This window comes from Hemitrygon akajei, chromosome 4, assembly GCF_048418815.1.
Source record: "Hemitrygon akajei chromosome 4, sHemAka1.3, whole genome shotgun sequence".
NCBI classification, from domain to species: Eukaryota; Metazoa; Chordata; class Chondrichthyes; order Myliobatiformes; family Dasyatidae; genus Hemitrygon; species Hemitrygon akajei.
Window position 1 is genome coordinate 126,044,763 of NC_133127.1, and position 121,896 is coordinate 126,166,658.

Sequence of the window (121,896 nt, forward strand, 5' to 3'; positions counted from 1 at the left end):
CACTGTTTCAGAGATATTCCCTCCACATCTCCTGTGTTATTGAAAACCAATTTGTTTTCTCTCTTTCCTCCAAAGAAATAGTTAGTGTTATTATACATATTACTCTAATTCCAAGGCTCTTGGAATTAGAGTAATTGGAATTGGAATTCTAAAACACTAATTTTTCCACAGAATGCTGCCTGGCCTGCTGAGTATTTCTAGCATTCTCTGTTTTTATTTCAGATTTTCAGCATCTACAATTTTTTTTCAATCTCACTGAGATCTATAATCATTAGAAAGAAATCTTGTCCTCTGTTGGTAAGTTCAGAAATTAGAACTTGGCTGTTCGGGGTGATATTAAAAAGCATTTCATCAAAAAGAGTGGAAATTGGCCACTTTGTCCCCAAAAATCATCTGAGGTTAGGTACCGGTAAATTGAAAATTTCAAAATCGGCATTGATAGATATTTGTTCATCAAAATAAGAACTGTAGAGCTGGGACATGTAGAGTAATAGAATCATACAGCTGGAAACAGGCCTAGAATGCATATGTAACATAAAATAGTCACAAGTTAAAGATTCCTATTATTTTGTCATCGACACCCAGTATTGGAAATTCATTGCACTGAGGCCAAGTACTTCAGGCCACCAGGCTGTGAGGTCTGCAGCTCTTCTGCTAATTTGAAAATGTACATAGCCATGGCCAAATACATCAAGGTGGATTTGTGAAATATTCATCGCTGTAAAATTTCCTGGCACACCGCCTCATCACCAGAACTTTCATACAAGCACCAAGACCATCACACAATGGCTTTAAGACAGGTATGATGGGATAAAACACGATAATTTGTCTCCTGGTATGTCAGAGTATAAAGGAGAATTCAATGGTCCTTTGCTGAGGTCTATCCCACACAGGATTGGCCTCTGTGAGTTGATCACAATGCTCTTTGTTTTGCCTAAAACTTGCATGTTTTCTAGTACTGGGTGAAGTTATCAACCAAATCTGGCACATTGACACATTACACCCTGCAGAGAGTCAACCATCAATGGCCACTCCATGGGGAAATGAGAAAATTAGGGTCCGCTTACCTTTATACTTTGAAGGGCTAAAACATAGGTAAATATTTATTGAAGTTATCATAATGTGAAAGGAAATTGATGTTATCCTGATAGGACATAAATCTTGTAATCAATTGGAATATGTTCTTTAACATGATTGGTGATATATCAACATCCTGTTGTGAATTTTACGAATAAAAATAAAATATTTTTGGATATTTTTCATCTAGATGTAACCGAAAATTACAGAAACACAACTGGCTTTACCAAATACTCGAGACCGTTTGCAAAATGTAGGATATATTAATTCTCTCCGCTGATCACAAGTCTATTTCAGTCATCCTTCCTATTTTCTAGAGAGAACATTTTGCTTGGTTATGACAGGATCAAACAGACCCATAACACATATCTACGTTGCAACTTCTTGTTTTTAAGTGGCTCCTTTTTTCTGACAGTTTTGAGTTTTAACTGGTCTGGGAGCACGTTACTCAGCTGCTGTGACCTCCCTCAGTCTACCAGCGCGCAGGTCCCTACCCGGTGAGGCTGCGGTGGAACACGGCCCCGAGCTTGAACTGTGTGGGCGGCACTCCCGCTGTGCTCGGTCATGGCTGCATATCCGGACGACTCCTTCCCCTATCAGGGTCTTTTACCGAAGAAGGAGACCGGCGCCGTGTCTTTCCTCTCCCGATACCCAGAATACGATGGAAGGGGCATTCTCATTGCCGTCTTGGACACGGGAGTGGACCCTGGTGCACAGGGACTCCAGGTAAGGCCGTACCCTGCATTGGAGGCCTTGCGAAGCCTCGGGCTTTCATACTCAACTGCTCGGAAAGGGACATTTCTCGCGTTGAACCTTTCTTAAATGCATCTACTCTGCCAAAGCCACGTAGCCTAACATATTTACTCACAAATTGCGTATTCCGAACGGACCGATCATTTATTTCATTCATTTAGTTAAAGCGCCTTTTTACTATTGCATTTTGTCTATTTGAGATAGCATCTGACTATTAATCCATTGTTGTTATTGTAGTTTTGAAGTGGCTAACATTGTGATTTAGGCAGCTTTTGATTTTACTCTTCTCACTAATGACCATGGTTGAGTAATTATATTTGCACAGTTAATAATGGACAGCAGCAGGATCCAGATTTAGTTACTGTACTTGACTTTGGTTACATGATATTTTGTAATGACTCTGATTCCCCACCAATTCCATTTACAATTAAAGTTAATTGTCTCGGATAGAAGCAGATTGTAGAAACTTCAATTGCTTTGCCTTTTTCAGCAAAATAAAACTGGAAAATAAATTTATTTTTAAAACTCACTTTGAAGTGAAAGTCTACAAAGCTAATGAGTATCTTTAACACAGAGATTCTGCAGATGCTGGAAATATTGAGCAACACAAAATGCTGGAGGATATGAGCAAGCTAAGTAGTATTGATGGAGAGGAATAAACAGTGTTACAGGCCTGGAACCTTCAGCAAAATTGGAAATAAATGGGGCTGACTTCCCTCCTCACCTAGTCTCATCTATAACCTGCTAGCTTGTGCTCCTTGTTTCCCTGTTCCCCCCCCCCCCCACCTTCTTTTGGTGGCTTTTGTCCCCTTCCTGTCGGATTACGATGAAGGTTTTCCACCCAAAATGTGGGTTGTTTATTCCCTTTTATAGTTGTTGCCTGACCCGCTAAGTTCCTCCAGCATATTGTGTGTGTTGCTTACTATTTCCAGTATCTGCAGAATCTATTGTGTTCATGAAAATTAAATTAATTTCAAGTCAAATCTTTGTGAGCAATAGTAAGCATGTGCTATATAACAATTTAATGGCTGCATCTGTGCTGACATTCAAGTATTGAACTAGCGGACCACATTTTGGAAAATCTTATTATTTGATTTACCAACACCTTGTCTGGATAAATATGAAAATCGTATTTCCCTTTGTAGATAGGTGAAGAATGTTATGTAAGCAGAAGCAATTTGGAACTCAATGCTTGATAACATTTAAAAATACCTGGAAGTGTAGCCAAAGAACCAGAATTGCAAGGATGGAGAGCTGGAAATCAGAAAACCAAACTTAGATCTTTTATGACTGACATAATCACGTTAATTTTTTTTTCAGTACATGCGTAAGCATGTAATTTAAAATTTTAAAATTTTTTTCACTCTGAACATTAGTTTTATTTTCAAGTGTGATGTAAGCAATAATTATTCAGTTTTTTTCAGTTTCCTTTTCTATGAAATTGCACAGGATTGCACAGGGATGTAAATCTGAAGATGGGCAAAATTCTTAGCATTTTCAGTATCTTTTCTTTTTAGTTAATGTTTTACTCCACTTAGGTTTCAGTGATAAGAAATTACCTAGTAAACTTGTTTTTTCATATTATTTTTGAAATCAAGTTTGTGCTCAATTGATAATAACCTGTTCAGAAAGTTAGAGAACTGTGATTTCTTTTTTTTGTGATTTTTCTGTTACATGCATTTAAATGGTAGGTGATGTATGTTATAAATTAAAACTGTTTCAAGCACTCAGGATCTATAAACTTCATGGTCCTTTTCTGTGCAAGTATCTGTGCTTCATCTGTACAGCTACAAAATGCTCAATCACTCTTCTTGGTAGTTGTAAGTCTTGTGCTGAAGAGGGTCTGAATACCAAAAAAATTACTGAACTACTTACTGGTGGTGTATCTGTTTCTTGTTGATCTGTATAACCAGGGTCATTGTTACTGAGATTTGAAATGGAAATGTTTGTGCTGGGAGAGTGAAACATGAGCACTTTATCTGTTTGTTGTATGAGAAGGGAGGGCTTTGATCACTTAGGATTGCAAGTAGCATCCTTAAAGAGGCATTGACATCAGATTTAGGCCCTTCATAACTCCGTACACCTTAATCAATTCCCTGTGCTGCTTTCAGGTGAAATCACATCTTTTCTGTCATGTGGTGACCAAGCATTTTTTTTACAATAGTCAAGTGTATTCAGCGTAGCCTCCCTGCTTTTGAAATCTATTCCTTTAACATACAGTCCAGGTCTCCTTGCTTCTCCACACTTCTCCGTATCCTTCTATTTACTAATCATTCCCAGGTCTTGTTGCACTTTTTATAATGCTATATTTCACACTTTCTGTGTTAAATTCCACCTGTTCCTTACCTGTCCAACTGATCACTTCATCTATATCATCTTGCAGTCCAGTGCTTTCCTTGCAATCAACCACATTGTCAATATATGAATCATCCACAAAATTCTTTCTCATTTTCTCTACATTTAAGTCTAAAGCATTACCATCCGGTGCTGACTGAGTATTAAGTCTTGTGGAATCTACAAGTCACTTTTGGTCACAAAAGCAATTGTCAACTGTATTATCTTTTCTTCCTGCCAATGAGTCAACTTTGGAATCAGTGTGATTTCTTCTCATGGATTCTGTGGGATTTTACTTTTTTACCAGCTCACTAAAATCCATGGAAAATGCATGAAATAAATTGTTTCATGAACCTCCCTTGTTACTGTTTCAAAAACATTAATCACTAGTCCTGATTTTTCCCTTCATAAATCCAGCTTGACCAAGCTGTGCTTTTCTAAACAGAGGTTTATATTGTCATTCCTTAGATTCGATTCCTATAATCTGCCCATTGTTGAGTATATGGTTCTTAATTCAAAGTTCAAGATACATTTATTCTCAAAGTATGTAAGTTATACAACCTTGAGGTTCATCTCCTAGCAGGCAGCCGCAAAACAAAGAAATGCAAAGAACCCATTTTTAAAAATCTTTTTAAAAAATGGGTTCTCCCCATGTACAGAGAAAAAAACCAAAAAATAAACATGCAGACAATAAATGCCTGCAAATAGTGTTCTGAACTGAAGTTCACAAAGAGAGTCCTTTCACATACCCTTCGCTCGGTGCAGAATGGAACAGCGAGCCTGTCCATGCCTCTGGCCCCGACACCTGCCCTTTTCAACCTGGTCAGGTGCCTAAATCATCCAGACATCGGGTTCAGTTGCTTCCATACGCTCTTGGGCTTGGACCCCACCACCTCGATTCAACCCGGCACTTAAATTGTCACCCAAACATCTGGTTCAGTCACCGCCTCAATTCGACCGGTACCCAACCTTTCCTTTCTTTCTTTCTTTCTTTCTTTCTTTCTTTTTTTTTCAAATCTTTTTATTAATTTTAAGAAAACCATAAGTAAAATATGAGTACAAAACATTTGAGAGTACACAATTAATAGATTAATTAACAATCAGATATGTATTAATCAATATATAAAGTCTCCCAAACTCATAGTATTAATGTAAAGGAATTAAGAAAAAGAGAAAAAGGAGAAAACCCCCCCCCAAAAAAAACTAAAAGAATTAAAAAAAACTAATTAAAAAAAACTAACCAACATGGGCAATTGCATAATGTTAAATACATACAGTAGTGCCAATGACTCCCAACCTCCATCCACACAATTCAGGATAGTAACAATAAGGTTCAGGATCAGACCATTTAATTCATATGAAAATGTTGAATAAATGGTCTCCCAAGTTTCCTCAAATTTAACTGAAGAATCAAAAACCACACTTCTAATTTTTTCTAAACTCAAACAGGAAATAGTTTGAGAAAACCACTGAAATACAGTTGGAGGGTTAATTTCTTTCCAATTCAGTAAAATAGATCTTCTAGCCATTAATGTAACAAATGCAATCATTCGTTGGGATGAAGCGGATAAACGCTTATTATCTATCATTGGTAGACCAAAAATTGCGGTAAAAGGATGTGGTTGGAAATTAATATTTAAAACTCTTGAAATAATATTAAAAATATCTTTCCAATAGTTTTGTAAACAAGGACAAGACCAAAACATATGGGTCAATGAAGCAACATCAGAATGACATCTATCACAGGTTGGATTAACATAAGAATAAAATCGAGCAAGTTTATCTTTAGACATGTGAGCTCTATGTACAACCTTAAATTGTATTAGAGCATGTTTAGCACAGATAGAGGATGAGTTTACCAATAATAAAATTTTTTCCCATTGCTCAGTAGATATAGGGCAATGCAATTCTTCCTGCCATTCCTTCTTAATTTTTTCTGATATATCTGGCTGTACATTCATAATCATATTATAAATGATAGCTACTAAACCCTTTTGACAAGGATTGAGAGCAAAAATTCTTTCTGTAATGTCCAATGGACATTCTTTCGAAAAAGACTTTAATTCATTATATAGAAAATTTCTAACTTGCAAATATCTAAAAAAATGGGTTTTAGATAAATTATATTTGTTAGATAACTGTTCAAAGGACATAATGTTATCATCCAAAAACAGATCACGAAAACATGTTATACCTTTTGTTTTCCATAAAAGAAAAGCTTGATCTATAGATGATGGTCGGAAGAAGTAGTTAGATACTATAGGACTTAACAGCATAAACTTATGCAAACCAAAAAATTTACGAAATTGAAACCAGATTAGTAATGTATACTTGACTATGGGATTAGTTATCTGTTTATTCATTTTGAGTAACGAAAAAGGAAGTGAAGATCCTAAGATTGAGATCAATGAGAAATCTTGCACAGATTTACATTCCAAATTTACCCATTGTGGGCCAGCAACTGTAGTCGATTCTTGTGTCCAAAATATCAATTACCGTATATTAACTGCCCAATAGTAAAATCTTAAATTTGGTAGAGCCAAGCCGCCCTCCTTCTTAGGCTTCTGTAAATATTTTTTACCTAGTCTAGGATTTTTGTTCTGCCACAAATACGAAGATATTTTAGAGTCAACCATATCAAAAAAAGATTTAGGAATAAAAATTGGTAATGCTTGAAATAGATATAGAAATTTAGGTAGTATCATCATCTTAATGGCATTAACTCTGCCTACCAAAGACAAAGATAGTGGGGACCACCTATTAGCAAGTTGCTTAATTTGATCTATTAAAGGTAAAAAATTAGTTTTAAATAAATCTTTATGTTTTTTAGTAATTTTAATACCTAAATAAGTAAAATAATCTGTAACAATTATATATGGTACATGATTATAAATTGAAACATGCATATTTAATGGAAAAAGTTCACTCTTATTAAAATTCAATTTATATCCAGAAAAATTACTAAATTAAGCAAGCAAAGAAGAAATAGCAGGAATAGATCTTTCAGGGTCAGATATATATAATAACAAGTCATCCGCATATAATGATACCTTATACATCGTCTCCCCACGGGTAATACCTAAAATATTGGGTGATTCACGAATAGCTATAGCCAAGGGTTCTAAAGCAATGTCAAATAATAAAGGGCTTAAAGGACAACCTTGCCTTGTACCCCGAAATAATTGAAAAAAAGGGGATCTTTGATTATTGGTAAAGACCGAAGCTAAAGGTTTATGATATATTAATTTAATCCATGATATAAATTTTGAATTAAAATTAAAATGTTGCAATGTATTAAATAAATATGACCATTCGACTCTATCAAATGCTTTTTCGGCATCTAAAGAAATGACACATTCTGGGATTTTAGATGAAGAGGTATAAACAATATTAATTAATTTTCTAATGTTAAAAGATGAATAGTGATTTTTAATAAATCCAGTCTGATCCTCAGAAATAATCCGAGGCAATATATTTTCTAATCTAATAGCCAAAATTTTACTAAAAATCTTAAAATCTGTATTCAGCAAAGATATAGGCCGATAGGATGCACATTCAGTAGGGTCTTTATCTTTTTTAAGAATTAAAGAAATAGAAGCTTCATAAAAAGATTGTGGTAGTTTGCCTATACTTAATGCATCTTTAAAAATTTTACAAAGCCAAGGAGAAAGTATGGAAGAAAAGGATTTAAAAAATTCTGCAGAAAAACCATCTGGACCCGAAGCTTTACCCGAGTTCATTGAAAAAATAGTCTTTTCTATTTCAGACTCCGTAATAGGTGTATCCAAAAATACACTATCCTCAACAGTTACTTTTGGAATATTCAAAAATTCATTCATTATAGAAGAGTCCTTAGTACATTCTGATTGATATAAGGAATTATAAAAATCTTGAAAGGCTTTATTTATCTCTTTATGATCAATCGTCAAAGTACCATCTTGTTTGCGAATCCTAGTAATCTGTCGCTTATCCAAAGCAATTTTCAATTGGTTAGCTAGTAATTTACCAGACTTATCTCCATATGTATAGAATTGAGCTTTCGATTCAATTAACTGACTTTCAATCGAGGAGGATAATAATAAACTATGCTCCATTTGAAGTTCCACCCTTTCTTTATAAAGTTCTTTACTATGGGTCAATGAGTAGATCTTGTCAATTGCCTTAATTTTATCAACTAATGTTAATATTTTAGAATTGGTTCGTTTCCTAACTCCAGCAGAATATGAAATAATCTGTCCACGAATATATGCCTTAAAAGTATCCCACAAGATTCCACTAGAGATCTCTGCTGTAGAATTTATTGAGAAAAACAAATCAATTTGCTGTTTAATAAAGTTGACAAAGTCAGAGTCCTGCAGTAAAACAGGATTAAACCTCCAACCTTTAGTACTAATATATGAATCCGTCATCTTAATAGATAACTTCAAAGGTGCATGATCAGATATAGTAATAGAGTCATATTTACAATCCATAACATCTGTAAGTAAATGCTGATCAATGAAAAAGTAATCAATTCTTGAGTAATTATGATACACATAGGAAAAGTATCAGAACTCTTTGTCATTAGGGTGTAAAAAACGCCAAATTTCACAAATAGCTGAATCAATCATAAAAGAATTAATAAGAGAAGCTGATTTATTCGGAAAAGTTTGAGTGGGCTTGGATCTATCCATCAAAGGGTTTAGACAACAATTAAAATCCCCGCCCATTATCAATCTATATTGATTCAGATTGGGAAAGGATGTAAATAAGCATTTAAAAAATTCAGGACAATCAGTATTTGGAGCATAAACATTAACTAAAACAACTTTTTGATTAAAAAGTAAACCAGTAATAAGCAAAAATCTACCTTGCAGATCTGAAATTGTTTCATGATGTATAAAAGCAGTTGATGAGTCTATAAAAATAGAAACACCTCTCACTTTGGCTTGCGAATTTGAGAGATACTGTTGGCCCTTCCAAAACCTAAACAACCGCTGACTATCCACCTTCCTTACATGAGTCTCTTGTACAAAAATAACATTAGCATTCATTCTATGGAATACTTTGAATATTTTTTTCCGTTTGATCGGATGATTTAAACCATTAGTATTCCAAGAAACAAAGTTAATAGTCTTATCCATATTGACAATATATATTACAGTTAACACATAAGTTTGAAAGAAAAGTGAACTCATGAACCCGGAAGAAGGAAGTAAGTTCAAGGGGAAACCGGAAGTCACAGCACTGCAGCCATTTTTGTAGTTTCATATAAGCCCATGAAATAAAACTAAGCAAAAAGCAAGCGAAAAAAAGAGAAAAAAGAAAAATCCCCCTCCCACCACCCTCAAAACCCCAGGAAAAAAGCCAAAAAGAGGCAAGCGAGCCTCTTTTTTAATTTTTTAATATTTTAATATTTAGTATTTTTTAATACTAAAATTACCCCCTTGTCTCAAGACGGCAACTCAAACGTAACAAAGTTAAAAAAAATACAAACAACCCACATTATAAAAAAGGGTTGATATAACAAAAGTTAAAATATAAAATTAGTGTTATAAATGTATATAAACAAAAGGGTTAAAAAAAAAGAATTAAAACAATAAATGAAAGTTTAAAACTTTCAAACACATCAAAACAGTTATGACGCTCCAAACACTGAAGTCTGACGGGAAGAAGAAACGCCATTTTATTTTTTTCCCAATCTTAATATTCAAATGTTAAAAGTATAAAAGAGAGCGTATATCGATTTAAAAAAAGAAAAGCAAAAAGGAAGGAAAAACCCTAATAAGTTATTTTCAACGCTAATAGATTAATAATATGAAAAAATATAAAGTCAAAATAAACCCAGCAAAAAAAAAGCTTTAACCGTATGTAAGAAATACATGTAAACCGTATCCAAAAAAAAACCAAACCTCAATCTATAACAGATCCAAATCTATAGGCTAGATTACATTGGTCAGCCCGATAGAATGTCATTGTTCCAGGAAACCTTGAGCATCCGCTGGCGATTTAAACAGCCGAAAAGATTCATCCTGAAGAGTGACTCTCAAGTGTGCTGGAAATAACAGCGCTTGCTTGTAGCCTTTCTGGTGAAAATTCGACATAACCGATCTAAAAGCCAGCCTAGCCCGTAAAACCTCAGGGCTATAATCTTCCAAAATGCGAAATTTGAAACCTTGATGGGTTATCATACCTTTTTTACGAGCTGCCCGAATCAAACATTCTTTGATATGGGGATAATGAATCCGGAGAATTACGTGTCGTGGTTTCAAACTTGAATCCGCCTGAAATCGGGAAACCCGATGTGCCCGATCGATTACCGGGGGAATATCCAGTACCTCTGAGCCCAGGACATCCATTAGAAATTTAGAGAAGAAAATGGTAAGATCACCGCTTTCAAATTTTTCCGGAATCCCAATTAGCCGAAGATTTTGTCTTCGAGAGCGATTTTCCAAATCAGTAATTTTAACTTCATAGCGATCCATCTGTTGGGACGTCGAAGTTTGCTCTTCTTGTATTTTTTCGATTATACGATCTTTCTTAAGAGCGGCTTCTTCAAGAGCCAAAATACTTGCTTGTTGTTTTTGTGATTCCAGTGAAAGGGTCTGGAACTTTTCTTCAAGTGATTTCAAACGTTCGTCTTACTGTAAAAACTTTACGAATATTTTTCTCTCCAGTTCTTCAAATTTGACTTCTATAAGCTTCACAACTGTTTCTAAAGTTATCGGTTCTTTCGTCTGTTTCGGTTCTTTTGCTTTAGACATTTCAGCAAGTTGAGAATAATTCAAATAGTTTAAAAAGAAAAATTCTGTATGTTTAGACCCCTTTAGAATAAGTTTAAGGGGTGTTTGTAGGTTAAAAAGACGTAAAAGGTTTGGAGCAAAGCCTAGAAGCGGTTTACTCCATGAGCGCCATCTTGAGACCCCCAACCTTTCCAACTTGACCTGGCACTTAAATTGATTACACCTCAGGTCTTTCTCGCTCACACAGATGGGGCCACTGCCTTACCTTGCTCCTGTTCTGCCACATCGAATTGCTTCCCAAGTCCAAAGGAAAGCTGCAGGCAATTGTTTGAGAAGGTGACACAGAAAAAGAGTGATTAGCAAAGTGTTTAGTTGTTTTCTTTGTTTCATTCGCCACCTGCAGAAGTCGCCAAGATTTACCAAACTGAAAGTTTACTTAAATGATTGTATTTCCTCCCTTTTTAAAAGGCAGTACAACATCAATATTCCTCCAGTACTCTGGGATTGCTCGTGTAGCTCTGGAGAATCGAGAAATGACGGTTAATGCCTCTGCAATTTCATTACTCAGTTGTAATATCCAGGCATATGTAAAATGGACCTGACAGTCTATCCATATTTTTTCTATGTTATTCCATCTAATATTTAGTCGTCTTCTTTCTCAACTATGATGCCAGCTTTGTACCCTTTTATTCCGAAGACAACAGCAAAGTGTCCATTGAGAACATTTTCCACTTCTTCTGCCACCTACGTTACCCTTGTGTATCCTGCTCTTTTCCTTCATAGTATTCCTGTGTTTTACAAGCATATGTCTGTGCTGGTTGTGTAGTGGTATCTGCACCTGGACTTCAGACAAGAGGTTCCAAGTTTGAATCTGGCCAGCTACTTGCATGCTTTTGATATGTACTGGGTTGAGCGTTGAGCTAGCAACTTGTCCTCGTAAAACAGACAAGCTCTAAAGAACGGCAAGGTTGCCACCTGATGTGCCAAATAAGGTGCGGGAAAGAATATTTTTCAAACATATAAATTACCTTGAAATTTTTTATTTCTTACTGCCCTCTTTCGATACTGCATCAACATTTCTGCTGCATCAAGTTTTCAGAGAATTTTTTTAACCTGATATTACCCTTAATAAACCTTGCCATCCCTGAGTTTTTGCTTCCTTTTATGAACCTATGTACTTTGAATTTCTCCTTTGAATGTCTTCTAATGCTCTGACAGTAATTTATCTTCAAATCACTGCTCCCAGTCAACTTGGTGCAACAATGCTTTTTAGCCTGGGAAAACGGCAACCCACTCTCTAAAATCTTATTTTTGTACTTTTTCTATTAACTGAACTATGATCTAACTGTAGTTTTTAAGAGTTTGCACATTTGATTTTTAATCCTTGTTTGTGCTTTTTGTTCATAATTTCTTGTCAAAGCAAAGCAAAACTGATTTCCACTAGACTTCTTTCATAACTAATAATGGAATTGCAGTTTTTGATGTGACCTTGTTGCAAAAGTTATTAATATTTTTACAGGTTGGTAGCATATTAAACCATTCTTGGTCCCTGAAGCTATTTGTTTCTTCCTTCTAGCAAGTTAGCAAGTGAAGAAATAGATACTGGCGTCTAGTTATATTTTGTTGATGTGCATAATTTGTGATGGTGCTACCTAGTAATGCAATAAAGTACAATGAAACAAAAGCTGTTTAAGTTGCTTAAATATTCTTTATAAATAGTATATTTTAACCAGACTTTGACAAAGTTTTACACACCAGACAAATCAAAAAAGTAAAAGCTGATGAAATCCAAGAGAAGTGATGCTGGGTCCAATATTGTTTCAGTGATGAGGAACATTCAAGATTCAGAATTAAAGTTTATTTATCACATGTACGTCAAAATTATACAGTGGAATGTGTTGTTTACATTAACAACCAGCACACCCAATTTATTACGAGTACATCAAAACATACAGTGGAATGCATTGTTAAGATAGAATTGAGGAAAAGGATAATGACCTCGTGATATACTTGGCAGATAAGGTAAAAGAGACTCCTGAGAGATTCTATAAGAAAATAAAAAATAAAAGTATAATTAAGGAGGCGGTAGGTCCTGTTAAGGATCATTGTGGTGACGTCCATGTGGAGTCACAGAAGATGAACAAATTTTTAATTGAATACTTGTATGTATTTACTGTGGAGAAGCTCATGGAAGTGAAGGAATTCAGGGAAGAGAACAATGATATCCTGAAACATATCAATATTACATAAAAAGTGTTGGTAGTGTTGAGGTGCATATAGGTGGATTAATCCCTGAATTCTGACCATGAGTATTGTAGGATGTTTGTGAAACAAGGGAAGAAATCTTTGGAGCTGTGGCAGCAATTTTTGTGTTTTTCTTAGTCATGGAGAAGGTACTAGAGTACCAAAGGATGGCTAATGTTTTGCCCTTACTTTAAAAAGTGCTGTAAGGCCAGTCCATGGTAACTTGAAGCTGGGGAGCCTCACGTCAATGGTATGGACAATCCATGGTAGCTAGAAGCTGGCGAGCCTCACGTCAATGGTATGGACAATCCATGGTAGCTAGAAGCTGGTGAGCCTCACGTCAATGGTATGGACAATCCATGGTAGCTAGAAGCTGGCGAGCCTCACGTCAATGGTATGGACAATCCATGGTAGCTAGAAGCTGGTGAGCCTCACGTCAATGGTATGGACAATCCATGGTAGCTAGAAGCTGGTGAGCCTCACGTCAATGGTATGGAAAATCCATGGTAGCTAGAAGCTGGCGAGCCTCATGTCAATGGTAAGGCCAAACCATGGTAGCTAGAAGCTGGCGAGCCTCATGTCAATGGTAAGGCCAAACCATGGTAGCTAGAAGCTGGCGAGCCTCACATCAATGGTATGGACAATCTATGGTAGCTAGAAGCTGGCGAGCCTCACGTCAATGGTATGGGCAATCCATGGTAGCTAGAAGCTGGGGAGCCTCACGTCAATGGTATGGACAATCCATGGTAGCTAGAAGCTGGCGAGCCTCACGTCAATGGTATGGACAATCCATGGTAGCTAGAAGCTGGCGAGCCTCACGTCAATGGTATGGGCAATCCATGGTAGCTAGAAGCTGGCGAGCCTCACGTCAATGGTATGGGCAATCCATGGTAGCTAGAAGCTGGCGAGCCTCACGTCAATGGTATGGACAATCCATGGTAGCTAGAAGCTGGCGAGCCTCACGTCAATGGTATGGGCAATCCATGGTAGCTAGAAGCTGGCGAGCCTCACGTCAATGGTATGGACAATCCATGGTAGCTAGAAGCTGGCGAGCCTCACGTCAATGGTATGGACAATCCATGGTAGCTAGAAGCTGGTGAGCCTCATGTCAATGGTATGGACAATCCATGGTAGCTAGAAGCTGGCGAGCCTCACGTCAATGGTATGGAAAATCCATGGTAGCTAGAAGCTGGCGAGCCTCATGTCAATGGTAAGGCCAAACCATGGTAGCTAGCAGCTGGTGAGCCTCACATCAATGGTATGGACAATCTATGGTAGCTAGAAGCTGGCGAGCCTCACGTCAATGGTATGGGCAATCCATGGTAGCTAGAAGCTGGGGAGCCTCACGTCAATGGTAAGGCCAAACCATGGTAGCTAGAAGCTGGGGAGCCTCACGTCAATGGTATGGACAATCTATGGTAGCTAGAAGCTGGCGAGCCTCACGTCAATGGTATGGACAATCCATGGTAGCTAGAAGCTGGTGAGCCTCACGTCAATGGTATGGACAATCTATGATAGCTAGAAGCTGGCGAGCCTCACGTCAATGGTATGGGCAATCCATGGTAGCTAGAAGCTGGCGAGCCTCACGTCAATGGTATGGGCAATCCATGGTAGCTAGAAGCTGGCGAGCCTCACGTCAATGGTATGGACAATCCATGGTAGCTAGAAGCTGGCGAGCCTCATGTCAGTTACTGGAAAGTTACTGGAAGTGTTTTAGAGAGACCCATTTTACAGGCATTTGGAAAGGGAAGAGCTGATTGACGTAGTCATGGTGCCTTTATGTATGTTAAATAATGTCTCATGAATCTGATTTTTTTTTTTTGAAGAAGTAACCAAGAGGATTTGTGATGGCACGGCAGTAGACATTGCCTACATAAACTCTATCAATGCTTTTGAGGATGTACTGCATGGTAAGCTGATTGATCGGAAGATGAGATCACTGGGATCCACAGTGAGTTAGCAAATTGTATACAACATTTCCTTGGTGGAATTGTATTGGTGCTGGGTCCCCTACTGTTTGACATAGAAATGATTTGGATTAAAATGCTGGTGGCATGATTGATCAGTTTGCAGATGACACAAATGTTGGTGTGATGGACATTCGAGAAAGTTGTCTCATTACAGCAGGATCAAGATCAGCTAGGCAACTGGGTAAAGGAATGGCAAATGAAATTTAACTCAAATCAGTACAGAGTGAATCAATTTGGGAGGTTAAATCCAGGCAGGACCTGCAGAGTAAATGATAGGGCCCCGGGGTGCAGAACACAGGGACCAAGGGGTACAAGTACACAGTTCCAGATAGTCACAACAAGGTGGTATTGAAATGCTTGGCTTGCCTGTGTCTCTTGTTAAGAAGCTGTGAGGTGACCTTATAGAGGTTTGTAAAATCAAGCCGTTATTAATAAAGTGACAGGTCATAGTCTCTTTCCAGGATAAAAAAGTCTAAATCTTGAGGCTGAGGTGTGAGAAGAGAGATTTAAAGGGGAGCTGAGGGGCAAGGTTTTCACACAGATGATGGGTATGTGGAAGTGGCACAGCCAAGTGCAAATCTAATGTTTAGTAGACATTTGCCAAATGCAGGCAATTGGGAGTTGCTGAAGAAGGCATCTTGGTCGCATGGACATTAGGCCAAAGGGCCTGATTCTACACTGCATCACTGTTTGACTATGACTCAAATTATAGAGAATTTGAGCCTTTCAGTCAGCTTGCCGGTGTGGCATAAGATTGGTGATCAGAATTCAGTTCAAGCAGATTTGTGGTAAATACAGTAGGAGAGGACAAACAAACAAAAAGGAAAAAATTAATTAGGAATCACGATTAGACTAGATAAAATCATAAGATTCAGGAGGAGTATTAGGCCATTCAGCACATAGTCTGTTCAAGAAAATTTGTATTCATTCATCGAGCTTTTCTGCAATTTATATAATTGATTTCAGTAACCACTGCTCTTTCTAGAGATCTACACTGTCTTTAGTCAGCTTGGGTCACTGCTGGCTGCTCATAAAATTTAATATGTATCTGTCAGGACTGAAATAATCACAATGTTGTGGCATGAACTGATGTGAATTAATTATGCATATAGTTTTGGCATGAATTTTCATATATTGTTCAATTTTGCCCCCTTATGTTTTACTGTTTCTTTTTCAGCGTGACTAATCCCAATGAAATGAGCTGTATAATTTTTCAAAGCATGTTTTATTTTGCCTGAAAATAGATACAGTATTCTGTAATGTGGCTTTCCTCAGGATTATAATTAGCTGTGGTGTTGGTAAAATGAATGTAAATTTCCTCTGCAGGTCACAAGTGATGGAAAGCCAAAAATAATTGACATTATAGATACTACTGGAAGTGGAGATGTGAACACATCAACCATCGTGGAGCCAAAAGATGGGAAAATTACTGGTCTTTCAGGAAAAACCCTTGAGGTAATTACACACCATATTTTGAAAAGTTTGTAATTTATGTGCTATTTTTATTTTACCATGAAAGTTCTGGACAAAGTTTTAGATTTTGCTGTTATATTTGTAGCATGAATCACATAGTTGGCCAAAACAGAAGATCACAGAATTTTAACTGTAAAGTGTGCCCAGCAATACAAAAATGCATTACCTGGTTTAAAGAAAATGTTACTAGAAATTGCTACCATCCATAAAGTTATCCACATTCTAATACTGTTTGCTAATAACACCCACTATTTTGTCTTTGAGATGGCTTTTATATTCATGTATTTAGGAACGGTAATATTATAAAAGCATTCAGATATTATTTTTGTCATTATTTAAAGCCATAATTTTCTGTATACTGAGATCTTTCAATTGATTAGAATTTGGTTACCCACAGATTAGAAAGTGTAGTTAAAAATGTTTATTGTTTAGAATAAATCTCTTTATCAACTATTCATAAATTCATTAGGGTTAGCTAACTTGAACATTTATTAAAGCACTTATTTTTAAATAATCTTGTGTTGCAGATTTTAAGCTGCACTGGAAACTTCAATTAAGTAAAACTCAAACAGGTGCTATTGCACTTGACCAGCTGATTATGGACGTACTTTGTGTCTTGTGCTTGTTTCCCTGAGTTTTGTTTGGGTTCAGATGTCTAAAGCCTTTTTGTTTTGGCAATTCATATCCTGGTTCCATTGATTATACCCATGCTTTTTTAATAGACCTCAAGCTTGTTTAATCATTGTGCTTATCAGTTGTAAGTATGCTATACGGTACATATTAAATAATTATTTACCAAACTTAATAATATGCATTGGAAATTCCAAAGTAGTTGCTGCATAATATCAATGCATTTCAAAGAGAGTAATTTGTCTGAAAATTCTTTATAATATTGAGATTATAAAGAAGATCTTTAATAATTTTGGTCAATACTTGTTTCCTGATTTATCTGCCTATTTTCTTCCTTTTCATAACTGAGGATTTATTAACTGTTGTTGAGGAAAGGACAGCAGCCAGTTTGCACAAAGAATTTTGCTACTTTTGGATATGGTACAGATTTTGGTCAGGTTACTGTGGGAGCCTCTGTCATGGAATTCATTCAATGAGTGCTTTGATTTTATTTTTGCATACACCGTGAAGTATTATAACATATTAAAAAAATAGCACCTAAAACTGCAATTCTGCATTGGAGTATCAACCTACTGTATATATGTGTTCAACTTGATGTAGTGACCCACAATCTTACATTTTAGAAATTAGAGATCTGCCTTGTGCTATGGGTAGATATAGTACCTGACTTGTTTGTTGATCATATAGTGTATTGTGTAGTGCTATTTAATAGCTTCTGTTTTAGTAGATTAATTTGATTGCAGAATTTTGTTTTAGTGGAAAAGGACTAGAATTTCAATGCCAAAATAAGGGTAAAAAAATTGTATGCTTCGCAATGACTCCAAATCATTTTTAATGAAGCCCTTGGCTTCATTGAGTGTATAAGTAGAATTTCAATTTTGTGCAGTGTACCCAGTTTCTGATGCATGCAGTCGACTGCTCTGATGCTTTTTAAGGATCTCTTAATGAGTACACAGTAGTATGTTTTAATGATTTTTTTTTTACAAATAATGGACAAACTCAGCTTTATTAAAGTAAAAAGTATGTTTTTAAATAATGTGTATGTTATAGATAAGTATCATAATTTAAAAAATTAAATTATTAATTTTGGCTGGACAGAAATTAGGTTGAGAGAGATGGTTGAAAAAATTTTTGACCAATGTTCAGTTTTAACTATTATTTCATCTCCTGTTTCTGTTAATAGAAAATATATTACAAGTACACTTGTATATATAAGGTTAGAGGTGGGGCTGAAATAAACCAGACAGTTTTGGGTGGTAAACAGGGCTAAGACCATGTTCAAGTTAATAATGCTAGTTTAATTTTCGAAAACATACATCCAGTAAATGTTGAAGGTATTATAATATCACATCTGTGTTTAGCTGACTATCGGGAAAGGTCTATGCTCTTTGCAGCTCTTTCTCCAGAAATTCTAATTTACAAATCAACAAGTTGCTTCCGGGAAGATTCTAAGCGCTTTGTCACTTCATTAGGTGCAGAAGGAGAGAGGAATAGCCTCGCTAATATAGCCATCCGCACCACTTGTTGCAGAGCCCCTCTCCTGAATCTATCACTTTTCTGTTTTATTCACATGAATCATTCCTGTAGTATATCTGGCCTCTTCTAGTTATTCCTGCCTTTCCTATGAAGATTGATAGGAAATATAACATTGTGCAGCTGTTGAAGGAACTATCATTGAAAGTAGGCTGCACTGAGATTGAGAGCCTTAGAAAAATGGGGCCTCAGGCACTCATTTTATTTTCTTCTATCACATTTCATGTGTAAATTGCCACTTGTATTTCCCATGCCCTTCAACGGATGTATTTGCTTCCATTGCTTCCTTCTTTATTGTGAATCACTTATTTTACTCATTTGCCCTTGTTTTCTTCATTTTCTCACCTGTCTGACCAGTTCAAAATCAGTTTGTTAATCAAAATTCAATTAGCTGAACTTAATATGAGAATAAGAAAGTTATTTCTCCCCCTAGGCAACCCTTGGAGGTTCAGAGTGATACTACAATGCTTTGGATTTGAGGTGACTAATGAGCCATTTGTACAATTCCCTGATGCACATAACTGTCTGGCCTTATTTGTCACCAGAGGTTACCCCATTGATTGTATTGTGCTTCCTGGGAATGCTCACTCTGCCTAATACCTCAAGATGCAGTAATATTATTCAGTCCATTTATATTTGCATTTTAGCTTCTAGTACTTATTTTCTATGTAATAATTCTTCATTGATTTCCAAAAAGCAGAACAAATTTTAAAAATTGGTAGTAAAATACTTAAGAATTAAATAAAGCACAAAAGAGCCAATACAATTTTTCTAACAAACCTTGCTTCTGTGCAAATGATTACACCATTTCCAAACCATATTCAAATTTACTTAATTGGATTTTAGGGTGTAAAAGGCAATATTAAAGAGAAGATAAGTAGAATCTTTCCTCATTCCTACTGAATATATAACCGATGATTTTAGAGTGTTGCATATTAAGCAATATTCATACTTCATGCATAATTTTCTTTTTAAAGATTCCTGAAAATTGGATAAATCCATCAGGAAAATATCATGTTGGTCTCAAAAATGGATATGATATTTTTCCTAAAGCACTTAGGGAAAGATTACAGGTAAGACTATGGTATGCATTATTAAAATTTGTTTAATATCTATTTGATTCATTTTAACAGGTTATTTATTCTTTTCATTTAGTGAAAGGTGAAGGGTAATTGAAAAGAATGTACTATAAACATAGAAACATAGAAAACCTACAGCACAGTACAGGCCCTACGGCCCTCAAAGCTGTGTGGAACATTTCCTTCCTTTAGAAATTATCCAGAGTTACCCATAACCCTCTATTTTTCTGAGCTCCATGTATCTGTCCAGGAGTCTCTTAAAAGACTGTATAGTATCCGCCTCCACCACCGTTGCCAGCAGCCCATTCCACACATTCACCACTCTGCGTACAAAAAAACTTACCCCTGACATCTCCTCTGTACCTAATATTTATGTTTATTTATTTATTATTTTTCTTTTGTAGTTGCAGCTTGTCGTGTGCAGTCTTTTATTGTGTTTCTTAGATTTACTGTGTTTGCCCACAGGAAAATTAATCTCAGGGTTTTATATGATGACATTAACTTTAATAATAAATTTAAATTGATCTTTGAAAAGGCAAAAGGAAAATAAAAAGTCACTTCAGGAAATGCTGCAGAGTCATCCAGAGCACAAACATCAATATGCATCATTACTTCAACCCAATCCAACAAATCACCAAATTGCATTTCTGTTCTTTCCAGTTCTCCAGTTTCATACTGTAACTCAAACATTTAAGCAGCCCACTTAAATTTTTAATATCCTTCCAGAACTATCTATAATGCATTGACACAGCTGTATGGAGGTTATAGTTGGACAAATTTTATCCTGGGATTCTCTGAGACTAAGCTAATAAAATTTGTTTGTTATTTAATATATTAATAATATAGGAATTATAAATTCAGGTTCAGGATTGAAAATTTCAGGGGAAGTCAAATGAACAACCATCTAATAGAAACCGATTAAGGTTTCTGTTAAATCCAGTCTGTGTACAGATTAAAGAGTTGAAACCAATTCCACGTTATTAATATATTTTAAACAAGGTGACAACTTAGTTATAGAAAGAGAAATAATGCCAAGTATTCAAATTCTAAAGATTGGAAGTAAAATCTAATTAAAATTACCAATATTAACAGTGAATCTGCTCAAGGGATATTGATTGGTATCTTTATAATCAGAAACAAAAAGTGTATTTCATTAAGAATACTCTGCCTGTAATACCAGTTCAGACTTGGATATCCAGTTGCAGAATGCCCAACTTTGTACATGTATTAATTTCTTTTAAAATTTGATATACAGCATGGAATAGGCCCGTCTGGCCCTTTGAGCTGAGCCACCCAGAACTCCTGATTTAACCCAAACCTAATCATGAGACAATTCAGAATAACCATTAACCTACCCCAACTCGTACATCATTGGACTGTGGGAGGAAACCCACACGGTCACGGAGAATGTACAACCTCCTTATGGGCAGTGTGGGATTGGAAATGGAACATTTATTAAGTACTGGGTGAATATTACTCATTCCGTACTTGCCAGCCAACCCAAGTACCAAAGAGATAAGTAGTCAGCTTTTAAATATTTTCCTTTTGGTTTGCATACACGTCGTATACCAACTTTAACATGTCTAAGACTAACAAACCTGTTCAAAAATGCATTGCCAAAAGCATTGAGTTTCTGAAATGGTTCTTTCGGATCCACCACTAAAGCATTTCCTGGAATCACACCTTCCACATCCCCATTCATTACAGCAATGAAACAGTCAGTTGTTAGTTCAGGCCCAATTCTCACTCCTGGAAAGTCTTGTTCCAGAAGGTATCTGATAAAGGTGGTCTAGTTTCATTTATCTGGTATCCATGTATTTAAAATTCTCATGCATATGAAAAAACTTCCATAAATATTAATCAATATCATAATTTTTTTTCAAAAATATGTTTAATTGAACCTTGAAGGTTTCATGTGCTGATCCTATCAGTCTACACAGAGCAACCCACTCTCAGTCCCTTCTGTGCTTTAAAAGTTGGGTTGGTACCACTGTGTTTCAGAAACTGTTGTATTTCTCCCATGTATGCATTATCTTGGATAAAATATTGAGTGTTTTGAGAAATGTGTGGAAGCTTTTTAAGTTAATTTAAATTTAGTGTTGGTGTGTGGCCAAGTGGTTAAGGTGTTGGTCTAGTGATCTGAAGGTCGCTAGTTCAAGCCTCAGCTAAGGCAGCGAGTTGTGTCCTTGAGCAAGGAAACACTTAACCACACATTGCTCTTCTACGACACCGGTACCAAGCTGTATCGGTCCTTGCCCTTCCTTTGGACAACATCGGAGGCATGGACAGCTGCCGGTCTTCCATATAACCCTGCCCAGGCCTGTGCCCTGGAAACTTTCCAAGGCGCAAATTCATGGTCTCTTGAGACTAACAGATGCTTATTGTTGATTTAAGTTTATACAAGAGGGCAGTGGAGTTGTGCACTTATTAGCAGCTACTTTCTCTTTGAAGATTTGAAAATTAATATGATGGTACATACATTTTTCATTTGATTTGCCTATACTGTATTTTATAGTATTGCTGTTTAATCTTAAAATATAGAATTCCTAAGTAAAATAATGCTACTTAGAAGACCAAGGAGATGACATAGCTTGTTAATTTAGTCAAAGGCTTGCACATAGAATACCAGATTGTGATGTACAGTTATATTTGTTTACTGAGTAATGCTCATGCAACGTGTGGTAAGCATCCCCATTCCCGATGAATGCTGGATAGCTGAATAAGTACTGTATGCTCATTTTGCTTTGCAGAAGGAAAAACGTGAGAAACTCTGGGATCCAATTCATCGTGTTTGTTTGGCAGAAGCTTGCAAAAAACTTGATGAGTTTGACAGTGCTCATACAAATTTGTCACAAGTTAGTAATTTTTCAGACTGGATTTATAGTATAATCTTTGAGCTATGAGTAATAATTAAATTAAAATTGTTAAATAAAAATTAATTGTTAAAGTGAGCTTCTTAACTTAGAACCCTCATTGTCACTCGTGAGAAATAATGCATTAGTATCTGATTTTAGTAAAATACTTAAAAGCAAGGTGACTGTTTCCTTAGTAACAAATGACCAGGTGATCTTTTTGCATTAATATTGTAGTTCATGCTATTTCATTCATTTGCAGAATACTTAAGCCAGTCATTCTTTCATGTAACAAATATATATATAATTGACTTTATTACTTACATCCTTCATATACATGAGGAGTAAAAATCTTTAAGTTACGTCTCTGTCTAAATGTGCAATTTATAGTAAATAGTATGTACAACAGAACAGTCAATATAACATAGAAATACAGTTGAATCAGCTTGAATTAATCAGTCTGATGGTCTAGTGGAAGAAGCTGTCCTGGAGCCTGTTGGTCCTGGCTTTAATGCTGCAGTACATTTTCCCTGATGGTAGCAGCTGGAACAGTTTGTGGTTAGGGTGACTCAGGTCCCCAATGATCCTTTGGGCCCTTTTTACACACCTGTCTTTGTAATGTCCTAAATAGTGGGAAGCTCACATCTACAGATGCGTTGGGCTGTCCGCACCACTCTCTGCAGAGTCCTGCGATTGAGGGAAGTAGAGTTCCCATACCATCCAGTGATGTAGCCAGTCAGGACTAGTTTGTACTGTTATAGTGATCAGTGAGTGGTATACATGTGTAGTTATGCACCATATTGGCATAGCAAAGTATGCAGAGCAGGCATATCATGAATAGTTCTGCAATACTGACTTGGCAATGTTGCTTCGTAAATAGAGTTGAGCATTCTACCTGATGCCTGTCTTAACCTTGCACAGATGAACACAGGCTGAGCAACAGCATCCAATCCAGTCCCAACCTGCCAACTTAAGAAAGCAATTGTGGACAAGTATGTCCCTGCATAATTATTTAGTCTTTCCCAACCAGAAGTCCTGGATGAAGCAAGAGATCCTCAATTTACTGAGGGCCAGATCCGTGGCATTTATGACTGGTGACCAAGAATAATACAAGAGGTGCAAGTCCGACCTCTGGAAAGCTATCCCACGTGTGAAGTGGCAATTCCAGACCAAACTGGGATCACTGAGGTACAACTGTGGCAGGGCTTGAATACTATAATTTCCCACAAAGTAAAACCAAGCAACACGTGGCAACAAGGTTTCTCTCCAAGATGAGCTCAATGCCTTTTATGCTTGCTTTGACCTTATTAACTTCCACAGTCCCTGATGACCCTGTGATTCCAGTCTCTGAGGCATCCTACAGGAGGGTGAACCCACAGAGATCATCATGCACAGGCGGGGTGCTGATCACTTGGCTAGAATGTTCACTGATATCTTTAACTCCTTGCTTCGACAGTCTGAGGTGTTAAGCAGGCTTCAGTTACATTGGTGTCCAAGAAGAATGTTGTAACCTGCCTCGATGACTATCGTCACTGTGATGAAGTGTTTTTAGAGGTTGGTGTTGAAACTTATCAATTCCTGCCTGAGAAGCAACTTGGATCTGCTCCAAATTGGTTACCATTGTGACAGATCAAGAGCATATGCCATTTCATTGGCCCTTCACTGAGTATTGGAACATCTGGAGAACAAGGACAACAGGATGCTCTTTATCAACTGAAACCCTGCATTCGTCCCCTCGAAGCTAATCAGTAAGCTCCAAGACTTGGGACTCAATACGTCCTTGTGCAACTGGATCCTCTCTTTCCTCACGTGAAGACCCCAGTCAGTTTGGATTAGCAACTTCTCCACAATCACCATTTGCACAGGTGCACCGCAAGGCTGTGTGCTTAGCCCCCTACTCAATTCATACTTATTACTGTGAGGCTAAGCACAGCTCCAGTGCCATATTTAAGTTGCTGACAACACCACTGTCCTTGGCCGAATCAAACATGGTGGTGAATTAGCATATAGGAGGGAAGTTGAAAATCTGGCTGAATGGTGCCATAATAATAACCTCGCTCAATGTCAGTAAAACCAAAGAACTGATTATTGACTATAGAGGGAGGAAGCCTGAGGTCCATGAGGAGGTCCTCATCAGGGATCAGATGTGGAGGGGGTCAGTAACTTTAAATTCTTTGGCATTATCATTTCTAAAGTATCTGTTCTTGGTCCAGCATGTAAGTGCCATTGCAAAGAAGGCATTGCGGTGCCTCTCTTAGAAGTTTGCAAAAATTCAGCAATTCATCTAAAACTTTGAAAAACTTCTACAGATGCGCAGTGGAGAGTATACTGACTGGTTGCATCACAACCTGGTCTGGAAACACCAATGCCCTTGAATAGGAAATCCTACAAAAAGTAGTGGATATGGCCCAGTCCATCACAGGTAAAGCCCCTCTCACCATTGAGCATGTCTATAAGGAGCACTGTCGCAGGAAAAAGCATCCATCATCAAGGACCCCATCAGAAAGAAGGTACAGGAGTCTTAAGTGTAGGATAGTGGTTGGTGGGATGCTATTACAGCCCAGGGCATTCCGGAGTTTAGAGTTCAATTCTGGTGCCATTCTGTAAAGAATCTCTGTATGTCCTCCCCATGGAATATGTGGGTTTTCTCTGGGTCCTCCAGTTTCCTTTCACAGTTCAAAGACATACCGGATAGGTTAATTGGTCATTGTAAATTGTCCCATAATTAGGTTAAGGTTAATTGGGTTGATAGAGGTCTGCTGGGGTGGCTCAGCTCGAAGGCCTGGAAGGGCCGTCTCCTTGCTGTATCACTAAATAGAAAAAAATAAAAGGACCAGGTTCAGGGATAGTTTTTACCGCTCAATCATTACGGATAATTTCACTCAGCTTCACTTACCCCTGTCACTGAACTGCTCCCATAGCCTACGGACTAATTTCAAGGATTCTTCATCGTCTGTTCTTGGCATTTATTTATTGCTTGCTTATTATTTTAATTTTGTTTTTTTATTTTTGTATTTGCACATCTTGGTGTCTTTCGTCTGTCTTCTGTGCAGTTTTTCATTGATTCTATCGTGTTTATTTGTATTTACTGTGAATGTTGGCAAGAAAATGAGTAAGTAGTTTTTGGTGACATATATGTACTTTGTTAACAGATTTTACTTTGAACTTTGACTTGTGTTTACAAACATTATGAATCATTTAGAGCTTTGTTATTTTAGTTTTTCTAGTGGCTGTTGTGACAATTCACTAATGCTTGAGTTTCCGGAGTTCCTTCATTTTGTTACAAGATGTTGTTTGCAACATGCTGTTGAACTAGATTTCAAGTTTTTCTATAAACCAATTGCTCTTAGTAGTGAGTAGATATTTTCCCTCAAGAGTGTAGTGGAATAGGAAAATAGCAGGGAAACTGGGGGATTGGGATGCAAAAGTGATGATGTCTCAGTAAGGATATCCTCACTGAAATAACCAGATTTCTCAGAGCAGGCTAAGGGCCACCAAGTATTTGATAAGATAACTGAGCCAGTCAAATGAATTATGTTACTTCCAAAGTCAAGTTGGTGAAATTACCTACTCCTTGTTTAACATCGATTGACTGTTCGAGTGAGATCCACTGTTAGCTTCAATATTAGCTGAATAAATCCAACCCTTCTGAAGATTGCATTATTCACTGCATATGCGTCTGCTGTATGACCATGCATTACACATCATGCATGTAATGTCCAGTTAATAATCACGTCACTATCCTCATGCTGAGATTGATGTACAATTTGGTTGCCATGATAAGCCTAAAGGAGGACACTGGGTGACGAAAATTGCCACTGAGGACATGGCTCTGAACTGTTTAGAGCAATAATTTCAAATGTGAGAAACATAAGTTACCAGGGCTTGTGTGTTTGTTACCAATAATTCAGGAAATTAATTCCTTTGTCATTTATATCACTTGCTGAAAAAAATCCAAGTTCACGTGAAGTGTTTTCTAAGCAGTGTAACTGCTCAATTACACTTGTAACTGTTTGTGAACTGATGTCAGATGGAAACAGTGAGTGCAATAGCCCCATTGTCATTTTTTGTGAAGGCAGAAAAGATGGAGCGTGAAGAACTCAACACTCAAGTAGAAATGCTGAACTCTATGGAAAAGAAATATTGTGATTTGGGTCCTTCTTACGACTGCCTGGTATGGCATGATGGTGAGACGTGGAGGTAACTAATGAAGCGATTTGTAATTTAAAAGAATGCATGTATTAGAGATGTATATTATAAAGGTGTTTTAAACCTTTTCAATTGCTTTTAATTTTGTAGTTAGAATATGTTGATGTTTTAAGTGTCTCCATGTGCACTTGTAATATCACGACAAAACAATCAATATCTTAGGTTTTTAAAAAATTTGTTGTTACTTTCAAATGTTTCTCCATGATTTATATTTTTATGCAGAGCCTGTGTGGATACAAGTGACTGTGGGAATCTCAGTAGCTGCATTGTATTAAGAAACTACAATGAAGCTCAGGAATATGCATCATTTGGCTTATCTGAGATGCTGAACTACTCAGTCAATATTTATGATGAAGGAAATACTCTCTGTATTGTAACAAGTGGAGGTAAGACTTGATTTTGTTCTATTAGGGTAAATGAAGGATTGAAGTAAGGGAAAATAAACAAACTCTGGTTATGGAATTTTTAACTGAATTTTTGGCTCTGTTGTATCAAACACTCATTCAACCAATAGAGAGAGACGCTGGAGCTTTGATAGATCTGTCACTTGGTTTTGAAATGTTTCTGCAAAAGACCTTAAATTCTGATAAAATAGATATAGCAGCTAATGGTTTTAAATAAGTAAATGGATTTCTCAGTAATTTTGACACATTATTCATACAGTCTTGTCATTGCAGTATGGAATTTGCTCATTTTCCTGACACAGTAAAATCTATTACATAAATGCGATTCTATTAGGATTATTTATTGATTTTACATGGTAAAATCACTACGGTCCTTTCCAATGTGGTCGATAGTTATTTTCATATCATTCATGACATACATTATCCTTCTGCTTTGCAGCACTTTACATCCATTTGTGTGAAATCTTCTCTACTTTGTTCTATCACTCAATATGTTATATACAGTACATCTCAAAGGAGACTTAGAATGTTGGATAAAACTCAAGCCCCTCTGACTTTCAATGTCATAGAAGAGGAGCATACAACTGTGTTCTTGCTGCTCTACCTGTGCAATAATAAAGAGGGGGGGGGATACTAGATAGAAGCCTCACTCTAGCCTCTACCTCTTTTCACTGAAGACTTGAGCCAAAGCCTCAGTTCTGTACTCTAGCCCTGTCCACTCCAACAATGGCCACTCCACTTAAACCTAACTTGTTTTTGTGGCCTTCGCCAATTTCCTCATTATCCAATTTACAATTGAATAGAAAGTCCCGATGGTCTCCACATTTTAGATCTCCCACTACCCACAGCAAGTAACGACTCCTACTGCTCAAACCTGAACAGAAAATCCTGACCGGCTCCATTTTTTACTCAGAGAGATCTTTAGTGTCCCTGTCAAGTATACCTGTGGGAAGTGTATTTGGCTGCAGGTCCTTACAGACTATGTTAGGGAACTGGAGCTGGATGGCCTACAGATCATTGAGGATAATGAGAGATTGGTAGACAGGAGCTACAGGCAGGCAGATACACCCATATTGCAAGTAGAAGGCAGGTAGTTAAATAATTGACAGGAGAGGGAAAGGGAATAGGAAGATGGTGCAGACTACCCCGTGCATGTTCCCCTCGATAACAAGTATATCGCTTTGGTTACTGTTGAGAGGATGGCTTACCAGGATAAAACTGCAGTGACCAGGTCTCCAGCACTGAGTCTGTCTCTGTGGCTCAGAAGGAAAGTGGGTGAAGAGAAGAGCAGTGGTGATAATGGATTCTATAGTTAAGGGAACAGACAGGAGATTCAGTAGATGTGAAAGAGACTCCTGGATGTTATGGTTGCCTGTCAGGGACATCTCAGATCGGGTCCACAACATTCTGAAGGGGAAGGGTGAGCAGCCAGAAGTCATGGTACATATTGGTATTAATGACGTAGCTAGGGAAAGGGGTGAGGCCCTGAGAAGCGAATAAAGGGAGCTAAGAAAGAGGCTAAAAGGCAGACCTCAAGGGTAATCATCTCTGGAGTGTTGCTTGTTCCACATGCCAGTTTGGGGGGAGGGTAACAATAAGATGGCACTGTCGATGAATGTGTTGCTGATGAATTTGTGCAGGAAGCAGGGTTTCAGATGTGTAGATTATTGGGATCTGTTCTGGGGAAAACATGACCTCTACAAAAGGGACAAGTTATGCCTGAACTTGAGGAGAACTATCGTCCTTACATGCAGGTTTACCAGAGTTGTTGGGAAGAGTTTAAACTAGGCTGGTGGGGATCAGAACCAGTGTAATGGGTCAGATGTTGAAGCAGTTGGTGGATGATCTGGGGTTTAGATGTTTCAAAAGGGAAAGGGAGGGAGGGAAATGAAGTTAGGGGACTTGTATACTAAACAGGAACTAATCACAGCTGCAGAAAGTGAGGATATTGTGGAGGGATTGTTTACTGTGTCATGGGTGGAAGTCGGAAACAAATGGGGAGCAATCAGTCTATTGGGAGTGTTCTATAAAGCCATCTAATAGCAACAGGAACTGAGGAGAGAGCCGTTAAAAGACTTTGGAAAGGTGCAGACTTAACCGGGTTGTTGTCATGGGTAACTTCAGCTTCCCTAAACCTTAGTGTGAGAAGTTTAGATGGGGTAGAATTTGTTAGGTGTGTCAAGGAATGATGTCTGACACTATATGATTAGGCTGACTGGAGAGGAGACCATACTGGACCAAGTACTAGGTAATGATCCTATTTAGGAAAGAGATCTCTTGGTGGATGAGTATTTCAGAGGCAGTAACCACAACTTCTTTCAGGATAGTCTGGAACAGGGATAGTCTGCTCTGATCATTTGATTTGGCTGATTTATTAAGCCTTTCAACTCCTGCTTTCCTGTAACCTTTGACACTTTTACTCATCAAGAACCTCTGCTTTAAATATAGCCAGTGACTTCATCTCCACAGCTGCCTGTGGCAATGAATTGCACAGATTCACCACTCACTGGCTTATGAAATTCCTCCTCACTTCCTCTCTGAAGTGATCTCCTTGTCTTCTGAGGCTGTGGCCTCTGTTGGAGACTCACCTACTATTGCAAATATCCTTTCCATGTCCAAGTTATCTAGGTTTTCAGTATTTGATAATTTTCAATGACATTCCCCCTCATTCTCTTAAATTTGAGAGAGTCCAGGCCCAGAGCAATCAAACGTTTCTCATATGTTAACCCTTTTAGTCCCGGGACATTCCCATAAACATTCTCTGGACCCTCTCCAATGCCAGTACATCCTTTCTTAGATCAGAGACCCACATCTGCTCACAATACTCCAAATCTGGCCTGAGCCATGCCTTATAAAGCTTCAGCATTACATCTTTGCTTTTATATTCTAGTTCTCTTGAAATGAATGCTAACATTGCATTTACCTTCCTTACTAATGACTCAACCTGCAAGCTAACCTTTAGGTCACTTTGCACCTTCAATTTCTGAATTAGCTTTCCATTTAGTAAATAGTTTATGCCTTTATTCCTTCTACCAGAGTGCATAACCATTCACTTCCCTACACTGTATTCCATCTGTCACTTTTCTCTGTCCAAGTCATTCTGCAATTTCCTGCTTCTCAACACTGCCTGGCCTTCCACCTATTTTTGCATTGTCTGCAAATGTGGCCACAAAGCCATCAATTTGATCATCCAGATCTTTGACATATAATGTGACAACAAGCAGTCCCAACACCCACCCATGTGGAAGATCACTAGTTATCACCTGCCAACAAGAAAAATCCCCCCTTTTCCCACTCTTTTCCTCCTGCCAGTCAGCCAATCTTCTATCCATGCTAGTATCTCTCCTGTAATACCATAGGTTCTTATCTTGTTTAGCAGCCTCGTGCTACACCATGTCAAATGCCTTCTGAAATGCAAGTAAACAGCATCCACTGATTCTCCTTTGTCTATTTTGCCTGTTATTTCCTCAAAGAGTTCCAACAGATTTATCAAGCAACATTTCCCTTTTAGGAAACCATTCTGCCTTCGGCCTTTTTGATCACATGCCTCCAAATACCCTGAAGTCTCATCCTTATTCATGGGCTCTTAACATCTTGCCAACCGCTGAAGTCAGGCTAACTATGCTCTAATTTCCTATCTTTTTTCCTCCCAACCCTTAAAAGAGTGGAATGACATTTGTAATTTCCCAGTCCTCTCAGTTCATTTCAGAATCTAATGATTCTTGAAAGCTCACTACTAATGCCTCCATAACCTTTTCAGCTAACTATTTCAGAACCCTGGGTGGGCAAACAATTATAAAGGATTCTCAGAGTGAGGATTTATGAGCCTTTGGTGAGGCATAGTCTGATTAGGGATAGTCAGCATGGCTTTTTGAGGGGTAGGCGTACCTCATGAGCCTGATTATGTTTTTTTTTAAGGTAGTGACAAAATACACTGATAGTGGGAAAGCAGCAAATGTATATATGGATTTTAGTAAGGCATTTGTTGAGGTTCCCCATAGAAGGTTTATCTAGAAAGTCATGAGGCATGGGATCCAGAGAAACTTTGCTACGCGAAATTGCAATTGGCTTTCCCACAAAAAGCAGAGGATGGTAGTAGATGAAGCATATTCTACCTGGAGGTCCTTGAGTAGTCTTCTGCAAGGACTAAAATGCCTCACTAAAATCCATATACACACTTGCTGCTGGGATCCCTGCTCTTTGTGATTTTTATAAATGACTTAGATGAGGAACTGGAATGGTGGATTAGTCAGTTCAAAGGTCAAAAGTCCGATTTAATGTCAGAGAAATGTATACAATATACATCCTGAAATGCTTTTTCTTTGCAAACATCCACGAAAGCAGAGAAGTGCCTCAAAGAATGAACGCAAGAACCCAAAAGTTTTTTCCCCCAGCTCCCCTTCCTCCTGTGCATAAGTGGCAGCGAGCAATGACCCCCCCTCCCCCCACCACCGGCAAAAAATAAACAAACATTGGCACCGTCACTGAGCACTCAAGTGTGGGCAAAGCATTAGCAAAGACAATGTGACTTGCAGTTACCCCAAAGACTTCTCGTTTCACCCGGCATTCAACATACCACAGGTTCTCTCTCTCCCTAATAAGGGAGAAGGAGGTGTCTCCATTTTCCCAGCGAGCAGGGAGACATAACAAACAACTTTCTGGTTTACAATGTTAAAAGTCCATTATGTAGCTTTTTTTTTTTAGCTCTGTCCCTGAAATTCACAAAGATCCCGGGTCTTTAGGCACATAGCAGTAGATTTTCCGACTCCACTGACGACACACGGGTCTCCTGCCATGACACTGACCTGCGATCTGCCCGTCTCCAGAACCCCGAGATCATAGGCATCAAAATCCGAGCCAGACTCTCAGGCCAAACCCTTGGCGTGCCGAATGGCAAGTCCTGAAACCCCGAGATGGGGTCCCATTCCTGCATAGAACCAAAGTCAGCGTGTAACTCCAGGTCAGGGTCTTGAGAAGAGCCCTGAAAGGGAAAAATAAAGATATTAAAGATGGAAATAGAGCTGTCTCTGAAGATGCAAGCAAAGGAGTCACAGTTTAGCACCATCCTAACTTTACTCAGCCTCCCTTTTGCCAGTTTGGGGATAATGTGAAGGCTGGTGTGTTGATGTTATGGTTGTGCAGATTACAGTGGGCCATTGATAGAAGAGCTGGGCTAAGAAATGGCAGATGGAGTTAAATTTAGAAAAAAAATATGAAGTTATAGGGTCAGCATAGAAACAGTCCTCTAGGCTCTTCTAGTCCATGCTGAGCTAATAATCTTGCCTAATCCCACCAACCTGCACCTGGAACATAGCCTTCCACACCCCCATCCATGTACTTGTCCAATTTTCTCCTAAGTGTTGAAATTAAACCCACATCCACCACTTCCACTGGCAGCTTGTTCCATACTCACCACCCTCTGGGTAAACAAGTTACCCCTCGTGTTCTCGTTAAACATTTCACCTTTCACCCTTAACCCCTGATTTCTAGTTCTAGTGCCACCCAACCTCAGTGGAAAAAGCCTGTTTCCATTTACCCTATCTATACTGTTAATAATTTTGTATATCTCTGTGAAATCTCCGCTTATTCTCCTACACACTAGTCCTAATCTATTCAACCTTTCCTGATAATTCAGGTCCTCCAGTCCTGACAAAACCTTGTAAATTTTCTCTGCGCTCTTTCAATGTTATTGTTGTCTTTCCTGTAGGTATGTAGGTGACCAAAGCTGCATACTTTATGCCAAATTAGGCCTCACGAATGTCTATACATTTCCACATAACATCTTAACTCCTGTACTTTGATTTATGAATGCCAGTGTGCCAAAAGCTCTCTTTACGAACCTATTTGTCTGTGACACCACTTTCAAGGAATTATGAATCTATATTCCCAGATCCCTCATTCCTACCGCACTCCTCAATTCCCTACTGCTCACTGTGCAAGTACTACCCTGGTTTGTCCTCCCAAAGTACAACACTTCACGCTTGTCTGCATTAAATTCCAGCTGATCCAGATCCTGTTGCAAACTTTGATAGCCTTTCTCGCTGTCTACTACCCCCCTAATCTTGGTGTCATATGCAAATTTGCTGATCCAGTTAACCACATTATCATCCAGAGCATTAATATAGATTACAAGCAACAATGAACCCAATGCTGAACCCTGCAGCACACCACTAGTCACAGGCCTTCATTCAGAGAGGCAACCATCCACTGCCACTCTGGCATCTCCAGTGAAGCCAATGTGTAATCCATTTTGCTACCTCATCCTGAATGCCAAGCAACTGAACCTTAACAACCTCACATGTAGGAGCTTGTCAGGTGTCTTGCTAGGATCCATGTGGGCAATATCCACTGCCTTGCCTTCATCAGCTTTCCTGTAACTTCATCAAAACCCTATAATACTGGTTTGACACGATCTACCACACACAAAACCATCTTGACTATTCCTAATCTGTTCTAATCTATTCCAAATACTTGTATATCTGTTCCTTTGGATTACCTTCCAATAACTTACCCACTACTTACAGTATGTCAGGCTCTTCAGTCTATAATTTCCCAATTTATTCTGAAAGCCTTTCTTAAACCACGGAGCAACATCAAATATCCCTCTGGTACTTCACTCGTTGCTAAGGATTTTTAAATATTTCTGCTAATGCCCCTGCAATTTCTGCACTAACCTGCCACCTTTTCAGACCTTGGGGTTTATGCGCCCTAGTCTGTCTCGACAGCAAACACCTCCTCCTCTGTAATCTCTGTATAATTCATGACTTCACTGCTGTTTTGCCTCACTTGAATAGACCGTGTTCACCTCCCAAGTAAATACAGATGCAAAAAATCAATTTAAGATCTCCCCCATCTTTACTGACTCTGTGAATAGATGAGCACTGTGTTCTTTAAGAGAACCAGTTTTTGTCCCTTGCTATCCTTCTGTTCTTAGCATACCTGTGGAAGCCCTTAGGATTCTCCTTCATCTTATCTGCTAGGGTAATCTCATGTCTCTTAGCCCTCCTGGTTTCCTTCTCAAGTGTTCTCTTGCATTTCTTATACTCATGAAGTGCCTCATAACCAGGACCTCAATATCTCTCAAAAACCAAAGTTCCATTAACATGTTATCTTTGCCTTCTATTCTGAAGGAACATGCAGACTCAGTACTCTCAAAATTTCGTTGTTAAAGACCTCCCACTTACTAAGTACACCTTTGCTAGAAAATAACCTGTCCCAATCCACACTTACCAGATCCTTTCTGATACCATCAAAATTGGCCCTTCTCCAATTTAGAATCTCATTTCGAGGACTAGACCTTCTCCATAATTATCTTGAAACTAATGGCATTGTAATCACTAGATGCAAAGTGTTCTCCAACATACATTTCTGTCACCTGCCCTGTCTCATTCCCTAATAGGAGATCTAGTATGGCACTCTCTCTTGTTGGGACCTCTATGTAAAGATTAAGGGAACTTTCCTGAACATTTTTGACAAACTCAATTCCATCCAGCCCTTTTACAGTATTGGAAATGTATGTGATACACTTTGGAAGGTTGAGTTTGAAGGCAGCATAGAGGGCTAATGGCAGGATTCTTAGCAGTGTGGAGGAATGGAGGGATCTTGGGGTCCACATCCATAGATTCCTCACAGTTGCTGCAAAAGTTGATAGGGTGGTTAAGAATGCGCATGGTATGTTGACCTTCATTAGTCAGGGGACTGAGTTCAAGATCTGAGGTAATGTTGCAGCTCTTTGAAACTCTGGTTTGATCACGCTTGTAGTACTTGTTTCAGTTTTAGTTGCCTTATTATAGGAAGGATGTGGAAGCTTTAGAGAGTGCAGTGGAGATTTGCCAGGATACTGCATGGACTGAAGAGCATCATAACAGAAGTTTGAATGAGCTATGGCTTTTTTCTTTGGAGCAAGGGAGGATAAGAGGCAACTGGATGGAGGTGTATAAGATAAGAGGTATGGATAGAATGGACAGCCGTTGCCTGTTTCCCATGGTGGCAATGGCTGATACATGAGGATATACTTTTAAGGTGATTGGAGAAAAGTATAAGGGTGATGTCAGAGGTAGGTTTTTTTTGACAGAAGGAATAGTAAATGAATAGAACACTGCTTGGTGTGATCACGGAAATGCATTAGGGGCATTTAAGAGACGCTTGGAGATGGGATGAAGGAAAAGTGGAGGGCTGTGTGGAATGGAAGGTTAATTTGATCTGGAGCAAGTTAAAAGGTGGGCTCAATGTCATGGGCCAAAAGGCCTGTTCTGTGTTGTACTGTTCTATTTCCTATATTCTAGCTGCTCCTTCCAAATGCTTACTGAGATCTTACATATTGTGTGTGCTTGTTACCTCTCACAATTACAATGCATTAAGATAACAGGGTGAAAGTATCGCCTCTTAAATATTCCATTAAGCTTGTGTAATTGATTCAGTGTACCAGTGAAATCATAGCTATCTGCTGCATTTCTATTGCTGGCATTCTTTCTCAACAGGGGCCCATGGGACACATGTAGCTAGCATAGCTGCAGGTTTCTTTCCAGACGACCCTGAACGGAATGGCATAGCACCTGGGGCTCAAATTCTTGCTGTGAAAATTGGTGACACAAGACTTAGCACCATGGAAACAGGCACAGGGTTGATCAGAGCTGTGAGTGTTTTGTTTGTGAATTAATTTTTGTATCAACAGTAAAGTTAGAATGTTTAACATTAACATTTACTTGAATTTTCCCCTATTTTATGTCTGATCACATATTTTGAAATAGAGGAGATAAAATTTCAATTTGCATGTTTTTAAATCTTTGAAGTTGAACATTCCATTTTTGGCAAATTAATGACCTTTCAAAACTCTAAGTTGAGTAGCCCTAACTGAAAACTCAAGTTACATCACTGCAGGGAGTTCTAAGCTCAGCTGTTGTTCTGCACAGAGAAATAATAAATAGATAATTATCCAGGGTTATTTTAATGTGCCTCCAAACACCAGTCAGAAATGTTGATCGTGTATTTCCTTATTTCTGAAACTTGAGATTCATTTGTAAAGCTATGATCACCATCTAAACAGCTGAAATAATGGCCCTTCTGTCATGCTCAGTGTTCAGCTATTTGGAGCATTAGGCTTGGCTCTGTATTGCGAGTCAGGTATGAGGAACACATTGGTTAGTTTTGCTACAATTTGATAGAGTACACAGCTTATGGTACTCGGATTCCAGTTGCAACTGACCTGAAATATGTCACTGAAACAGTACACTGAAATTAAATAATAGAAATCATAGAGAGACGTGTCTTCTCTGAAAAGCAGTATTATGCTAAAATATCAGTTTGCATAATCTGGAGTATTTTGGATTTTCTTTATTTTAGCACAGTTTGTTAAAATGATCAATAATATATTCTGTAAAAATTACGAGGAGTTAATTTGAAAGATTATTAGAACATTCATTTGGGCTTTTTAATAAGTATTTTGGTGGCATGAACATGTTAGTTTTTTTATCCTTTTTGTAAACAAACACAGAAGATAGAAAATAAACCTGCTTTGTGTCTTTTTCACAATGACTAATTTCCATAAGACAAACTAAATTTCTGTTTGTCACAGATGATTGAAGCAATAAAATATAAGTGTGATCTTGTAAACTACAGCTATGGTGAGGCTACACATTGGCCTAATGCTGGGTGAGTACAACTGATGCTGTTTTTTTCAGAACTGTGTGTTCTACGTAGATTGAAAGAATAACTTGCGTTATTATTGAAATAAATTTGACAGACCAAATTTGAATAGTGGCAAGAGAGATTAATTTGCTATTAATATCCCATAAGATATTCTATCATTTTTGTAAGATAGTCAGGTACCAATGATATATCTGGTAGAGCACATACAACATGTGCCAATTAACTAGCTGGAGTGTTCAAAGATATTTTCAATCTCTCACTGCTGTAGTCTGAGGTTTCCATATGCTTTAAAAGGGCATCAATTCAAAACATGCTGAGATTGGATTTTTAAAAAACAATCAAGACTCCATTATACCCATGACTGAATCTATACTGGACTTTATCTGGTGTGTAAGATGAATACAAACCTGATAGGAGGTAGTAACTTACTGAAAGACTGGAAGAGCAATATTACAAATGTTATGAGCCTTACAAAGAACTGGAAGGATAACAGTAATTCTCCTGCATCTGTACATACAGTTCACACACAAGAACTATTGAGGAGTTGCCTGTCTAGTAAAGTGACCATTAAAACTTCTGCCCAAACCCTTTACTGTCATTAAAAGCAGGCCTGAACCAGAGTTGGGGGTCAGAATGGGTTCCCGAGGACTGTATTCCACCTTGTACTCAAGTTGGCATGTTAACTGGCCAGCAGCTCTGTATGTAGTTGATCGCTCTGTTGCGTTCCTCTGTAGGCTTGGATTTGGGTTTGAACTTTGGACTTTTGGTCAAGCAACAGCAGCATGCGTCCATCAACTCCTTCTTGAAAAGATTGCCATTCTACTCATTCTATGCACACTTCGATCCAAATGGAAAATATATTCCCTATTGTGAGAATGTACAATACAGTGATTTCTTTTAACATGTCAATGTAAAGAATCTGTCAGTTTCCAAGCCAGAGAATTAAAATTGTTTTGGTGTCTAATTTTTGAAACTCAACCTGATTCTGATTCTGATCTGACCTGTACCCAACATATATACTTGGAATGTGCTGGGCTTGTATCGAGTAGCCCGGCTCCATTTTGTATACTTCATTGCATATGTCAGGAAGATTGGTTTTTTGTAATTAATTTCACTTCCATATGGTATGCAATCCACTTTTTTCCATACCTTGTGTCTTCATTCACAGATACTTCACTGCTAGAGCGCTTGATTTGCATTTACCACGTATGTGTTTTAGCATACAGATAAATAATTGTCCTCTGTCCTCTCCTATTGGACTCCCCCTTCTCCAGCCCTATATCTCTTTCACCAATGAACTTCCCAGCTCTTTACTCCTCCCCCCCCTTTCCTGGTTTCACCTATCACCTTGTGTTTCTTCCTTCCCCGCACCTCCCCATCTTTTAAATCTGACTCCCCAACTTTTTTTCTCCAGTCCTGATGAGGGGTCTCTTTTGCATAGATGCTACCTGGCCTGCTGAGTTCCTCCAGTATTTTGTGTGTGTGGCTTGGATTTCCATCATCTGCAGATTTTCTCTTGTTGGAAATAAATAATGGTGTCTGCTACTTGTTTGGATGAATAATCATTCTTCCATTCCTGTTCAATTGGATAGGAACTTCCTATCAAATGATAGGTCAGATGAATCACAATAATTTGACCTACAAAAATGTTCATGAGGGCTCTTCAAAATATAGGCATTTCAGGATGATGGATGAATATGTCTCATATTTTGCTTGAAATTGAAAATAATGTATAATAGAAATATAGAAACATAGAAAACATACAGCACAATACAGGCCCTTTGGCCCATAAAGCTGTGCTGAACATGTCCCTACTGTAGAATTACCTAGGCTTTACCTATAGCCCTCTATTCTTCTAAGCTCCATGTATCCATCCAGGAGTCTCTTAAAAGACCCTGTCGTTTCCGCCTCCACCACCACCGCTGGCAGCCCATTCCACGCACTCACCACTCTCTGCGTTTATTAAAAAAAAACTTACCTCTGACATCTCCTCTGTACCTACTTCCAAACACCTTAAAACTATGCCCTCTCGTGCTAGCCATTTCAGCCCTGGGGAACAGCCTCTGACCATCCACACAATCAATGCCTCTCATCATCTTATACACCTCTATCAGGTCACCACTCATCCTCCGTCACTCCAAGGAAAATAGGCCGAGTTCACTCAACCTATTCTCATAAGACACGCTCCCCAATCCAGGCAACATTCTTGTAGATATCCTCTGCACCCTTTCTATGGTTCCCACGTCCTTCCTATAGTGAGGTGACCAGAACTGAGCACAGTACTTCGAGTGGGGTCTGACAAGGGTCCTATATAGCTACAGCATTACCTCTCGGCACTTAAACTCAAATGTTGTCTATAACCAGACTTGAAAGATTTAATGAGAAAGGTACTAAATTATATAGTGTAGATTGATTGAGTTGTTGGTGTAAAATTAGTTTGCATAGATTTAGGTGAATTCCATAACTTTAGGTGACTGTACTGTGTGCACAGTTACAAAAAGTCTAATGTGATGTTTCAACATTTTTAGATGTATTTGTGAAGTGATTAATGAAGCGGTATTGAAACATAATGTGATCTACGTGTCAAGTGCAGGCAATAATGGACCATGCCTTTCCACTGTAGGATGTCCAGGTGGAACTACTTCCAGTGTCATTGGTAGGAACTAGTTTTGTTCAAATCCTGTGAAACCATTTCTTTTTTACTGATGTTTTCCACTTGAAGGTGTTGACAGTGGATTGAAGTGATCCAGTACATCTGTCAAATCCCTGTTAGCGTGTTTAATCTTAGATGATGGTTTTAAATCCATTGGATCACAATGAACTTCACTATTAAGCTATATTGTGTTATCAGCCACTGTTCCGTTCCTTCAGATACTTGTAGCCTTGTTATACAGAGAAGTTGTAGAGGGTGTATGGAGGGTGCCAGCGGTGGACCACGTTATACCAGAGATATCGGTATAATTGTAGTACAGTGGAGTCTTACTAGCTGAAATCAGCTCACCTGATTCATTCTGAACAGACAAGTGGTCAAACTTTGACTTAAAGAATCCTGACTTTGCATGTATTTAAGCTGTGGAATTTTGACCAAAATAACGGTTCTTAAGTTTTAGGGATTGTTGGTTAATTTGCCAGTTATTTAGCTTGTGCATTTTAAAACATTTGCATTATTATAGTATTACAGAATCATCCTGTATTTCCCCTGCACCCAGATAGGCAATGTAACAAACTACTGGAAGATATCTGAGCCATTTTACGTCTTTTCGAACCTTGGTTAAAGAATATAAATTGATTAAACAGATAATTTACTGTTGGACAATTGCTAAAATGTTTGTTATTACCTAATTGTTTAATCAACCTTTATTAAAATTCTATCTTTAGTAAAAATTCATTTTAGTAAATAAATATTCCTGTTCAGCCAGATGTAATCACTCTGCAAAATGTTGATGCTCTGGATGTTTTCTTATTATGAGGCTGCAATTTTCCATTTTAATAGGCAGAAAACTATAGGAGCCTTGAGTTTCTAATTGGAAATTCTATGTCATTGAGTACTCTTTGCATGGTACTATGGGAAACTGAACTGAAAAAGCTGTCTAATTTTGTTGCCGTGTATGTCAAACAGTCAAGGCTCAAAGCTAAAAGGACTAAAATATTTGAAAACCAGTTTTGCAAATGCCTGCATTATAATATTTTAGTTAAAATACCATGTCTTAACTTGCATAGCTGTATGATGTTATCACTCTGTATGATAATGTCAGCATTCTGATATTAGTTTTTTCTTGCCTTTCCTATTAAATAGATGACCAAATGGTTGGATAGTTTATGTTGTGGTTCTAGTTTATTTTAGTTTGCATCCCTTCTTTTTCCTGAGCTTGTACTTGTGCATCATTCTAGCTGGATATTTAATGTAAAATTAAATTTAATGTAAAATTAAAAGTAGGCTACGGTCAATTATGGATAACTCTGAACATCCTCTACATAGCACCATCCAGAGACAGAGAAGCAGTTTCAGCGACAGGTTACTATCGATGCAATGCTCCTCAGACAGGATGAAGAGGTCAATACTCCCCAATGCCATTAGGCTTTACAATTCTACCGCCAGGACTTAAGAACTTTTTAAAGCTATTATTAATGCTTTTTGAGATGGTGATTTAGATGCATATCATATTTTTTTTTACTGAGTTAAGTATTGTATGTAATTAGTTTTGCTACAACAAGTGTATGGGACATTGGAAAAAAGTTGAATTTCCCCATGGGGATGAATAAAGTATCTATCTATCTATCTAAAATTGAACCTAATATACTGTGATACAGTACTCTGCACCACATTTGCTGGTCTGCACCATGTAGTCAATTGCGATTTACTTTGCTTCAGTTTGGCTGCTGTTTAAAAATTTCACAAGCAGTTCAGTGGAGAGAATTATGTTGGTTTACTGGTTAACTTTTTCTTGTCTTATTTTACCTTGATGGACGTTCTGTGATTTGGTACCTAAATATTGCATTTCAATGGTTGGCTTTCAGTTTTGGAATTCTTTGTAAATTATTGTCTGAAGTATTTGGAATAATGTTTGGGAGAGCCATGTAAAAAAAAGCTTTAAGACAAGACATTTAATTTTATAAATGGTAAATATAATGAGAAATTAGCTGTTGAAGAATTTCACACTTTGTTCATGTCCGTTAAACTGTGGCTGAGTTGTACATTTAGTGTTAGTGCATGGCTTTTTTTAAATTAATTTTTTTATGAGTATCTACAATACAACAACAAAAAGAAACATAAACAAAATGGAGATTTATACAGTGCAAAACAAATGTGTCTAATATATCATTCATAACAATACGGAAAAAGCACCCAAAATAAAACCATATAAAGTTAGAGTCCTCCCCACCCTTCCACTACAAAACTCCAGGCCAACCATTTCAATGTGTAAAAGAAAAATTAATTTGAGCGTTCGACCCCACAGAGCTGTAAATATATATAAAAAAAGAAAATATAATGTCTACTACTGAAACTGTAATGCAATTCACATAAACGTAAAACTTACAGAGAAAAAAAAACTCTACAAAAAAAAGATAAACTTAATCTAAAGAGGAGTTATGAAAGTATTCAAGAAAAGGTCCCCAAACCTTATGAAACTTTATGTCCAAATTGAGAAGTGAATACTTTATTACTTTATTGTCGCCAAACAATTGATACTAGAGCGTACAATCATCACAGCAATATTTGATTTTGCGCTTCGTGCTCCCTGGAGTACAAATCGATAGTAAATATAATAAAAATTTAAATTATAAATCATAATTAGAAAATAGAAAAGGGAAAGTAAGGTAGTGCAAGTCAAGTCCGGATATTTAGAAGGTACGGCCCAGATCCGGGTCAGGATCCATTTAGTAGTCTTATCACAGTTGGAAAGAAGCTGTTCCCAAATCTGGCCGTACGAGTCTTCAAGCTCCTGAACCTTCACCCGGAAGGAAGAGGGACAAAAAGTGTGTTGGCTGGGTGGGTCGTGTCCTTGATTATCCTGGCAGCACTGTTCCGATAGCGTGTGTTGTAAAGTGAGTCCAAATGAATCTTTTCAAGGTCTAAGCAGGACATAATATCACTAAGCCATTGAGCATGAGTGGGTGGGGCAACATCTCTCCACCTAAGAAGAACTAACCGTCTAGCCAAAAGAGAGGCAAAAGATTTGTTCGACGTTTAGTCGGACACAAATGCAAGTCTACTTCACCCAAGGTGCCAAAAAGAGCAATCAGAGGGTTAGGTTCTAAGTGGCAATTAAGAATATGGGATAAAATTTAAATAAAACTTCTCTCCAGAATTTCTCTAGACTAGGACAAGCCCAGTATATACGAATAAGAGAAGTCTTTCCCCCCTTTACACTTATCACAAATGGGACTAATGTCAGGATAAAACCACGATAATTTAGTTTTAGACATATGACCCCTATGTTCAACCTTAAACTGCAAAAGGCAGTGGCGAGCACTAAAGAGGTTGAATTAACTGACTTAAGAATTGAATCCTAAACTGCATCAGATAAAGAAATATTTAAATCATGCTCCCAGGCAGTTCTAATTTTATTGAAGGGTGCATGCCTCAAGATCACTCATTTATCACGAATAGTAGATATTAAACCTTTACCCAATGGATTAATACAAAGAAGCAGGTCCACAATGTTTTTCTTGGGCATCTCAGGAAAGTTTGATATTAAAGGGTAGGAAATGAGTATCAGGTAGGTTAAACTTTACAGACGGTTGTTGAAAAGTTGCAAAACGATTATCAATGAAAAGATCTTCAAAGCGCCTAATGCCCTTTCTGTACCAATCATGAAGTGTTGAGTCTTGCATAGAAGGTAGGAAAAGATGATTGTGTAAAATAGGACTAGAGAGAGAGAGAGAAAAACCATGCATGGCTTTGCAGTACTAGCAGTCACTGATCGGGGTTCAAGTCCCACCAGTGTATTGTGTGGAATTTGTATGTTCTCCCTGTAACCACATGGGTGTCCTCTGGGTGCTGAGGTTTCCTCTCATGTTCTGCAGGCTTATAGTTAGGATCAATGAGTTGGCGTGGAAGCATGACAACACTTGCAGGCTCCCTAAAGCACAATCCTCAGACTGTGTTGGTTCTTGGTGCAAAAACACTGCATTTCACGGAATGTTTTCAAGTACACATGACAAATAATGTTTATCTAATCATTGTGTTATTAGAGCCCAATATATGTCCTGAAAGCTAGATAAGATCCAGGGAATGCTTCCATTAATCCGTGCATGGCACCTGCACTATTCTACGTTGGTGCTCTGATGTTGAACTTGATACCTTCCACTTTTATGTGAGTGACTTTCAGAAATAATCCAGGTTAACAGGTTGTTAGTCTGGCCTTTTCTTAACAACAGTTGTGTATTCTCGGTATTGCAAATGGGTCCTGGGTTTAATTATTGATATGGTAAAATTAGCCATACATTTGCAAATTATATGTATGTTTTTACACTACCACACAGCAAAATGAATAATGTGTATGCAAACTAAAAGAATGTAGAAGAGGAGTTAGTTATGCAAATCCTCCAGGAATATTGGTATGATACTTGCTGTACCAAACACGGCAATGGTAATCGCTAATGCCATAATGTCAATAAATAATATACTGTGTTGGTTGTTGATGCAAATGGTTTATTTCCCTGTAAGTTTCAATGTGCATATGACAAATAAAGCTAATCTCTTTTATCTTTTATGTAGGAAAATCTGGCATTTATCAGCAGTTAGAACAGTTGCATTTGGAAAACATTGAAGTTTAAATGGTCATGAGGGATTTCTGAAGATTAATCTGGAATTACTTGAACCACCACCAATTACCATTGAGATATAATAGCTTTAATGGCAATCTGTCTGTAGTATGAAAGTGATAGTGAATATATGGAACATGGAGTGACATTCTAGGGGATGTGGAGGACCAGAGTAGCAAAGGTTGTTGAGCAACTGGTACAATTCAGGCTCCTTTTTTGTGAGCAATTCTCTGACGTTGCCTCTACTTCTCTAAGGAGGTCCTTGTGCTGATCTGCAGTTTATCACAGTTGCATGGGGTGGCAGGGGTGGGGTGGGGTGAGCATTTGCATAGGTTTGCCAGCAGTAGACAAAGCAGTGATTGTGCAAATTTTTAAAAATATTCTTTCCAGGCTGGTTCTAAAGACATCATGATATAAAGAAGATAGCAGATTGGATGTAGGCTTTTTGAGGAGAGGAATAATGCAAGGGTTAATTGAAACCCACTGCATTGGAGGCACTACATCAGAAGCCAGAGTTGTTTCAAAACACAAAGGATATTACTTGCACATTGTTTAGCTCAGCTTTGATCATTAGCTGATGGTTGCCATATAATACCTGGGAACTGCCTTGGTGCATTTCTGATGGGGCAGTCCATTGTACCTTTTCTTTTACAGTTGAAGGTGTAAACCAAAGTGAATATTGAAAGTCAAAGATACTGGAAATTTGAAATAAAAACTGCAAGTGCTGGAAGCTGTAAACAGGTCAGGTTGCATCAGTGAAAGGGAAACAGAGGTAACATTTCAGGTTAAAGTCTCTTTAACCTGCCGATTGTTCAGGCCAATGTAGAGAGGGAAGTGGTACAATGAGTGTCATTTGTGAAATGACTGAAAATATATTGTGATCAGTATGTGGGCTCAGCCTTTGACCAACCCATGGAGTGCAGAAAGACAAAGAAGTTAATGCTATATCTGGAGCATTTTTCTACTGCCTGATTATGGAAAGGCGAAATGCATTGTATTTAAAGGGAGATATAATCATTATTCCTCAGCTAATAAAATCACATGGTAATCACCTGGATAGCAAATACAATGGGTTATTTGCATGGCAAGTAACATTCTGCTCTGGAAACTCTGTACAAATGACCATTTCCATTAAGAAAAGCTGTGAAATCTCCCTTCAATGCATTAACTCCCTTAGGCACCCCATTGGCAATGTAGTTCATTGTGGACTTGCTGGTATCTTTGATTTATGAATCTCTTTTCTACAATAATGCCATTCTCCACCCATGTGAATACAGTGCACCAAGTAATCATAATGCACTTTGTTGATGTAAAACATTTTGCTTAACTAAACACTTTCCATTTCATAAATCAAGTAATGCTTGAACACCACCCTCATGCATAATGTTGTTACCTGACTTTTGTGTGTCTTTCCCAATTCTAGAATGCTCTTAAGCACCTGTGAACAAGCTGTTATTTGTTCTGAAGATTGTTTAGGCTGCTTAATGACTACAATCTGTTCCCACTTCCTCTGCATAAAATCAGTTTAGATTAATTTGCCAATAAGCAACAATAAGGACTTGGGTACAGTAACAAGCATTAGTGGAATGGCAGTAGTGAGAACATGAATACTATGAGAGAGAACAGCCAGTATGTTCTCCACAGAACCACTTCACTACCCTTTGGCAATATCTCAGTAAACCTAACTTTCTGTTTAGGATGCATTGCTTGAAAGTTGTGACAGTTTAAAATCTACTCCGTACAACCATATTCAAAACCACAATGAATTGGAATCAGGTTTCGTATCACCGGTATATGTTGGGAAATTTGTTATTTTGCAGAAAAAGTGACCGAGGTAGAAGTTTCCGAGGCACAAGAAGGTGTAGACAGAGACATTGGTGGGCAGTAGGTTTTTGTGACAGACTGGGCTTTGTCTACATCTCTGCTTTGTTTGTGGTCCTGGGTTAGAGCATTTGTCATGCAAGTTGTGATGCATCCAGTTAGGATTCTTTTTATGGTGCATGATTTAAATGGTATTAACTTGATTACTCTTCATTCTAGTTGGCTTTAACTTCATGGGATGACAGTTTAGAAGTAATTGCACTATAAAAAGGTTATACCAGCAATTCAATTTTATTTTGAAATCCACAGGTGTTGGTGCATACGTTTCACCTGACATGATGGTTTCTGAATACTCCTTGCGCGAGAAGCTGCCTGCCAACCAGTACACCTGGTCTTCAAGGGGCCCATGGTAAGTAACTTCTGTGTTGGTCAAATAGTTGGTTAATTGAGGAAGATTTATAATGATGCATCATGGATTATGCAATAACATTACTAAACCCTGAAAAGTATATCTGAAACTATATCTGAAAAATTACATTTTTATATAATTGTTACTATCCAGATCTATAATGACTAAACACTGGCAATTCCTTTCAGAACAACGGGCCCCAATCAGCATAATTCACCTCAATATAATAAACTGAAGTTCCTATGTTACCTGGCATTTCCAGTAAGCTCTTTGTTTTAGCATTCTGTCTCCCTCTTCTCACCTATGTTATGATTAATACGTGAAAATCATGCTCTCATAGATGACACCAACATCATTTGTCACCTGGAGCCAACCCATTGCAAACGTTGCCTTTGTTCTCTGAACCTTCTACTCCCCTCTGCAACATAAACACTTGTTTACTCACATACTTAGTTGAGATGAAAGGTGGTTGATCTCGGGGGGGGTGTTCACAGATGCTGTCTGAGCTGCTGGGTATTTCCAACATATTCTGCTTTTATTTCAAGGCAGGCTGGTACTTTCTCCTTTAAAGGATCTTGTGTAGCTGAAATGCAGAATTCATAATTGACTTAGAGTTGTGCTCCAAATTTTGGTTAAGGATTTTCAAAATAATAATTAGGTTATTTTTCTGAACAGAATTGAAAGAGAATCAGAAGTAATGGAATATTTTCAAAAAGTATCTGAAACAGACTTTGAACCATAAAAGCTTTATGCTTAATATCTTAAAAGTTGTATGGTTTTTGATACTTTAAACCACTGGAAACCTACTCTTTATTTGTAAGAAAAAAACTTGGGGAACTTGAATTAGCACTGCTCTGAAGTTATCAAGTTTCCATTGTGGATAAAATCTAAATTACTTGTATTATAAGTACTCAAGTTTAATATTGTTTCATGATTTTTATAGTGTAGATTATTTAACTGTTAAAAATGTTTTTAAGTGCTGATGGAGCTCTCGGAGTGTGCATCAGTGCACCAGGAGGTGCTATAGCTTCTGTTCCAAACTGGACACTACGTGGAACACAGCTGATGAACGGTACCTCAATGTCTTCTCCAAATGCGTGTGGCGGCATTGCTCTTTTGCTTTCAGGTAACATAATGTATTTTTGTGAATGACTGACTGAAAAATGTGAACAGAATAATGCTTTGCATATGCCTATATAAGCCAACCTATTATTAAATAGACATGACATGTTATGGCATGTTTGTAAAGGGAATCACTTAGTTCCTTGTTGAATAACTGATTCCTTATTGGCTAGAAGTGATGTTTGCCTGTTGTAATTTTAAAAATAAGTACGGTAGTTTAAGTGTGGAAGAATTATCCTTCAAATCTTGTCGGCCTTATTTTGCACAGTCCATTATGTCATGTTGATCCTTAACCCTTATGCTACAGAATGCTTACCATAATGTGTTTGCTATGTAAGCTGGCACCATACTCTGAGAGTCACTGATACTGCATGATTCATCCTATTGTGAAATATTTAGATAAACGGCTTCCTCTGTCACTTAGAGCAAGGTTTATACGTCAAGGGTGTTATATATTTAGAACAAGTCACTGGAGTACTACTAGAATTTGTAGGAAACATGATTTGGACCAATAATTTTTTTCTGATTATTAGTCTCTTAGTGTGTTCTTATATTTTATGCCGCTGAGTAATGTCTATTCTGGCAGCTACTAAAAAAAATTGAGGTCAATTTGTGCCTCTTCTCTGCACTACTTCCAGAGGCTGATAGTTTTGTCTGTGTTTTGCCAATCAATATTTCTGATTACGGCTTCTTGTGTCCCATGCTATATTGTGCTGAGTATGTAATTTAGTATTTGTATGAATTTTGATTTTAATACAACTTTTGTAGGCCTTAAAGCGAATGGTATTGGCTACAGTGTTCATTTCATTCGGCGAGCACTTGAAAACACAGCTATGAAGATTGATGATATTGAAGTATTTGCACAGGGACATGGTGTTATTCAGGTATATTTGTAATCTTCCTTTATTCTTTAAATTTGGTTATGATGTTGGAGTGATTTGAAGAAATCAACTCTTGTTAGTGGTGTATTAGTTAATGTCTGGATATGGAATCATTGTTAAAATCTAACAATTTATTGTTAGAAGCAAGGTAATGTAGTTACATCTCTTCGAAAGCATTGTGCCTTAACACATAATTTAGCAATGTTTGTGACATAACACACACATTGCTGAATCGTGTGATGTGGCACATTTTGATTTTTACCTGTATTGTAATTGCAACTTGTGTATAGTTTTACGAATTAAAATTATTTGCCTTATTCTATATTTTCAAAGAGATGGCTACAGAGATGGTGGACACCTTAGCTGTGGTCCTTCCAAAATTCCCCACGCACTGAAATGATCTCAGCACATTGAAAAACATTACAAGTGTAACCCTCTCACTGGGCTTGTAACAAACTCCGTCTAATGGCCACATGACTCTGCATCACGTGGGTAACAGTGAGAAGGCCACCTTCAGTAAGCAACACACATCTAGGGTTGGTATGATTCGGGTTCAACCAACCAGGAAAGTTGGAATGTTCTGATGAGGGAACAAAAATTGTGGTGAATGTTGTGTAAATACAGTCCCATGCAAAGCCATCATTCGCCAGGAAATAACGGATTGTACACCGGCATACAATTACAGTGGAAGTATAGCAATATTCCAACTTCAACAGTTAACAGAAAAAGAAATACAAGATCTCTTTACAGTTAAACCAGTCTAAATGTGCACATAAACATTGGAGCTCATTTCTGTAGTATTTGGGTGCATTGCTTTACTCACAGCTCTGAACCCCCATCATCAGCCACAGATCAAACTTCCCTCGAAGAACATCACAATCAAACTGGCTAACTCAGAAGTATTGGCACTTCCTCCTTGATGCCATTCATCTGCACAAAGCTCTACTTACAATAGGGTCTCCCCTTCAGGTGGGATTCTCCAAGCATCTTCACTTATGCTGTCTCTCCACACCTCCTCACAAAGCAAAATCCCAAAACCTGACCTAGGAGGGAGATCAATTGGGTGGGACGAGCAGACAAGGGAGTCGCATAGAGCAGGAAAGCAGGGGAGTGGGGTGGGAAATGGGTTTAGTGGTAAAATGCTGGGCAGACATTATGGAGAAAAATGTGCTGAATATGAAGGCTCATTGTTAGGTAAGGACAAGGAAAACCTATCTCGGTTATGATGGTGGGAGGATGGATGAGAGTAGATGTGCGGAAAATGGAGAAAATTTGTGTTTTGGAAACCCCATTCTTGGTAAAAGGAAGCTGTCTCAAATGTTCTGGAATGGAAAGCTTCATCCTGAGAACAGGTGTGGTAGTTACTGAGAAACCGAAAGAACAGAATAGTGTGTTTGCAAGTCACAGAGTAAGAAGAGGTATAGTCAAAATAACTGAAAGTCAATCGGTTTTAAAAAGGTATCAGTAGACAGTCTATTGCCAAAGATGGAGATAGATCAAGGTCATAGGGAGCTGTCAGCAGTGGACCAAGTAAATTTGAATACAATAGCATAGCCATTCAAGAAAATAGGAAGAAAAAGGCCTGTGTCTATTAGTCTGATATCATTTGGTAGAAACATACTGGAATCCATTCTTAAGTGACATCAATATACATGGAAAAGATTCATTCAGGTTCCTGCAAAACTTAAGAGCACTGGTGTGAGAGTAATATTCTAGCGTGAATAGTGGATTGGTTACTTGGGAAAATGAGTAGGGATAAATGGATTATTTTCATTTCGGTGAACTGTAACAAACGGGTACCTTAAGAATCAGTGGCCTCTTTAACTATGGTATGTACTAAGGCCAGCATTTAATGCCCTTTTCTTAATTGTTGTTGGGAAGGTGATGGTTGAACCATCTTGAATTGCAGCAGTCATCCTGGTATGACACTCCATAGTGCTGCTGGGGAGAGAGTTTTAGGATTTAGACCCAGGAGTGGTGTTATTGCTGTGTCTTTACTTGACTTTTTTTGGAGTAGAGTCTGAGGTTTGGAAGCTTGGATCAGAAGTGTGTTTTGAGGGTGGTAAATAATGCAGTCACTGTTTGGTGGTAGAGAAAAGACTGAATGTTGGTTGATGTGGTGCCTATCAAATGGTCTGCTTTTCCTTGAATTCTCTCAAGTGTCTTTAAAGTTGTTGGCACTACACTCATCCTGGTATGTTCTGCAGTTTTATTATGGATCATCTTTATTCACCAGATACATTTCATGTATTAGGAATTTGCCAAGGTGTGTTGGTCAGAGCATGACATGCAACAAAAAACAAAAGCATTCAACAATTATAAAGAATTATTTAAAGTTAGTGGTTAAAGTCCAGTTATGGAATAAAATGTGCATAAATACAGAATTATCAGTATTTACAATGTAAACAGCATTATAAAAGTGTTTTGCAGTGCTTACAGTGCAGTGACAGGGGTAATAAGGGGGGAAGAGTGGGAGGTCTGGCTAGAATGTTGATCAGATTAACTGCCTGGGGGGAGAAGGGAGGTTTTGTTTTCGTAGCTGTATAGCACTTTCCAGAAGGGAGCATTAGAAGAGGCAGTTTGCTGGGTGGGTGGAGTCGGCAATGGTTTTTTTTCTGCTCGCTTCTTTGTCCTGGACACACAAAAGTCTTGCAGTGATGGTATTAATGAGTCAGTGATTTTTCTTCCTCTCTGCTGACCTGACCGTTTGCTTGTATGTCGTGAGAGGATCCTGCACCAAACCAGGCAGTAATGATTGATCTGAGAATGCTCTCTATGATGACAATGCAGAAATGTACCAGTATGTTCTGGAAAAGACTGAATTTTACCAGCTGCTGCAAGAAGTACGTCCTCTGCCGAGTGTTTTTGTTAATGAAGAAGACGCAGTTCTCTCATCTGAGGTCCTGTGAAATAATGAGGCCCATGAACCTGAATGTTGAAATGGTCCTAACTGTAGAGTTGCTGATGATGAATGGCTGCAGAGGAGATACATTTCTCCTGAAGTCAATATGCATCACTGATTTGAGGACATCCAGCTCCAAGTTGTTGTGATTGCACTGGGATACTAGCTTGTTTATTTCGTGGTGGTATTTGGATTTATTACCTCTGGCCATCAGTCCAATGACGGTGGTGTCCTCCGCAAACTTTATCAGCTTAATTGATGGATCTCTGGCAACAGTCATTGGTGTAAAGAGAAAATAGGAGAGGGGAGAGAATTTGTGAACCTTGTAGAATTTTCTCCTTTTCTGCATAAATATGACCTACAATGTGATCAGATCTTCACGCAAGTACTAAAACTAGATAAAGAGAACCCAATTAAGTAAATAACACAAAAACGTTATATTTGTTCATCTATTTATTGAGAAAATGATCCAGATGAGACTAGGGTTGTGTAATCTGTTTGGTTTCATGATCATTAATACGACCACTTGGCTGTACTTCTACTCCCAGCATATAGGCAGAGACTAAAGCCCACAGTGCTGGTAGTGAGGACCAAGAAAGTATGGTCAAGGGAGGCAGAGGAGCACTTATAAGACTGCTTAGAGACATTGGACTGAACAATATTCAGTGATACATCTTCAGATATAAATGATTTGCTCTGGATTTTCAGCTTCTGCAGAATCTCTTGTGTTTATGAATGCGCTGTTTGTCGCCAACTTCAAGATCTGTGTGGATGATCCAGGACTATACAAGAAGTCCATGTGCGACCTATCGAAGGCTATTTTAAGAGCAAATAAACAAATCTGTTTGACATTAAAGGCAGAATCAGATGCACATCAGCTCTGGCAGGGTTTGCAGGCCATTACTTCCTACAAGGTGAAACCTAATGTGAATGGTTGTGCTGCTTCAGTCCCAGATGAGCTCAACCCCTTTTATGCATGCTTTAAAAGGGAGAAGAAAATTATACCTGTGTGAATTGCTGCAACGTCTGTGTTCTCTAAATCAGAGGCCAATATCAGAACATCTTTCAAGAGGGTGAACACTCGCAAAGTGTTAGGTCCTAATGGTGTACCTGTGCCAACCAACTGGAGGGTGTGTTCAAGAACATCTTCACTCTCTCACTGCTGCAGTCGGAGATTCCCACCTGTTTCAAAAGGGTGACGATCATACCAGTGCCCAAGAAAAGCAGATGAGCTACCTTAATGACTATCACCCAGTTGCACTCACATTTACTGTGATGAAGTGCTTTGAGAGCTTGATCATAGTCAGAATAAACTCCTTCCTAAGCAAGGACCTGGACCTGCAGCAGTTTGCCTATCACCACAATAGGTCTACAAGCAGACGCAGTCTCATTGGCTCTCCTCTCGGCCTTGGATCACCTGGACAATAGCAATACCTATGTCAGCTGCTGTTTATTGATTACAGCTCACTATTGAACACAATCTTGCCCTCAGTTCTAATCAACAAGCTCCAAAACCTGGGCCTCGGTACCTCCTCCTACAACTGGATCCTTGACTTCATCAGGAGGTGTGTGGATCGGAAATAACTTTCCCTTCTCGCTAACACTCAGCACTAGCACACCTCAAGGATACGTGCTTGGCCCACTGTTCTACTCTCTCTGTGTGGCTAGGCACAACTCAAACACAGTATATAAATTGCCAGTGACACAGCTATTGCTGGCAGAATTTCAGATGGAGACGAGGAGGTGTACGGGAGTGAGATAGATCAGCTGGTTGAGTGGTGTCGCAACAGCAACCTTGCAGTCAACGTCAGTAATACCAAGGAATTAATTATGGACTACAGGAGGAAGAAGTCAAGGGAATGTGCAGCAGTGCTCATCAGGAAACCAGAGAGAAAAGGGTGAGCAGTTTCAATTTCCTGGCTGTCAACATCTCTAAGGATCTGTCCTGGGTTGAACATACTGATGCAGCTACAAATAAGACACGACAGTGGCTATATTTCATTCGGAGTTCAAGAAGACTTGGTATGTAACTTAAGACACTTGCAAATTTCTACTGATGCACTGCGGAGGGTGTTCTAACTGGTTACATCACTGTCTGGTATGGAGGAGCCAATGCACAGGATCGGAAAAGGCTGCAGCAAGTTGTAAACCAAGCTAGTTCCATCTGGGCACTCACCTCATTAGCATCAACGACAATTCAAAAGATGGTGCCTTTAAAAGGTAGCAATCATCATTACTGACCTCCATTCCCCAGGAAGTGGCCTCTTCAAATTGCAGGACACTGAAGCCACACACTCAACTTTTCAAGAACAGCTTCTTCCCCTCCACCATCAGATTTCTAAATAGACATTGAACCTATTTTCACATGTTCTTTGTCTTTTTATGCTACTTATTTTGTATATGTTTTTTATAGTAATTTATAGTTTTTTAATATTATTATCTTTTACAATGCACTGCTGCCAAAAATGACAAATTTCACAACGTATGTCAGTGATATTAAGTCTGATTGTGATAATACTTTTATACGTTTTCAAATTTGACATATGAAATTTATTTCTGCTTTCTTAATAGGTTGATAAAGCGTATGATTACCTTATACAAAACTCATCCATGACCAGAAGTAATTTGGGTTTTAATGTTGTTGTTGGCAATCAACGGGGCATTTATCTCCGTGATCCACACCACGTAGCTTCACCTTCAGACCATGCAATATCAATAGAACCGGTCTTCCCAGAACATGCAGGTGAGAACAGATTGCTGATCACATGTTATTTCTAGTCAGTGTATTACATTCGTAGAGCATTAAGCTTAATAGTTGAAATTCTGCAAAGCATCAATATTGTGAAACAGAACATGAATTTAGTTCCACTAGGCACTTTAAACTGCCTTACAGCCAATGATATTATACTGCCGTTGTTGGAAAGTAAGATAGATCATTGCAACTGGTGTTCTGTCCCCATGTGATTTCTAAATTTTCTTTCATGTTTGTGATAGTTGATCAATAAAATGTTGGTTGGGACACTGAATGGAATTTCCCTACTCTTTGAGGATGCCTTGCATCCAACTGTGAAGGCAACAGGTCCTCCAATACAATTGTGGTAGTCATTTCTTGACTATCAGTAAACCTGTTGATCAATTTTTTAAGTTGATTGTAAATTCCTAACTACCTTTCTTGTCAGGTGTTGATGATAATGTTTCTCATTGCTGCTTTAGACTGATACTGGGCAGCTGAGACTGTATATTTGTGTACGTGTGTTTATTTTTGTAACATACTTTCACATCCACCTTTGTCTTTTCATTTTAAGGATTAACTTATTTACAAAGCTTGGTCTGTTATTCAACCAGCTCACAAGCAATAATTCTTCTCCCTATTTTTTTTTGCTTCTTTATAACAAGTGTTTAGTTTTTGACACAGTCTTAATTAATCAACTGTGGTAATGCATTAAACAACCTTACAGATCTCTGATGGACAGCACGTTGTTATTGCAGGTAATGTTCCTGTTTCACACTTAAGACAAACTGGATTGGTTATGACTTGTGTTATCTGTAACAAGTTTGTATTAACTGATAGCACAATGGTCTTCTTGGCCTCTGCCCTGTCATCATTCAACATATCTATCTCATCCACAAAGTATCATTTTTATATTTGTTGAGCATAATTTTACTTCCCAAAATAGGTGATTTCTGCGAATCATCTTGCCTTCTAGATAAATTAACATATTTTCCTTTTCATATATATCAAACTGATTAGTTTGGAAAAGATCTGGTTACCTTTGTCTTTTTCGAAGATGAGTGATCATTTTTCAATGCTGGAGTACCTCATTGCTTGAGCTCAGTGGATCAATAAGACAGCTTGCCATCTTGTGCATAAACTATGTAAATAGAGCCTTGAAATATTGTTACAGCTGTTTCCTCCTCTTCCTAATTCCCCTGAATTCTTTTTTGGCTTCTTTATAATCCTCAAGTGTTCTGTTTGATTCTACTTTCCTAAGCTTAAAATATTTTTCCATTTTCTTTGTGTCTAAATTTATCATTTCTCTTCACATCCAAGGTTCTTTTTCTCTTGTCATCCTTGTTTTTCCTTCTGACTGGAACATAACTTCCTGCACTCTGTGCTGTTGGTCTTTAAAAACACTCCACATGTCAGCTGTGGACTTGCCCAATTAACTCTCCCTAGTTCTTGCCTAATGCTCTGCTACACTCCAAAGAGGTCCATATTTATCCTTATCTATAGCTATTTTAAAAGTAAATGAATTGTGGTCACTGTTTTCTAACTGCTCACCCACTGAAAGGTCAGTCACCTGGCCAAGCTCATTACCCAACAATTGATCCAGTACAGCTCCTCCCTTTCTTGGACTATCCTGGACGCACCTAACAAATTCTGCTCCATCTCAACGATTTTCACTAAGAAGGTCCTAGTTTATATTAGGGAAGTTGAAGTCCCCCCCCCCCCCCCCAAAATTGTTTTTTTCACCTTTCCTTAATCGGTCTGCATATTTGTTCCTCAATATCCTGGTGGCTACTGGGTGGGTGGGGGGGACTCTGTAGTGCAATCACATCAGAGTGATTGTATCCTTCCTATTTTTGAGTTATACACATTTAGATTCAGTGGACCAGTCCTCCATTATGTCCCCTCTGTGTGCAGCTGTGATAATGTCCCTGATTAATAGTAAAATTTCCCATCTCTTTTACCTCCCTCTATCTTTTCTAGAACATCAGTACCCTGGAACATTAAGCACCCATTCCTGTCCCTCTCTCAACCAAGTCTCTATAATGGACACAGTATTGTAGATCCACGTACTACTGATCCATGCTCGTAAGTTCACTCCTAGCATTAAAACACGCATGCTTCAAAGTATCTGACCTTTTTATCTATTACTTTGCTCCTGCCTATTTTTATTGTCCTTGACATTTACCTTCCCCTCCATCCCTCCATTTTCTGACCTGGTGCTCTGGTTCCCATCTCCTCTACCAAACTAGTTTAGACCTTCCCTACTTGTACTGGAAAACCTCCTGGTTAAGATATTGGTTTCCCTCCAATTCAGGTGCAAATCGTCCCTCTTGTACAGGTCAACCCTGCCCCAGAAACCTGAAGCCCATTCTCCTGCATCAGTTCCTTAGCCATTCATTCATCTGTACTGTTATCCTATTCCTGCCCTGACTATCACGTGGTACCAGAAATAATTCAAAGTTTGCTACCATGTAGGTCCTGCTCTTCAGCCTCTTTGCTTACTCCTTGTACCCACTGTGCAGGGCCTCTTCCCCTTTTCTGTCTATGTCATTGGTGCCATTGTGAACCACAACCTCTGGCTGTTCATCCTCCCCTTCAGAATATATTGCAGCACTCTGAGACATACTGGACCATAACACTTGATGCCTTTCGCAGCCACAGAATCGCTGTCCATCCTCATAACTGTCAAATCTCCTATCACTATTGCCTTGCCTGACTTCACCCTTCATTGCTGAGCCTCAGAGCTGTCCAAAGTGCCAGTGGCCTGGCTACTGCTGTGCTCTGATAGGTGATTCCCTTGACCATTCCCCCCCCCCCTCCGCCCAAGCAGTATCCAAAGGGGTATACTTGTTTCTGGGGGGAGTTGGCCACAGGGGAACCTTGCACTGGCTGCTTAATGCCCTTACTTCCCCTGGTGATCACCCATCTAGTATCTGAGTGACCACCTCAGGTTAAGTGTCATCTATGAGGTTTTCAGCCTCCTGAATGGTTCATGATGATAATTAAAGTTCAAAGTAAATTTATTATCAAAGTACATGTATATCACCAGATACAACCCTGAGTTCATTTTCTTGCGGGCATACTCAAATTCATAATAGAATAATAACCATAGTGGAATCAATGAAAGACCACACCAACTTGGGCTTCAATCAGTGTGCAAAAGACAACAATCTGTAATTTCAAAAATAAAGAAATAATAAATAAGCAATAAATATCAATAACATGAGGAGAAGAAGAGTCCTTAAAAGTGACTCCATAGGTTGTGGCAAGATTTCAATGGTGTGGCAAGTGAAGATATCCCCTTTGGTTCCAGAGACTGATGGTTGAGGGTAATAACCGTTTCTGAACCTGGTAGTGTGAGTCCTGAGGCTCCTGGACCACCTTCCTGATGACAGTAGCGAGAGCTGGACGGTGGGGTCCCTGATGATGGATGCTGTCTTCCTGCAACAATGCTCTGTGCAGATGTGCTCCATGAGCTTTACCCATGATGGATTGGGCCATATCCACTACTTTTTATAGAGTTTTCCATTCTACACCAGGCTGTAATGCAGCCAGTCAATATATTCTCCACCTCACATATATAGAAGTCTGTCAGAGTTTTAGATGTCACGCCGAATCTACGCAAATTCCTAAGGAAGTAGAAATGCTACCATGCTCTCTTCATAATTGCACTTGCATGCTAGGCCCAGGACAGGTCCTCTGAAACAATAACAGGGAAGAATTTAAAGTTGCTGATCCTCTCCTGATTGGCTCATGGACCTCTTGTTTCCGCCTCCTGAAGTCAATAATCAGCTCTTTGGTCTTGCTGATAATTGAGTAAGAGGTTGTTGTTATAACGCCACGCAAGCCAAATTTTGAATCTCCTATATGATTTATCACTACCTTTGATTCGGCCCACAACTATGGTGGTGTCAGCAAACTTGAATACGGTATTGGAGCTGTGCTTAGCCACGCAGTTATAAGTGTAAGGCAAGTAGAGTTAGGGGACTAACCACACAGCCTTGTGGTGCAACTGTGCCGATGGAGATCATGGAGGAGATGTTGTTGCCAATCCAAACTGACAGGATGCAATTACACAAGGAGGTATTGAGGCCAAAGTCTTGAAGCTTATTGATTAGTTTTAAGGCGATGATGGTAGTATATAACTGAGCTGTAGTTGATAAAGTGCATCCTGCTTTTTGTGCATCTTTGCTCTTCTTTGTAAATGTGCTTTACATATCTTTTTTTTTGATAGAAAACTCTGAGCGGATATCTCTGCAACTTCACTTAGCACTAACCTGTAATGCTTCTTGGATTCAATGCCCTAGTCACTTGGAGTTGATGAATCAATGTAGACATATAACTATACGAGTGAATCCCTCTGGCCTTCGAGAAGGGGCGCACTTTACTGAGGTATCCTGTGCAAACTAAATTTCTAATAAATTATATGTGTTTCTTTTGATTATGCAAAAGGAAAACAGATTAATCTTGAAAAGAGCCTTTATTTCTTGTATCATACACAAAATGCTGGAGGAACTCAGCATACCAGGCAGCATCTATGGAAAAGAATAAATAGTTGGCATTTCAGGCCGAGACCTGTGCTGATAAAGGGTCTTGGGCTGAAATGTTGCCTATTTACTCTTTTTCATAGATGCTGTCTGGCCTGCTGAGTTCTTCGAGCATTTTGTGTTTGTTATTTGGATTCCCAGCATCTACAAATTTTTTTGTCTTTATTTCTTGTATGTTTTTCATTCAATTATTTTTCACTTAATTGCCATGTTTAACTGATACTGCTGTGTCGTTCTGTCCCTCTTCACTTGCATTCATTTTCAGTTCACTTCTTGTTACCAGTGTGATTTCACTTCTAATTGATTGTTTTAATATATCATTTGTTGATAAGGTTTATGTCATTGCTTTGATGATTTTTAAAGTTGTTTCAGTCTCCTGGGGTATCTTAACCATGTCACTTTGTGTTTTTGCCAAGTAATCTGTTTTCTGGTGTTAGTCCATTTTTACATTTGTACATGGTTTTCAGTATCATGCACACATGCTGTCTGTTGCAGGCCATTGTTGGGTCTGTTTTTTTTTAAAATATCCGGGGGCCTGAACAATTTAACAAACAGAGTTTTCTGAAATTATTCAAAAGAATGTATCTCTGGTTGAAGGTTGTCATTATTATTGTCTACATCTAAATTTGTCCAAATTTCATTAGGCTGTATTAGATTAAAATTTCTGATGAAATGGTCTCAGTTTATTGTAAAAATCAAATGTCTTGAATTCTAAAAATAAAATTCAGTTTTGCTGATGTAAGTAATTGATTCTTGTATTATCAATTAATTCCCTTCAGACAATAACAGTTAATCACTGCATTGCATTTAGGAGCCTTGGGGAAGGTTAATGCAATACAAAGTATATGAAAGTGATAAGTGTTTTCAAGGTCCAATTATTAACCAATTTTGTGTTGAGGGCCTTCTACAAAAATATGGAATATTTAAGCATTTGTCTTGTCCAAATACTACTGTATTTGTTTATTGTAAAACTCAGATTCCCATTTAAGGAATTAGGTTAATCGTAATAAAGCCCAACATATTTCTGAGTCATTAACAGTAGGATTAGCTTTTAGTTAATTCACTGATTTCTGCATATTTTGTTGGAAAATGTTGCACTGTGTGTGAGAGAGAGTGAGAGAGTCAGTGATATTCTCACTGCGAATTGGAGACTATATTTGTAACATTTTAAGGTACTATATGTAACACTGCATAGTTAGTTTTTCACTAGCAAATATGGTTATTTGTTCATTTATTGCAGGTCAGTGGATATGATACCACAGCCCCTGATGCTGGGCCTTTGTTTAGAGTTCCAATAACAGTTATCGTGCCCTCAAGGTTAGTAAACTTGTTTATCAATTAATTAACTGTTGTTACGGCCCTCATATTATCTTGAATTCATACCCTTCTGATTCAGGCAGAATAATTGATCTGATCTGTAACTTGGAGACAAAATTGACCGAATGTTTGCAAACAGGAATTGAAGAACAAATTACAAGCTGTAACATTCTCATCCTGTCAACTTTCAGCTATGTAAATATAATACTTGCCTTGAATAGACAAGCTGTTTTAATGGCTGTCCACCAAATCACCAGAATACATATACTGTTGTATTGCAATATAGTCTTTCATTCAAATTTATATAGTGGGGAGTTAAAACAAAATATAATTCTCAATAAATAAATGTGTCAGACCTCTGAGGTAGCTCTTGGACCTCGAGCACACTTATTTTTCAGTAGTTAATTTAACCTATTTAATCAAGATTTCATAGTTAACAGTAGCTGAAACCCATAAAATATTAATAGGTCACATTTTCAGAATCTTGCGTTATATTTATATAAATTGTTTTATACAAACTACATTTCATTCATCATACTTTTCAAGTAAAAGCTTTATGTATCCTCCAGAGCTGAAATTTGCAAGATTTATAATTGTCATGTGAATCATCTGAACTGCTTACAACTGAAGTAAATACTGTGAAATCTGTAAATGCTGTAAATTTAGGGGATCTGAAAGATCTTGGTGCAGGTGACCTTATTTTGAAAATAGCAAAGCTGCCATTTCTCTTTCAGGACACTTTTATAGCCTCTGTTGCTTGGTGTTCTAACTCCATGACATCTGACCTGGATCTCATGATAGCTATGAATGCTAACAGATCAACCTTTTTGTTGCATTGTTCTAACAGACTGTAATTCATTCAGCACAAACTTAAGCCTTTTTTCTGGTTGCCTGCATTGTGCCAGGAAGTGCCTGTAAAATGGTGGGCTGTCCATTCCTTTCTACTCCACTGTTGTATCAAGTTCTGACTGCTATCTGTCAGTGTTAAAATTATTTCTGATTGAAGCCTTTTAAAATTGTGTAATCTATAAATTAATTGCTGTTTTCAGTTGCGTTCACTTGACCTCTGTGCCTGACCTTCCCATCAACTCTTTTATCTTCACTGCCTTTCACTGAAATGTTCTTTTCCAAATTAATTTACTGTAGTTGCTCAATTGCACCTGTGTTAACTTGCTCCCAAAAGCTTTGCTTGCATCAAATTATTTCCTACTCCTTGTTTTGTTCCCTTCATTTTATCTTCAGCATCAACAACAAAAGGCCCCACAAATATTTTTGGATCAACATAAACAAAGCACTGAAGGATCTCAGCAGTCAGGTAGCAGGTATAGAGGGAAGTGAATATCAATGATGAATATCGGGCCTTTCATCAGTACTGGAAGAGGAAAAGGCTGAAGCCAGAATAAAAGGGGAGCAGGTGGGGGAGGAGCACCAGCTGGTAGATGCTGGGTGAATCCAGGCACGTGAGGAAAGGCTGGAGAGTGGGACAGAGGGTAAAACAGGAATAACGTGATAGCTGACAGGCAAAAGCTGAAGGAGGAGGAATCTGATAGGGGACACTATACCATGGAATAAAGAGGAGAGGGGCAGAGAGAGGGAAAATGATGGGCTGTTCATGAGGGGAGAGAGGGGAAAACAAAAGGGCAACAGGGACCCGGGGAAAAGGAAAAATGGGGCCGAGCAATCAGAAGGGAGTGGGTCGGAGTTAAAAGTAGCAGGGGTCTTGGTCTGGAGACAGCTAGCGCTGAAATATTTTTGTTAATGTCTCATTCCCTTTTCCAGTAATGACTTCTACTTATACTAGCACCTGTTTTCAATCCCTTATAGTCATACATGCTTTCTCCCTTTTTATTCAGTTCATTTATTCAATCTTAAAGTTCTGCTAAAATTACAAACACTCCCCTGCCTCTTCCTGAATTCTTGGTTGCAGATTACATGAAGCCTCGGGTTATGATCTTGTGTACACAGATGTTCACTTTAAACCTGGCCAGATCAGACGGCACTTTATTGAAGTACCTTGGGGAGCTACTTGGACTGGTAAGGGCAATTTAATTTGAAAAGAGTTAGTGTTTTTTTTAATCCTTCTCAAAAACCAATGGATTCTGTTGTTTGTGCTTTTAAAGTACTTTCCCCAGCTTGTAATTTTGGTGTATGACATGTGCTGACATTTGTATAAATGTTCTTATTTGTTGATGAGAATGGAATAAACTTCTCATGTTTGTCAGTATACTCTCATCATTACATAAGCCAGTTCACCAATATTTTCAGTAAAGCATTACTAGTAAGAATTTGCAATGAAGATTGATCTGTGGGCTTGGTGTTTAGTTCATCTTGTTCAGCTGACCAGGGTTGGTGGTCAAGCCTTAAAAGAAGCTGGTATGGAATACTAGTAAAATAAAATGGACCAAAGATGTATTTTCAATATGACCATGCTGATTATAAATTTAAGTTGCTTTCACCCTTGGCAGGTAGATAATTAAAACAGTTGGGAAGATACTCCAATCTTGTGCAACCCACATCATTTTGTGTGTAAGAATTGTGAAGGGGCGGTGATTGCCATCTTTGTTTAGAAAGCCTCAGTAATATGTACTCAATTTTTTCAGTGGCACTGTGTCATAATTTTAATCTGCAGAATCAGGAGACCAACGATGCCTTGAAAAAGTGTTCAGCCCCACAATTATTTTCACTTTTTACTCTCACTTTCTGAATTTAAAATATATTGAAGTAGGGTTATTTTGAGCTAATCTACAAATAATCCCAATAATAAGCCCTGGATCACTAGTCACATCAAAGGCCTCCTAAACCAGAAGAAGAGGGCCTTTAAAGATGGTGATAGGTTGGAGCTTAAAAGAGTTCAGAAGGAACTCAGAGTACAGATAAGGGGGGCAAAGGAGCAGTATAGGAGGAAGCTAGAACAAAAGCTGCAGAAAAAAAGCATGAAGGAGGTGTGGGATGGGATGAAGATCATCACCGGATGCGGTGCAAAGCGGGGGGCAAACATAAGTGGAGATGTGGAGAAAGCGAACCAGCTGAACAACTTCTTCAATAGGTTCGACAGCACAATCTCATCCTCACCGCAGAACTCCACACCAGGCTTACTTCCCTCACAGGAAAATAGCCACTCGCAGGAGACCTTGCCCACGCCCAGGATTACGGCTGCACAGGTGGAAGGTCAACTGAGGAAGATCTGTACCAGCAAGGCGGCGGGACCGGATGGAGTTTCCCCACGATTACTGAGGGCCTGTGCGACTGAGCTGGGAGAACCACTACAGCGCATCTTCAACATGAGCCTGGAGCAGAGTACCCAGACAGTGGAAAACATCCTGTATTGTCCCGGTACCGAAGAAACCACAACCAAAGGAGTTGAATGACTTCAGACCTGTTGCCTTGACGTCACACGTGATGAAGACCATGGAGCGGCTGATAATACAGAATCTGAGGCCACAAACCAGGCACGCCCGGGATCCTCTTCAGTTTGCGTATAAGGAGAAGGTGGGAGTGGAGGATGCTATCACGTATTTGCTGCACAAATCCCTCTCTCACCTAGATGGGGTCAGTGGTGCTGTGAGGATTACATTCCTGGACTTCTCTAGTGCCTTTAACACCATCCAGCCCAAGATCTTAAGGCACAAACTAACGGAGATGGGAGTAGACTCTCACATGGTGGATTGGATAGTGGACTACTTGACAGAGAGACCTCAGTATGTGCGGTTGGGAGACTGTAGGTCTGACACGGTGGTCAGCAGCACAGGAGCGCCGCAGGGGACCGTGCTCTCTCCGGTCCTGTTCACCCTGTACACATCAGACTTCCAATATAACTCGTCCTGCCATGTGCAGAAGTTCGCTGACGACACGGCCATAGTGGGGTGTGTCAGGAATGGACAGGAGGAGGAGTATAGGAAACTGATACAGGACTTTGTGATATGGTGCAACTCAAACTACCTGCGTCTCAATATCACCAAGACCAAGGAGATGGTGGTGGACTTTAGGAGACCTAGGCCTCATATGGAGCCAGTGATCATTAATGGAGAATGTGTGGAGCAGGTTAAGACCTACAAGTATCTGGGAGTACAGTTAGACGAGAAGCTAGACTGGACTGCCAACACAGATGCCTTGTGCAGGAAGGCACAGAGTCGACTGTACTTCCTTAGAAGGTTGGCGTCATTCAATGTCTGTAGTGAGATGCTGAAGATGTTCTATAGGTCAGTTGTGGAGAGCGCCCGCTTCTTTGTGGTGGCGTGTTGGGGAGGCAGCATTAAGAAGAGGGACGCCTCACGTCTTAATAAGCTGGTAAGGAAGGCGGGCTCTGTCGTGGGCAAAGTACTGGAGAGTATAACATCGGTAGCTGAGCGAAGGGCGCTGAGTAGGCTACGGTCAATTATGGAAAACCCTGAACATCCTCTACATAGCACCATCCAGAGACAGAGAAGCAGTTTCAGCGACAGGTTGCTATCGATGCAATGCTCCTCAGACAGGATGAAGAGGTCAATACTCCCCAATGCCATTAGGCTTTACAATTCAACCGCCAGGAGTAAGATATGTTAAAGTGCGGGGGTTGATTGTATTTAATGTATCTAAGTTAACTACTTAAGAACTTTTTAAAAGCTATTATTAATGCTTTTTGAGAGAGTGATTTAGATGCATATCATATTTTTACTGAGTAATTTATTTAATTAGTTTTGCTAAAACAAGTGTATGGGACATTGGAAAAAATGTTGAATTTCTCCATGGGGATGAATAAAGTATCTATCTATCTATCTATCTAAAACATTGTGCATCGTGTCAAATCAAAAGAAAAAAATTCCAAAACCTGTCAATAATTTAAAAAAAAATCAAAAACCGAAATTGTGAGGCTAAAAAAAGTATTCAACCCCTTTGTAATTACTACGCCAACTTTCCTCAGGTGTAATATACTGTATTATCCAACCAACTCACCCAGTTTGTTATTGTAGAAAATTGGAGGATCACCTATTTTCAATAAGTAAATATCTCCTCTTTCTAAGGTCCAACAGTATGGTAGATTTTCCGCAGACCAAACCAAAATGTAGAAAAAAGAACATTCACAAAAAGTCACGGAAATGAAAGTAGAGAAGCACAAATCTGGGGAAGGGTGAAAGACCATCTCAAAGGCACTCAACATACTTTGGAGCTCAGTGCAGTCCAGTGTGAAAAAGTGGAAAAGCAATATATAAGTGAGGCTACTGTAATGCCAACACTCATTCTGACTGTGCTTCTGAAGTCAGTGACTGCAACTGGTGATGAAGTCCATGGTTCCAAAATCTCTAAGGTCTTGCACAGGAAAGTGCAAGAGTGCCAAGGAAGAACCCCTGGCTATATTTATTTAAAAAAACATATCCTTGCTTGTAAAAACTTTGTAAAGCATCGCTTAGAATATATTGTAAAGATGTTCAGCAGTAGGCACTGGGAATCTGTTCAGGATTGATGGGAAATGAATGCTGCTAAATACAGCGAGGTCCTGGATTAAAAACCTGCTAGCCTCTGCCTGGAAGCATGAACTGGGGAGAAAGTTAGTCTTTCAGCAGGGCAATGACCCAAAGCACACTGCCAGAACAACCATGGAATGGCTTCAAATGAAGAAATTTGATGTCCTTGAGTGCCCAGTCAGAATCCTGACCTTAACCCGATTGAATGTCTCTGGCATGACCTCAAGATTGCTGTCCACTGCTGCTCCCCAAATAACGTGGCACATCTTGAACAACTTTGCAAGGAGAAATGAGTAAATCTTGCACTATCGTGTTGTGCAAAGCTAGTAGAGGCTTATCCAAAAATATTGGCTGTAATAGCTGCGAAAGGTGGTTCAACTAAGTACTGAGGAAAGGGGGATGAGTTGGGAGCTAAGGGCTTAAGAAGACGAAGAAAGGGGGAATTAATACTTTTGAACTACTGATATTTCAGATTTTGAGTTTTTAGTTTTCATGTTTTACAATTTTTACCTGTTTTTTTTGGGGGTTCTACTGTGCAAAAAGAAGCATGTGATTCACAAGTAAAAGATCTCAGTTTAATTGATCAGAATCCCTGATTGTAATATTCATTTATATGAACAAGTGATTGGGGTTGAATACATTTTCAAGGCACTATATGTGATCTCGCAAACCAGCATTGGCATCAGTGTAGGAAAGATTCTGAAGTTTTCATTGTTTTTTAATGCTTCCTCATTACCCATGTCATTCTACTTTTCCAACCAGATTTGGTTATGACCACAGAGGCTGAGTGGTATACCTGCAAGATACTGTACATACGAAAAGCGTCTTTGTCAGTGCTCTCAACGTGCTTTGCCATCATTTCAATAAAGAGTGCAGTGCCATTGCTTATTTCTATTTCTATATTCTTTTAATTTCTTCTTACAGAGGTCACTATTTCTTCACTTTCACCTGATGTATCCTCAAAGTTTGTTCTTCATGCAGTGCAACTGGAAAAACAAAAAGCTTATCGCACTAATGAGTTCTATAAATTCACATCACTTTTAGAGAAAGGATCATGTTGTGAAGCATTTCCAGTTTTGGTGAGCATAAACCTAATAACATAAAAGCATTTCAATAACTTTTGCTTTAAACTCTTGAAAATTAATTTTGAAACTTGACCTCTTTTTTTTACTGTTGTTAGAATGGTAAAACGCTAGAATTTTGCATTGCCCGGTGGTGGGCCAATCTTGGTGACGTCAATATCAACTATACCATTTCCTTCCATGGAATCCTTTGTACTCCCTCCCAACTGCACATTGTAAGTTCTTATTTTTAATTTTACATATGAATATTTCAGTTTTCATTAACTGAACCCAATCCCTAGAGCTAAATTTTAATTAAAATGATATACAGTTTGAGGACAGTTAAAAATTAAGCAATATGTATATTTTAATTACTTACAATGAACAATTTTAAACCCCAATTTTGTACCAAGTACACTAAATTTTATCTTGTGGCATTTGTCTAGTATGTACTTTTCTGATGATATAACGATATTGAACGTTAAGGTGTTATTGGGTTCTAATATTCATTTATGCTGATTTTTAAGTAAGATATTCAAAACAGTTGAACAATTTTCTTAGAGCAAGTCCATATTAGCCATCATGTGTTAACAAATGAAAATGGAAGATTGCAGATGCTGTAAATGGGAAGTAAAAATGAAACAAATATGCAAATACTTTTGGGTTAGTTTACATCTTTGCAAAGTTGCTGTTTGGGATCAATGACTTTTCAACAGAACTGCTCTTATGAAAGTTCATAAACCTGAAAATCAACTTTTTTTCCTGCACAGGTGTTATTGAGTTGCTGAATATTTCCAGCATTCTCGCCTTTTTAACATTTCTGGTTAAAGGCTCTTCATTAGCTCTTCCATGCGTTTCCTCCCAATCTGTTTTTATTCTATTTAGCTTCTGTCATCTTCAGTGTGTCATTGGTAGGATCATCATCTTTTTAAGTGAAGATGTACCAAAAGTAAACATTTAACACCTTTACTGTATCCCCTGCTTACATTATTTTATGACCCCTACATTAACTATTCTTGTACAATTCAAACAACATTATTATTGCACTCCAACTTTTTTTATTTCTGTTTCCACCTGTGAAAACTTGCTACAAAATTACACCAAGTTCCATTACCTTGTAGAAAATCTGAAGTAATGTGCTGAACTATGTACTTTCTTTTCACAAATACAACTCTAGTAATACAGGTTATTGGCGAGATTACTGCATATGGTATAATTTTCTTTAAGGTAGAAATTCAGAGAAGATTTACTAGACTAATAACTGGAATGGATAAGCATCTTGTGAAGAGACTGGATTTAGGCTTGTAACTGGTGGAGTTTAGAAGAGCAAGAGGGAACTTGCTTGAAGTGTACAAGAATCTAGGGGTCTTAACAGAGGATATGAGTACACTGCTTTTCTTGTATGGTAATATAAAACTAAGGGGCACCTTTGCAAAAAAAATATGTTTCTTAAAGGTGGCAGAGATTTTGTTTCTGCAAATCCCAAGTCTTTGGGACTTGATTTCCTGCACCCTTTAAGAAAGAAAGCTTTTGTATAATTTAAGAGGTAGATAGCTCAAGAGGGTGAAAGATTACCTATAAAGGTGGAAAAATGTAGTTGATCTTGCAGTCAGGTCAGTCATCATCATACTTAATGATGGAGTAGGCTTGAGAGGCCAAGTTGATTAAAATTCAAATTTCATGTTTAGAATTAGGTACTGTAATTAAAAAAACAAGTAAAATCAAAAGACGTTTCAGAAGAGTTTTCATGAAATGTTTTGATTTCATGTACAGTGGATTCTAGTTAAGAGGGGCACATTGGGACAAGGACAGTTAAGTAGCTAGTCCAATTAGCTGAAGTTTCATGGAAATAGTTAAAAAGATAAACTACTGTTTAACTGAGCAAAAAATTACATATTTAAATGAAATACAGAACAAATTAATACACTAATAATACTATAGATGGTTATCTGTCGTATCCGACAATGACGGGAAACCTGTGTGGGTGAGTTTTTAAAGTGAAAAGGCTGTTGTACTGGGGCAGTTCCACACTCTCAACCTCAGAAGTACGAGTCCAGTGGTATAAGTACCGGTAGTCATCACAACTTTGCTCTCTGGAGCATTTCAGAACCGTCTTCATTGCCTTTAGATCTCACTGCAGATCTCATCCACCCCGTCTGCTGGAGCTGACTTCACATGCTAGGACAGGCATGTCCTGTCCCAATTAAGCGGCATAATGTACCAAAAAAACAAAGGGAATCCCAGCTATTTTCTCGATTAGTTTTTGTTCTTTAAGAATAATCCCAATTAGTGGCTGCTCTGATTGACAGAAGGCCCAATTAACTGGAATCCACTGTATTTGATTTAAAATGTGATATATTGCAACAATAAAATGTTAGAATTGAAAGAGTGCTTTCATGTAACAGGAGTGATCAAAGAGTACACTAAACTAAAAAAGAGAAAATGTTTAGCACAGTAGTAAGTAATATTTTTATAAATAACCTTGGGCTTATTATTTTACAAATTCCCCCCCCTCCAAAGAGTTAATTAGTTTAATTTAACTAAATTTGAATGATTGTTTGGCTAATCCAAAGAAAGCTAGTTACTTCAGTTTTAAATGTAAGTATACATTTCTCTAAATATTTTGACCTATTGTTTCTACAATGTAGAATGCTTCAGATGGAATTACTCGTTTTGATGTAACATCCACAATGAAATATGAAGAAATTGCTCCCTCTATTAGTCTCAAATGTTGGATTCAATCCTTGAGGTAACTAATGACTCTTGTCAGATTATCATTATTCTCTTCTTGACATTGAGGCTGCATACTTTATTGAGGATAATACTTTCTCTTGTTGATTTGTTTCATGTACGTACTTCCTCAGAATACTCTTCTGGGATCACAGAAATCTATGGAAATGTTGCTGCAAGTTGATTTACTTTAACTGTGTAATTAATCTTTAATGTTGACAAATTGGTAAAGATAATAGTTGAAATGATTAATCTTTCAAAATATGGTGATAAGATTGCTGGAAATTGTCAAAGAAATCCTACTGTGACGTGTTGCTATGTGGGTTGATGTTCCATAAGTAATTGATCACTATAAGGTCGTAAATGATGCTCTCATTTTTGAGTTAAGAGTTATAGTTCTGAGTTCTATAAAACAAACTCAAGCTATTGAGAGTGTTTTTTAGAGTTCAGTGTAATGCTGCAGGAGTGAAATTTTTTCAGAAGTGGATGCCAAGCTCAACTTGTCATTCAAGTGGATTAAAAAAGGACATCTCCTGCCCTTATTCCATGAATTCACCTGGTACATCACATTTATTCCTCAACAAACCAATCTTAAAAAAGATCAGCCTGTATCGTGCAAGAAAATATTGACATTCACTTGTATTAACTCTAAGCTTTTTAAGGATTTCCATAGGAATCTCATACATAGATTGAGTAACTTGCATGAAATCACAAAATTGAAGTCAAACTGCGTGAAAGTGCTAAACTAGGTTGGGCATAACACAGAGAATATTCCCCCTTAATTAGGTAAACACTTCGCCTTTTTTGTTTTTTTTTAAAAAGTAATCTCAATACTTTTTGTTTCTGAATACATTTACTTGTAGAAATTTACATTGTAATTTATTAACAATTCTAGCTAAGCAACTAGATGTGATGGTTAGCATTTACTCCCAATATAAGTCTCTCTGCAAACATCGTGAACTGCAGTTTTTGCTGGGAGAATGACAGTACATGGTTAAGAACTTGTTTGCCAGGAGTTATTGGCCAAAGTAGCCATAATTGGATGGCAGGAAATTTGGCACAATTTAATTTTTATGCAAATTGATGAAGAGCAGTGTTGACAGTATGTAGAGCAAATGAAATTTAATGTTTCAGTTGTTGAGGAACATATAGATAATTAAGTGTTAGAGAAACTAAGGCGAATGATGGGTATGCAGTGTTCCAGGACAAAATAAGTCAGTTTTGCCAACAGATCAAGTGAGGGGTAGAATTCATAAGCCAGGTTTCTTAGTGAACTAAACTTTTTTTTATATATAGAATAAAGCTATGTCATACTGAAGCAAGTTACCATCTTGCTGTGAAAAATATTTAGAATGAGAGAAACAGATTTGCATTTTAAATTCATTGAAATAAATTAACATTTTCTTAAATATTTAAATCAAAAATGTGTTGAAATATAAAACAAGAAAGCTATCTTTGATTTCTAAGATAATCCTACCTGGGGATGGAGTACAAACACATTTTCACACATTTTGAAGAGATACAATATCTTTTTCCTTTTGTTTTAGTAAATATATATAATTCAATTAAAATATTAAAACACCAATTGCTTTTATCATTTATTTTTAAATTTCAGACCACTAAGTGCAAAAACAAGGCCTTTGGGTCCACGAGATGCATTACCAAACAATCGGCAGTTCTATGAGATTATTTTGACATACAGTTTCCATCAAGTAAGTATTATAAAGTAGTTCATAAATAAAGTCCTAAGATATTCATTATTTTGTTGTACTGAACTTATGGAATTGATTGCTTTGTTGTACTGAAAATTATAAGAAAAATTCAGGACAAAATTCAGGGAAGCCGAAGCAAAAGACGAAAAAAAAGCTTGCATTTGGCAAATTGCCATCACAAAAATTATGGGAGTTCTTGTTTAACCTTCTGAAATGTCTCCAAGAATTATTCAAATTTTAGAAGAGCATTTTGCTCAAAATGATTGCTTCAATGATAGAGTGACACAGCACAGAAACAGGCCCTTAGGCTCAACTGGTCCATTCCTACCACAGCATCCTCCCTGCTGGCTCCAGCTGCCTGCATTCAGCCTGTGGCCCTCCGAGCCCCTCCCCCCCATTACACCTCTTAAATGTTGGAATTGTACCTGCCTTGACCACTTCCACTGGCAGCTTATTCCAGGTATTCAGTGCCCATATGTAGAGAAGTTACCTCTCGGGTTTCTTTTAAATTTTTCCTTTGTCTTGTATCTGTGTACTGTCTAGTTCTGGATTCACCAATCTTAGGCAAAAAAATCTTTGACTGTCAACCTTGGCCATACGTCTCATGATTTTATAGACTTCTATAAGGTCTTCTGCCATGATCCAACAAATAAAGAGCCAGTGTGGCCAACCACTCCCTATAACTCAGGCCCTCTAGTCCAGGCGGCATCCTCGTACATCTCTGCTGCACCTTCTCCAGCTTGAAAAGGTCTTCCTTATAACAGGGTGACCAAAGTTGTATTCAATACTCCAAGTGTGAATGCGTCAATGACTTGTATAACTGTAACATAATGTCCTGACTGATGAGCCCAAGTAATTATTGTGCATTTCTGACTTATGTGCCCATGCAGGAGAAAATGCCACTAAACCATCTATGTCAGTATCATCGTCCTGCTTTTTTTAATGTTGCTTGAAAGTTTTACTTTGTTTCTCTGTTTTTCTCAGGTGGCTTTGACTAATGTTTGCATATATTTCTGCAGGCTGTTGATATGGTTCCAAAGTGTACAGCTGCAAGCTGTAATTCTAGATTGACTGTGTAACTTGTGGGTATTTCAGATAGTTTGTCACTGTTTTCCCACCTACTATACATATTTTAAAAATCCTTTATTTGTTATTTTAGCCAGTGATCATTAAGTAATCAAACAGCAAGTATCTCCAAATGCTAGAATTTTAAAATCGGAACAGAGTGCTGATGATATTTGGTCCTCTCCTGTGAGAGAGATGGTTAATATTTTCATCAGGGTATTATTGAGTATTGGTCAATTTGGATGTTGAGGTTGGATTAATGAATTCTGAAAGGAATTGTAGGTCACTGCCATTATTTTATCAAGTAGTATAGTTTAGGAATTCTTAATTTGTATGGTCATCTGTACTATTTTGAATGAAACATTTATCAACTGAACAATTAGAGTTGAATTTTTTTCAAAATAATGTCAAGTTATGGAAAAATACTTTTGACATTGCTATCAGCACTATTGCCAGTCTGTGTGCCTTATGAGAAAGTGATGTTACTACTTAAATCTTCAAATGGAAACAAATTCTGATTGTTCTTTATTTGCAACAGGTTAGCTACAGGAATTTTTTGTCTTGAGGCATTGATAGGATAGATAGAACCTTTTTCTTGGGGAAGGAATATACAGAACTGGAGGCACAACTTAAGGTGAGGGGGGAGAAATTTAATGGAGATATGAAGGGTGAGCTTTTCACACACAGAGTGTTGAATAGTGGGAACAAGCTGCCAGAGAAGGCAGTGGAAATATACATTTTCAGTGGTTAAAATTTCTTTGGACAAGTAGATTGGAATTTATAGAGGGATAAGGGCCTAATGCAGTTAAATGGGATTAGCATAGATCGGCATCACAGTTGGCAATAACAAAGTAGGCTGAATGGGATAGTTTCTCTGCTGTATAGTTCTATGATAATTTTGGATGAATAGAAAAGCTGTTGATCAGAAAACAATCTAAACGTAAAGATATGGTATTTAAAAAGTTCTGTCTTCAGATTCATTTTAATTCTTTAATGTTCTGTGTGCATAATAACTATAGTTAATATAGTAAACATGCTCGGTTTGAATGTTTTGCTATAAACATTTTTTCAAAGTTATTTTGCAAGAAATTTGTTATTCTCAAAAGGCAATTATATTCATTTTTTCTGATTATAGACAAAGAATGGTGAAGCAACAATCAGCTGTCCTTTGCTTTGTGAGCTACTGTATGAATCTGAATTTGATAGCCAGCTGTGGATGCTATATGATCAAAACAAAAAACTTGTGGGCTCAGGAGATGCTTACCCACACCAGGTAACTAAAGTGCAAATAATAATTAATGTACAAGAACTAAATAATTCTTGCAGAAACCACCTGCTGTCACCATTTTATAATGTTGCTATACTATGAATATCAGAGCTTAGTTTTATGACTATATTTTTGATTTCCTATGTGGATGCTTATGCTCATAGCTTTTTGAAACAAGTTAATTTTCAAAGTAGGCAGTGTTTCGCTTCAAAGGTTTGTTCTGCTCATTGTCCTGTGTATGAACTGTTAACATTTTAGGCAGTTCTCCCTCCAGTGCTGGAAAAGAGTAAAGAAAAATCAAGGAACTAAAGTCTTTATAGAATCAGAACTTTATGTTTTTTGTCCATCTGTGCTAAAATGCTAATTTCTTCTAGATAATTATGTCTTAATAAAGAACATTCCAGTCTTTTTTAACCACTGTCCTATTTTGATTTTCCCCTTTTCATCCTTACTGAATTCATCGGTTACTTAGAAATTAAATTACAAAAGTGCTTTTTTCACAGTAAACATAGAAAAGATCTTTTTTTAAATTTCGGGTTAGGTTGGCTACTTTCAACTCCATTACATTGCAGGTATATTCCCAACTATATGGCTTTCTGTTGGCACTGGAACTGACTGCTGGTTCTCCTTTGTTATGGACAAATGCCCATACTATCATGAGAGCTTCCTAAGCATCTCCATGACAAACTGTTGCCCTCTGATTCATTTTACTGCAACTTTTCCTTCGCTGCTAAAATCCTGCCAGATAGAGACAAATTTTAATTCTTCACTTATGGGTTAAGGATGTTGCAGGCAAGATCAACATTCATTGTCAGTATAAGTTTCTCTTGAGAAGGTGACAGTGGATGATGGAAAGGCTAGTCAGTCACGAGTTGTTGGATTGGCTGCAGAATTGTGTTTTTGTACCTTCATATTTCCATGTGTGGTTTCAACTAGGATGACAGCAAACGCTGATGATAATGATTAGGAAGTTGGTAATTAGTGATTAGACTTTCTGTTTTTGGAGATGGTCACTGTCAGGTTCTCAATCAGCTTTTATATTACATGCAAATTAAATTTGCTGTTGGTGACTTAAAGCATTGACCAAAGTTCTCTGACGCAAACATCCAAACACTACTGCTCCTGACCTGGAGTGTAGCAGTGCAGAATTACCATTAAGCGTACAAGGAAACTACACTTGCTAGACTAAAGCTGAATTTAATTGCAGCTTTCTTGCATTGTGTTTGTGTATTGTTGAATGTGATCTCCATGTGCTGATCTTTTATCTTGTTAACCCAATTCAAAGCTTACCTGTTCACAGCTGTATTAATCATTTATTTACCCCATTAACTAAAAATTTCACTTTAAATAGCTGAGCTACTCACTGTGCAACAATTTATCATTCTTCTCCATGTTGCTCCTCCTACAGCCGCGACTGAATGTGTGGTATAACACCCTGTCTTTGATCTTACAGTATTCTGAAAAGATTTGGCTTTGAATGGAGTGACTTGTCACAGACATGTGTTTTGGGGCCTTTTATCAAAACGTACAGAGAATATCTGTCAAATTAAAGACCAAATTATCTGTCAGAAGTGTGCCTTTTAATCACAAGCAACGTAATGAGAAGAAACCAATAACATAAACAAAAACTAATTATGCTTAACTTTCTGGATTGCTCTATTAAATTTTGGTAGTTGAAAAATGAATGATCATTTGACTACAAAATTAGGTTCTAGTCTGAAGTAATCACTGGGCATTTCCACTGTACATTGAAGTTTGTGATGTTCTGAATGAGTATAGTAACCATCTTCATTCTATAAATATTACCTTTACATTTTACAGTAAATGGAAAAATAACATCAGATTTCTATTTCCAGGGTTAATTAAAATTATTTTGCAGCCTTTACTGTACTTGTGTCATTTATTTAGAATCTGAGTATTAATTGCTCCTTTACATCTTAAATTGAAATTGCCTGCCCTAGGGTTGGAGGACTTGTCTGAAGGGTTGGCTGAATAGGTGGAAGGGTGGGAAAGGGGCTTGTTTTTCCTGCCGCTTATGTTCTACTGAACACTGGGGCATTCTTTGTTAGCGCTGGAATGTGTGGTGACACTTACGGGTTGCTCCCTTTGGGTATGTTGGTTGTTAACAAAGATGACGCATTTAACTGTTTGTTTCATTGTACATGTAATAAATAAATCTGACAGAGCATTTTAATTGTTCATTTTCTTGTTTTGAATAACAGTATTCTCTGAAGTTGGAAAAAGGTGACTACACTATCCGTCTCCAAGTGCGAAATGAACAACTTAGTGAGCTGGAGCGCCTTAAAGATCTTCCAGTTATTGTATCCCATAGAATCCCCAGTTCTCTGAACTTAGATGTTTATGACAATCACAGCAATGCACTAATAGGCAAAAAAAAAGCCAACAGTTTAATTTTACCACCAAGTTGTTCTCAGCCCTTCTTTGTTACTTCTCTTCCTGATGATAAGTAAGTCATACTTCTTTAGTATTTGCATTATAATTATAAAATGACAAGTTGTGTTCAGTGCTTTTAAAAATTAAAATAAACTCAAGGCATTTCATAAAAGCTTTACTGTACAAAATTTAAAGCTGTGCCATATGAAGAAAGTTTAGGACAGACAATTAAAGCTTACTTTAAGAAATGTAATAAATGAGAGAAAGATGAAGTTTGAAAGAGGTTTAGGGAGGGAATTCCAAAGTTTAGGAACTTGGTTCCTGAATACACAGTGACCATACATAGAGCATAGTAAATTGGTGCTTAAAAGTATAGAATTGCAAAGCTGCACAGTGTTTTGAAACAAGAATTATAAAATTATGGCATAACTTGACTAAGCACCATTGTAATTCTTTAAAGCCTGTGACCAGTGGAGTATCTAAGGGATATCATTTGTCATCTTTATTAATAATTTGGATGAGGATGGAGTGGACATGGTCTGTAAGTTTGTGGATGACACCAAAATTGCTGGTATTCTGGACAGTGCAGACTTGAATTACAGTAAATCTAGGCAAAGTGGGAAAATGTCAGTTTTATATGTTTATTGAGATACAGCACTGCTGCCCAGCAAACCCTGATTTAACCCTAGCCCAATCACAGGACAATTTACAATGACAAATTAACCTGCTAACTGGTATGTCTTCTAGTCCGTGAGCCAGTAGGGTTGGTCGGTACCATCTGAGGGGAATAATGCTCATAGTGATTTTTGACAAGGTATACATTAGAAAGATTTAGAAAATATGTGATAGCATTGCACCAGTGGTAGCTTTATGTGTGCTAACATGCATTTTATAACACAACACTAAAATAAGCGTTTCTGAAAAGTGGCCAATATAAAGTATAACACATATATTCAGCCTAGTGGTATTTTGTCATCAGTGATCCCTCAACATTGAAATTTGTCACAACGATAGCTGAGTTCAAGCACTTTTCATCAAATGTTGTTATAAAATTCTACATTGAAAACTATGTCATTGGTGGCACTCGCAGTACAGTGCCCAATTTCAGCAGAGTGAATCATTTCAGTTTTAGAAAAATATTTGTCTTTTGTTTATTTTGGAAAAGTTAATTAAAAACCCTAGGACATATAATCACATGGATTTGTAGAGAATTTATTCAGGAATTCAAATAAGTAAACACTTTTTGTATATATTCCATGTTAACATCCGTACAGCAGAAAATGTTACCCCCCCCCCCCCCAAAAGGTAAAAAACCTCATTTGGAGAGATTTCTGGAGTTTTATCAATGTCATGATATTTTCCATTTTGTTGTATCAAATCAAAACACTCTTAAGCTTTTGTCATAGCATGTAGAACTACAGTACAATAATTCAAATTTGGGGTTCCACACGGCCATAAACTAGCCCCCATTCAGTGGTAAAATGAATATATTTAATCAAAGATTGCTTTCCATACTTAGTTTTCCATACTTTCATAACCTATTAATAATCATAATAATTTTCCAAATCTTCCACATCTTCATCTGAAATTTCCACACTCTCTGAGGTGGATGCCTGGTTCTCACAGTCTGCCAGACTACACATGTCAGTATACCTGAGGTCATTTGCAACACACATTCATCTTGGAAGTGAACATTTTTTTGGACAGTTACAGGCCAGTAGATCCAGCACGACATCAGGTGCTGGCTGGCCTTCCATCCAGTGCACCATCTGTTCAGCTTCCTCTTCTCTCTCCATCTTCCATCCTCTGCCAACAGGGCTTGGCACTTGTGGGTCCTTCTCCAAACATCTTCTCGCTGTGCATGTTTTGTTAAGCAGTCCTTGCATGGTGGAAGTTGATGACTTTTGATTTCACCTTTTTTGGCACAGAAAAGGTGATACCTGAGCTCATTGACCTTGGTGGTCGATGCTTTGGGGGCATACAGGAGACATGAAAATGCCTCCAGTTTGTCCATCAGTTCTGGGGAGAGGTCCCATTCCTGACCCAACTCTAAGAATGTGTCTTGAGTTTCCTGTTGCTGGTCAGAAGTTTTAGGGCACTTGTCTTCCCTTTGTCTGAAAAAGTGTTTACGGTGTCACATCCTGTATATCCGTGCAACCCAATGAGAGCCCTACAAACTTCTATGCCAACAGTGGCAGCAACCTTCCTGTCGTCTACAAGCCTTGTACGGGTTCTAGTTGCCACACTTCTGGAACAATGGGGCCTTAATCTTGTCACAAAATGCTAAAGACGTGGTAAAGACATCTGTGTCTTCTGAGCAGATCACTACAGACTGGTACCACTCTCTTGTGGCATGGGCAGCATGGAGAAGTAGGCGGCCATCTGCTTCTTGTTGACACTGAAGAGCTGACACCTCCTCACTGTCTTGAGATGTGATTCTGTAACATTTGTCATTCACAGTTGCATACAGAATCTTCTCCTGTAGTTTTGCTCTGTGCTCTGCCTTCCTCCATTCATGGACTATGAAGCTAATGAGACTATTTTTGTTACTGACTTTGGTCAGGAAGCTCTTCCACTGCCTCACCATCTGTGTGCCTGTGATACCTTGCAACTCATGACCAGTCTCTTCACCCCGAGAGATCTTCCACTATTCTTGATAGAGTTCTCCTTGTATGTGTTGAACACAACATCTGTTTTGCTACTCTGCCTGCCTTCCCTCAGAGCCATACCCAGAACTGTTGTGGCAACATCTCTGAAAGTAACCTGATCATCTTTCAATCTTTGGACCAAATTCATTCCATCAATCACTGTAGCAGAGTTTCCTGGAGTTGCTTTTCTACTGCTACATTTTTCTGCAAGGTTGTGGCTAAAGTAGCTTTATTTGTCTTTCTCAGCGATCCTTCTGGTGTGGACAGGGCCCAGGGCAATGGTCCAAGCGGATGTGAAAGGATATCCTCCATACGTAGACTGCGCCCTTGTGCCATCACTATGATGCAACCAAACAAAGACCTGTCTGCTTTCAAGATGATCGCCCTCCCATTTGATTTCACTTCTCTCTTCTTACACATATCACTGAATGTTTTCAGCTTGTTGGTTTTCATTGGGTCATGGAATTTCTTTGCTGGTGGGTCTTCCTCTAGTCTCTCATCCTTGAAGGTTGCGTAGCATTGCTCACCGATCTCATATGCCTTCATCAGGTCAGAGGCAATGTCCTTGGGGGCTGCCTTTGCCGTAGAGATGCTAGTGAGGTCCCGTTTCTCTGCAAATGGGTTGACCCATTCATGTATGAGGCTAACCACTGCTGAAACTGCTTCCTCATCTTTCTGGATTCTTGGCCGCTGTACTCTGCATGACAAAGCTCTGATTTGTTGCCTTGCACCATCTCCCTTAACTGTCCCAGGAATGCACTGCGGTGCTCAACTGTTATATAGTAACGCTTGATAGCTCCAGCATTCTGGCTCAACTGTGATGTGCCTCCAGGAGTCTGTGTGTCTTTGTTCACTGTGGCTTCAATAGCCTGGTCCACAGGGATCTGCCCAAAGAGGTTGTTAGTTGACAGCTGCACTGAGAATTGGCCTGTCTTGAAGACCTCATACACAGAAGGATTCTTCTCTGGGAGGTTCATCATCCGAGCAAAGTAAGGGGACAGATACCTGGCATAATTCACCTTATCGTAGGCAAAGCACCATGGGATCATGGTTCTTATAGCATGGAGATTACCATGCAAGCCTACCACCAATGCAAAGTTATCACATTTTTTTTCTAGCACTAGGGGTGTATACCTTGCCAAAAATCAGTATAAGAATTATTCACCCCAGATGGTACCAGTGGCCCAAATTTGGGTTCCTGGCTCATAGACTATTTGGACTGTGGGAGGAAACCGGAGCACCCAGAGGAAACTCTCACAGTCACAACAAATACGTAAAACTCCTTATGAGGCAGTGGTGGGAATTGCACCCAGGTCGCTGGTACTGTAAAACATTGTGCTAACCACTACACTACAGTACCACTCCATGGACAGAACTTAATTCTGATAAACATTTAGTAAAGCAATTTGTGAATTTAGACCAGGACAGTGAATGGCAGGGCCCTGGAAAATGTTATAGACGGAGAGACTTTTCTACAAGTGCAAGTACATATTTACTTGGAAGTGTTGACATAGGTTGACATGGTGATGAAGAGGTGTGTGGCATACTTGTTTAGGGAGGATGCTGAATACAAGAGCTGGGACATCAATGTACGAATGGGTTGATAGTTATGTAGTAATGGGCCTCAAGTCATCACAGTGTGCATAAAGGTGAATGAAGCAATGCACATTCAGAGTGTGCACTAGACATTACCTCACAACATTCATGATCAGATACTTTGTCTCAGAAGTACTGGCGGGATTAGGAGCTGTTAACTACATAGTGAAGCTATAGCATTCCTATTTACAACTGAACGTCCAGGCATTTGTGCTTACAAGTGAATATCAGTGTGCTACTAACATTTTCGCCTCCACCATCAAAGTTGGTTCCCACTGTAAGACAAGGTTAGCAAGAAAGATTATCAAGAAAAATCCTCCATTGGGGTATAATAAACACAAGAGATGTTGGAAGCCCAGAGCAGCACACACAAAAGTGCTGGAAGAACTCAGCAGGTCAGGTAGCATCTATGGAAATTAATAAACAGTCAACATTTCAGGCTGAGACCCTTCATGAGGTTTGGAAAGGAAAGGGGGAGGTGCCAAAATAAGAACATTGGGGGGGAGGGGAAGGAAGAGAAGCTAGAAGCTGATAGGTGAAGCTAGGTGTGCGGGGGAGAGGGATTAATTAAGAAGCTGGGATGTGATAGTTGGAAAAGGCAAAGGGCTGGAGAAGAAGGAATCTCATAGGAGAGGAGAGTGAATCATGGGAGAGGAAGGAGGAGGGGCACCAGGGGAAGGAAATAGGCAGGTGAGGAGAAGAGGCAATTGGCCAGAGTGGGGAATAAAAGAGGAGGGGAGTGGAGAAAGAAATTACCAGAATTTGGAGAAATAAATGTTCATGCCATCAGGTTGGAGGCTAACTAGATAGAACATGAAACGTTGTTCCTCCAACCTGAGAGTGGCCTCATCATTGGGGTATAATCTAGAATGAGTGAAATGTGAAATGGTGTTACACTTTTTTTGTTCCCTAACACAATCAAATCATGTCTGATTATTTCCAGGATTCCTAAAGGAGCAGGACCTGGTTGTTTCCTCTCAGGAACTTTAACATTGGCAAAGAGTGAACTGGGAAAGAAAGCAGTGAGTATATAGCTCTTCCAAACTGCTTGGAGGTGGCCTTTCTTGGGTCTGCAGAACTTTTTAAAATATGATTTATTGTTTTTTTTTCCAAAACTGCCTAATATAGTATTTAGACCCTGCTTCTCGAAGTCTTCTTCATTCTGTTCTGCTTACTGGTCTCTGCTTTGCATGCAGCTTGAAACAGTTAAACTCAAAGATTGTTTGGTTTTAAGGTCGATGCGTTATTAGGAGATAATTTATTACATGTAGGTATAAAGTTGTGAATGCAATGTTAAGATTTTTGAAAACTACAGTTTATTAGTTTGTGGTAACATATCTTGCTCTTTGTATAGAAACATCTTACAAATGAAACAATATATTAGCAGCATGTCTTAAGTAAAATGCCCTGAAAAGAATAAAATCGCAGACTTTGCCTACAGCTACTAGCAGTGAAATGGTACAGATAAAAAAAAGCTATAAATTCTTTAAATAACTTAAAAATGTCAAAATACAGAATAGTAAGCAAATGTGGTATATTACTGTCTGGAAATTATATATTTCAAGGAAAAATAGTTGTTGATTTTATCTTTCATTTGCTTCTATACCTACATGTCTGTTTGTACATTTTTTTATTTCATAGCCCAGTTACATCCAGCCTATATTCTGTACTATAGTTTATCAGATTTGAATTTTAATTGTAAATTAGCTTAACCATCAAAATCAAAATATTTGACAAGTCTGGTTGTGAGGCAGCATAAAATGTCATTTTAATGAGAAATTTAGAAATCATTGTACTGATTGGTATACAGATAATTTGATCTGAAGTTAATTCAAACTGTTGAGAATTTTATGTACCTTTTTGCTCATAAAATATAGTAAGCAAAAATAAGGGAATTCTTATAGATTTGAAGTAGGCAGATTTTTCCTTTTCAGAAAAGTTTGGGAACTGAACTCCAATAAGATTAGTGAGAGTGTCCAAATTGTGCAGTGTCTGCATGTTTTCTTACAATTGTTGTTCTGACTCCCAGGGGCAGGCTGCATCAAAACGTCAAGGAAAGTTTAAAAAGGTACTGCATTGTCATATATCACTATCTTACTTACTGTGATTCTATTGATATTTTACATACTGGATGAAGTTTCTGAGATCTTTTAATGAGATTGGGATTACATTCACACATACCAAATCTGTTTTTTCACATTATTTCCCTGAATGAAGAACATATGAATAGCAGTAAAAATATCTCCGATTTTGTGATCAAGCTGTTGCCTTTATGGGGAAGTAAAACCTAATGTTTGGAAAATATTACAAAACTAAATTAGGAATTTTTGTGGAATTACTGATTTGATCCAGTAATTAATTAGAAATCAGCATTTCCTGAGAAAATAAAGTGAACACTTGTAACTTTACTCTTGTCAGAAGTGCTGGAAGCACACACAGTGCTCTTTGACTGGAAATGTTAACTCTATTTTACTCCTAACAGATGCTGTCTGACCTGAGTGTTTCCAGCATTTGGCTGTTTTTGTATTGGATTTCCAGCAGCTGCAGTGTCTTTATTTTCTTTAGCATAACATTCTATATATATTCTTGAATGTTGTTATAATGGTGTTCTGCCTGGTTATGTAGCTGAGATCAATTAATCATTCACAAAATTGTGTGTTTCCTTTCTTAACTGAAAATTAAATCATTGCCCACCAATTCTCAAGGTTTAATTTTATCTACAGTTTGTTTAATGATTAGACTCTACAAGTTATATTGTCAGCAGTGGTTTCAGGGATATAGGATTCTGCAGCTTCCTGGCACTCTTAACATACTGACTGCTTGAAAGTGTTATGATAAACTGGGTTGGTTTTGTAATCTAAAACAAGTCATTTTGGATTGCATGATGTTTGTAAATGGTCTCTTTAAAGGTTTACTTAAAATATACTAAATTACATATTATGGAATTCAAAAGTTTGTTCATGTAGGATGGAAATACTGATTTACATCAACCACTTTTATACATAGTTTTTTTTACCACTATAGTACTTTTGCATCCAAAAAGTCTGAAAGTGTTTGTACAAAGTCTGCTCTTTGTTCAGAGCAGATAACATGTTTCTTCAAAATGTTTCACTTAATTGTTAATTTAGTTTTTGATTCAGATTCCCAAGCAGTTCATTTTTGGAACAGAATGTGATTTTTTTAAATTTGTATATAAAAATTAGTATTTAAAATGGGAGTCTTTGTATGGTGATATTATAATTTTCACTTGTACTACAAACCTGATATTAGCATCTTGATCCTATATTGGCACTAAGAAAGGACATAACTTCTTCACTGTGGACTAAGTGTGTGCCTTAATCTACAGTTTGAAATGTATAATTAGACGAAGTTAGAATTTTAAAAAACTATTGCTACTGCCTACTGTACTGAAGTTATTTTACTTAGCTTCTTGATGCTTGCTCAGTAATAAGACTATAGGACATAGGAGCAGATTCAGGCCATTCGGACAAGTTAGTCTGCTCCATCATTTCATCATGGCTAATTTATTAACCATCTCAACCTATTTTCCTGCCTTCTCCCCATAACCTTTGACACCCTTACTAATCAAGAACAAACTAGTAATGATATCAGTTAGTGTGCTATTGATTCAGAAATGAATTGCACATAAGACCATACAACCCCAAAATAAATTGTTAACATGTTCTAATCTCTGTTATATTAACAACGTAAATGCATCTTTGTGCTAGAAGTCATCTTATTCTTTGGCCTCCCCTTGAGATTAAAAATGATTTACTTGTCTTCTGGTTTTGGGAATTCCCAATTTGCTAACAGGGCTAGTGTGGGAACCGTAGACTCTTCCACGGGTGGTGGCTCACTGGGTGAGTGGACTGATAGTTTGAAGTGGCACGTTCCTTTCTGCATGCTTCTGATGTCATAAGATATGGGAACAAAATTAGGCCATCAAGTCTTGTCTGCCATATTTCATCATTTGATCCATTATTCCTCTCAGCCTCAATCTCCTGACCTCTCCCCATATCCCTTCATGCCTTGACCAACCAAGAATCTATCAACCTGTGTCTTAAATATTTGTGAAGACTTGGCTTCCACAGCTGACAAGAATTCCCCAGATTCACCACTCTCTAGCTAAAGAAATTCCTCCTCATCTCCTTTCTAAAAGGACACCCCTCTATTCTGAGGCTGTGTCTTCAGGTCTTCGACTCTCCCACCATAGGAAACATCCTTTCCACATCTACTCTATCAAGACCTTTCACCATTCAATAGGTTCCAATTAGGTCACCCTCGTTCTTCTGAATTCCAGTGAATACAGGCCCAGAGCCATCAAACACTCTTCATATGACAAGCCATTAAGTCCTGGAATCATTTTTGTGAACCCCCTTTGAACTTTCTCCGGTATCAGCATATCCTTTCTAAGATAAGGGGCCCAAAGTCAGGCCTCACCAGTGCTTGATAAAACCTCAACATTACCTCCTTGCTTTTATATTCTAGTCCTCTTGAAATGAATGCTAACATTGCATTTACTTTCCTCACCATAGACTCAACCTGCAAGTTAACCTTTAGGGAATCCTGTACACTAGGACTCCCATGACATTTGCACCTCAGATTTTTGAACTTTCTCTCCATTTAGAAAATAGTCTGCCTGTTATTTTTCATAACAAAGTGCATGACCGTACACTTCCCGACAATGGATTCACACTAGATTCTTTACTGTAACACCATGGGCTCTTAACTTGTTAAGCAGTCTCATGTGGCACCTTGTCAGGGGCCTTCTGAAAATCCAAGTACACAACATCAATCCATTCTCATTCATCTATCCTGCTTGTTATTCCTTCAAAGACTTCCAACAGATTTGTCAGACAAGATTTTCCCTTGAGGAAACCATGCAGACTAAGGCCTATTTTATCATGTGCCTCTAAGTACCTCAACCGCATCCTTAACAAGCCTTTCCAATATCTTCCCAATGACTGAGGTCAGATTAACTGGCTTGTAATTTCCTTTCTTCTCCCTCTCTTCTTGAAAAGTGAAGTGACATTTGCAATTTTCTAGACTTCCAGAATCTAGTGATTCTTGAAAGATTATTACTAATAAAGCCTCCACAATCTCTTTAGCCAACTCTTTCAGAACCCTGCGGTGTACACAGTCTGGTTCTGGTGATTTATCTAGCTTTGAACCTTTCAGTTCCCAAGAACTTTCTCCCTAGTAATGGCAGCTTCACATGCTTCTGACCCCTGACACACTAGAACTTCCACCATACTGCTGGTGTCTTTCACTGTGAAGACAGATGCAAAATACTTATTCAGTTCGTCAGCCATTTCCTTGTCTCCCATTACTACCTCTCCAGCATAGTTTTCCAGTGGTCCAGTATCCACTCTTGCCTCTATTTTACACTTTATGTATCTGAAGAAACTTTTTTTTTTTTTTTAATATTATAGGCTAGCTTACTTTTGTATTCCATCCTTTCATTAATGACTTCTTTAGTTGCCCTCTGTTGGTATTTAAAAGCTTTCCAGTCCTCTAACCCACTAATTTTTGCTCTATTATATGCCCTTAATTTGACTTTTACATGGCTTTGAATTTTCTTGTTAGCCACAGTTGTGTCATCTTGCCTTAAGAATATTTCTTCCTCTTTGGGTGTTTATGTACCATGCCTTCCAAATTGCTTCCAGAAATTTCAGTCATTGCTACTCTGGTATCTTTCATGCCAGTGTTCTTTTCCAATCAATTTTGACCAATTCCCCTCTCATGCCTCCGTTATTCCTTTTACTCCACTGTAATACTGATACATCTGACTTTAGCTTCTACTTGTCAAATTTCAGGGTGAATTCCATTATATTATGATCATTTGCCCCTAAGGGTTCTTTTACCTTAAGCTGGCTAATCAATTCTGGTTCATTGCACAACATCTAATCCAGAATACGTGCACAACGCTGGAAGAACCTGATGAAGGGTCTCAACCCGAAACGTTGGCTACTCTTTTCTCATGGATGCTGCCTGACCTGCTGAGTTCTTCCAGCGTCCTGTACGTATTCTTTGATCCACAGCATCTGCAGTTGTATTTTTGTGTTTTGATCCAGTCCAGAATAGCTGGTCTTATAGTGGGCTCAACCATGAATTGCTCTAAAAACACATCTTGTAGGCATTCTAGAAATTCCCCCTTTTGGGATCCAGCACCATTCTGATTTTTCCCAGTCTACCTGCGTATTGAAGTCACCCATGAATATTGTAACATTGCCCTTTTGGCATGCATTTTCTATCTCCCCTTGTAATTTGTAGGCCATGTTCTTACTGCTGTTTGGGACTCCCATCAAGGTCTTTTTACCCTTCCATTCCTTGGCTTTAGTCACAACAATTCAATACCTTTTGACCCTATGTCACCTCTTTCTAATGCTTTGATTTCATTTTTTACCAACAGAACCATGCCAGCCCTCTGCCTACCTGCCTGTCCTTTCGATACAATGTGTACCCTTGGACATTAAGCTTCCAGCTATAATCTTTTCTCAGCCATGATTCAGTGATGCCTACAACATCATACATATCAATCTGTGGCTGTGCTACAAGTTCATCTACCTTATTCCATATACTGCACACATTGAAATATAACACCTTCAGTTCTGTATTCACCCTTTTTGATTTTGTCTGCCTTTTACATTGCAGCTCAACCTGTTGACTGCAGTTTTGCCCCATCATCAGTGTCTAGGACTGTCACTATAAATTGTCTTTCTTTGTAAACCATATACCTCCTCCTCAGCACTATCACTCCGGTTCCCATCCCCCTGCCAAATTAGTTTAAACCCTCCTGAAAAACTCTAGCAAACCTGCCTGCAAGGATATTGGACCCCTCAGGTTTAGGTGTAACCCATCCCTTTTGTACAGGTTGTACCTTCCTCAGAAGAAACCCAATGATACATAAATCTGAACCTCTGCACCGGATCCTCCTATTCTTACACTCACTGGCACATAGCACAAGGAGCAATCCCAAGATTACTGCCCTGGAAGTCCTATTTTTCAGCTTTCTACCTAGCTCCCTAAAATTCCTCACCTTGTCTACGTATATCAATGGTGCCAGTATGCACCAAGATTTATTACTGCTCACTCTTGCCCTTGAAAATGCCATGGACCCAGTCTGAGACATCCCTGACCTTGGCACAGGGAGGCAGTAAAACAGCCAGGTGTCTCTATCGCATCCGCAGAATCTAGTGTCTTTTCTTCTGACTATGGAACCCACTATTAATGGTACAACCCTCTTCACCTCTGCTCTTCTGAGCCATAGCACCAGACACAGTGCTAGAGACCCCCTCATTGGTATCCAAATTGTATAATTATTATTGAGGGGAATGTCCACAGGTGTAATCTGCACTGGCTATACATTTCCCCTCCTCCTGACAGTCAGCCAGTAACTTGTCTCCTGCAGCCTAGGAGTAATGAATTCCCTGTAGCTCCTATCTGTCACCGCCTCATTCTCAAGTATGAGTCGAATGTTAGCAAGCTGCGGCTCCAGTTCCTTAATGTGTTGTCTCAGAAGCTGCAGCGTAGTGCACCTGGTTTATCCAGGATACTGGACGTCTCCCAGGCTTGCCATATCCCACACAGTAAAAACACTGCCCTGGAGCCATTCTTACTACTACTACTAAGCCGAAACAGATGAAGAATGAAGAAATAAAAGCAGAAAGGGAGTAACTTGCTGGATACTTTACCCTATCCAAGCCGGATCTTGCTTAAGCCTGATGAGTCAAAGCCATTCTAAAGACTGGCACACTCAAGTGAATGTCTGCTCTGCTTGCACCTGCATTATTTTTATTCGCCCTTTCTGATGAATCCATCTCTGTCTCTGTTGATTGAGTTGGACAGCGACCAGAGAAACTGCCGCAAAGCTCTGCTTTTTAAATCTTGATCACGGACCTAATTGAAAAGGTCACTGTTTTGACGCACTCGCTCTCAGTTGATGGGTCACCGCCCACCTCATGGCCATGAGGATCTCAATGCCCCCCCTCCCCCCGCCCAAACCCTCCTGTACTTTGGCTGATCATGGGCTAAGGATTACCAAGAGGCAGCAAGGTGTTGCATTTTTTTTTGCAAGTAAGTTTTGAGCACATCCTTTAATCTTTTTATCTGTTTGCCAGTGACACACATCAAAACAGTGTGACGTTTTCTTGTAGGAGTTTGGTGTCAAGCTACTAAAAGGAGTATGTTTGATGTGACCTGTCCATTGTTGTAGTCACTGAGTATAGTAACTCAGGCCTGAATGTTGCAATGGTTTATTTATCCTTCTGGTGAACCTGAAGGATTTTTGTGGAGAGCTTGTTTGTATTTTTCCAGTGTTTTGAGATGCCTGCTATAGTTAGTCCTGGTCGCCAAAGCGTGCAGGACAGCATGAGTTTTGTGCCTCTCTGAGATGCTGACTTTCAAATACCTTTTACCTCAATTGACCAAAGGTTGTGTTGATGCATTGAAGTCTTTGGTGAATTTCATCATTGATGTCTGACTCCCTAGATACTAGAAGTGGTGGACATTTTCCGGAGACTTGCCATCAGCCTCTAGTGTAGTACAACAAGGGCTCTAGTGTAGTACAGTAGTGGTCCTTTGCCGTATGGACGTGGTGTGCAAGGTCCTTCCTCTCTTGCTTTTCAGTGCAAGTGTCAGTGATAGCTTGGGCATGGAGTTTCTAAAGATGCTGGAAACACAGACAAAATGCTGAAGTAACTCAGCAAGTCAAACAGCATCTATAGAAGAAAATAAACAGCTGACATTTTGGGCTAAGACTTCCATCTGGACTGAAAAGGAAGAAGGCAAAAGCCAGACTTAAAAGGTGGGGGGGGTGGGGGAGAGGAATTACCAGCTGGCAGGTGATAAGTGAAACTAGGTGAGGAGAAAGCTGATGGTTTGGGTGGGGGATGAAATAAGAAGATGGGAGGTGATAGGTAGAAGATGTAAAGAGCTGAAGAAGGAATCTAATAGGAAAGGACAGTGGACCATGGAAGAAAGGGAAGGAGAAAGGGATCAGAAGGAGGTGATGGGCAGGTGAGGAGAAAGAAGGTGTAGAGGGTAACAGAGCAGGAATGGAAAAAGAGAGTGAAGGGGGAAGGTGTAATAATTACCGGAAGTTAGAATAATAAACATTCATGGCATCAGGTTGGAGGCTACCCAGACAGATAATGAGATATTGCTCCACCAGCCTGAGTTTGGCCTCATCATTGCAGTAGAAGAGGACTATTTGGGGCCCTGAGTGGTGGTGAGAGAGGAAGAGTAGAGGCAAGTGTAGCCTTTGTCATGCTTGCAGGGATAAGTGCCAGAAGGGAAATCAGTGGGGAGGGACAAGTGGACAACGGAGTCATAGAGAGCATTCCCTATGGAAAGCAGAGGGTGTAGGAGGGAAGGATGTGTATAATGATAGCATCTTACTGGAGGTGGTGGAAATCACGGAGAATGATGTGTCAGATGTGGAGGTTCATGGGGTGAGATGAGAATAAGGAGAATCCTGTCCCTGTAATGGCAGTGGGAGGATAGGACGAGGGCAAATGAGCGTGAAATGGAGGAGATGCAGATGAGGGCAGCATCAGTGGTGGTGGAAGGAAAAACCCATTCTTTGAGAAAGAGGATTTCTCAGATATTCTCAGGGTGAAAGCCTCACCCTGAGAACTTACAGGGTGGGAAGAGGTATTGTCATGATAGCTGTGAGAGTCTGTAGGTTTATAAAATATATTAGGAGACAGTCTCTCCAGAGATGGAGGCAGAGGGATCAAGAAAGGGGAGAGAGGTGTTAGAGATGGACCAAGTAAATTTGAATGCAGGGTGGAAGTTGGAGGCAAAGTTGATTAAATTGACGGGCTCATCATGGATGTGTAGGAAGCAGCACCAATGCAGTTGTCAATAGGATTGGGTTGGGTTACCACTGAAGGCTTGGAACATGGACTCTACCACGTAATCAATAAAAATACATAGCAGAGGCCCATGTGGACGCACCTTTGATTTAGAGAAAGTGGGAGGGTGTGAAATTGTTGAGGATGAGAGGCAGTTCTAACAGATGGAGGAGGAAGGTGGTAGAGGGGAACTGGTTAGGTTTGTTGTCCAGAAAGAAGTGGACAGCTTTAAGGTTTTCTGATGGGGGATGGAGGTATATGGAGACTGGCACGTCAATAGTGAAAACAAGATGAGAGCATGTGAAGTGTCGCCGACATAGGTAAGGAAGGACTGAACCAAGGAGTACAAATCTAAGTTGAGGTATGTGGACACAAGTTCAGTAGGCAGAAGCTGGCAGAAACCCGTGGGCCTACTGGGACATTTAGGTTTTTGAATCTTGGGTAGAATATAAACATAAGCTGATGCAGGGACCCCTACTCTTCTCAACTGTTTATCAGCTCCCTCTGGACCCTTTCCTCTTTCCCTTTCGTCCAGGTTCCACTGTCCTCTCCTCGGATTCCTTCAACTCCTTACCTCTTCCAACTATCAACTGCCAGCTTGTACCCTCTTCCCCCCCCCCCCCCCCCCCCAAACTTCTTATTCAGGCATCTGCCCTCTTTCCAGTCCTGATGAAGGATCTCAGCCCAAAATCATTAACTGTTTATTCCTCTCCACGGATGCTGCCTGACTTGCTGAGTTCTCCAAAATTTTGTGTGATGATAGTTTTAACTTTGACCTCACTGAGCCTCCACAAACATAAACATCACCTATTACTGCAAACCAGCTACTGGGGTTTAGGTAACCTTGGTTCTGAAGGGTTTCAACCCGAAAGGTCAACTAGCTTTGGTCTAATTGGATGGTGTAGGCTGATTGGGCCAGAAGGGCCTGCTACTGCTTTGTATCTCTTTAAGTTTTTTTTATAAAGAAGTACCACATTGAGCACAGAGAGGTCCCACTCTGCAGAAGGGATGATAAGGCAAAATCACAAGAAACAGTTGTTGGCTAGAGGTGAAATGTAAATAGAGAAGAACTTGAACAATTGCATTTTTTTAAATAATGTGATTTACAGCATAAAAGGAGTAAGATTAAATTTGTGAAGTTAAGCACAAGTTAGGTAAAATATTTTACACTTGGAATTTTTGAGGTTGTGGAATGCAGTCACATCATTGATGACTGAAGCAGAAGACAGGTCAACATCTTAGACTTAAATAGATAAATAATTGATTTAAGATAAATAAAAGAGTGAAGGATATATGGGTTTAGAACTTATGTTTATCTGTCAGAAAAACACCATCAGTTAGATGGACCAAATATCTTGCTTTGTTGTATTTTTGTTTAATCTAGAATGTATTTATTTTATTAAAGCATGGCATTTCATAAATTTGTTATTAGTATCTTAATGAAACAAGCTTCTGGTTGCATGAATAACATCTAGTTATCTCCTCTCTTCCTCTTTGTGTCCTAAGTTAAATGACAAAGTCATACTAAATTATTTTATTTTATTACTATCCCAAATTAAAGGTGATTTTGCCCCTTTTTAGGTTCCCCCAACATGTATTACTATTCAGATGAGAAGGTAGGAAAGCAGCCTGTTCCCAAGGCTCTTCAGTTGCTGCTTTGTCACTGCTGCTAGAGCGTGCAGGTAGTGACATGTCACGTTTTTGTTTTGTCTTGGTATTGCCTTTTTATTTGATCCCTCCTACCTTCCTATGTTCTTCCTCTGTATCATCTCCTACTTCTAAGTATGCCCATCATCACCTTGGACAGCTTATGGTCTGAAATGGCCACCTGGAAGTTCACAGATGTGAATATTGACCCAACAGTCGATACTACAGACAGATTATAAATTGAGCGCTGAATGAAGCAGATAATGTAGGAGACATTAATAGCAGAAAAGTTCTCCAGAGAAGACTTTTTCAAGTAGGAGTAGAAGTAACTGGTTGTGCTAAATCAGGACATGGAATCATGATTCACGTAAAATCTGGTCAGAACGAAAATTCCAAAACAAGTTTTAAAAACATTCAGGAACAGAGGGATTTTGTTGTACAAGTCCAATGATCCTGGGGGGTAACACCACAGGTAGATAAGGTGATGATGAAGGATTACGTGATACCACCCCTTATTAGACTTGGTTAGACAGCTGTGTTGTCTTGGTTGCCACACTATGTGAATGATACAATAGCCCTAGAATGGTTGGAAAGATAATTCACCAGAGTAGACCATTTAAATTATGAAGTAAGATTGGATAGGCTGGGTTTGTTTTGATTGAGCACCAGATGAGAGATGGTACACAATTATAAGGAGCCTGGTCTGTACAGATGGTAGAAAACTTCTACCCAAAGCAGAGGTACCTAAAAAAAAATAAAAAAAAAAATAATAATAATAATAATAATAAAAAAAATAAAAAAAAATAAAAAATTAGACTAGATAAATTTAGAGTGAGGGGTTCTGTGGCAATTTTTTATCTCACTAAAAGGCTGGTAGAATCTGGAATACATTGCATGAGTGGAGGCAGGTGCTCATACAACATCTTAATAAGTATTAAGCCATACATTTAACTACTGAAGGTTATGGACCTGTGCTGTTAATACCATATTAGATTAGTAATGATTGCAAATACATAATGGGCTGAAAGGCCTGTTTCTTGTGCTGTATGACTCTGTAACTACATCATGAAATCTTCAGACACATTTATAAATTCCTAGTAATGATCATTTGAGAAATATGCGTAGTCCATGCCACTGTACAGATGATGTGCGCTAGTGCTGTCAAATTTCTATGTAGATATACAGATTCACATTTTCTTAAAACTCCTTTTTTGAAATATGACATTATTAAATGTCTTATTTATGGAATTTATATAGTTACTAACAGACGCCAAGGCACCACTGTGGCATTAAGTTGATGTTAAAATGTACTTGGCTGGATTAGGCAGTGCTAGATAGCAAGCTTTTTAGGAAAGTAAAATGGATTGTTGGGGCAATAAGCACATATTGGTCTGGAATTCACAATCAGCAATTGGTTGACACAAGTTCTCATTTAATGAAAATTTACAATATTACAAAAAAAAGAAAAGGATCCAATCTGGAGTCTGTGGCAAGTTCGTAGGCTGGGGCTCTGCTCTGGTGATAGTGAATTTGGAAACAGATGAAATAAGTAAATGATTACACATTTTCCTAGAAAAATCGATAATTAGAATCAGAATAATGTTTAACATCCCTGATCTACACTCAGTGCCCATTTTATGAGGCACACCTGTACACCTGCTAATTAATGCAAGTGTCTAATCAGCCAATTATGTAGCAGCAACTCGTAGCACGTAGTTGCACGTAGTTGCACGTAGCAGCACGTAGACATGGTCAAGAGGTTCAATTGTTCACACCAGTCATCGGAATGGGGAAGAAATGTGATCTAAGGGACTTTGACCATGGAATGAATGTTGGTTTCAGATGGGGTGGTTTGAGTATCTCAGAAACTGCTAATCTCTTGTGATTTTCACACACTATAGTCTCTAGAGTTTACAGAGAATGATGCGAGGGGGAAAAAAAATCCAGTGAGCAGCAGTCCGTGGTGAAAATGCCTTGTTGATGAGAGAGGTCAGAAGAGAATGGCCAGACTGAATCAACCTGACAGAAGGTGATAGTAACTCAGATGATCACGCATTACAACGGTGGTGTGCAAAAGAGCATCTGTGAACACACAACCCATCAAGCCTTGCAGTGGATGGGTTCCAGCAGTGGAAAACCATGAACTTACACTCAGTGGCCATTGTATTAGGCATAGGAGGTACCTAATAAAGTGGCCACTGAGTGAATGTTGTGAAATCTGTTGTTTTCTGGCAGCAGTACAAGTCGTAAAGTTACTGTTCAGTTACAAATAAATAAATAGCGTAACGAGGAACAGTGAGTTAGTGTCATGGACTAATCTGTTGGCGGCGAGGAAGAAGCTCTTCTAAAAACATTGAGTGCGGATCTTTAGACTCCCATAAGGGTAGTAATGAAAATAGAATTAGAGTCGGAATAAGGTTTATTATCACTATACACTCAGTGACTACTTTATTAGGTATACTTGCTCATTGGCGAGGATCCTTCATGATAGATGTCAACTTCCTGAGGCACTACCTTTTGAGGATGTCCTTCATAATGGAGAAGCTTGTGCCCATGATGGAGCTGGCTGACTCTACAATGCTCTGCACCCTTTTTCAGTCCTGTGCATTATTGTAGCCTCAGTACCAGGCAGTGATGCAGCCAGTCAAAATGCTCTCCACTGTGCATCTATTGGAAAATTGCTAGAGTCTTTGGTGACATACCAAATCTCCTCAAACTCCGAATGCAGTATAGCCACTGGGCTGCCTTCTTTGTAATTACATCAGTATGTTAGGCCAGGATAGATCCTCTGAGAGGTTTGTGCCCAGGAACTTGAAGCTACTTATCTTTCTACTGCTAAGCCCTCATTCAGCACTGATTAACATGCTGAGCCAGATTAAATTGGAAAGCAAACTGGTGTTCAGCTCACCCCTCCATTTCAGCCGAGATCCCCTGCCCGAGATCATCCTGCCTGCCTATGCTTGACCCATCTTCTCACTCTTACCATCAGGTGGGAGTTGCAGGAGTCCGGGTCCGGGAGCAGTTATTATCCTGCAGCCATTGGACTTCTGCACCACCTTCACTTCCTCAGTGCTGAACTGTCCGCAGCTGTGGCCTCCCTTTCGGGGACTTTGTGTTATTTGTTTACTTTTTATTATTTGCACCATTTGTTCTTTTTACGGACATTGAATGTTTGTCAGTCTTTGTCACTTGTAGTTTTTCCTGGATTCTATTGTGCTTCTTTGTTTAGTTGGTGCTTGAAAGTTGAATCTCGTGATTCTATATGGTAAATATACTTTGATAATAAATTTGCTCTGAAATTTGAAGTGGTGCAAGAGCCAGTGAGATTTTATCTACTGTAAATCTGTTGTGGCAGTAGGCAAATTGCAGTGGATTCAGGTTCTTTCTCAGGCAAGAAATCCTTCTTTCAACATCAAACAAGAGAAAATCTGCAGATGCTGGAAATCCAAGCAACACACACAAAATGCTGGAGGAACACAGCAGGCCAGGCAGCATCTATGGAAAAAAGCACAGTTGACGTTTCAGGCAGAGACACTTCAGCAGTCCTGATAAAGGGTCCTGGCCCAAACCGTTGACTACTCTTTTCCATAGATGTTGCCTGGGCTCCTTTCAATATAATGGCTTTAATCTTAATTCCTATGTTAAAACAATTTTCCTATGCTTTTAGACAAATTCATATTCTGTTCATTTCATAAAGAAACCATCTTTTTGCGCAGTTTGGCTTATTCTATTCTTTGCATGCAGTTTGAAAATGAATCCTTTCAATATTGACCTTTTAAACATGTGTACTGTAATGACCAAATTTCTTTGCCCAAATGAAATATTCATCCACAAGTCACAGACTTATTTTGCATATTACAACTTGAGTTTTTGCAGACCAGTTTAATTTGACATATTTATTACATTAATGCTGTGAGACAAAATTCAGATTTCCCAACCTGAGGTCCATGAACCCGTCAGTTAATGGTAAGAATCCGTGGCATTAAAAAAGATTGGGAATTCCTGGTATTTATTGTTCCAGGTAAAAATTTTATTTCATCTACTTTTCAACACTAAAGTAGTTTAAGAAACCTCAGATATTCAAGACTGAAATATTCAGTTTGAGCCAGAGCATTAAAATTGAACTTCACATGGAAGTTATGTTTGATGGGTGGTGATAGGGGGTTGAGTTGCAGAAAAAGATATTACAGTGATGTTGAAATTTAAGGTGGTGATTATCCTCAGAGATTTGGCAACAATGAAAAAAATCCACAATTAATGGCAGTCACTCGCTTTAAGTTGTTGCAAAGAATGACTAGATAAGAATCATCTAGTTTCTTATCAATACATTCTTTAACACAAAAACAAATCTTCCATTGGAGATCGATGCATCTGGTTATTGATTGGTTGAGACTTAGTTTAAAGATGAGTGGCGGATCCTGATAGTAGGTATTGAGTTCAGTAATTCTCTATTTTATGGTTATTCATAGGGTTTTTCTTTTGACTAGTTTAATCTTTTTTGGTATTATTAGCCCAGAAATGGCGTTTAATGTATTAATTAGCACTTGAGGTATTGTCTAATTGTATAATGTTAAAACGCAAAAGGCGGCCATTGTCTGTTATGGCTGTGCCACCTATTCAAATTATCCATATTTATGCTTGTGCTCTGGGTCTGTTACTCATTGCCTTCAATTTTTTAACAAAATTATAACAATGCAGTTTCAGGTTTTTTTCAATATAAATACAATACAGAATATTTTAGTATGAATCACATCATTCCACTTGTATGAGATCGGTTTTCTTTCTCTACATTCCTTGTGCATTGTTTTGTTTTGCAATGATTCCAGTTGTTTTATTGTAGCATGGCGAGAGGTGCTTAAACTGTGGCCCTTCTTCCAGCATTCTGTCATGACTATCTTGTTGTGTGGGAGTATCAGTGACTTTCTGACAGACTAGTAGTTTCAGCAAGTTAACAGGAGTGGCTATCGGTCTCCGTAGAGTACAGAGTACTGTGTTTTTCAGTCAGTTAGGTTGAGCCTAGGCAAAGACCGCAGCATCTCTTTCTGGATCATCTTGATAAACTTGCATTCCAGAAGGAGATGGATCTGACTCCTGGAATGCACATTCCAATATTTCTCATACCCATTACAGTCAGTGTATTGTGGCACTGGAACTCAAACCATATGTGAACAAAGGGCTTTTTTCATCACTGGCCAAGCAAGGTCTTGCCTCTATGTCCCTTGTCCTATGTATGTGGTTACCTCAAGCTTTATATAATCTGAGTACACAAATTTCAGAAGTTAAGGTTTGATATGTACCTAGCGTTAAGTAAGATAGCTGTAGTCATGTGGCTGCTGTGTTGTACTACCTGTCCTGCAATGAACTCTATTTAGAAGAACACGTTGTTGATAAAGCAGTTCAGCAGTGATCTGCATAAAATGTCTTCAAAGCCCAGCAGCCAAAGGAAATGGTATGTCCTCCTGAATGGTTCCTTGAGCAAGCTAACCAAGTTACTTGGAAGAATGATTCATTGCAAAAACTGTTAGACTCATTTCTTTCGGTTATCTAAATTTGTTATTAAATCTGCTTCAATCACCTTTTCAATCAGATGGGTTTGCTGGCTACTTTTAACATTGACAGCTATTATAGTTTACCAAATCTGATATGTTGGGATGATAGAAAACCATTACAAAGCTGCCTTTGGGATGGAATTTGACACAGAATGCTGCTAGTTTTCTTTAAGATTCTGCAGTGTCTGTTCGGTAACTTTAATATTAACTGAATCTAGTTTTTGATACTTTGAAACAGATATTTGAAGTTCCGTAAGAGTTTATAACTTTACAAACAATATTTATATGATGAGAATGTATTCCTGTGTTTTTATTTCTATTAAAGTAAATGAAAGTAATTATTTTTATTTTATTATTGTCAAGGAGGTGGTACAGGAGCCTAAAGGCACACTCAGCATTTCAGGAGCAGGTTCTTACTCTCTGCCATCAGATTTCTGATTAATTGATGAACCCATGAACACTACCTTTTTCCCTCTTTTTTGCTTTGCTTTTGTAATATACTGTGTATACTTACTGTAATTTATAGTTTTTATTATTATGTATTACAATGTATTGCTGCTGCAAAACAAAAAAATTCACTGTGTGCCAGTGATATTAAACCTGATTCTAATTTTGATTCCTTTTCTAATAGGAAGAGAGGCGCTCTCTCTTAATGATAATGTTTATTTGTGTAATACCTTCAATTAAAAGCATCCCAATGTACTTCAGTTAATTAACTTTGTAATAATGCAAAGCCTCCTACTGTGGACTTTCTTGTTCTTCCCTCCTCTCTTTCTATCTCTTCCTTTCAGTTATGGGCTTGAAATTCAATTGTTCTTAAAACCATCACTGCTATTGCAATTGCCACCATCCCTCTATTCTGGTGTTACATTCTTAAGTCCTCTAAATACCGTGGCTGATCTACCTTGGATTTCAGTTCCTCTTCTGTGCATAATCCTTATTGCTGCCCATCTCCCTATGTTCCAACAACTTACCTACCTCCACTTTGAATACTTCTAATAATGTAGCTGCCACACCTCTCAGGGACAGAGAATTCCACAGATTTGCTACCCTCTCCAAGAAAAAAATTCCACATATCATGGTTTTAAATGTTCTAACCATTGCCCTGAAACTATCTTCCCTCATTTGGGTTGGAAAACTGCCATCAGAGGAATGAAGGGTTGCAGACCCGGAGGAAATAAGAATGTTTATGGATTTAAATATAATCTTAAATTTAGGTCATAACCCAGCAAAGAGACTCCACAAAGGAAAAGGTGAATATGACCACTTAGACTTTTCTTTAAACTGATCCCAGCCTCAGTTTCTACTATTTTTCTTTGTGGTGTCTTATCTTGTTTTCACTTTAAAAATTGGAAATTTTATTAATTTATCATTTCCTTTCTTTTTTTTTGTTTTGTAGGATATGGTGTCTGTGCAGTATCATCTTATACCATCTCCAAATAAGCAGAAGAATGGAAGCAAGGATAAAGAAAAAGATGTAGACAAAGAGAAGGATGTGAAAGATGAGTTCACTGATGCTCTTAGAGACCTGAAGATACAGTGGATGGTCAAGTATGTGTTTTCTCCTTGGAAGTTGTAGGTAGACCAGTAAGGGCTATCTGGAAATTTATCCATAAATTTTGATGTTGTGAGGCAGTATCTGTAGAGAGTGAAATAGCTAACATTACAGTGTTAGTCTGAAATTGTTGAATTCTGTCTCAGTCATGGAGGTTACGATGTGTTTTTTTTTTGGAGCTGAGATGTTGTTCTTCAAACTTGTATTAGTCTTCATTGGAAAAGGGCAAAAACAGATCAGAGTGAAAATGGGATGGGGAATTGAGATGACAGGCACCCATAAGATCTCTTGAAGTATAAGGAGTCACAGAGTTGGAAAAGTGAACCATTGTTAGGGGAAGACGTATCTGTAATTACATTAAAGGTGGGAATTATGAAGATTAGTCAATTAAATGTGGAAGCTGGTAGGGTGGAAGGTGATGACTAAGGGAATACTGTCCTGGGAGGAGGAGAGGTGATGTGAATATCTGTTGCAAAGGTGGAACAGATGCAGCTGCAAATCCTACCAGCTATGGGGAAGGGGGAACCATAGTAAAGTAAAATAAACTATCTGTGTGGAAAGTGTCAAGATCAAAACAGATACATCGGTACAGGAGAAAGATTGCATCTTCAATCCTGCACAGCTATTCAGGAAGATCATGATTCAATCTTAACCTCTGCATCACTTTCCCCACTCTCTCTTCGTGACCCTTGACTACTTTTATAGTTTAATGTCTGTCAGTAACTACCTTGAATACAGTCAGTGACTCTCAAGTAGAGAACAGTAAAGCTTAAAGAAGAAAATCCTCTTTATTTCCATCGCAATTGGCGACCATTTAGTTCTGAATAGCCTACAAAGAGAAATAAATATTCTCTCAGCTCCTACCTATCAATCCCCTTCAAAATTTTATACTTAAATAAGATCAACTCTCATTCTACTGATCGCCAATGAGTATAGGCCCAGTCTTCTCCATCCCAGATGGACATACATGGCCTTGTTTTGCCTTTCCACTCTAATTCACTTGCTGTATCTGAGGAAGATGTCTGGCATTTTCTTCTGTTGCTGAGTTCCAACACAAGCTAAACTCCTATCAAGGTTTTCATGTTGCCCAACTTTGTACCAGTTTATTCTAGAAGATATTATAAGTAGGTAGGCATTTGCTTATATTCTGATTTTTAGTGTAATATTAACCAGAATGCTTGTTTGCATTCATCATTAATCATTTATTCATTTCAACATCGTAAGGTATTTACCTAACACATCAGTAATTCTATGCATGTTTATATAGAATCCAATTAATTTTTTTCAGATGGTAACTGATATATGAAAGATTAACTTCATATAATGAAGTTTACTCATTATCTCTGGAAAACGATGCATTTTTATATGTTTGGAATATTCAAAGGTAGCCTTCATTCAGAAAATTGGACTGGCAATTTAATTTTCCCGACAAGTCTCACATTTTTCTTAAAGCAGTTTTCCAATGGACTGACTCCCCTTTATAATTATGTGATCAGATCTTCAAGTACGAAACTGCAAATACTTTGGGGTTCTGTAGCTTGATTTTTATAGCAATTATTATTGGGTGGTCTAAGGAAAAAAACAAAGAATTGTATATCTTAAAAAAAATTAAATTCAGCATTTTAAAATACCTCTGAAAGAATGGGCAGTTTTTTACAGAAGCATCTGTTTAGTACTGTAATGTTAGCTGTGGTTGTCATTAGTTCATTTGCTTTTTTTGTAAGTTTTGTTATATTATTGAAATGGACAAAGCAATACATTTATGGTTCTTTGACTAAAGAAGAGAATTTAGAACTAATTTCAATGTGAGACAACAGACACAAAATAGACAAATAGCACACATAGAACATAGAAACAGAAAACCTACAGCACAATACAGGCCCTTCGGCCCACAAAGTTGTGCTGAACACATCCCTACATTAGGAATTACTAGGCTTACCTATAGCCTTCTATTTTACTAAGCTCCATGTACCTATCTAAAAGCCTCTTAAAAGACCCGATTGTATCCACCTCCACTACTGTTGCCAACAGCCCATTCCACGCACTCACCACTCTCTGGTGTGAAAAAAAACTTACTCCTGACATCTCCTCTGTACCTACTCCCCAGCACCTTAAACCTGTGTCCTGTTGTGGCAACCATTTCAGCCCTAGGGAAAAAGCCTCTGACTATCCACGCAATCAATGCCTCTCATCATCTTGTACAGCTCTATCAGGTCACCTCTTATCTTCCTTCACTCCAAGGAGAAAAGGCCAAGTTCACTCAACCTATTCTCAAAAGGCATACTCCCCAATCCAGGCAACATCCTTAGAAATCTCCTCTGCACCCTTTCTATGGTTTCCACATCCTTCCTGTAGTGAGGTGACCAGAACTGAGCACAGTACTCCAAGTGGGGTCTGACCAGGGTCCTATATAACTGCAACATTACTTCTTGGCTCCTAAATTCAATTCTATGATTAATGAAGGCCAATACACCATATGCCTTCTTAACCACAGAGTCAACCTGCGCAGCTGCTTTGAGTGTCCTATGGACTCGGACCCCAAGATCCCTCTGATCCTCCACACTGTCAAGAGTTTTACCAGTAATACTATATTCTGCCATCATATTTGACCTACCAAAATGAACTACCTCACACTTATATGGGTTAAACTCCATCTGCCACTTCTCAGCCCAGTTTTGCATCCTATCAATGTCCCACTGTAACCTCTGACAGCTATTTCACAACACCTCCAACCTTTGTGTCATCAGCAACTTACTAACCCATCCCTCCACTTCCTCATCCAGGTCATGTATAAAAATCACAAAGAGAAGGGGTCCCAGAACAGATCCCTGAGGCACACCACTGGTCACCGACCTCCATGCAGAATATGACCCATCTACAACCACTCTTTGCCTTCTGTGGACAAGCCAGTTCTGCATCCACAAAGCAATGTCCCCTTGGATCCCATGCATCCTTACTTTCTCAATAAGCCTGGCATGGGGTACCTTATCAAATGCCTTGATGAAATTCATATACACTACATCTACTGCTCTTCTTTCATCAATGTGTTTAGTCACATCCTCAAAAATTTCAATCAGGCTCGTAAGGCATGACCTGCCCTTTACAAAGCCATGCTGACTACTCCTAATCATATTATACCTCTCCAAATGTTCGTAAATCCTGCCTCTCAGGATCTTCTCCATCAACATGTGTGATAATTTCCTGTCCAAAGGTGCATCATTGTTTCTTTTTATGCCATTTGTCATGAAGCAGTATCTCTTGATGTTACAAGATCTTTTTCTTCTCCATGGATAATCATTTGATGCCATTTTCAATGTCAATGGCTTAATTCAAAGCTCAAATTAAATTTTATTATCAAAGTACAGCACATGTATGTCACCATATACAACCCTGAGATTCATTTTCCTTAATGCCATTTTCATTGCTTTTCAGAGGTTCTCCAGAACAGTATTTACTTTGGAATGTTGTTATTGCTGTAAGATTGTGAGAAATTTATCTCTGTTTCATCAAGTGAAGAAGTTTATTTGTTTGCAGATTGGACAGGAATACATTTTATGAAGAATTGAAAGAGTCTTACCCAACCTATCTTCCTCTGTATGTTGCAAGACTACATCAGTTGGACAATGAAAAGGTGAGATGCATCTGAATGTTTTTTATAGGCACAGATCATAGATTTAATCACAAATTCCAGTGCTATCTATGTAGAATTTGTGCATTCTCCCTTGACTGCATGTGGCTCCCCCAGATACTCGGGCTTCATTGAGAGATGCAGCTGACCATCAACCACCCGTTTTCACTAGTTCTACATTAATCCCATTCTCCCTTCATTCTGTCAATTCTCCCTAGATTATACCATTCACTAATACATGTAGGACAACTTGCATTCGCCAGTTAATTTACTAACCTTACACAGATGACGTCTGTGTCCATCTTACATGGGAGGGAATAGGAGCACCTGGAGGAAACCCAATCAGAGATTGTGTAAACTTCACGTAGGCATCACCTGAGGTCAGGATTGAACCAGCCTCTCTGATGTTATGAGCTGATGACTCTGCCAGCTGTGCTACTATGCCATTGATAATACTTCACATTAAAACGATGAACACTGCACCACATCACCAAGAGATGATGAAGTATGGCCAGACTAGTTCCTGGATGATTTCCTCTGGAAAAAAGTGCAGTTAGATATGTTATTGTTTGATGTACTCAACTAAAGTTTAAATAGTTTCAGTATGGTGGTGTGACAAGTGCTGAGGATCTATTTCTTAATTTTAATCACCTGCATAAGCCTGTTGAAAACCCAACCTTTGAGAGCTGAGTATGACTGAGAGAATGAAGAAACTGTGCAGAGCACGACTAGTTGCTAGAACATGGACACTGTAGAGGAAAAGAATTCATAAGAGTATGCAATGAGCAGAGCAAATTTAGGGTGCAGTTCAGGAAAGCCAGATGGTTGTGATTGTTTCTTTCTTAAAGTTTGTAAATGAAAACACTCAACTGCTAAACTGATAACTATGACATCAAAGTAGGGGAATGGTGCGATTGTCTGTAGCTGCCAAGGTCATTGTGAACCTCTACAGTTTCAGATGCCTGTTGTCCCAGTTACATATTTTGAATTGGTTTATTATTGTCACCTGTACTGAGGTCCAGTGAAAAATTCATCTTGCATTCTGTTCATACAGATCACTGTGCATTGAGCTACTAGAAAGTAAATCAGTAACAGATTGTAAAACAGTGTAACACTTCAGAGAGTGCAGTGCAGGTAGACAATAAGGTGAAAGATCATAACATGATAGATTGTGAAGTTGTGTCCATCTTTCATAGCAAGGTAGATATGTAAAAGAAAATACTGCCCCTCTTGTCCCAACCGAATGCATTGAAAATTCTTGGATTCGTGTTCAAACCTTTAACAAGCTCACTTCATTCTACTTATGCAACTTCTTGCTATCATTTTTTAAATGTGTTTCTATGTGCTCTAGCTTTTTGCTGTGACCTTTTATGCTTTCCAGCTGTTCTATTGGTATCAAAGCTTCCAAATGTTCTGGTTCTGAAACTCTTCAGACTTTCCTACTTCCTTCCTAAAGATGATCTCCATGTCCGTCTTTATTACTGAATTTACTGGTGGTAATCACCACTAACCCATCCATCTTCGTTGAGTTTCTGTTTTCTCTACTTCTGACCTTGTTCTCTATCTGCCATGATAAGGGATGATAAGGGATTTTCTTCAGTCATGTGCTGCTTGTTTTAGCATCAAATTTGCTATAAGATTCTAACTTTCATTTAGGAACGAATTAAAAGAGTGGATGCAATAGTGGAAGCAGCAGACAATGTCATATCTCATATTGATCAAACCACGTTAGCGATTCACCTAGCTATGAAGACTGATCCCAGACCTGAAGCAGCTACTGTCAAGAGGTACATAATTAAACACTGTCTCTACTTTCGTTGCTTAACCTACAGAAGAAATTAGAAATTAATTATCTGTGCAGCCTCAGTCATTTATTTCCCTGGCCAAATTTTGTATATTTATGATATGCAGTGGATCCTTAAATTTCTCTCATGATTTTGTTGGGTTTTAAAACCATATTTACTGCTACTGATTCATGACTTAAAACTTAAGAATAAATTATTTATGTTCACATTTAAGTTTTACATTCTATTGAGGACAATTGGCTTGTAAAAATTAACTTTTGGAATATTTGTTTACAGAGGTTTCCTGAAAAAATGGATTCAAAACTGTAGCAGTTTATGCACAGATAACTAAATAACCTGACAGCTTTGATATCTGAGTTCTTAAAGGATTTTTTTTGCTGTAATTGTAAAATTGGGTATTCCAACAAAGGAAAATTCTTATGGGATGATGCTTGAATTAACCTTTGAGAAATTATTCAAAATGTATGATTTCTCGCTATGTTGAAATCTTTATGTCACTTTGGTATGGAGATCACTCTGTTCTTGTGTTTAGTGACATGGAAAGACAGAAATCGTCACTGATTGATGCTTTATGCCGAAAGGGCTGTGCATTGGCTGATATGCTTCTTCAGTTCCATTCACAAGATGGGGCAGCATCAGAAGAAATAGACAGCACAGGAGATGATCCCAAAGGCACCTTCAAAAGCTTGTCTGAAACCTTTTGGGAGATACTTAAATGGACAGATCTTACTGATTCTAAGGTAAATTTATTTTTATTGAATAATATTATGATAGCAAACTGCACTCAGTGGCCACTTTATTAAGGTACACCTGCTCATTAATGCAAATATCTAATCAAATACATGGCAGGATCTCCATGCAGACATGGTCAAGAGGCTCAGTTGTTGTTCAAACCAAACATTAGAATGGGGAAGAAATATGACCTAAGTGACTGTGACTGTGGAATTGTTTTTGGTGCCAAACACAGTGGTTTGAGTCTCTCAGAACCTGCTGATCACCTGAGATTTTCACACAATCTGTCTCTAGAGTTTACAGAGAATGATATAAAAAACATCCAGTGAGTGACAGTTCTGTGGGTGAAAACTGCCTTGCTAATGAGAGAGGTCAGAGGAGAATGGCCAGACTGCATCAAGCTGTCATGAAGGTGAGAGTAACACAATAACCACACGTTACAACAGTGGTGTGCAGAAGAGCATCTTTGAACACACAACACATCAAACCTTTGAAGTGATGAGCTACAGCAGCAGAAAACTATGAATGTAAAAAAAACAATCAGTGGCCACTTTATTAAGTGCCTCTTATACCTAATAAAGTGGCCACTGAGTGGAAAGCCTTTGCGGATAAAGTGTTTGATCACTGTCCATTATATATTCCAAGCGCTTTTAACTGAGGGCAATAAGCTAAAACTCCGGAGATCCCTGTGTAAAACAAAACATGCTATAACTGGTTTACAAATTTAATCCTTTGGTTTTGACAATCCTGGGCTATGTCTTGCTCTTGGTATCACCTTTCAATTCATTTTCTGTGCTTGCCTACAAGTGAATTTTCCTAAGTTTACGAATGTCTTTTCAAATCTTTACAGACAGATTATTCAGTGTTCCTAAAATCCAATGCAAGCTGTCCATCTATTGCTGTATGATCTCAGTTCTCATTGGCTGGCATCAAATTCTAGGCCAATGAACTCTGTTTAAAATCTTCAGCCAGAAAGCCACTTTTCAACCCCAGTCTGCCAATGAGGTTCGATTCGAACATACCTGCTTTCTTACTCCCTTGCAGCCCCTCACAGCACTGCCTTGCTCCTTCATGCCTTCGCCTCTTCCTCCATCATCCCGTGCCCCCCTCACTCTCCTCACCCCGCACTAACCCGACCCCTCACCTCCCCTCACATTCATTGATATAAAGTGAGTAATGCTGGGGGCTAAGCAGACAGTCGTGTGATGCACTTGGGCTGATGGAGATTGTGGAGATGTTGCCAATCTGAACTGACTGGGGTCTGCAAGTGAGAAAGTGCAAGCAGTTTGGTGGCATAACACTAATGCAACGCAGGTTCAATCCTGCAGCAGTCTGTAAGAAATTGATGCCTTCTGCCCAGGACTGCAGGTTTCCTCCTACCTTCCAAAGATGTATGGGTTAAAAGATTCAAAGTACATTTATTATCAAAGTATGTATGCAGTATACAACCCTAAGAGCAGAGAATCACTATGGAACCTACTCAGAGAAAACATCGAACCCCCAGTATGTGGGGAAAAAGAAGAAATTGCACAAACAGCAAAAACACAAGTGTGTAACACAAAGAATCTTAAACATCAAACCGCAGAGTTCTTGAAACAGTCTAGGAATGTTCAGTTAATTCAGTTCAGTTCAATCTAGGTCTGTGTCGTTTGTTGGCTGTAGAGCCAGACCGATCAAAGACGCGCAAAATAGCAATTTTTAAAAAAGAGTAACCAAAAACCAGAAACACATGTAACATGAACTATAGAGTCCTCTAAAAAATAAGTCTAATACACAAGTTGCACCAGTCAAACTTTGCCCAAGACCCAAGACTCTTGCACTTTCTTCTGGCAGCAGCAAGTGAGAGGGAGAACGGTCAAGTGAGCCAGACGCGCTGAACACTCGCTGACCTTCTGCTTTCATCCTTGTCAATTTCAGCCTTGCTCAACACTTTAATCAGCGAGTAATAGAGCCAATCGTGGGTATGTGCTCCACCATTAGGCTGCACACTCCATTCTCAACCACGCCGAATTCCCTCGGAGACAGCAAGAGTGCCAGATCGCTCAGTTGGCCCAAAAACAAGTTACCAAAAAATGTGAATTGCAGGCTTCAATCGCACTCAGTAGTAGAAGTATATATGAAAGGAGGAGGAGGGGAAGTAGTAGTTTAGTGAACTGCCTGCAGGTTAATTAGTCATATGGACGTAATTGGACAGTGCAGGCTCATTGGGCCAGAAGGGCCTGTTGCCTAACTACACCCCCAAGTGAATAAATAAATTACTCAGAAGGGACTTAGGAAAGCCAGAGGGTGTGCAGGGGAATCCACGAGAAGTCCTTTGTCAGATTAGATTAAAGAGAGTCCCAAGTCATTCTATACAAACATCAAGAGCAAAAGGATTGTAGGGTGGGTAGAACCACTTGAATTGTCTAATTATGACAAGGCAAATGGGGACAAATATTAGAACTCATAATATTGAGGAACCCCAGCTTCCTAGACTTAATTGAATCCAATCAAAGAAATCCCAGATTGATGTATTTAAGCTGTTTCTTTACGAATACGATCAGCCAAATCAATTATGTCTTCGGACTCATCAGGTATGCAAGTACAACACACCTTGCCTGCGAATGTTCCCTCCCTAACGGCTAAGAAAAGATCTAATGCCATTCAACTTTGAAAACCATTTTGTGCATAGTGACTCCTTCTGAGTGTGTGATTCCTTTATTGACATGCCCAACAGCTGGAGGCATTAACAGCATCAGCAAATTCATTCAATACCTGCAAGTATACATTATGAGTCAACTCATTTGGCACATTTCAAGTAGGGAAAATTGGCAAGAATATAACAACAAATAATAATAGAATAAACGTCATAATTTTCAGTAGCTATCCACTCTGTTTGAAGTCTCCTGGCTGGTTAGTCATTTGCTCACTGTAGCCCAGCAGTGAAGGCACTGAGTCAGAGGTTACTAGCACATTGGCCAGTGTTTTTATCCTTGTTGGATACTGCTTCAGCGCACTTGCAGTGAGTAGTGTGTGTCCATTTACTTTAACCTACTTTCACCACGGAGTTAATAAATAACAGCTCTTGACAAGGACCTTCCCATCGAGCTCATTGGTTCCTTATGCAGTTTCTTAATCAGGACCCACTCACCAGGAATCATTGTGTTACTCCTCCAGTTGGGTCACTCCTAGCAGCAGAATCCGGGTGAGAAGCAGACTGTACAGCTTGGGTTAATTTCACACAATACTAAACTGTCTACCTTAATGTGTATATCAGCCTCTCTGAGATCAAGAGCTCCCAGTAGTGACATCTGTTACTACTTCAAATGGGGTTAGTTTAATTTTCCTGTTTGGGGTTCCTCTGATACTACAGAAGACCATAGGCCACGGTACATGTTCTTTGTAATACTTAGTCAGTTGTTGTTAGATTTCATTTCTTTGTTTAACCTGTCCTGATGACTCTGGGTGATGTGGACAATGAAAAGACCATTCAATATTTATCAGTCAACATAATTCCTAACAAGCGTTCTCAGAAAAATGTGTATCTTGGTCAGAGTTGATGTGAGATAGCAATCCCCATTGAGTAGTGGCTTTCCTTGCTAGAAATGCTTCCACCCATCTTGAAACCTTGTCCATTGTTACCAGTGCGTCTGATATCCTTGACACTTTGGCAAAGTAATGTAGTCCAATTGTATGTATAATGATGGATCAGGTGGGACAGGCATTCTTAATTGGAGTAGTTTTTTGGCTGCACCAGGATTTGTTTCCTGGCATATCATGCATCTTTCAAACCTTTGTTGAGCTTGTGCCCTGAACTTTGGATTCCACCACCATTGTGAGAATCCATTAATCATCCTTTGCACTCCACTCCAATATGCTGTACCAAATTCGAAAGCAATGTAGTTGGAGCTGTTAGTCTATGACTTGTGTCATGTTTCCATACTCCATCACTGTTTAACTTCCCACCATTCTCCTTCCAGAACCACTTTTCCTGGTCGCTGCATCGAGCTTGCATCTCTTGAATATCTTATATTTTCATCTGTGATAACAATCCAACTTAATTTCCATAACTTCAGTTGCTGGGTTCACTGCATATGCTCCCAGTACTCCTTTTAATTCTTTGTCTTTTGTTTACTACTTGTACTCCTTCCCATGCTGTCTTCTTCACAACTTCATCTGTGAATGCATTTCCAAGGCTTTCCATTGTGGTCATTTTGGAGTGGCTTTTACATTTTAGTACAGCCATTTCTGACATCCATGACTTCTTGCACAAGTTGGCCATTTTTGACTGGGGATGCTGCAGTCATAACAAATCCCCTTTGTCTCCATAAGTTTCAAAAATTATGAGCAACTCCAAACACATATTGAGAATCAGTGTAGGTATTGGCTCCTTTTCCTTGTGCCACTCTGTAGGCTTCAATCAGACCTTTCAGTTCTGTCTGTTGTCCAGAGCTACCAGGAACCATGCTCACTTCAGTTTCAAAAATAACAGCCCATCCAGCCATTCAAATTCCCCTCTCAATCATTGAGAAGCCATTGATGTACAGAATCAGATCTGGGTTCAGTAGAGTAATAATTTCAGTCCTTGCATATTATTGTGCAGCACAGTCATGATCATTGTAGTCTTGCATGTCCAACAGTAACAGTGCAGCTGGATTGACTAAAGTCACTCACTGAATGATGATATTAGGTGACTCAAGAACAGTAGACCATTTGAACCACCAGGTGGCTGTTACTTGGGAGGCCCTATTCATAGTGAAGTGTATGCTTAGTGTTTACCTCGAACATTGATCAATGCTAGAAACAACCATGACTGTCATATAGGTTGCCTCCACTGCTCATAGACATGGACCCAATCCTAATGCTACATTATCTATTTGGCAGAGTAATAACCAACAGGATACTCTTGGTCTCCATGTTCTTGAGTTAAGACTGCCATCATGTAGCCATGTTTGTTGTTGACTTACAGGGTAGATGATTTACCCATATTGGGGATTCCTATGTAGGTGCAATACACAATGTCACCTTTAAAGTTTGAGACACTTGCAGTCGTTCTTCATTAAGAGTCACTAGGTCATCAGAGTGCTTACTGTCCTTCAGCAGATCGTTTAGTGTTTAAGCAATTTCAACATGAATTGACCTTGTTATAGTTACACTATCCCAGAAAGGATTGGAGCTGCTGGACTGTTGTAGGTGGTTTTGCTGACTTAATGGCTTTTGCACAACCCTCAGTGATTTCATATTTACCTTGGGAAATTTTCTGTCCCAAGTAAATTACTACTACTTGTTACAATTGTGCCTTGTCTAGATTTGCTTTGTGACCTTTGGAGGATAGATAATCGAGCAAATAAAGCACATCATGTTCATGCTGGTCTGCAGCTTCGGATGCAATCAGGACATCATCCACATATTGTATGATAGTCGAATCAATGGCTGGTAAGTTCCTCAGATGTTGTCTGAAAGCCATGTGATAGACAGTGAGACTGTTGTGGAGCCCTTGTAGTCACCTTGTCACTGGTATGTTGACCATCAACTGCGAGAGTCAACGACAGTTGGCAATCAGGTGCCAGTGATACTGACTAGAATCTGTTGGCCAGATCAATAACCATAAACCACTTGTGTGATACCTTCAGGGCATTGAAAATTGCTGATGGATCAGCTACTAAAGGAGTGAGCTTATCAATACATTGACTAGCAACCCTGTAATCCAATCAGTCTCCAGGTACCATTTACTTTCTTAACAGGACAAACTTGACACTTTGACAGACTGAGTTTTAATAAAGTCCCTTGCTCCTCCAGCTGGTTGACAATAGGTAAAATACCTTTTATAGATGCTCTGCTCCGACGATACTGCTTAGTACAAGGTGGCATCTTACCCGTAAATTAACAGCATTCATTTCCAGCAGGCCACAGTTTTTCAACCATGTGGGATTCTTGGTTAGTTCAGATTTGACCAACTGCATGAGATTCCACATGAATTTACCCTCCACAAGCTCAAGGGTAGAGTTTAAAGTTAACAAGACTTCCGTTCCAAGAAGAGGTTGGAAGACATTTCCTACCCAGGACTGTATGTCTAGTAGGGGAGGACTGGTTTGCTTTTGATCAGTGTAATTCTCTGGCTTCCTGCGCCATGTGCACGATTACAGATATTAGTCCATGGTACTTTACACCTTTCAGCAACAGATCTAGCTCAGCTTCTGTATCCAATAAGAATTCAGCACATTCGTGTGTGTGTGTGTGTGTGTGTGTGTGTGTGTGTGTGTGTGTGAGAGAGACAGGATGGTGCAGTTGCAAACCCACCCAGCCCTGACACACCAGGCAAGGTCATTTGATTCCAAACAATTGGTTTATTGATCATTACAAGATCTGGTCTCTCTGGTGCTTCCCACTCCCTCCCCTCTCCCTACCCTTTTACCCTCTCGCTGCCCCCTTCCCACTTTCAGTCCATAATAGGCACCCATATCAGCAGGTTTGCCATCCCTCACTGTCATGAAAGTTATATTTTTGCAGCACCAGTACTATGCATTACATAAAATTACTAAAGTACTGTGCAGGTCTTAGGCTCCCTAGCTATATACAGTGCACCCCCCCCCCCCCCCAGAATTTTTCATGTTCCATTGTTTTACAACATTCATCACAGTGGATTTAATTTGGCTTTTTTGACATTGATCAGCAGAAAAAAAACCTCTTTGGTGTCAAAGTGAAAACAGATCTCTACAAAGTGATCTAAATTAATTACAAATATAAAACACAAAATAATTGTGGAAGTATTCACCCCCATTAATTTGACACACCAAATCATCACTGGTGCAGCCAGTTGGTTTTAGAAGTCACAGAATTAGTTAAATGGAGATCATCATGTGTAGTCAAGCTGTTTCAATTGATGGTAGTAAAACTACACCTGTATCTGGAAGGTATCTATGACAACTCTGGAGGCGTTACAAGCTTCAGTGGCTGAGATGGGAAAGACTGCACATACAGCAACTGTTGCCCGGGTGCTTCAGCAGTCACAGCTTTATGGGAGAAAAACAAAGAGAAAGCCTCTGTTGAAAAAACACTCACGTGAAATCTCAGCTAGAGTTTGCCAGAAGGCATGTGGGAGACTCTGAAGTCAGCTGGAAGAAGGTTCTATGGTTTGATGAAACCAAAATTGAGCTTTTTGTCCATCTGACTAAACACTATGTTTGGCATAAGCCAAACACTGCACATCATCAAAAGCGCACCATCTCTACCATGAAGCAAGGTGGCAGCTGCATCATGCTGTGGGGATGCTCCACTGCAGCAGGCCCTGGAAGGCTTGTGAAGGTAGAGGATAAAATGAATTCAGCAAAATACAGGGCAATCCTGGAGGAAAACCTGATGCAGTCTGCAAGAGAACTGTGACTTGGGAGAAGCTTTGTTTTCCAGTGAGACAATGACCCCAAGCATAAAGCCAAAGCTACACAGGAATGGCTTAAAAACAGCGAAGTTAATGACCTCGAGTGGCCAAGTCAGAGTCCAGACGTCAACCCAATTGAGAGTTTGTGGCTGGACTTGGAAAAAGGCTGTTCACTCACGATCCCTGTACAATCTGACAGAGCTGGAACAATTTTGTAAAGAAGAATGGGGAAAAACTGTGTAGACTGATAGAGACCTATCCACACAGACTCAAGGCTGTAATTGCTGCCAAAGGTGCATCTACTAAAACTGAGTTGAAGGGGTGAATGTTTATGCAATCAATCATTTTGTGTTTTATATTTGTAATTAATTTAGCTCCCTTTGTAGAGGTCTGCTTTCACTTCGACACAAAAGAGTCTTTTTCTGTTGATCAGTGTTTTTAAAAAGAGCCAAATTAGATCCACTGCGATTCACTGTTGTAAAACAAAACATGAAAACTGCCAAGAGGAGTGAATATTTTTTGTAAGCACCCTATAGGTGCCTAAGACTTTTGTACAGGATTGCATGTCTGTGTCTATGCATGTGCGTATATAGGTTGAGTACCCCTTATCCAAAAACCTCTGAAATCAGAAAATTTGTTTGAGTGCTGACATGACATTACAAACTGAAAATTCCACAAGGCACTGGGAAGGTACCCAGGTGATGCACAGGTCTCTACACATCACAGACAATTCTGAGAAGTGACCTCACATATGTAATGAACAGAAGTTACTGAAAAATAGAAAAATGCTGCATAAAGGGAAAATTTAAGATCTCGCTTATGTATTGAAAGAATGGATTCGTCAGTGATGGGGTGAACATACACTGCTTAAAGGTATGCTGATCATGAAGCAAGCAGAGGACTAACATGCCGAAATGAAAAATTGAATGTAATTGTGAGTATTCAGCAGGCTAGTTGCAGAACTTCAAGAAAAGGCACAGCATTTTTTAAAAGATTTGTGGTGATAAAGCATCTGCTGATCACAAAGCATCAGAGAAATTCATTGCCAAGGTAGTTGCTAATGAAAAGCTAACATGCCAAACAAGTATAAGGCAGATATATATCTGTTGTATCTAACACAGCTTGTTGAAATCATCAAATTAGAATCTCCTGACTTTTGCAAGGTAGGGGATTGTACCTGTTGTTGAGCTTGTTTCTGTTGTCCAGCTGCTTTCCTGTGCCAACAACTTCTAGCCCAATGTCCTTTCTTACCATAGAGGTGTGGCTCAGAGTGAGATTGCTACGATACACATGCTGAAGTCCAGTCCTACTTTTCCTGTATGTTAGTAGGTATTGACTGTTGTCTTGCCTGCAGCAACTGTGGCTGTTGACTAACAAGCAATGACTGTTGTCCTATGGTCAGTGGCTATTAATCAACAGGTAACTGACCCACCTACAATGATCTTATTCAGGTTTTGATATCTCATTCTACTTATTTGGTGGCTTGCACTAGCTCACTGTATGGAACACCAACTTCACTCCAATTCTCTTTTTTGTCAGCTTCACTGTTTTAGCAACATCCAATTTCAAGGCACCCATAAATGTTATGTGTACCATGTGTAGAGTACTCTATGTTAGCTTCATTTGTTCTCAGAACTCCTGAAAAACGTAGACGTGTTTGCCCTGAAACGTTGCCCTGTAGTGTTCCTCGTATTCAGAAACATCCTCAGAAGTATTTTGCTTATGATCAGCCATCTTCCTCCAATCAGTCTGTATTGGGACCTGGTCTTCCAACCACATCTTAATAGCATTCCAACCATCTTGTATATTTTGTTTATCTCTCATGTTGTCATCTCTATGATTTAACTGCCTAATTTGCTGAGAAGACAACATAGTAGCCAAAATGTGGATGATCTTCATGGGTGAAGTTTAATATATGTTCTTAATACATTAAAGCTCATCCCAAGTCTGAAAACTTCCTTTTTTTTTTTGACCATGTATCAATCTTCTCTGGTTCAGGTGGTTAACAGAAAACCATCCTTTCATAGGTTCCATCTTCAGTCCTGTGTGTCTTCATGTCCTGGTCTTTATTGGAGCAAAAACCGTGACATAGCTGCCAATCCTATTGTTTCATCACTGTCATCCTCACTTAAGGCTCTAGAGTTCGTTTGTCCATGTTGTAATTTCTCGGAGTTTGGAGGGTGCTGCTGTCTTGGACGACTGCCCAACGTATGGGGTGTCTCCTAAGGAGAAGCGTCACTGGCAGGATCACTCACTTGAGGTCCTTGTAGGGCTTTCTCGTACCGTTTCAGTTTGCTTCTTACCCCTGTACAAAGCACTTCAATTGAATTACACTTATCATGTTTTTTCTCTCATCCAGTTAATGCAAAAATTTGCATTTCAGGCTTTCTATCATACTATTTTTGTTGTTTATCACACATTTCACTTTTCTTTCCCAATTGATTAGTTAACTTCTTCACTCACTCTGCCAAGTCATAAATATTTTCCAACAGACCACGTGTTTGCTTAAACTCTCAGATACGACTTACTAACTTGGTGCACTCGCGCTTTCTTAACTGCTACTGTCCTGGCAGTACTTACTTTTCCAGAAGACATTCTTTGGATCTTATCACATACCTTCACTATTTCATTTAAAAACTACATGGTGCATATATTTCATCTTAATTGCTTCATTAATCTTAAAAAATTGGAATATTTATTCAGGTAAGAGCTCAATCCCTCAGTCATCTGATCATGCATAACTGTAGATTCTGTAGCAGATTTCACAACTTTGGCCATTGTCTCAATTCATTCTTGTGTCGGGTGAAGGAGAGAGACCCATCCTCTTGTGGCAGGAGAATGAACAAAGAGGAAAGAGAACAACAAACAACATGCCATTACTGTTGAGGGGAGAAGCATCTTGTAAGAACAGAGCTCCAGTTATGATAAGGGATTTAATGGGGCAAAAGGATTTTTTTTAGAAAATTACTGTTCCGGCAGCTTTAATAAATTCAACCTGTCCATAATACAGGGATAACCTAAGAGTTCTTCCATTCTAAATAAGGGTATACATGGTAATTTGTTGTGGATACATCATTCTTTATCTCATTTGTCTCATTTCTTTTTATGATGCACTTTAATAGGTTTTAACTTTTGCATACAAGCATGCATTAGCGAACAAAATGTATGGTCGTGCTCTCAAATTTGCAATGAAACTTCTGGAAGATAAACCAAATAAGGAAAACTGGAAAAATTGTATTCAGGTAAGATGTAATTTATGTAATGAAAATCAAAAAAAAACTTAAGATGTTTGAAATCTATAACAAAGCAGAAGCAGACTTATAATCTCAGCATTTCCTCTTCCTCGCTGCCTGACTTGTTGAGTGTTTCCAACTTTTTCTCACAACTTGTTGTTCTGTGGAATTAAAGCATTGTGTTGCGATGGGAAACTGAAGTTTCTTCAGAAACAAAATTGAAAGAGCAAAGTGGTTAAAAGTAGAGTAGTGACTTGTCCATTTATAACTCCACATTTAATTACTTATTTAAGAAGGCTGAAATCCCTCCATTAAATATACATTAATGGCTCATGTAAACTTCTTGAGATTAAAGAAGAGGCCAATGATCTATCAGGTTTTTTTTTAACTCAGTAGATTTGAATTACATTAAACTACATTAATAAACTATGAATATTCATTTAATTACCAGTAGCTTAAATATTTACTGAAACTTGTGGATCAAGATTATTCAAGGAAATATTACTGATTATTCAAGGAAATGTTACTGATATAATGATGAGCCAATTCAGAATTTTGTGTGGACATCAAGGTCCTGACACAGTTGATCATTCTGCTCGATTCCAGAATGCACAGAAGCATAACGTCACCACTGCCCCTCCTTGCCCCGTCGTGCCCTCCCAGTCCCCACACAGGTACATAGAAACATCCCATTTACAGAGTTTTGCCATTACTTTCATTGTGGAGAAACAAGAGTGTAAATGAGCCGGATTGTGCCTACACCCTTTGTTACCTTCCACATCCCTCACCGCAATGCCGTTTGCGTGGTTTTATTTACTTTCTGTAGCCCTGTGGTTCCAAATGACTTCATAGGCCCAAATCTGTAGACAACCCATCAAGTGGAGCGGACTGTGAGATAAATAAATCTCAGGCAGTGCATCCTAAGGTCCTCTCCCTGAAAATCAGAGATGAATTAAAAAGGTAAATTAAAACAGTTTAAAAATGTTATTAAAATATGTAAACTTTTTAAAAAGTATGTTAACACTATAGATTTATTAAAATCTAAAAAATAATTTTGACAAAAATCGCACCAATTAACCAATCAACAAACATATCTTTGGACGTGTGAGGAATCCAAGCATTTGGGAGAAAACCTGCTGTCACAAGAAGTGCACAGGTTCCATTTGACCACAGTGAGGTCAGGAACAAACCAGGACCACTGGAACTGTGAGGTAGCAGCATTACCAGCTATACCACTGTGCTACCACCAACTAGTTACTTGTTGGAGGGTGGCTGGCAGCCAAATCTACTTATAATCTGAACTCGTGGAACAAAACCAAGTTCATGGTGGGAATATTATTAGAGCTGGATATCCCAGACATGGGTTTACTTACTAAAAGTCACTCTCTGACACTAACTTAAAGAGATTGGCTCCCATCTAATATGTTGCTGAGCTCTGTGAATATGGCAATGAGGATACAATGTTGGACTTGACAATCAAATTCAGAATAAGCTAATCCACTTAATTTTTCCAGTCAATTGATATCAACCTAACAATCATCATCATTATGTGACGTGCTGTATGATGTGGGCTATCATGGTCTTTAATCTGAGAAGTTCTATTAAGCTCTATAAAAGCTTGTGTCTCATGAGTGTCCTGTGCTGTTGACTGAAAGATTTTCTTCCATCAACTTTTTCCTGTCACTGCAAAATGTTCAAGCTTCTCTTTCTCAGTACATGTCCCAGAAATCCCTAACAATAAATTCTTAAAAGAATCAATGGAAAAATCTGAGAAAAATTATTTTACAAATTAATGTGAAACCCTTTTGTAATTGCTGTACATATCTCTCAAGCTGGCTGGAAAAGATATAAATCTGTAAATACACTTTTAATGTTATATTTAATAATAATAGACAAAGACATAGAGACATGTGCTTGCTGAAAATTCATCGCAATTAATATCCCTGAGTAATTGTAACATTTGACTTTTAAAGTGTATGTTAATGATTTAGCAACAGTTATTCAAATATGCAGTAACATTTGGTATTTTCTTTCACTTAGATAATGAAGTTACTTAAATGGAGCCATTGTGCATCATTTACAGAGAGTTTGCTTCCTGTAGTGTTTCCACCAGACTACGCCCCCTTCTAGAATAAATGTTACAGGCATCAGATTCAGTGAAGAAAATTAACAAGTTTTATACTGTTGTCTTTTTCTAAAAAGGCAGTTATTTTAAGTTTGGACTTTTATACAGTATGTTTTCATTCATTAATGAATGCAATTATTATATGACATGGCTGTTATTGTTTGCCATGGTACCTACTCTATTTAAAAATTGTGTTCAGTTTTCTATCAAAGCATGGATAAGTAAGGTTCTATACTGCATCATTTCAGGGTTCCTTAGTTTAATTGCTACTGTTCTGAAGTACATCTCTATTTTTTTTTATTTATTGAGTATATTTAGGTTTATTGCGTTTGCATGTTTGGAAAGAGTAACATTTTTTTTGCCTCTGTGGGCTTAATCTGATTATGATTTATGTATCTTTTATCTCAGAATTTCAGGAAAATGTTTATTTTTAATATAAATAAATTCATAGGCACTTTGTTTTCACAGCACAATTTTCCAGAAAGAAATTGAATTATGTTGGAAATTGTGCTTCATGCAAATTTCCATTTTATCATACCTGAGAAACTGAAAGTACACTCATAATATAAAAGAGGCAAGTTCTAGATGCATTATCCTAAATATGTTTACTGAAAGAAATATATTTGACATTTGATTATTTTCTTAAGTAATTTGCCTATACGTTACATATTCTTATACCATGAAAACATTTTTGAAAACCTTTAGTGCTTTTCTACTTTGTTTGTCTAATGAAACAAAGTACAGGTGCCTAGAAATTCAGTTGCACAATAGTGTTTTCTGGCAACTTGATGCAATGGAAGATTAATTTTCTTTTCCTGAATGAAACACAATAATGACCAGATTCAGGTCAATTTGTATCACTCTGGAAATTCAACCTGGCACTTCTTAAATGTGTCATCTTTGTATCCTGATGCCCAGCATAACATTTCTTTTACTACCACTTGCTTTGGAGCACTGTGGGAGAACTCAGACCACATTGTTGCAGGAGGAACCATTGGGCTAATCCTTGGAAAACCTGGTCTTCCAAATGCAGTATTGGACTTGGACTTCTTTGATTCCCTTATTTTCTTTCATACCCACCCCAAGATGGTGACCAACACTTACCACACCTTCCCCAGCCCCCCCCCCCATTAGATTCAGTTCCATATCCGCATTACTCCTAAATGTGCCAATCCTGCTGTCCACTGAGTCCACCGATGACATGAAATGTAGTAGCCTGCCTTCACCACTTGCTTAATTCCCAAGCCTGACTATGTGAAGCTTGGTTTGATCTTTGGCAGCTGCCTTTTCCACCCAGTATCCTTTCTGTAACTTTCAGATCAAGGCCCCCAAACTACTCGATTCTTCCCTGCCCCCATCTCCCACTTACCACTGCAAAGGGCTTCAATGCCTCTCCCTTCCCACATTTATAAAGCTCCATCGCTTTTTCTTTCTCCTCAATGCCTCACCATCAGTGCCTCCACTCATTTCAAATGTTCCTAGCCAGAGCAAAAGCTCAGTGACAGAATGTGCAGTGTCTGGTTTAAGTTTGCAATGTGGGAGCCAATGGTCAAAGTGTCATCGCCCCCTGTTGCAAACCCTGTCTGATGCACTGTTTTAGGTGCACTAAAACTTTAGGCCAGGTTTTTGATAGGAAATGTCATTCAAATCCTTCTCATTCTGATAACCTAAGTAATAAAATTATAGACTGTGCAATATATAAAGAGTACTAATTAATATTTAGAAAATTGTGCTAACTAAGCCTAATTCCAATAGGAATGTTTTGGTTATTTAGAAAATTTTGGGTACTTTGAATTTCAACTCTACTAATTTTTGAGGACAGGTTAAAAAAAAATTGGTACATTTAAAGGGTTTGCTTGTTCAGCAGCGTAATAACCTAAACAAAAGTTTAACAAAGCAGAACTGTTAGCAGTGCCAGTTACATTGGATAAAATGTTGTGGTACATTGTAAGTTGAAATTTAAAATCCAATATGCTATCTTCAACTTGAATCTGGATCCCAATTTTTAAAATGCAATAAAGGTTTTGATAGTTATAATGAAGGCCTATGAACTGCATCTTTAATGAAGTTAATGATATGTGACCCTACATTATATAAGCAGTTTTAACACCCCCCACCCCACACTTCTATCAACATTTTTAGTTATCTAAGAAATGAAATTAACAATTGCTTTTACTACTACATTTCTGTGAAAACAAAGTCCACATTTCTTTTAGCATTTATGTGTAATGTTTCCAAGTATAACTCCTGAAAAGTATGACTGTGATTTAAAGACTGTTCAGTTGTATAGAGATTGTGATCCTTGAGCCCTCGTCCAGGGCCATTAGCAATTCTTAATATCTCAAGAACTTTAAATCACTCCTTAATCTTTTTAATTCCAGGCATTCTGTAATTATTCCTCAACTTTTAACTACTCAGTATATGGAGTTTCTGTTATGCTATATTCCTTCCAAGTGTAATAGGTCATTGTAAAGAAGAGTTCTGAGTTGCACTATTTCTCTTGTAATCTGACAGAAACTTTGAATACCTGGCTACTTAGGTCCCAAGTGAATAACTATATATTTACCCACTTTGAAATCTATTTGTCGTCATCTTGCTCTTTTATTCTTTAATAGTTCTATCCACCCTGGTTACAATACTGTCATCACTGGTAGACCTTGAATATGTGGCTTTCCATTATCTGAATTTTTTAATGTTATATATTGAATCGTGGGGACCTCAGCATAGATCCTCTTCCTAATATGCTAACTAGGTCATTAATTTGTTTTCAGTTGTTCGAGGATCAATTTTAATAATCTCTTATCTGGGAATTCCTCAATTGCTGCCTGTAAATCTATACAAAAACGCATTAAGACTATATCTCAGGCCACTAACTAACTTTTGTAAAAGATCGGTTAGATTTGTCTCAGGTGACCTTTCTTTTACAAGTCAATGATGACTGTCTCTGATCCACCAAAGTTAAGATGTTCTGTTTTCCATCCTTAATTACAAGCTCTAGTAACTTCCTGACAACAGATGTTAGGTTAATTGGTCAGTATTGGTGGGTGGGGCGGGAGGGGGCAGGATTTAACACCTACTTTGTTCTAGTTAAAAAGATATCATTGCGAGTGATCAGGTTGAAAATGCCAGAATCAGTTCAGCTGTTACTGCCATACATGTGGTGTGGCATTTTGATGTTGGAGACCATGGGAACATGATAACCTGTGCTGGTGCCACCAACTTCAGGAATATGTAAGCATGTACAACAAAAGAATTCTTTTAATAAAATGCCAAACCATGATACATAATATGTGGACTTTGAGTTCTAAATCGGAGAATGCTGGCAAAACCTATGTGTGGTGCTTTTTTATGACTTCATGAACAGGGTCCAATTTTAAGAGTGAATAACACCACATAAAGTTAGTTGGTGTTGCTTAAAGCCAAGTGCTGGAATGTCAGGAATTTTGTGCTCAAACTAACGATGAATGTCAGGCCATGGAACTTGCAGCTAGCTGCAAGCCATAACTGAATGTGAGCAAAATCAGGCATGCTGTTATTCAGATTCAGATGCAGAATTAGCTGAATGAAAACATCCTACTCACCAGCTTTCCAGTCATGCACACACAACAATTGGAAGGTGAAACCCTGGGTTTCATTTCAAGGATTAGTCTCAGTTATTGAACATTTCTATGCATGTCATCTACTGCATATTGTTCAGTCCACCAAAGCTAATGATTCACTATAAACTATTTTTTGTCATTCAGGGCATAAACATATCGTAATTTTGCTTCATTATAGGAATCAGAATCAGGTTGAATATCACTGGCACATGTGAAATTTTTTGTTTTACAGCAGCTGCACATTGCAATACATAATAAACTATAAATTACAATAAAAATATATACTGTATATAAGTAGTGCTAAGTACTACTTTACTATTTATTGAGAGTAGATCTCTCAAGCCATTTGGTTTCTCCAGCCTGTCCACCATTGAATAAGATCATTAGATCATGGCTGACAATCTCATCCTCTAATGTAGATTTTCAAATTCATCGGATCTATCCATTTCCATCTAATCAGAGTATACCATGTCAAGCACTTCAGGATGTTTCAAACAGTTTTTTGATTCTCTTTTGAAAAATTTTAATTTATCAAAACTTCAATGAATAAAAGCCCAAACTGTACTGTAAAAAAACTTTTTCATCTCAGAAATCAACTAAGTAAACCTCTGAACTTCTACCCTTCACCACTATAAGTGTAATACTTAAATATATTCATAAAATAGTATAATTAGCTGATAACGGAGATCTAAATAAGTTAAAATATTTCCGAGATGTTTCTTTCCGCAGTGTATTCTGTGAAGCTAAGATTAATTTAAAGCCTCATGCTGAAGGTGTCCCAGGTCACAGTTTAAGGAAAGAGATGAATGAGTTCGAAACTGGACTTTTAGAGTTAAAGAAGGGCTTGAAAGTAGAGCTTGCTAAAATTTAGATAAAATAACAGGCATTTAAAGCTATTTTTCAGAATAGATGCATTTGAACAAGAAGAAAACTATCCATAGAGAAGATCCACCATCTGTGGTTAACTA

At 38.5% G+C, this 121,896-nt stretch overlaps 1 protein-coding gene across 3 annotated transcripts; it reads left to right on the top strand.

Annotated features, from left to right (window-relative positions):
• Window positions 1-1,479: 1,479 nt before the first annotated feature.
• On the top strand, window positions 1,480-120,616 carry tpp2 (tripeptidyl peptidase 2). Of its 3 annotated transcripts, none has more exons than XR_012098684.1 (30): window positions 1,480-1,803; window positions 16,427-16,555; window positions 19,714-19,809; window positions 22,566-22,670; window positions 26,743-26,867; window positions 27,099-27,262; window positions 35,761-35,915; window positions 36,855-36,931; window positions 39,457-39,584; window positions 46,328-46,427; window positions 47,405-47,553; window positions 48,318-48,433; window positions 53,904-54,075; window positions 58,298-58,455; window positions 59,851-59,927; window positions 61,855-61,961; window positions 66,293-66,447; window positions 66,549-66,665; window positions 69,078-69,178; window positions 70,775-70,871; window positions 73,072-73,209; window positions 75,426-75,670; window positions 80,785-80,863; window positions 81,871-81,909; window positions 98,294-98,445; window positions 101,984-102,080; window positions 103,734-103,864; window positions 104,415-104,622; window positions 109,902-110,029; window positions 115,094-115,217. XR_012098684.1 is itself a non-coding variant. In XM_073043222.1 (30 exons), exons 1-30 carry the CDS (start codon window positions 1,642-1,644, stop codon window positions 117,332-117,334), a joined length of 3,789 nt encoding a protein of 1,262 aa, XP_072899323.1. In that variant the 5' UTR covers window positions 1,485-1,641; the 3' UTR covers window positions 117,335-120,616. The 3 variants fall into 3 exon arrangements, 2 of the variants coding, with proteins under 2 accessions (XP_072899323.1, XP_072899324.1); XM_073043222.1 differs by lacking the exon at window positions 109,902-110,029 and adding an exon at window positions 117,245-120,616 and having other exon boundaries at window positions 1,485-1,803; window positions 115,094-115,213; XM_073043223.1 differs by lacking the exons at window positions 81,871-81,909; window positions 109,902-110,029 and adding an exon at window positions 117,245-120,616 and having other exon boundaries at window positions 1,485-1,803; window positions 115,094-115,213.
• Window positions 120,617-121,896: the final 1,280 nt, after the last annotated feature.

Excerpts from the sequence above, each read along its gene's own strand:
- tpp2 (XM_073043222.1), top strand. The coding sequence starts at position 1,642 with ATGGCTGCATATCCGGACGACTCCTTCCCCTATCAGGGTCTTTTACCG. Across the intron at positions 54,076-58,297 it reads GGTCTTCCCAGAACATGCAG|AAAACTCTGAGCGGATATCT; the intron begins GTGAGAACAGAT and ends TTTTTTTGATAG. Across the intron at positions 61,962-66,292 it reads TTGGGGAGCTACTTGGACTG|AGGTCACTATTTCTTCACTT; the intron begins GTAAGGGCAATT and ends TTCTTCTTACAG.